Source organism: Echiichthys vipera (assembly GCF_963691815.1).
Source record: "Echiichthys vipera genome assembly, chromosome: 2".
Classification (NCBI taxonomy): domain Eukaryota; kingdom Metazoa; phylum Chordata; class Actinopteri; order Perciformes; family Trachinidae; genus Echiichthys; species Echiichthys vipera.
This window is the reverse complement of record NC_139827.1, coordinates 36,469,592-36,597,232: the sequence shown is the minus strand read 5'-3', so window position 1 is coordinate 36,597,232 and position 127,641 is coordinate 36,469,592. Positions and strand designations below refer to the sequence as shown.

Genomic DNA, 127,641 nt, shown 5'->3' with positions numbered 1-127,641 from the left:
TGGTCTTGGCCAATATATTTTTAAGCTAACGTTAGCATGGTTGCAGGAAAACGCTGGTAGCCGCATGTGTCTCTCCCTCTCTCACCGCCTTGTTTGTGTATTCGATCCGGCCCAAAGGTATGTTGTAGTTTTACTGCGGCACTTGAAACCGGTATGGTAGGCTCATTTTAATAATGTTTTTGCTGCTGCTTTTGCTTTTGCTTTGCTTTGCTTTGTCTCGATTTTGTCTGCTGCTTTGTCGCTGCCTTGCCGCTGCCTTGCCGCTGCCTTGCCGCTGCCTTGCCGCCTGCTGTGTCGCAGCCTTGCGGCTGTTCGCTGTCAGGTCACTGTTACTATGCGTGCCTTCATGGATGTGTTTAGTTTCATTGTGACCCCTTAACTTGTTTTTTTGTTAATTTGTTTTCTTTATCCCACCTATCTCGACTTTGATATCCTTTGGTTAATTTGATTTGATTAACTAGTGCAATTTCTTTGTTTAGGGCAGGTGGTGTTTAGTTTTATTTGCATCCAATTGGTGCTATTTGTTTTCTTTTCTTGGTTTATTGCGGGAAATAGATGGGGTTTTTTTTTGGTTTAATCATAATTTGCCCAGTGTCCATTTTTATACTAGTTTTGTTTCACTATGTGACTATTCTTTTGTTGTTTGTTTTCTTTGCAGAGGCCGGTGGTGGTGGTGGTGCTGGTGACCGGGGTGTTGGTGTCCCTTCCCTGTGTGCTGTGCTTCCCTGGGTTTTTTTCGTTATTCACAAAGTGTGTGAGAGTGTGGGATTGTCACGTCCCCGGTTGACTTATATTTTGTTTGGACCCCTTCCCTCACTAGTTTCCCCACACCAGCGAGCCTCAGGCTGAATCATTGATTTTATAACTTGTAGGCGCTGCATTGTTTTTATCATGTAATAATAAAACTGTATTTGATTGTGAACCACGTCTTATGCCTAATGAGTGACCATATTTGCGTGTCCTGAGATCAATTGACAAAGTTAAATCTTTGGGTGAAAGTCCCATGGTGGCGTTGTCGCAGTCCTACCCTTTGAACACAGGCAATTTGGTATTACTGTGTCTTGTGTCCTCCCTACGCTTGCCACAAATTCAAAAGTTATTAAATAATGGTCTGATAAAATAGGATTTTGTGGAAAGATAATTAAGTCATTGATTTCCACACCATAAGCCAAAACAAGGTGAAATGGTGTGATTAAAACAGGGAGTAGGCTTATGTACAATCTGACTAAAACCAATCAAATCCAATAGTGAGATAAACGCAGTAAGCTATCATTATTGATGTCCACGTGAATATTAAAATCTCCTTCAATTATTACTTTATCAGATTTAAGGATTGAATTTGACAAAAATTTGTTCAGTGCGTATGCGTGAAAAGTTGCATGCTGCCTGTTTCTACTCCAGCCTTTGACTTTGCTTTTTTGAAATTATTAACTTTTGTTCTCTTTTTGTTCAGTTTCTTCACCCTAACTTCTATGAAGTTCTGCCCTCTACAATGAGGTTACTTTCGCTAGTTTTCGTGTTTCTTTTTGTGTTGTTTTAATCAATGCCGCTTCCACTGGGACACGCTGTCTTTGTTTACTCCAGAGAACAGCTGATCGCGCTAATGCCGGCTGGACAAGTGCTATGGTTCAGTACCCGACGCATACAGATCTGTCGCCCTCCCCCCTCTGGGCTCTGCTGATCACCATGCCATCCTGCTTGCTCCGGCTTACATCTCTGTCATGAGAAGGGTGAAGAAAGTTGTCAAGAACATCAAGCAGTGGACCAACGAAAGCATCATCACACTCCAAGGATGCTTTGAATCCACTGACTGGGACAACCTCCTGGCCCCCTCTGATGACATTAATGAACATGTGGACACTGTGTCATCGTACATTTCCTTCTGTGTGGACAACATCATCCCCTCCAAAACGGTCACTATCTACCCCAACAACAAACCCTGGATCACCAAAGAGCTCAAGGAGATCCTCAACAAGAAGAAAAGGGTCTTCTTCACCGGCTCTGAAACGGAGAAAAAGGAGGTCAACAGAGAGGTCAAGCATGCCATAAAAACTGCCAAGCTGGAGTACAAGAACAAAGTGGAGGAGTGCTTCACGCAGGGTAACCTCCGCTCAGCCTGGCAGGGACTCAAGAACATGGCTGCTGTGAACACTGCTGCCAGCAACACAAAAACCATCCAGGTTTCAGGCAGCAGCTCTTCATCTCTCCCCAACAACCTTAACTCTTTCTACACAAGGTTCGAGCAGGACAACACCACCCAGCCGGAAGAAGCGATGTCCAAGCTCAAGCCCAGTGACTCAGCAGCCTTCACCTTCAGCGCAGAGGACGTGGTGAAAGCCCTCAGGAAGACAAGGCGTGGTGAAAGCCCTCAGGAAGACAAGGGAGAACAGCTCACCTGGCCCAGACAACATCAGCGCCGCGTCCTGAAGCACTGTGCTGAGCAGCTAGGGGGCGTGTTTCAGACCCTGTTCCAAAGATCCATGCACAGCAGCATAGTCCCCCAGCAATGGCAACACTCAGTTATCCCCATCACCAAGACGAGCGCCGTCAAATGTCTGAATGACCTCCGGCCGTTGGCCCTCACCTCTCTTGTGATGAAGGCCATGGAGAGGATCATAAAACAACACATCATCAGGGAAACCCACTCCCAGATGGACCCGCTCCAATTCGCTTATCGAGCTGGCAGGGGCGTCGATGATGCAAAAACATTCATAATAGACACTGTTCACAAACACATGGAGCGCCCCCGCACCGCAGCCAGACTCCTGTTTGCAGACTTCTCCTCTGCATTAACACCATGCAGCCCCACATCCTGGCTGACAAACTCTCAGCCCTCTTTCATCTGGATCAACAGCTAATCCTGTGGATACTGGACTTCCTGACCAACCGTTCACAGAGAGTCCTGGTCAACAGCACCTTCTCCGACCTCCAACACACCTCAACCGGCTCCCCTCAGGGCTGTGTGCTCTCACCTCTGCTCTTCATCCTCTACACCGATGACTGCAGAACCACACAGCCTAACTGTCACCTTGAAGTACGCTGACGACACCGTCCTCCTGTCTCTGCTGTCAGGCCCATCTCTGCACCACGGACCAGCTCTTCAGGAGTTTGTGGAGTGGTGTGACACCTCCTGCCTGGAGCTGAACGTCAACAAAACCAAAGGACATGGTGGTGACCTTCTCCAACATGCAGAGGGAACTGGCTGCATCAGCAAACACTGTGATCCACGGGAAGCCTGTTGAAGCAGTTGAGGAGTACAGGTACCTGGGCACCATTTTCGACAGCCTGCTGAAATTCTCCTCCAACACAGAGGAGATTCTCAGGAAATGTCAGCAGCGGAAATACCTCCTTAGGAAGCTCAATTCCTTTGGAGTCAGCAAGAACATCCGCCTGACCTTTTACTACTCATTCATCGAGAGCATCATCACGTTCTCCATCACATGCTGGTTCTACTCCACCAGCCTCCAGAACAGAAACGGCCTGCAGAGCATAGCCACGGTCTGCTCTAAGATCATTGGACTTCCTGTTAGAACTCTGTCGACCATCCACGAGCAGCAGACACTCAGGTTAGCTGGTCGATCATGCTCATGCTCTCTTCTCAGCGTTTGAATGGCTCCCCTCAGGACGCCGTCTTCGCTGTCCCTGCTGCAGGACACAGAGGAGAAGAGCAACCTTCATCCCCAGGGCTGTCCAGCTCCTCAACTCCTGACCCCTCTGACCATTCCCCCTCCCCACTCTTGACACCCTCCCCTGGACACTTCACACCCCCCCCCCCCCCCCACCCCCGGACACCATCACCCCCCCCCACACACACACACACGCACACACACACACACACACACACTCCAGACACCCTCCCTGAACACCTCACCCCCCTCTCCACCCCGGACACCCCTCCCTTCACCCCTCCTCCTCCACTCTCCAGACACCCTCCCTGGACACCATCACCATCCCTTCCCACCCCTTACACCTTCCCTGGACACCTTAACCCCCTGGACACCACCACCCCCCCTGGACACTTACCGGACACGTGAACTGGTTATCTACCTCCACTCCTGTCCTCAAAGCTGTGAACTACTGGTTTGATGCACAATTCCACTCTGTTCACTCTGTTTATAATGTTACTGGTCTGTTGCACTACGCCACTTATTTATTCTGTTTATAATGTTACTCGGTCTGTTGCACTACTCCACTTATTTACTCTGTTTAAATGTTACTCCGGTCTGTTGCACTACTCCACTTACTTATTTATTCTGTTATTATGTTCACACCGGACTTATTCTGTTACTATGTTCTTACTGGTCTACTTGATTCTGTTAGTTATTTTAAATTATAGTATTAATGCACTACTCCACTTTATTCTATCTATCAGGTCTTATATTGTATCCATCACAGCACTATGGTCACTTTATTTTTCAGTATTCATCTGTTACACAGAGCTAGCATATACTTAGACTGCTGTTTTCCTGCCATGCACCACTATCACTTTATTATTTAGCTTATAGTTACATATCATATTTATACTCAATTACTGCACTATAGTTCTGTTTACGTCTGCTCATTACACACATGTATCATGTCTGACCTCATCTGAATGCGATCACTGTCCACTTATATCTTTTCTACACTACAGTTCTGTTCATACCTGTTTTAACAGTCTACTGCGTGTTTACATCATATACACCCGTTCACATGTCTGCTTACATCTGATACACGCGCATGTCTTTCTACATCCTCACGCTGACGATGTTCTCCGTATCTAACCTGTACTAACACACTAACATCCTGACACTTATTCTACCTGTACTAACACACTAACATCCTGACACTTACTCTTCTCTTACACTTTATTCTTGTGTTTGGTTAAAATGTTTTTGTATAGTTGCACTGTCGTTATATGCTGCTCTGTGTGCCCTGAATTGCCCCCCGGGGACAAATAAAGTTTTTTGAATTGAATTGAATTGAATTGGCATAGCGGCCAGACCAGCTGAGATTCCAACCGAACTCTGGAGAAAAACACACCGGGGACGCAGAGGTGGGAAGCAAAGTCGGGGCAATAGAGGAGGGTCGAGACGGAACAGGCTTATGGAGAGGAAAAGATTTAAGCCGTGTCTCCCCTTTGTTGTTATGGGCAATGTACGGTCTCTGTACAACATAATGGATGAACTGATGGCGCTGACGCGGAGCTGGTACGCGGGGTACCGTGAGTGCAGTCTGATGTGTTTCACATCGAGCTGACCGGGAGTGCACCAACAGCGGTAGGGGGCTTGCCGTTCTAGTAAACAGTAGATGGTGTAGTCCTGGTCATATCACCATTAAAGAACAGCTCTGTAGTGACAGATTGGCCTGCATTTTGTGAGCCGCACGGGGAGGACATCGATGGCTCACTGAGTGCATCACAGACTACATAAATTTTTGCGTGGACTGCAAGGTCCAGCTCGGACTGTAACCTGCTACGCCAACAACAAACCCTGGATCACCAAGGACATTAAGGCCATCCTGAATGAAAAGAAGAATGCGTACAGAGATGGCAATCGTGATGAGGTGAGGAGAGTGCAAGGGGTTCTCAGACCTAAAGTCAGGGAGGCTAAAAACATTTATAGAAGAAAGCTGGAGAACAAACTCCAGCGTAACAACATGGGACATGTGGAGTGGCCTGAGAACCATCAACAGGTTCAAGAAGACGAGGACCGTGTGGACCAGGCCAGTGAACTGAACCTATTTTTCAATAGGTTTGATACTGCGGCCCATCCCCATGACTCTGCTGCTGGCTGCTGTAGGATCCCATAGGAAGTGCTCTTTTGTGAGTCCTCTGTGTCTGCTTTTCTGCTCAGCGTTACAGGAAGGGAGTGGGAGATAAGACGTTTTTATACTTGTTTCAATATGAGATAAGGTGTGTTTTACAACCTCAAACCCTCCTAGGGTAATTAAAACCCAGAACTTCAGGATGGAGGACCTTTTATCCTAAATCAACGTCAAATCTGACCGCAATTCAAACTGGAGGGTCGGTCTCTGGTATAGAGACAGAGGGACTTTCAGTAATAAGGACGAAACAACAGGACTTTGTTTGAAAGTTTGAAAAACAGTTAAAATTCGATGTTTCCTCGCGACTGGCTGTTCAAAGACATTCTTGCAAATGTGTAACAGTATATGCATTATTTGTATCTTGTTGTGATTATGTTATGTGGTTTCAGAAGTGCAAAGTCTCTGTCTAATTCCTGAAATATTCTGTGTTTTAATAATACTACTTTTGGTTAAATTGGATATCAGAAAGGTTAATAACGGAAAATCAACCAGAGATAGTTTAATCTTCCCTGTTAGAATTCTGGAATATAAAGCAGTTAATTTGCTCAGAACCAGAGGGTTGGGTCAGGCCAAGAGCCCCCCTTCTCACTCCTCCGTGAGATAAGGAAGACAGACAGAGTTGTCTCTCTTCACTCTACTTCATCTTTACTGCTTTTCTCTGCTTCACTCTACTTCACCCACTTCATTCTTTACTTCTCTCCCTCTTCTTTCGTTTCTTTTGTTGAACTTTGTTGTCCAAAAGTTTGCAATAGACGTTACTTTATATTTTGTTTTCTTACTAAAGTATTTTTGTTTATTAATCTATTTTTACCACGTAACTTTATACGTTTTCTACGACACGTTTCTATCTTTTATAAGTATAGTAAAACCCCTCGTGATGTCTTTGCCTTTTTGTCTGGCCGGCAAATTGCATGGACACCAGTCCACCGAACCGGTCAGAGGTTTTTTTGTCAACCAACCACAACAGCCAGAGGCAACCCACGTGCAGAGCTGCAGCCACCCGATGAGCTGAATCCAAACCGAGGCGGGAGCAGACAAGCCCCGCCGATCCAACTGCGCAGCTGACCCAGTCTACAGACCAGAACTCAGGTCCACCAAACACCGGGACTCAGATCTACGGAACCTGCATCGGTACTGTAAGACGCCAGGGCGACTGTAATATCAACGGCAAAGTAAGGTTGGCCTTTTTAGGACTCCTGGTTGAAAACGTTGGTGATAATTAAAGTCTGATCAGAGTTCTGTGGACCTGCTAATTAGAGCCAGTTTAAGTCCGCCAGTAATATTATAAACCAGCCCCATAGGTCTGAATCACTCTGGTCTTAAACATTTTTATATCCACATTTAGCCCTTTTTCACTCCTCTATTGAGTGTTGCACTATCCTGTATTCTCCTTGCTAGGTAGTCAAATAAATGTTTATAGCTTTACGTCGTTGTGAGAGTCTTCCCTTCTGTGCTGAGATTGATGGTCACTGATAAGGCTGTGGTACGAACTAACGCGTTCGAGACGAGACTGATAAAAATTTAAACAATCAATTACTTAAAGTGCTAACAGGTATTAAACCTTCACCAAAGTTTAATAAACATCCTGTCTTATTTTGGTGTGTTGCCCTACTTCGAGGTAAATTAAATCCTAAATTTTAACGAATCGAGTTATTCATATTTAATTCGGCGACTAATATTTTCAAGCCATAATACTTGTAGGCTCACTCTCCTACACTGCCCTTCAACGACTGCCACTGTACTTCCCCCTACTCCTCCTCCTTACAGACCCCTTAGCTTCCCCTCACCACCTCACTTCACACCTACCTATTCCACCCCTCCCCCCTGCTCTACATCATGTCCTCCTCAACCTGACGACCTCAGCCCTCCCTTAGAAGACAGTTGACAAGACTCCACTCTGGCAAAGCTGCAGGCCCCGATGGCGTATTTCCCAGGGTGCTTAAAACCTGTGCCCCCCAGCTGTGTGGAGTACTGAGTCAAGTCTTCAGCCTGAGCCTGCACCTCCTGAGGGTCCCTGTACTGTGGAAGGAGTCCTAACTCGTGCCTGTGCCAAAGACGGCGTGTCCCAGTGGCCCTCAGGACTACAGATTGGTGGCCCTGACGTCCCATGTCATGAAGACCCTAGAGGGACTCATCCTGGAGCAGCTAAGGCCTATGGTCAGGCCCTTCACTGATCCACTGCAGTTCGCTTACTAGCCCCGCCAGGGAGTTGAGGACTGCATCACCTACCTGCTAAACAGAGTCTACAGTCATCTGTACAAGCCTGGGAGCACTGTGAGGGTCATGTTCTTTGACTTCTCCAGTGCATTCAACACCATCCGTTCGGCTCTATTGGGTGAGACGATGACTGCGATGCAGGTGGAGGCCCCCATCGTGTCCTGGATGTGGAGAACCTGATGGGCAGACCACAGTATGTACGTCTACAGTGTGACACTGTGTGTCTGACAGGGTGGTCAGCAACACTGGGGCCCCACAGGGGACTGTCCTCTCTCCCTTTTCTTCACCTCAGACTTCAACTATTGCACTGCCACCTTCAGTAGTTTTCTGATGACTCAGCAATAGTTGGCTGCATCGGAAAGGGGGATGAAAGCGAATACAGGAATGTTGTGGGCAACTGTTACTTGGAGTGAGCTCAGTAGAAGACTCCTCGCACCCAGAAGCGCCAAAGGAAACCTTTCCTGCCTGTGGTCATTAAACTATACAATGCATCCCTTGGAGAGACTGTCATCCCCTCTCTGTAAAACAGACTCAATCATAAAGAATTTGGTCTTTGCACATTTGTACGTTACTTTGCGCGTTATTACAGTACTTTTGATCTCTATATACATTACTATTGTCATTTTATATATACATATATATATATATATATAACGCGTTCGAGACGAGACTGTATTTCAAATGATATATATATGTATAGTTACATATATATACTGTTTTATATTTCTGTTGTTAAATATGTTGTTTGTATAGCTGGAGTTTGAAACAAAAACAATTTCTGCCTGGGGTTATTAAAGTGTTTCTGATTCTGATTCTGAAACTCTGAGAATTCAGATAGAGATTCAGAGTACGACCAGGAGCGCGGTACATTATAACAAATAGAATTGGCTGCACACGTTTTCCAGGCTGAATGTGAAAGACTAAGAAGAAGACTTTCAAATCATAACCAAGTTAGTTAAACATGCTTACATATTAGGATCTGCCGTGCTCCTCTGTAGCCTACTCTGTTGCTACTGTTGTGACTATAAAACAATAAATGAATAGTTTTGAGTTTTGCAACCTCCACGAAATGACTTGTTGCAGTATTAGAATCCTACTCATGTAATCAGAAATCGAATCCCCTCCACCATCAGTTGAAATGTTGAAATTTATTTATTTATCTATTTATAATTATATTATTAATATCGATTTATAAGTACAATTGTGCATTAACGCAACTCAAGCATTACCGACAAAGACCGAGTGCAGCAAATACAGCCGGTGAGGTCACCAATGGTCTGGTCTGTGGAAAGACAATTAAGTAATTGATTTCCACACAATAAGCCGAAACAAGGCCGAGGGTGTGATTAAAACAGTGAGTAGGTTTATGTACAATCTGACTAAAACCAATCAAATCCAATAGCAAGCAACATCATCTTCATCATCAGAGCTTTGTTTGATATTCTCCCTTCTCCAAAAAAACTGTAGGTGTGGTATGGCAAGCACCCAACCTGTGCCCTCTGCCCAACTCCAGCTACTCTCAAACACATCTTGACCGCCTGCAATACCAACCTCAACCAAGGCCGTTACACCTGGAGGCACAACCAGGCCCTCAAGAGTCTGGCAGCAACTATTGAGAGCAAGAGAAATATTAACAACTCCTTTACCCTGAGAGCAACCAACTCCATAACAGCACCCACTTTCATCCAAGAGGGACAGGGAAAGCCCAACCATCCCAGTACCAAGTCAGAAACTGGTGAACTAGCCATTGCCCGGGATTGGAAGATGTTAGTTGATATCGGCCAACAACTAATCTTTCCACCTGAGATCAGAGCTACCACTCTCAGACCAGACTTGGTACTCTGGTCCCCCTCAGTGAGGTCAGTTAACATCATCGAATCCACAGTCCCGTGGGAGGGTTTGACAAAAGAGGCCTATGAGCGCAATAAGTTGCACTACACAGAACTGGCAGCAGATGCACAAAGAGGATGGTAGGCCAAAGTCTATCCAGAAGAAGCGGGATGCAGAGGTTTTGTGGCTTGTTCTAACATCAGACTGAGGCTGAAAGACCTTGGAATTCACGGACAGGCTCTTCAACAGACAATCAGATCAGTCTCCAAGGCGGCCGAAAGAAGCAGTCAGTGAATATGGCTCAAGCGGAAGGACCCTTGCTGGGCTCAAGATCAGAACCAACCCAGTAACCCCCCTCTCCACACTCTTCCCACTGCAAAACCCTCCTGGAGGAAGGAGAACAAGGTATGCGGTGAGGGCTTGGCTTGACTCAAGGGAGAGGACGACCGCTTCCTTGCATAGTCCCGTGGGCTGCGCCATTTTAACAACCAGTCAATACGCATGATTGGGCATGGGACACAAGCTCAGGCTTGATCACCCTGTAGCTGGCCACCTTTGATGAGGGTGTGTAGCTATGATTTTAAAGGTATGCAACCTCAAGTGACTACCATCTTTTTGCACAATAGACAGTTTAACATTACATCCCATGTTTTACGAATCTAACTTTTATTTAAACTCGGGAATACATTGAGGGGCAGCCTCATTTGCATTATAGCCAAGATAAAAACACAAAACATTTTTGGACAAGACAAAACACAAAACATTTGAAAAAGACGTAAGCAAATATGAAATATCAGAAAAGTAAAGTGACACAGAATAATGAAAACAGAGAAATCAAGCTAAAAACGGAAGCAGTAAGAAGTAAGATAAGATGTGGTTATGGATATAAATTGTCCTAATGATAAGAGTTTGGAAAGTTTCAGGTGGTTTTACAGTGTTCCATGTGCACAGTAAAAGAGCAAGATTGGTGGTAAATTTGATATTTTATAGATACTGTATATAGTTATATATATACTGCTTTATATTTCTGTTTTTACAAATATATGTTATCTGCATAATATTGTTGTCGTTAAATTTGTTGTTTGTATAACATTTTCCCCCTGGGATTATTACAGTGTTTCTGATTCTGAAACGTCTTCCTAGACAAATAACCAAGTCCAGTTGCTTTTGACTTAAACTTCTTTGGGAATAACGATGACTTGGGTAAATTAGAACATTCACAGGCTTACTGTGACACTGATTACACCATGTTATCAAACTTTTAGATTTAGATCATTATAATTTGGACTAAGGAATTATTATTATTATTATTGTTATTATTATCATAATTATTACCATGGCCTGCAGCTCCAATAAACGTTGCTACATTTTTTCTTTGTTTTCTTTTCACCTTTATCACTGAAGCACGTATGGCACATGGCAGTAATGAACCAGTCTGACGTAAAACTCGCTAGCTGACAACATAGAAATATTAGCAATATAGATTGTTTCCAGTACTTACAGAAGACTATTACCTGAAACAATGAATGACGATAGCATATACTGAAAAGATTTGTGTTTTCAGCTTAGCATGCTATTAAGGTTGTCAAAAATATCAATATTTCCATAATATCACAATACAATATACACATTTCATCGCAAGTACAGATGTTATAAAACAAGCAGATCTACTTGATTTTCAACACAAGACTCATCTCATTTCATCTTCGACTGCTTATCCGTCGGGTTGCGGGGGCAGCAGCTCTAGCATAGGACCCCCCAACTTCCCTTCCTCGGGCCACATTAACCAGCTCTAACTAGGAGATCCTGAGTTGTTCCCAGGCCAGTGTGGAGATATAATCTCTCCACCTGGTCCTGGGTCTTCCCCGAGGCCTCCTCCCAGCTGGACGTGCCTGGAGCACCTCCCTAGAGAAGTGCCCAGGGAACATCCTTACTAGATGCCCAAACCACCTCAACTGGCTCCTTTCAAGGCAAAGGAGAAGCGGCTCTACTCAGAGTTCCTCACGGGTGGCTGAACTTCTCACCCTATCTCTAAGGGAGACTCCAGCCACCCTCCTGAGAAAACCCATTTTGGCCCCTTGTACCCACGACCTAATTCTTTCGGTCATGACCCAGCTTTCATGACCATAGGTGAGGGTAGGAGCGAAGATTGACCAGTAGATCAAGAGCTCAGCTCTCTTTTCGTCACAACAGTGCGTTAGAGCGACTGCAATACCGCCCCCGCTGCTCGGATTCTCTGGCCAAACTCACGCTCCATCGTCCCCTCACTGGTGAACATGATCCTGAGGTACTTGAACTCCTTCACTTGGGGTAAGGACTCATTCCCTACCTGGAGTAAGCAATCCACCGGTTTCCTGCTGAGAGCCATGGCCTACGATTTAGAGATGCTGATCCTCATCCCAGCTGTTTTACACTCGGCTGCGAACCGATCCAGTGAGTGCTGAAGGTCACTGATCGACGACGCCATCAGGACCACATCATCTGCAAAAAGCAGAGACGAGATCCTCAGCCCACCAAACTGCAATCTCTCCCACCACAACTACGCCTTGATATCCTGTCCATGAAAATCACAGACAGGATTGGTTACATTATATTGTTTTCTAAAAATTGTATTAAAATAATTTCTATTGAAAAAAAAGAAACACAAAACCCAATTCATGCAAAATTTTCTGAATGTACAGTATATTTTCTAATGCTATTGAACGAACAGCACTGCAATATTTGGAATAAAGACTCAGACTGTTTTTATCTAGATGAACTTCTGTTTAATTAGTTACAAACCAAAAAGAGAAAGAAAACATAAAGGCTCTTTAATAATCTGCAGTCACAATTAACATCATATAATTAATCCCCAGAAAAACAGACCAATCCATCTGAATGTTATTTCCCTCTTCCTTTTTAACATCTTCTTTGTGCTTCTTCTAAAACACTGTCCTTCTTTCTCCGCATTACAAACACACTACTAGAACCATTCCTGTCTTGAAGTTGGATGAAGTTAGACATGAAAAGTTTGTCATGCTCAAGAGTATTTCAGTATCTTCTTCTTTAGTGGAGTCACCTTGATGTGTTGACCTCAAGCCAACCAAAAGCAGTCACAACGCTGGTCTGTGTGGTGACTAAGTGCAAGACTGAACACAGCTGATATTAAAGTAAAGAAAAGGATGTCAGCACCATACTAAATTATGTAAGTACAGGATATCAACATGCCCTCTTCCCTCTGCCTTTTACTCCTCATGCACAACTTGTCCTGTAAGAAAATCGACACCTGACTGGTCCACACTGTGGGGGTCAACTCACATACAGCTTCTAATGCAAATATAGGACATTAGTGACTGAGGTCACACCAAACTGTCAGGAGTGAATTCAGGTGGCGCATGCTTTATCACATGCATGATACTGTCAAACAGTGTGATTATCTTTACGACCAGTTGACAGATAACGTTTGGTTGTGTATTGCAGGGGAACAACGTCTAGTAAGGCATCCTTCATAAATTCTTAAGACATTGTAACTAATGGCTTATTAATGGTTAACTAATCATTTCATAATGTTTGATCTGTTATAAGATATTAATAAAACCACATTTTGGGTTTGCTGAGAAAAGCCCCTTTGACCAGTTTAGTATCTTTATAAACCATTTTTTTATTTCACAAGATGGCCCTCCTTGGTCAACAAAGGTTAAAAGCACACAACTGCCATGCCATCAGGTGTTTTCTTTAAGCCAAGAGTGTCATCCAGTATTGTTTTACTAAGTGAAAGAGATGCAGGGGGGGGGGGGGGGGGATACAGAGGTTTAATGACTGTTAAGCCCAGTTCTGACCAAAGAGTTGCAACGTGACAAAACGTTTTAGATTGTTGAAGGTGAAAGTTGCAGCGGTGTGAACTAACCCGTCTTGTCTGGACAAACTGCCGGATGTTGTTGCCTTTGATTCAACTTGTCAAAGAGAACGTAACACACGTCACCTGTTTCAACAGCCAATCAAGTCTGAGCAAAGTCCACTGGTCAAGTCACTGACAAACTGTCAGCGGGTTAAAAAGGCTGTTATGAACGGAGGCTCAACGAGAGAGAGAGAGAGAGGGAGAGGGAGAGAGCGAGAGAGAGAGAGCGCGAGAGAGAGAGAGAGAGAGGGTCGAGTGAGCAATACAATGAATAAGGAGAGGGAGCGCAGTGATCCAGAACAAAACAGTGAAATAGAGTGCAGATGTAGCAAGTATCTCACGGTCTCTGTCCTCATTTATATTTTATCATGTTACAAATTATATCCAGCTACGAAAAGAAGCCTGAAAAGTCGGAGGTTAGAACAGAAGTACAGAGAGGCGTTGCAATGGAGATGATACACCCTCTCGCCTCGTCTCACTGGTGTGAACTGGCAGGATTCAGAACATTGCAGACCTGAACACTGCAAGTAGCTGCAAGTTTCAACTTGTCTCGATGCAAATCTTTGGTCTGAACTGGACTTTAGTTCTCCACAGTCACAGACGTTTACCCTGTATGTTTTTCACTGTAATGTAATCCTTTAGAATTTCTAGAAGGTCTGCAGCTGTAAATGCCGAGGAGGATTGATTCTGATAAATTCCTGAGCTTCGAAGACAAAAGTGTCCTGTTGGGGGAGGGTTAACACCAACTGTTCTTAAGTGATCACCAAGTGAAAATTAAGGCATCGCTCAATTAAAACAGGTTCACCACACAAACTAGTACTTATGTAAAGACTAGTTATTATCACTTAATATGTAGAGTATCCGTTGTTTAGCTCACTGACAAGAGTAACGTTAGCTTGCTAACATATGAGCCGTTTAGATGAAAGAGGAAAGAGTTAACAGGATATTGATGACACAGCTGACCTGACACCTCATCAAAATGCTGTTTAATAATAATGTGAACTGGTAAAATATTACATTACATTTCACAAATATAATGTAATATCACCTAAATCCCCAAATTTGATGCGTTAAATTACCTAATGATATTAGCTTGGTTAGCATGAAAAGATCAGAAGGGGCTGCGGGCGTGTGTTGAAGGGGCTACAGGTAGAGGAAGCATCAGACATAGCATCAGTCTCAGTGTGGGGGAAGTTTTTGGTGTCCCTGTGGGTACTGTGAGCCTATGGGCACTGAAGAAGAATGTTTATGCTGCCAACAGAGTGACATTTTTCATTGTGGCCTGGAATCATTGAATACTGCAGCAGCTGTGTGACTTATGGAGGATTCCCCATCCCTCATCAACCGCACTGTACTGGACACTGTTTTTCCATGTCCCCAGAATAAATTTGAAGAATGGACTTTACTATGTACAGGTACAGGGGCCAGTTGGTAAGTCTTTAAAACACTCTGTGGGTTCACAGTCTTTAGTGAACCCAACAAACTGGGTTCACTAACTACGCTGTTGGTTTTCTGTGTAGGGACTTTTCTCATGCTACTGCAGAGGTTTAGTGTTATTTTGAGCAGTATTAGTGGTTAGAAAATAAGGATTCCCATAGTGACAAGCAGCTGAAGAGGGGGGGGGGGGTGTGTGTGAATGCTACAATCCAATTACAGTTGTTATTCATGGATGACTTTTACTTATACTTTAGAGATAAAGTGATCTATGAGGCATAAGGTGAGAGCATGCAGCAAAGGACCACAGGTCAGAATCCAACCCGGTCGCTGCAGCACTCATTTAACAAGCCTGTGCACAGATCATTTTCTGTGCTGTGTTCTTCTACACCACTGGATAAAAGTGTCTACTCTACTTCACCGTGTTGTTGTGGCGTCTGTACGACCACACGTCACATCCTGCTGAGAGTTATATCCAATCAGCAACCAGGCTTCTCTCAGGGGAGAAAAAAGGCCCTGCTCTCCAACAGAGTAGAAAAACGGCCGCTCAAGCGACTCACATGAAAATTAGGGGCGTTAGCGAGATAGACCCGCCTCATTCAGGGTATTCGACCCTAATGGAAACGTACCTTAGTACATAATGTGAATTAACCATTTTAAAGCCTTAAGTTAAAGCTTATAATGCTATATAAAGGATAGCACCTTTGCATTCTATCCAAAGTAACTGTTGCTAGTAACATACATGTGCAAACTACCAACAGGCAACAATTCTTCTTTTCTAACCTTTTGTTGATCTGATGCATGTTTCCTAGAGTAGTATAGCGTACTACAGCCCATCAGACTGTAAACACACACTTGCTAATATATCACAGTCTTTATGCTACAACACTATTCTGTTGCAGTACAGGTCTGTGATCAAGAGCATCTGGACTGTTTATCTTTACAACCAGTTTATGAGCAGTCCATGATACTGTCTGCTAAATAATTGTCTATTCTGAAACTGCTGACTGATTGAACAGAAGAGTGATCCAACTCATTCAAAAAGAATGATACATTGGCTGTTCCAATCATATAATGTCTAATGGCTCTTTGTCACCAAAGAAATCATGTTTTCTAAAAAAGCACAGCACAGAAAAGAGCTTTGTGGCTTATGGTCAGTGTTTTTCTGGCCAATAACATCAGCCATATTCATGTCAGTGATGTAAAGTTCAGAAAGTGATGATATTTGTCAATCTGAATACCCCCCCCCCCCCCCCCCCCCCCCGATTATTAAAGTATTTCTGATCTGATTCTGATTTGATCTTTGGGAAGTGCAGTGGCAAAATGCCCCCTGCCCTCACTACAAATACAACTACAGTTCACACAAGTCTTATGACACACAAGTGTATTGTCGAAACATCACAAAGCTGTACTTGTGAAATGCAAGAAATGTGTTTTTATTATTCTATATTATCCAGCACATACTCACTGTGCACATTTAGCCCTGAATATTAGTAACACATTGTGAACAGAAAGTGGGGGCAAACATTTTGACTTGAATCTATGCTGCCACTGAAAATACACTTTTTTATTTTGAAAAACAACCTCCTCTTGTTGTTTTTATCATGTTGCCCATCATTTCCATAAGATATAATAACTGACAAGAATGCTGCTGAAGTGGGGACATGGTAGATTCCCTTTATAACTGGGTCATTGATAATAAAATGAAAACAGTCTATAAATGATGAATGAAATGGATAAAAACACAGCTTGTTTCTTTGCTAATGCCAACCATGGTGGTCTTCTTGGTGTTGAAGTCAGATAGAGGTCCAGTCGATCTCTGAAGGCCACGCTAGCAGAAGATAGGCTGATCATTAGATCGACCAATCATCGTTGGTTAGGGCATAACAGGTAAAATCCAAAGATGCAAATAATTGGGGCGTCTGGTGGCACAGTGGTCAGAGCAGTCGCCCCATGTAAAGAGGCTGAAGGTCCTCAAGGCAGCAGCGGCGGGTTTGACTCCGACCCGCGGCGCTTTGCTGCATGTCTCCCTCTCTCTCCCTCACCCCGTTTCCTGTCTGTCCTAATAAAGGCTTGAAGATCTACCAAAATAATAATAATGAAAAAAAATGCAAATAATTATCTTCTTATTCTATGGGCAACAATTTCTGACATGCAATGTGATGAAATAAAATGAAGTGCTGATAAATGGTGTGTGATGCTGATCTGTAGTTGAGTATACGGCACAGTGCTTTTCCTTCACTCACACATCCACTAAATGCTACAGCACATCTGCCTTCTAGCTTTCTTGGGCCCTGTTTAGACAAAGACGATCTAGAAAGGAAACACTAAAGTGGCATTGTGTTCTCACTTTTATTTCGCGTTTAGACAAGCGTCTTTGGGGGAAATCTGCATGCATACGGTGATGCAAAAGTGTGTGAAATTGGATGTAGTGTGCACATCAGGTGGCTAGGTTGTGCTCTCCTTAACAACGGAGAAGTAGGACGCCGTACAGTGTGACAGGGATCTGCAGCACGGCCTGCAGCCTCCCACCGCCTCGACTCCACCTAGGACACTTGAATGTCCCACTGATGGAGACAACCCCACATGTTTGTTGTTGTTTACCTGAACTCTGCACACGGATCTTACGGAAACATGTACGCCATGTGAGCCAGCGTGAGCAGAACAGAGCTCACTTTAGTGTTTCTACCCCTTTCGGGCAAACACAAAGGTGGAGCCTTTTTAGCATTTACACTCTGGAAGTTTGTTTCAATTGTTTGCCTTTTTAAGCCCGTCGACGTCTAAACAAAAGGCACATCTGATAAAATATTTTGTCGCTTTCACCTGCGAGCGTTGTCGTGTCAACAGGGCCGGAATCTTGCTGCATTTACACATTTCAAACTGTTATTTAATGGCTGAGTCGATCATGACCTTGCAACCCAGCACCCAATGGCCCTCATTTATCAAACGAACGTACGGCAGAAAAATGTGCGTACGACCATTTCCACGATCAAATCTCACGTCGGGTCTGAGATCGTGTACGCAAATTTGAGCCTGTGGATTTGCAGTGCAGCACAGCAAAATCTGGCTGAAAATAATTAACAAGCAGTCACATATTAAGAACAGATCAAAACGGATTCTTAAAACGGATAAAAAAAATAAAAATTGTGGTTGGAGCAATTGATTGTACTCATGTGCGTCTGAAGGCACCAGCCATGAATGATTACGCATTCATCAATCGCAAAAACTACCACTCAATAAATGTACAGGTGATTTGTGATGCTAAGCTATCGCTTTTAAACGTGGCGGGCCAAGTGGGGACACACGATTATTTTATATTTCAAAACAGCTCGGCTCCAGCCCCCCGCGACCCCGACAGGGACAAGTGGCTGAAGATGAATGAATAAATGAATGAATGAATGAATGAATGAATGAATGAATGAATGAATGTGTTGGCGCGCGGCTGCTTGGTGACAAAGGTTACCCTCTAACGGAATACCTAATAACCCCGCTGGCAAACCCCGCTACAGAGCAAGAGTGCAGGTTCAACAGTGCGCACACACGCACACGGGTCACAGTGGAGCGCTGCTTCGGGTTGACTACCTCCGTTATTCTTTTCCATACAGCGTTTTTATGGGCCCCTTTTATTCCACTCTTAAGACTGCCAAAAAGCTCCATCTCGGATGTCAGCATGCCGATCTCTGTGTCGGAAAAGCTTCTTTTCGTACCAATGAGGGCCAGTGTGAGCTCCCTTCAATGATTCCATTGCTTAGTTTCCAGGGAGTGCTAATCGCAGAACAGTATTTTGAACTCAATTTGGATTAAATTGATTCACTTCAAGAGATAATTTCCAACAGATGTATGTGACAATATCGGCATGTCAGTTTAAAGATACTTCCTGACATTGTTACAGCACCCCTGAATGCACTCCTACTTCACTGATGAGGTTTGGATCTCTCCATGGATATCCAGAACATTAAAAGGTAAAACTTTAATGTGATCTGATAGTCTGGTGATTATTCCAAAGTAAATTATCTTTCATCAATTACCTACATTCCAATTTCAAAGATATTATTTGTATTGATTCAATTGACGCAGAACTGATAGAACCATTATATTTTTACTCCATTAAACTATACACATGTATTCTCACTATTTTCTTCTTGCAATCATTGTCAAGCATCAATTAATTTTCAACAAGCGGGTGTGGAGAGGAGGATAGTGATGGAGAGGTCAGGACAGAGGAGGAAGGGATGAGGCTCGGGGGACACAGAGACTGCACTGGAATGATTGGCAAGATGAGGACCTAGAATTTATGTGGTCTGAGAGAACACATGGCTGAGAGTTCTATTCTTAGAGCTGCACCACTATCAGTATGAACTACAAGATGTTCAAAGGGACCATGCCAACAACACTATAGCTAGCTCTGTGTATTTTGGACATTTTTGTACATTTCTTATCCCAGGCTCGTTGTGCTGCAGTTGCCTGGAAAAGAAGACTGTCTGGAGGAGCACAAAGGTCCCCCTTATATTTTCTCTGCACGGTTTAGCCTTTCATCCACACGTAACTGCAGTTGTGGGCTCCTGAAACCAGAGTCCAGGGTGAACTTTTTAGAAAAGTGCGGTTTCAGCAGTCATGTGGGGACATGAAAACCATTGTTTGACGTCACACTGTGTGACGGTAAACAGTCAGTTGTTTCCATGGAGACTTGTGGAGCACTCTAGATGTGACCAGCTGACGGAGGTGGATTTTTGGGTTTCATTTGGACGGGGATATTTTTTTATCACACCAGTGGTATGGACAAAATTTTTTTTTTTTAACCGGGGGCCATAAAAGTTTGACAGGGCTGGAGCGGAGCCGGGCAGCAGAGGCAAGAATTGCATTCAACACTCAGCCGTCAGAGCGACAGCTGTTCTTTTGTCTTATCTTTTGTGTCTCTTTAATTCAAGTTTTGCTGCCTCTGCCTGAATATAAAGGACAATTGTTGTGGAAAGCCATATCTCCTTCCATCCTTTGTAAGAAGCTGTGAGCGGTGAAGCTCACAGTGGCCCCTGAACAAGGACAGACGGAAGGAGAGAACAGGCAGCAAAACCTGACTGATTACCTGATTCTGTCCAGCTGTCTGATCACCGGCTGAGCCGCTCCTCCCTCTCCTCCAGCAGCTGACGCCTTGACCACACCCCACTGCCACAGAGGATTTTACTATAGATGGTCGACTTCTTACCCTGCAATGTCTGTTGTTATTCAGAAGCGGTGAGTGGTCAAAGGAAGCAGCTGTAAAATGTACACACATTTAATTTCCTATATATTCCTCACAATAAAAGTCAAGTTATTTTGTTATTTAAAAGCTTTTATCATGAAAACCCTCCTGCCTTGCTAGCTCTCTGTAATTTTTGTGGAATAAGCTATGTACTGTACATGAAACTATAAATTTAAGATCTACTAAGGACTGCTTATAACTGAAAATGTCCTACATGTCCAGTTGCCATCTTTATTTCGGTCTAGGGATGGAGACACACCTTGGGGGTTTGTTTCCCACATAGAATGTAACAAAAACTCAGAGATGGAGCTGGAAGCACATCTACTGTTTCTCCGTCATTGAAGAATTCTGCATCAGTTCCCTCAGCTCTAAAAGTAACTGTCAACATGATCGGCATGTCATCTTTATGAGGTGAAGATATATCAATATTGTTACAGAAGAACAAGCTTTCTGCTGCCCCCAAGTGGCCAAAGAAAAACGCTTTTACTGATTATTTTGTTTAGGTAAACAGTGGCTTATTTATTTCTGTTATTTCTCTCAAAATCAAGTTTGGATTATTTCCAAGTGTTGCAGTGGCTGTTTGGTAGCTCTCAAATAATTTCTGTACTCCTGGCACCATGTTGATATGTGGCTTAATGACAAACATTTAAGACATTCACAGTTTTGTAAACATTTGTTCCTTCTATTGGATAAAAACTGACCTCAGACAGTTGTTTTATTACTATTCCCAGCTGGGTAGCGTGTTAGGAGTTAGCTAACCAGCTGCAGTGGTTCACCAACTAGCTCTGAGAGTAGTCACTACATCACCAAGTTTGAACATACTTTGCCACTTTCTGCTGTGACTGGGCCTTAACAGTCATTGGAAAGAGAAGCAAAGCTGCTGACATGACATGCTAACTCCCTCATCCAGTGTTAAAATTAAAAAAAAGAAAGCGCTGTCATCCACACATGGTTCTTTGGTTGACCAAAATAAAGGTTGACAGGAGGTACTTGTGGTTCCTCTGCCCACTGTTTGCAGGTAGTTGTGCATAATTATGAATCTGCCATACTTATCGACTGCCACCTTTACGTTTGTAGTAGGTAAATGTGTGGAAGAGCTGATGGACCAAGGATATGGTTCTCTCAGAACCCTCCATCTTAAATGAATATAATACAAGAGCCATATTGTTGTGACCACCATACACATTGCCAATTTAATTGCATTTTATAAGACCAAAGGTCAGGAAATTAGCCCAGGACATAAATCTTCCATTATGAGTTGTTATGCAGACTGTAAACTGAAAAACCATGTGAACTGGTCAGACAGCTATTGGACACTGATGTGGTGTTACACAAGACTGATTTTTTTCCATGTATTTGTCATGAGGGGGAGTGCACTTGTGTTTCTAAGGACTTTCTGATTGCCAAATAGCAACACACACAAACAAGAAATGGAAGAGGAGAGGAGGCAGTGATGGCGAGAGGGAGGAGAGTGAGTGTATGAAGGGCAAGATACAAGTGTTTTAACACTTAAACACAACACAACAACCTGAGACTAGTGTGAGGGACTTAGTGGGTCGTAGGGTGACAGAGAGGGAAAGGAAAGAGAGAAAGGCGGAGAGATCAACAGACTGATAAGAGAGAAAGAGAGAAATAGTGCAACAAAGATAAGTAAAGCGAGAGACCTCTCAGCATGGGAGAAAGGTAAAAAGACAAGAGGAAGAGAGGGACTTAGGGTGGAGGAGACTGGAGTTAAGGGAGAAAGGGAGGGAGGAGAAAGGGGTTATGTAGCAAAGAAGGGAAGAATTGAGACAAAGGAGCAGTAGTGCTTTCATGAGTACGGCTGTGGAACTCCATATCCTGGTCTGTAGATGGGTCTGCCTGTTGGCGACTGAGAATTGGAATACGCGGACCCGGCTGGGTAGCTGTAGCCGCCATAGCTATAGGAGGCCGGGTAAGGTGTGGGGCCGCTCTGGGGATGGCTTGGGGTGTACTGGCCAAATGCTGAGCCTGGGTGCGGGGCAGGGAAAGAAGGCTGGGTTGGATAAGGGCAAACGGCTGAAGCCGGAGGCCCGAAAGCAGGCCTGGGGCTGGGGAAGCTCCCTGATGGGGTGAAAGGTGAGCCTGATCCTGGGTATGGAGGGAACTGTGATGGGGGGTTGGCCGGGCCTGCTGCCGCAGCAGGTGGTGGATTGGGTGGGGAGACAGGGTACGGGCTGTAGGGGAGGCCGGATGAGCCCCCTGCAGACGAGGAGACCGGCTGCGAGGCATTTTGGTAGTTGGCGGACTGAGGTTTGGAGTTTGGCTGCTGCTGTTTTGTCGTCGTTGCTGTTGTTGTCTGTTGATTCCATGGTGAGGGCATGGCAGCGGGGTCTTGGTTGGCGCCTGCTGATGATGTCATAGCATTGGGATTGCCTTCAATCCTCTCGCGTAGGATCTCCTGTAGCTTCTCTATCCGCACCCGTCTTTTGTGAGCAAGGGAGCGCAGGGAAAGGAAGCGATCAAGGAACGAGTCCAATGGCAGAGAACCCTCCAAAAAATCATCAGCCAAAGCCTGAAGACAGAGACACACAACAGGTGACAGTGATGCTTACTGCTGAGCAGATCAAACTAGTACTATGTATTAAACCCCCTCTAAACCAGCATCTCAAAATTAGTCCCTCGAACCAGAATCTTCTCAGGTTAGGCATTGATTAATGGGCCATTTACAAATACAGACTCCAGAGCAGAGAACAAGAGCAGGGTTCCTTCTCTTTTAGTATTTAAGAGTGTTTCCCAGGACTCTTCCAGGACATTTCCAGTGTCACACAGGGACACACAGGGATATACCTCAGTGCCACAATGCACCTTACATTATATTATTATATTTGCACTGCATATTAGCAGTGATGCTGGCATCATTTTACTAGGTCAAGTTGTACCTACTAAAATGCATCGTTTTGTTTTGTGTTGAATGTACAAATACCTTATCTGAATTGCCTCTTGGGTAACAAAGATTAAATTAATTAAAAGGGATTGTACAATACACTTATGTCTATATGTAATACACTAATGCACATGTTACGGACTATGTCTGTACATTGCATCTCTTTTTACATTTATTTGTAAACTTTGTACTGTAAAAAACAGTAAAAAAAAAAAAATCCAGTTATTGTTTTGACCCACCCACACATTTGAAACCACAGCTCCTAGCTAAAGTTCAATTACAAACCTTAAACCATTTTTATAGGCAAAACATGACAGCAAGCTAATCAACTAAATTAAACATGCTAAACGATTTAACATTACTCAGCCTTTTCAAACAAGTTTGGAAGAAAGCAATGTTGCACTACACTGGAGATCAAAATAGAGGACAAAGTATTAATTCTTGATTTATTCTGAAATTCTGTTATTTTTTATCATTCAGAATTTGATAGAATATCCTCTGTGTCTATACCACTGCTGTACTAGCATGTTTTTTTTTTTTAAATAACCAAGGCACTTCAACAAAAACCTTTATTTAGTGAAACAGAAACAGAAGTGAGCAAAATTCGAGAACAGATACCTCCCAGTTATTGGTGTTAATCTGGCACCTAGTGACAATTGACTTCATTGTTGGACAACCCTATTTATCTGCACCTCTCCTGGTTACTTTGCCAGATGGTGAGTTGCTCTAAGGAGACTGAAACCCTGACACAGCAGATTGTCCAGCTGAAGGCCAAAGGGATAACCCTCTCAACAATCAGAGAGAGGTTGGGCTTTCACAGTCTGTGATTTCAAGAATATGGAATCTTTACAAGGACACAGATTCATTTAAGTCCCTCAAAAAGGCCGGTCGTCCACGTAAAACAAGTGCACGAGAGGACAGCAGCTGAGCAAGGATTTGTCTCTGCACAGTGTCTCACAGTTTAAGACTTTTTGGACTGAAAGCCCACTCTGCAGTGACCAAACCTCTCACCAGCAGAAAGGATAAAAAGGCTAGACTTGCCTTTGCTGAGGAGCATGTTGTGTGGACAGAGGAGAACTGGTCCAGAGTGACTTCAGTGATGAGAGGATGTTCAGTTTATTTGGGTCTGATGGAAACATTATGTTGGGCGTAGGACTGGGGAGAGATTGAACCCAAAGTGTGTAAAGAAGTCTGTTCCCTTTGGAGGAGGAGGTGTCATGATTTGGGGATGTTTTCTGCAGCAGGAGTTGGGCCTCTTGTACAGCTACATGGCAGGGTGAATGCAAATGTTTATGTGAACCTCCTTCAGCAACATTCAATACCTTCACTGCAATTGTTTCCCAATCAGCTGCAATTTTCATACAAGACAATGCCCCCTGTCACACTGTAAAACAGGTGAAGCAGTTATTTGAAGCTAAGAATATTGAAACAATGAAATGTCCAGCCCAGAGTCCAGATCTAAACCCCATAGAGAATCTCTGGAAAATCCTTGGCAACAAAGTAATGTGTAAGAAACCCACTCCTGTTAGTGAACTGAAGTGCCTTGGTTATTAAAAAAAAAAACATGCAAATACAGCAGTGGTATAGACACACCTGATATTCTATCAAATAATGAACAATAAAAAATAAGAATAGTTCATAAGAAATTAAGTATTAATACTTTGATCTCTAATTTTGATCTCCATTGTATATGTAAAGTGTTTTGAGATAACTTTTGTTTTGATTTGGCACTGTAAATAAAATAGTATTCAACTGAATAGAAAAAACAGCCCTCTCATTCAATTGAAGGGAATCAGTCCATCAGCACAGTGGGGGCTCTGGTAGGGTGATCTGTCAGAAAAGTTTTATCACGCTTAAATTTGTAACATGAATGCTGTAAAAAACATGTTTTTGATTCATCATTTATACTTTCCTAAATGTTTATGTTCTTACAACTACAGGACATAAGATTACATGTATGGTTCACATGTTGGACTTCGGTTTCATGATTTTGTAGCTAGGTTAAAGAGTAAGCAAAAGCAAGACATCTAAGCATGATATAGTACATATGTAACTGTAATTCTATAGATGTTTTTGTTAAATAGTGATTGACAAGTCTGTACCTCGGAGAGTGGGTAAATCTCTCTTTTCAGAAATACAATGTAATGTTATTGATTATATCATTATCTCAGACTCGCCATATGACATATATGTTGCCTCTGGGCTTCTTTTTGGTGATACACTGTTGACCACTTCATAACCCTTTAGGCATCTTTAAGCCAAATGCAAACACCTACATATCCAAACATAAGCATACATTCATGACGGTATGACGGTGTGTGTGTGTGTGTGTGTGTGTGTGTGTGTGTGTGTGTGTGTGTGTGTGTGTGTGTGTGTATAAATATGGACAATTATAATTATAATAGGACAATTAAGCTCTGACCTCTGATTCTGCCTCCGTTTTGCTGCCCTCTGTCTGTAGCCTGGAGAACAATGCCTCTGGAGACACCTGACCTAACATCCCATCTTAAGACAAGGAGAGCAAAAGTGGGAGGTATAGACAACAGAGATAGAGAGAGAGAGAGAAGAGACAGAGAGTGGGAAAGACAGAAGGGGGAGAGCCAGAGTATCACACAGAGAGAAACAGAGAAACCATTATTTCACTTTGAATAACAACAAAACTTTGTCACCAGAGGAATTAAAGTCTCAGGATAAGATTAAAAAAGAACAAATGTGAAAGATGAACAATAGGAGAACAAGTTAGCCAAGCTTTGGAAAATGGGTATACATTTAAATGGGACAAGAATCTACATGAAGCCTATGAGAATAATTACAAAAGTAAAGTGAAATACAAAAGGATCTGAACAGCTGGAGATTCATACCAGACGGAATACTAAGCAGTAGAAACAATAAAAATTACGGTGTAGAAGAGAATGTTTGAACAGGGGGCGTTGACTAAGTCAGACGGTTCTGATAGCACGGAACACAAACTCTATGCCATTTAGAATGAAATATTCACGTTTCTTTTCTAACGACATATTATATATATATATATACACACAATTATAATAGGCTATTAAATGAATAATATGCAACATGGAAATGAAAAACATAAATTAGGTACCACCTTTGTGAATGGGCAAATGGCATAAGCTATGGTGCGGAGAGCGCAGTTAAACCTAACAAACAGCACTGCCGAGGTGCTGTTGAGCAGGGCACTGAACCCCCAACTGCCTCTTCTTCAATGACTTTTTGTCATGTCAGTTATCCTGTATGATTCATCACTGACATGGAGCAGGCTGATCACTTGACACACTCGGCAACGAACCTGGTAACCCGACGACTGGAACTTGTGTTTTTCTTCAGTAGTTCCTGGTTAATTTACTACCCTACTTTTCCTGTCTGTAGTGTTACAGGTTCACAGTTATTTATTTCACTCTTTTAGAATTTAGCTTGAATAAAATGCTGTGTGTTGAGTTCATTCACTTATATGAAATACAATAAGTAGGTTGAAATATCTTGCAATTACTTGGCAACATAAAGTAAAGGCATACACAGTCAGAATTTAACATATGTAGTAAAAGTTGGATTTTAAAACTATCTATTGACATAAGCATCTAACAATTGGTATTCAGATGCTTAATATTGACTGAAAGTCAGAGAAGTCTGGAAATGTGGAGGAACTCTGTGTGTGTGTGTGTGTGTGTGTTCCATTCATACAAAGATGTAACATTAATTCATTCATTCATTCTTTAGACTGGCTAGAATGCTTCCTCTATATCTGAAAACATTTCAAGTTATTATTCTATAATTAAATCAGGGCTTGACACTAACTTATTTGCTCACTAGCCACAGTGGCTAGTGGTTTTCAAAAGCTACTAGCCACTCAGCATTCTCACTAGCCACAAATTTGTATATATAGCATATATTTTAGTGTTTTTTTTTCCATATCATAAAAAGTGGTGCAGGGATGTAGAAGATTAATTAGAGAGATAACTCTACTGAAAGATGAATACTGTCTGTTTAAATACAGCATTTATAAACAACATAATGTATCTACTGTATAACAACAATAAAGACTGAAGTCTAATGCAATTCAAATACATACAATTCATCAAACATAGAACATTTAAATCCTTTTAATTGAAAGCCTTAGTAATGACTCTATATACAGGATATCGAAGCAGCAATCAGGTACAGGTGCATCTAAAACATTAGACCATCATGACATTTTTCCCCCATATAGTTACTAAAACTTTGTATTTTTTTACAGTTTCAAATTTGAAGTTTGTTTTACAAATCACAAACAAAACCCCTTTTGCTTTTTCCCCACTGTAAGAAAATACCATCTGCACAGTACTTTGTTTTTCTAACAGCATCATACGTTAGCCCCTCTCTACCTGCCTTCCACTTGTCGTTGAAGACTCTTTTCTTTTCTGTCACATATCGATAGTTACTAATCACGTCTGGATCTACTTCTCTAGTTGTAACTGTGTTTCTCAACTTAACTGTTTTTTTTGTCCATCCAACACGGAAGTGATGTCCATCACAAGTGCTCATGGGAGTTGTAGTGTCATTGTATCACTTTGCCAACAGTTTATTACTTCAGATGACCTTTGAGATGACGACAATTAAATTCAGCCAGACAAAGTGGCGAGTAGGAGCAACTGTGTGACTTGAACTTCACCCGCATTTGGCGGGTGGGCGGTTGTTAATGTCAAGCCCTGATTTGAATACATTATGTATGAATTACACTTGCTGATGTTACTATGTAAGTGATGAGCTGCATTAATTGTCCTCTGTAGAGATGACGGGGCTTTTTAAGGTGTGCTACAACTCTGTGGTCTTGTGCTAAAAAACTGTGAGCCTCTGTAGCACAAGTGCTATGTGCTGAAAAAGTTGAAATACAGCAGCCCTTGCTGCTGTAGCCCAGTGATCACTGCCAGTCATGTATTAATTAACTACATCAGCATCAAGGTAACAGTTTGTATTGGGTTGATCTGAAGCAACTGGTTACCTTTTCCAGTCTTTTGTTAACACTGTCACAACTTTTTTGAAACGTGTTGCTGCCATCAAATTCAAAATGGGCAAATAATCTTCAAAAGAAATAAAATGTCTCAGTTTTAATATTTTATATCTTGTATTTGTGCTTTCGGTTAAATATGGGTTTTCAATGTTTCGCAAATCATCACATTGTTTCATTTTACACAGCGCACCAACTATAGATATTAAAACAATAGATGTCACGAGAACCGATACTTGCAATACCTTTCGATACTTTTTGATTCTTAAATAAAAAAAAACAGACGATGCACCGAAGCACCGATGCTCCGTAAGTTTTGGTGCTGTGACTCTTCCTGAACAATTGGGGGCAGTATAGCGAGTGCTCCAGTCACACTTGAATTCAGAAGTAGGTCATGAAAAAGTGGACTCGATGAAAAAGGCACCATGAGTCATATATGGAAGTACTTTGCGTTTGAGGCAGCTGACCGTGGAGTTAGCATCAAGCCGCAGAAGCCACTATGCAACGATACTACCGCGGTCTTCAGACCAAGGGAGGCAATACGTCCATTTAAAACTAACTTTTTTCACCACCGTCCCGGAATCGTCCAAAAAAACATTTTGAACCATCCCGAATCGTCCCAAATCTTTCCAAATATCTTTTTTACATTTTGAGTTGTTACTTACTGATAATATAATAAAAACACAATACATTATGTGAATATAAAATATAAAGATACAAATATTTCCAGACTATATTTGTTTAGCTTGTACCTCTTTTATATTGTTTTTTAATTGTTGTTATTGTTGCACAATTTCGTTGTATGCAAACAGGACCTATATACATGCAATTAATGGAGAGATGTCACCTATGGACTGAGCTACTGCCGCCCAAAGGCAATTGGTAATAGCCTTGCTAATGTAAACTTTGACAGTCTACCTGTTGATGGTGGATAACTTGTGGTTAATTTGCTTTTACCACTATAAACAGAAAAGTCGAGTATCTTATCCAACAATCTCGGTGTGGTGAGTATGCAGTTTAGTGTGTTATTATCTTGTTTCATCAGTATAATTGTGTACAACTTCTTACGTTAGCTAGCTAGCAGACGATGCTAATCTGCTTACCAGTTACTACTAAAGTCTAGACAATAAGATGAAAGTGATGGAATATCTAAACATATTAATATCAGAGGGTGTGCTAACATGTCTGAATGTGTGGGAGGTTAAATCACAATTTCCTTCAGTTTCCTAGCTTCCTTGGTTAAACTGGCATCAAAAAGTCCATGTCTTGATCAGGTAAAGTAATCCAGTCAGAGAAAAACTGTAATGTTACTTCAGTAGTTCAGGTCAAAATCACTGGGATTTAACTGTAATTTCCATTAACGTGACATTGTGATGAGAATAAAACTTAGTTAATCCACATAAACTACTCATTCACGTTTCATTATCAACCAAACTCAATGCCTGTGTGATAGAGAGCATGTGAGAGAGTGAGAAAGACAAATGTATCTTACACATAAAAGTATATAGCATAGTGGTTCAAAGTCTTAGCAAGTCTCATAACTCTCTTTTTAGTTTTAATTTTTTAGTCTTTCCCACCATCCTACCTCTCAAGGAGCAGTGTTTTCTGTAGGTTTCTCTGATGGCCTCTAGCTGAGAATATCTCTCCACCAGCATCTCCTTCTCTGACTCCAGACGAGGCCTCATGTCCAGGTTTTGCTCGGCCAGGCTGCGATTTGATGCCAATGCCATCTCTCTCTCTAGCTGGATGTTCTGGATCTGAAGGGGAGGAAAACAGGCATCAGACTAGGGCGTCTTTATATTTTAGGCAATTTGTAGATACCACTAAATGCAAAGCACACTGGATGCACAATGGTCCGGTTGCTGGGCTGACTGTGGCCAATTGGAAAATTTGAACATACAGTGGAGGTCAAAATAAGAGAACAAAGTATTAATTCTTGATTTATTCTGACATACTGTTAATTTTTATTGTTCATAATTTGATAGAATATTCTCTGTGTCTATACCACTGCTGTACTAGAATTGTTTTTAAATAACCAAGGCACTTCAACAAAAACCTTTATTTTGTGAAACAGAAACAGTATCGAGAACGGATACCTCCCAGTTATTGGTGTTAATCTGGCACCTGATGACAGTTGACTTTATTGTTGGACACACCCTATTTTTCTGCACCTCTCCTGGTTACTTTGCCAGATGGTGAGCTGCTCGAAGGAGACTGAAACCCTGAGACAGCAGGTTGTCCAGATGAAGACCAAAGGGATGACCCTCTCAGCCATCAGAGAGAGGTTAGGCCTTCACAGTCTGTGATTTTAAGAATATTAAAACTTTACAAGGACACAGATTAATTTAAGTCCCTCAAAAAGACCGGTCGTCCACGTAAAACAAGTGCACGAGAGGACAGGATCATGAGAAGACTCTCAATGGGGAATCGGTTCAACACTGCTGCTGGAGTTAGTTTCCATTTCAGTGCTGAACAGGGCAAGGATCTGTCTCTGCACAGTGTCTCACAGTTTAAGACTTTGACTGAAAGCTCACTCTGCAGTGACCAAACCTCTCATCAGCAGAAAGAATAAAAAGACTAGACTTGTCTTGGCTGAGGAGCATGTGACTTCAGTGATGAGGTTTATTTGGGTATGATGGAAGCATTATGTTGGGCGTAGGACTGGGAAAAGACTGAACCCAAGGTGTGTAAAGAAGTCAGTTCAATTTGGATTAGGAAGTATCATGATTTGGGCATGTTTTCTGCAGCAGGAGTTGGGCCTCTTGTACAGCTACATGGCAGGGTGAATGCAAATGTTTATGTGAAGCTCCTTCAGCAACATTCAATACCTTCACTGCGATTGTCTCCCAATCAGCTGCAATGTTCATGCAAGACAATGTCCCCTTGTCACACTGCAAAGCAGGTGAAGCAGTTCCTTGAAGCTAAGGGCGCATTCACACTCACATTGTCCTAAAGTCTTGTTCATTTGACCAGTGGGAGTACAACTGTACCGCACCCAGGCACGGCACACTTGCCGGCCGCAGCCCGGTCGGGAGAGGTGGGCTTAGATGCATGGATGCACATATACGGGCACGAGTGTGCGGAAGTGTACAAGCACGAGAGGTGAGCATTGACGGCGGTCCTGATGTCTATTTATATACACCTGTTCCCAGCGACGGATATTTAAAAAGTTACTGCCAAACGGCTTGCGGTGGTTTGATGCAGAGGTGAAGTGTTTACTGCAGATTTGGAAAGATTAAACATTCAAAAACATTCTGACAAAACTAAATCTCTGAGTGTGGACGACGTATAAGCAAGTCGCATTGGTGCACCCTAAAGCACAGGGCACAGGTGTGGACAGTGTGAGGGCACACTAAGAATATTGAAACAATGAAATGTGTAGCTCAGAGTCCAGATCTAAACCCCGTCGAGAATCCCTGGAAAATCCTTGGAAACAAAGTAATGACTAAGAAACCCACTCCAGTTACTGAACTGTGGAAGAGTCTGAGACGGAAAGATCAAACCAGAGCAGTGTGAGAAACTAGTGATGTCCAGTGGGCGCAGATGTGCTGAAGTCATTCAAACCTTTGTCCTCTACACTTCCTATTCATTTTTGAATCCTATAGAAGAAAACATTGTTGAAATCTTCTCTTCTGACACAATGAACACTGTAACACTCTAATTTTGATCACTGCTTTTTTCACAAAATAAAGGTTTCTGTTGAAGCGCCTTGGTTATTTAAAAAAACATGATAATACAGCAGTGGTATAGACACTGAACAATAAAAAATAACAGGATTTTAGAATAAATCAAGAATTATTACTTTGTTCTTTAATTTTGATATCCACTGTAGATATTTTACCCATGTTATTTCATCAACACGTAGATGATGATAAGTATACTCAGTTTACGGAATAGGTGACCTATTCTCCTTGTCTGTCGATCTATCGGTTTTATCTGACAGCTTGATGATACTGCACCTACACATGCAGCAAGAGTCAATGGAAGAAGGGTTATTTCCAATCTTTCATTATTCCACGGGCCATATTGCTGACATACACAGCATTGTAGGCCAGATGGTGTCATACTAGCTACAATCACTTCTACAATTAGCAGCTCAGCTTTTATGTTGTTCTTTTTTTTTTTTTACACAAATACTGTCATATACCATATGTCCTGGTGAAATGTCAGGATGGCATGTATGGAGAAATAGATACTGCCAAAGCTCAGTGGAATAAGGATTTGTAGACAAGTACCTGTGTGTATTGTTGATTTTATTAAGAAGAAGAAGAATTCCTTCATTAGTCCCGCGAATGGGGAAATTCAATTTTCACTCTATTATTTTTCATTTTACACACACACCCCCGAAATACACACACATGCTCAGACAGGACCTATATACATGCAACCAATGGAGAGATGTTAGAGCGAGGGGGCTGCCAGTGACAGGCGCCCCGAGCAGTTGGGGGTTTGGTGCCTTGCTCAACGGCACCTCTGGCGGCTGTGGCTTGGTGGAAGAGTGGGTCGTCCTCTGTTCGAGAGATTGGTGGTTCGATCCCCATCTCCCCCTGGTCCACATGTCGAAGTGTCCTTGGGCAAGACACTGAACCCGGAATTGCTCCCCGTGCTGCGCATGGGTGTGTAAATGTGGTGTGAATGGTTAGATCAGATTAGATGGTATGTAGATGTCCACTGCCATCAGTGTGAATGTCTGTGTGAATGGGTGAATGTGACAGACACTGTGAAGCGCCTTGAGTAGTCAGATGACTAGAAAGGCGCTATATAAGTACAAGTCCATTTACCATTTACCATTTACCTCAGCAGTGCCCAGGAGATGAACTGGCACCTCTCCAACCACCAGTCCACACTCCATTCATGGTCCACACAGGGACTCGAACCAGCCCTCCGGTTCCCAGCCCAGTCACCTATGGACTGAGCTACTACCGCCCAAAGGTAGCCTAATTGTATTCTATTTGAATGGAAAGACTTGTATACAATATGTTCACTCTTGGCTCTCGGTGAAGGGGTCACATCTTTCTCATTCTCCCTAGCTTATCTTCCCTGCTCTGCTTCTTTGTCTTGTCTCATACTTAGAGCCTCTCTCTGCATTACTCTCCAACTTCAATCCAATTTGAATCATGGAATTGGTCAATTGGTCTCTCTATGCAATTGACAGAATCTTCTGGACGAGAAGCTCAGGTTCGGCGGAACCTGTCTGCCCTGACAGAACGGTGGCAGCCTGTTACACAATCGACTCGTGGGAGGGTTGTGTGCCTGGCCATTCTTTCCGTGGAGGATATTGAGGATATCTATATATTCGGAACCATGATAACAGGCTTTCTGCTGATTGAAGTAGGCACTGCCCTGGTGTATCGGAAAATTCGGAGGTCGGTGGCAGCAGTCAACAGCCCTATGGAGCTGCCTGGCACGATTGATGGATGGAGCGGAGCTGTTAGCGCTAAATTTTGTCAGACTTTGATTCCTCCTCATTTCCTCTTACCAAAGGGAGATACGTTCATTTGGCTGACGTTTACCTACGAGGAGAAGTAAGGGCCCGCGGCTAGCTGTGGCCCTAATTATTCATAGACTTTAACCTCCAATAAAATAAAAACTAGCCTGGTCCAAACAAATCCATCCCCCTCAGTGTTGTCATGGAGATATGACCTAAACATACAGACTCAAATATTTTTTTGTCCCAGGCCTTAAATAGGCTTAATTATGCTGTAAATTGCCTGTTGGGGAAGTGCTCTATTATGAAACCTGCCCCTAGTGGAGACTCGGAAAACTGCTTTTTTGACACTTCCTGATTGGATCAACCAGGAAGTCGCTGTGGTGGGGGCTTGGACTTTACACTGTGGTGCTTGTTTCAATGTAACAGCATCTAATAGTGTTTGTAATAGTAATTGTAACTAGAATGAGCCATGTATTTGACAGTGTGTATTTGACAGTGTGTATTTGACAGTTTGGGTGGTTTGTGTCATTTGATTTTAACCACACAGAGGAGGTCAACCAGCCAAACCCCCTGCAAGTCTATCTGAAACCTAAAACATGCTGTCTTTTAAGAAGCCAAGTGGAGAGTGAAGCATCATTCTTTACCTCGTCTGACTCCAGAGTCATAGACTCCACCCTCTCTGGGTTGTCCAGGAGCTCCTGTAGCTCAGATTGGTTAAGATCCTGGAGCTTCTCCATTTGATTTGCCAGGATGGCTGTCCGCAATAAAGGAACCAGGGAATAAGGGTTAAAAACAACACTTGGAAACAGAAAGTGGACAATCAGAGGTAGGGATGTAACATCATATCACAAGACAGTTAAAAATCGAAACAAATGTGTAGTGATTGTAATCGGTTGATATGAAAAATAAATTGCGATGCCCTTTTTAAACAGCAGATGGTGCCATCTACTTTTTCCAAATGAAGTTTCATGAAGCATTTTCTTTATTTTCTAGTCCACTAGAAGGGGCTCTGAAAACACACTAAATCACCATTCATTAAGCCTTTCCTTTTAAACGAAGAGCTTTATCTAGTGGACTCAACAAATACAATTGATACTTCATGAAGCTTCATTTGGACATCATTACTTTTGATTTTGCTTGTTGATGTCCTATGTCAGTAGACGGCAGTGACTTCCCAAAATTACTGCTAATTTCTTCTCTGCTCTGATCTTCAACTACAGCTGCCTGCTCCGATTTTATCCCCCTCTCTTCACGGCACATACACACACACAGAGACTACGTAGGTAGTGAGCTAATCCTTAAAGGAGCTACACTAGAACGGCCTCTGCATCCATGCCAGCCTGTCACTGTCACTAACACGTGTAGAGTAGGTAGATGAAGATACAACCTCTTTCATTTAGGAAAGACAAAACTCTGTTTCTACATCACTCCAGAAAGTGAGTCACTTAGCTGCAGCCATTGTTTGTATTTCTGTCACGTTACATCCCTTGGCTGAAGGCACACAGTTTCCAGTTTCGATTGGAGTACTCCAGTATACACTACCCAGAACACACCTATCCCACTACCAGGGCTGTAAACTAACCGGGGGCTAGTAGATGAAAGAATCTACCAGCCAAGTCAATTTTTTACCAGCCAAATAATAAATTGCCTCTTTGTTGCATATACATCTGTTTCATTACATTTCATTGATATAACAGTATTATATAGAAATACATGCTTAGAAAAGAGGCCAAAGTATTATTTAGGAATACATTTTAATATTATTAATTGAATTTCAAAACATTTCAAATTGAAAAAACTTTAACAGTGCGAAACTTAAGTAAAACACTCATTAACCCTCTGAGGTTTACGCCCACGCCGGCGCGTTCTAGTGATTTTTTCACTAGGTGGTTCACTAGGTGTTTTTTTCACTGTTTATATCAATATCTTAGCAATTACAAAGCGTACAAACTTGATCTATATTTTGCCAGACACTCCTCTTCCACATTCTTTTTACTGCAAGCTCATAGGTCACTCACACAGCCAATTAGAAGACAGGAAAGACCACTTGTGACTGGCATCATTTGCTATACAGTGTGTGGTTGGTGGACCATGGTGTCCATCATCATTTTCTGTGAAACTAACCAATAGACACTGACTAAAGACCCACCCACTACCGTCAGAAAGTTAGTCTGATCCTTTTACTGCATCCTGACGCTGGCAGCAGATCACAACAGTGGAATACACAACCGCCGTTTTGGAACTGCTTTGGCCTCAACGGGGATTATGGTGATTCCTCCAACAAAGAGGAAGAATAGAGATCCATTTGAAGATAAGTAAGTGTTTTTACTTCACAAAAAAGACGTGTAATTGTGATCAGATTGGCCAAAGTGTGCTTCTGTACACTCATCTGGACAAGCCTGCGAGAACTGTGAGAGTCATGTTCTTTGACTTCTCCAGTGCATTCAAAACCATCCATCCCACTCTACTGGGTAAGAAGATGGCTGCGATGCAGGTGGAGGTCCCCATCGTGTCCGATTGTGGATTACCTGATGGGCAGACCACAGTATGTACTGCTACAGAACTGTGTGTCTGACAGGGTGGTCAGCAACACTGGGGCCCCACAAAGGACTGGCCTCTCTCCCTTTCTCCTCACCTCAGACTTCGACTATTGCACCTTTAAAAAGAGGATGCTGAGGATGTTTTATGAGTCTGTTGTGGCCAGTGTGATCTTCTTCACTGTCAGTGGGCTGAAGGCCTCAGACACCAACAGACTGAACAAACTGATCAGAAGGACCACTGATGTCGTGGGGGAGGAGCTGGACACCCTGACGACCGTGGGTAAAGGTGTGTTTTCATAAGAGATATGAAGAATTTGAAAAAGTGGAAATAGGTTTTCAGCATTTGGGCCAAATAATCTCTTTACACACTGCTCTAGGACAAATTTGAGTTTGTTCTGAACATTTCCATATAAAACACTTGGGTATTATGTTATATATACAAGTACCAAAAGGGAAACTTACAAAAGTATGCAAAATCGAGAAAATAGACCTCAGAGGGTTAAAGACTCATCAGAACTACAGATGGGACCGATCCAGTCTGCATCTCTAATCACATTTCCTCATCAATGTCTTCAGCAGACACCCTCTCTGCACCACCATTCATCTATATTGTAATAATATAACAGTCAGGCCGCCTGCTTTTAACTGAGCTCTTGAGCCACAGCATCATTGCTGCGCTCGGATCAAAGTCACTGCTCCAAACTTCTAAAGACTGTGTACTCAGTTGCTTCTGAGGGGAAATATTTTCTACAGCCTGCTTGGGGGAGCTACTTCAGTGCGACACACAACAAATCACCGGTTTTGCGCTAATGTTTGCTACTGTCATAAATTATCATTTTATTGCTACTACATGTTTTGCTATATCATGCATAATTTATTGCACGAGCACGACCATCGGGACAAACACTTACCTGCCCCGTGGCATGGAGCCCTCCAAAATGAAGTCCCCAGGGGAATATTTTATTCCCATTTAGGGAGTGGTGATAGTTAGTATACAGCCCTGCCCACTATGTCACACATACGTATTTTCCCAATTAGGGGAGGCTGAGATTGCAACAGCCATCTGGTGGTTGCAGGTCATTGTGCTATCTATCATCGTTTATTACAATGTAATATTTATTGTTTAATAAGTAATTGTTCAATGTAGTACAGAGTCTGTCGTCTATATTGCACAAACAAGATCCCAAATCCCACGGGAAACCCTGAACGGGATATGGGGTTTACATGATTCAACTCAAACGGGATATTCATGTCCTTGTAAATATAGGCTAATGTATGTGCACAGATCTACGCTTCTGCCAGAAAATGTAGAGATGCTGATTAGGGCTGTAGAGATACACTTATCTCACGATACGATATACATCTCCATATTCAGCCAACAATACGATTCGATTTGATACTATTCGATACGATACGCTTAACAGGGCTCCAGACTAACTTTTTTCACTAGGAGGACTGTGGACCCCAACTGAAAATTTAAGGGGCGCAACCAGAAATTTTAGGGGCACACACCGTAAATCAATACTTGATGCCAAAATTACAATGTGCTGTTTCAAATTCAGTGTCATTTTTATTGTGCTCTTTTGAAGATGCAACATAGAAGGTAAACCGACAGCACCATCACTGTCATGACAGTACAGTATTAAAGAAATATACCATACATTCAGAATAAGGGGTGTGACGAGATGATACACGATATTGAGTCCACGAGATGCGACGATATTTTAAGACATTTTAAAAATGTCAGTATTGTCTTTGCATAGTAATTGTGTAAGCCGCGGTGTAGCCTAGTTACTCAGGACGGTAAAGTTTAACCCCCCCCAACCCGGTCCACTGCAGGGGGGCCTCACCGTCTATAAGACCCCGGGGACGACAACATATGGCACTGCTGCACACAGAGCAAGATAAGAAGCGCTCTGATGACCGTCACTCGCTCATCTCACAGAACACATAAGTTTCTATTTTATTAAGTGGACCGAATCATGACAGAGTTTTCTCCAGCGGTTTATGTGTTTGAACATATGAACCGTATCTACACTGACTGATCAGATCAGTCTATGTGTCACCTGCTGCCTCACTCACTGAGCTGGATAGAGAAATAAAGTAAATTAATCAGTTAACCACTGTTAATTTCTTTTTTTCCCATTGAGCCGACATGAAAATTATTTTAGTTTATTTAATTTCTGCTATCACTCGGCTCGGGAGCTGCAGACACAGCTTGTCACATATGGAGGCTTCGGGCCCGTCAGGTGCCGACACTGATTATAACTTATAGCCTTATATTAAAGAAACTGCGAGAGCTCACGTGTTATCTGTTATGTGTTTGTGTTACGGTGCTGACGGCACTATCTTCTTACAGTGATTATATATTGTTCCTGTCTTATCTGTCACTGTTTTGCTGTTTAGCCACTTACATACTCTCTTTGGCTCTCAGCGGAGGCGGTAGCATTTTTCCTTCCCTCCTCTCCCTTCTCTTTCCCTGCTTTGCTTCTCTTGTCTCGTCTAGTCTTCTGTCTTATGTATTTCTTTTGAGAGACTCTCTCCGCACTGCTCTCCGAACCTAAAGACTCATGGAATTGATCAACTGGTCTCTGCACGCTACTGACACCATCTTCTCAACGAGAAGCCCGGGTGCGGGGGAACCTGACTGTCCTGCCGGAACGTTTGCAGCTGGCTACACGATGGACGCGTGGGAGAGGTGGCGGGTCGTGTGCCTGGCGGCTCTTTCCGTGGAGGACGCCTAAGAACATCTACCTATTCGGAACCGTGATAACAACTTCCCTGCTGATTGGAATAGGCACGGGCCTGGTTTATCAGAGAATTCGGGAATCCATGGCAGCTGCCAAAAGCCCCACATGGCTGCCTGGAATGATTGAGGCGGTGCGAGTCATGGGCACTCAGACTGTGGCTTTGCACCGTAACATGGACAACTTGAGCCGCGATGTGGGTACCATCAAGGAGACGCTCATGGCTTTGCAAAGGAAAGTGGATCGTATTGCTGACCAGAATGGACAAAGAGAGTAGCCGGGACATTGGAATGTGGCTGCTCGTCCCCAAACCCAAACAACCCCAATCTTATCCTTTTCGGCCTCCCCAACCAGCAGTGGCCTTGGCCAAGGCTGCTGCTGGAACAACAACTCCCCTGGAGAACACTGCAGTGAGACGCTCTTCATTCCTTCCCCTACCTCCCACAGACACCTGCTGATTGTTGACTCTGCCTGGGTCATGATCAAGGTCGTCTCCATTGGATCAGACTGAGGCACCGAGGTTGTGACGCCGGGCGGGGTGACGACCCAGGCTCACACATACAGTGACATTATACATTTATACAGATATGCATCCACCCTCCTCCCCCTCTCCCACGTCTCTGCAGCTTTGTACCCCCCCAGTGAGACAGACGGGTCCGTGACCAGCGCCGAATATGGCTGCAGGACCGGGTGGCTGCTGTCTATCCTGGGTTACACCCCCCACCCTCGCCCCCTCCCTGTTGCTAGTCTTGAGTTTTTCTGTTGTAAGAGTGATTATGTGCTTGTTGCTGAGGTGTTTTTTTTCCTGTTCCCACACTGCACTCCCTGTGGAGTACAGTCTGGGGGTTGCCTTTTTTTTTCTCCTCCCTCTCCTCATGTTATGCTGTAACTTTCTCAATCCAATCCCTGCCTCCTGTCCTGTCTACCCCTCTGTCACATTGTATGTACATGTATGTTTGGACAGGTGGCGCTGCAATTTCGCTGGTACTTGTGACTAGTGACAAATAAAGGGCTTCATCATCATCATCATCATCATCATCATCATCATCATCATCATCATCATCATATTGATATAGCGAGACATCTGGTTGCACATGGGCAACTAGACGTAAAATTTAGTTGCACACTCAAACTCTTCTGAAAGATTCTAAAGGGACAGTGTGATTTTGGTGACATCTTGTGAGTTTTCCATTGACTGGGATTGAATTAATAAAAACTGAAAGAATCAATTACACAATATATGGCTCTGACTGGACAGCAGAGATGGTAACAAGTCACTTTTGCAAGTTCAAGTCAAGTCTGAAGTCTCTGAGGTTGGAATCCAACTAGAATACGATCATGAAAGGAGGGTTGGTTGGGATGTTGTTGGACGTTATTACAAAAAGACACCTCTCTCTCTCTGACCGTCTTTTCACTGACCAAGGTAAAACAAAGAACCAAGTGACTTTTTGTTTGAGTGCAACGTATTGTATAATTGTATAATTAAACAAATTAATAATTAATGAGTATTTATCCCGGTTTAACAGCGTTAGCCAGCAGATGGAGGCAGCACCGGCTAGAAAACACTTTTAAAAAATATGTAATTTAATGAACGCCAATCTAAAAATTATTTTTCTCAAAGCTTACAATTTTAGCAAGTTAACGTTAGTAACAAGCTCACGTTGGTAGTTTATGCAGCTGAGCTTAACACAGAGACGTTGCATTCTGTGATTCTTTTGGTACGGCTGTGCCTGAAGTTATTAAAGCCTGCAGTAGCAGCAGCAGGTGACGTGTTCTCCGTGGCAACTGCGGAGTGTCCCCATCTCTGCCTTGTTGGACAGTAGGGCCCCTTTTGTCCCCTGAGAGAAGCCTGGTTGTTGATTGGATGTAGCTCTCAGCGGAATGTGAAGTGCGGTCGTACAGACGGCACAACAACGTGGCGAAGTAGACACTTTTATCCAGTGGTGAAGAAGAACATAGCACAGAAAATTATCTATGCACGGATTCTGGATTTAATTTCCGACCTGTGGACCTGCATGCTCCATACCTCTCTCTCTCTCCCCATTTACGCACGCACGCACGCACACACACAGTACTGCAAGCAGGGTGACAGCCTGTCTGTTAACCAAGGGTAATACGGTTTACCATGGGTCTTAAAAATAGCGGTATCAGTTTCAATACCGCCATTAAAAACATGCAATGCACTTATATATGAGACAAGGATTAAATATTAAATCAAATTTATTTAATGCCTAAAAATGCATTTGTGGTTATCATGACGTGACAGTGTGGAAGAGAAAGAGAGAGAAGGGGGGGAGGGGGTTGATGGCGAGTCGCGCACTGAATGACCTGGTCTCTTAAAAGAACACGACTTCTGCAGTTTGGCAATATTTTGGGTTCCAACCTAATGAAAAGGGAGAGGCGGTAAATACTCACGAGGCAATTTGTAAATTGTGCAATAAACTGGTGACCAAGAGAGATGGAAACACCTCTTACCTAAGGAGGCATCTCCGAAACAATCACCCACTCACTGCTGCAAGGATGCATTAGGCCCAGAGTTCATTAAGTGTAACAGTTTCAATGCCCCCGCTGATACAGATGCAGGACCAACAACAACTAGCGACAGTTATACGCAGCTGACGATAATGGGGGGCCTTCGGGGAAAAAACTAAGTACAAAAGGGACAGTGTCCATTGGAAAACCTGTACTGATGCAGTGACAAAATACTTGGTGAAGGAAATGGTCTCTTACCACACAGTGGGAAAAAAAAGACCTTTCAGGACATGGTTTAGGTCCTAGATGTCCAGTACGAGCTGCCTGGACGGAGACATTTCTCACAAACAGCCATCCCACATTTATATAATAAAGTTAGAGACAAGGTTCAAGTGCTGCTGTCAGAGGCAGACAGTTATTCCTTAACAACTGACATGTGGTCGTCAGTTAACATGACACCATATATGTCCCCGACTGTCCACACCATTTCACCTAAGTGCAAACTTGAATCCAAATGCCTCCAAACATTGTATTTTCCCGAGAGTCATACTGCGGACAATCTTGCTGCTGGCTCAGAGATGCACTTCAGGACTGGCAACTTGACAAGAAAAAAACTTAACCATAAATACTGACAATGCTGCCAACTTTTCTGCCGCAATCAGGTCCCTGCATTGGCCGTGGCTTAACTGCTTCGGTCACAATCTAAACCTGGCTGTCACAAATGCATTGCATGAGCAGAGGCAAACGGTGACTTCACCGATATTTTGTCAGGAGAAAATTATGTGACCAGTTCCTCTACCCTCCCCATAGTCCAGCTCAGCAGGGACAATGTGTTGGATGTGTCAGAAAACGACCTCCATCTAACGAAGTCAATAAAAACTGGAATTCTAACAAAGCTGGAGGCCAAGTATGAATCCGATTCAGTGTGCAAATTAATGCGAAAATGCACTTCCTCGACCCACATTACTGTGGAGGATATGAGACTGATGACAACGCATTGGTTGAGACCAAGGCTGAATTACATGCTGAGATTGTGGGCTTAGCGAGGCAAGCACCAGCATGTCCAGTGGCCATCAGAGTGGAAGAGGGAGAGACGCAACCCTGAACCCCCACAAAAAAAGATGACTCTGGGAAGTCTCCTGCAAAAACAAGCCGATGCAGAAGCAGGTCCCATCGGTACCGCAGAGGAATGAGTGGGAGCTGAAATAACAGCCTACTGTTTGGAGCGTGTCTGTGCTACAAGCTCACCATCAGAGTGGGTTTTCAGCACCGCAGGTAAAGTTGTCAGTCCACAACGTGCCCTGTTAAAGCCGGACAAAGTAAACATGCTGGTTTTTCTGGCAAAATATCTTGACTACATTTGTTGACACCTGCCACATAGTTCCGCACTATGTGTATGTGTGTGTATTTTTTATTTAATTGATTCAGTTATTTTTATCTGGTTTTCGTTAAAAACAATATTGGAAAGATGACTGGACTGTGTTTTAATTTAGGCCTTTTGGTTTGCAGCAGTTGTTATAATATGGATCTCATCTCATCTCATCTTCAACCGCTTATCAGGGGTCGGGTCGCGGGGGCAGCAGCTCCAGCATAGGACCCCAAACTTCCCTTTCCCGGGCCACATTAACTAGCACTAACTGGGGGATCCCGAGGCGTTCCCAGGCCAGTGTGGAGATATAATCTCTCCACCTGGTCCTGGGTCTTCCCTGAGGCCTCTTCCCAGCTGGACGTGTCTGGAACACCTACCTAGGGAGGGGCCCAGGGGGCATCCTTACTAGATACCTGAACCACCTCAACTGGCTCCTTCCAACGTAAAGGAGCAGCGGCTCTACTCCGCGTTCCTCACGGATGGCTGAACTTCTCACCCTATCTCTTAGGGAGACTCCAGCCACCCTCCTGAGAATACCCATTTCGGCATTTAATTTTGTACCCGCAACCTCGTTCTTTCGGTCATGACCATAAGTGATGTTAGGAACGAAGATTGACCGGTAGATTGAGAGCTTTGCCTTTCAGCTCAGCTCTCTTTTCGTCACAATGGTGCAGTAGAGCGACTGCAACACCACCCCTGCTGTTCCGATTCTCCGGCAAAACTCATGCTCCATCGTCCCCTCACCCGTGAACATGATCCCAAGGTACTTGAACTCCTTCACTTGGGGTAAGGACTCATTCCCTACCTGGAGTAAGCAATCCACCGGTTTCCTGCTGAGGGCCATGGTGTCAGATTTAGAGATGCTCATCCTCAGAGAGCCGTTTCCCCCTCGGCTGCAAACCGATCCAGTGAGTGCTGAAGGTCACTGACCGACGATGCCATCAGGACCACATCATCTGATTGGTGACAAAGCGCACCCCTGGAGGAGGCCAACACCCACCGGGAACGAATCCGACTTACTGCCGAGGATCCGGACACAGCTCTCGCTTTGGGTGTACAGAGATTGGATGGCCAACAGAAGTGACCCCCTCAGCCCCATACTCCCGCAGCACCTCCCACAGTATCTCCCGAGGGACCTGGTCATATGCCTTCTCCAGATCCACAAAGCACATGTAGACCGGATGGGCATACTCCCAGGCCCCCTCCAGGATCCTTGCGAGAGTGAAGAGCTGGTCCGTTGTTCCACGTCCAGGACAGAATCCGCATTGTTCCTCTTCAATCTGAGGTTCGACTATAGGACGAACCCTCCTTTCCAGCACCTTGGAGTAGACTTTACCAGGGAGGCTGAATAGTGTGATACCCCTGTAATTAGCACACACCCTCTGGTCCCCCTTTTTCAAATAAGGGAACCACCACCCCGGTCTGCCACTCCCTTGGCACTGTCCCAGACTTCTATGCAATGTTGAAGAGACATGTCAACCAAGACAGCCCCTCCAAACCCAAAGCTTCCAGCTTTTCTGGACGAATCTCATCAATCCCTGGGGCTTTGCCACTGTGGAGTTGTTTGACTACCTCAGTGACTTACGCTTGAGATATTAACAATGATTCCCCATCAGCCTCCAGCTCTGCCTATAATATTGATGTTTATGTTAATTTAACTCTGGTTGACTGTTGTGGGACTATTTGCACTTATTTTATAGGCTGCTCTTTGTTGTTATTAAAAGTTTGGGCACACAAATTAATTTGATGTTCCTGATGTTTACGTTAATTGAATTCTGTTTGACTGTTGTATTTGCACTTTGCACTTAGAAGTTGCTATTTGTTTCTGAACAGTGTAGGCACAAGCCAACAGTTTGGTGACGTCGTCTGAGCCTTACTTCCTTATTTTAACTACTCACGGCAATGCCGTATACCGGGGTAAAATAGGGAGAAGGTTTGGCGGTATTGAAATTTGGATACCGCCCAACTCTACCTGTTTTCTTTCATGATACTTGTACATAAGTTTACGTCTTGAATCATACGGGCCACCTTAAATCAAACTCTGTATTTTTCTGGTGGAAGAATGCGCCGCTGTTTCACTAATCAGCTGATCACTGATGATCTAAACCCATTCGGAGTGATACGTCACCTCCAGAGTCTCGTAAATACCCATGGGGCTTTTTTTCTAATGGAAACAAGGTGAGTGAACGGCCATTTGAAAGGGCATGGACTGAAAATTACCGGGAGGCCACTCTACAGGGCTAATGGAAACACACCTAGCGACACTAGTGGCTAGCGGACCTAATAGCTCTTCCTGCAAAGCGAAAGGGGGTGGAAATGGGCAGCGAGCAGATTAACAGGGATTTGAATGTGACATAATGAAATATCGATTTCCTTTTTTTTTCCGAAGTCCTACAGCCCTAATGCTGATATACCTTTAAAAAAACATCTTCATTCCAAACTAGGAACACAGGCCTGGACTTAATTGTTTTTTTGTTTTTTACATAAATCATTTTTTACTTCCATTCGAAAAAAGAAAAACCTATACTTTGTAGATGTTAATAAAGGAATCTTTCAAATTGTGAGTTCATTGTATCGTTACATCTCTAGTCAGGACCTAAAGTATTAATCATTGTATGGAAGCTAATCTTTGTCATTAGATTTTGAAATAAAAAAGCCAATGTTTTGACTTTGAATTCAACTCAACCTTTTCAATGTTCACAAATTCTACGTGAAAGAATTCAACGAATTCAATGTACAATTCAATGTTAAAAATTCAATGTTCAAAAATGCATTGTTCAAAAATTCAATAGGCCAAATTCGCCTGCGAAATTCAATGTATAAAATTCAGTGTTCACATCCGGGGAACCAAGGAAGAGCAATCGATTCTAGATATGAGATCAGTGTGTGTGGTGAGTTGTGACAAGAGTGGCTGCTATTAGGCTGATTCCCCCACATACTACGGATATACAGTATTAACATAATAATCAGGTTTTTTTCTGCATTATAAATGTTGTGGCGGCCGCCTTGCTGAAGTCTTGATTGAAAATCAATAGTTCTCCCTCTCGCCCGCAGTTCTCCCTCATTAAAAATATATTAACAATATTTTGCACAATTTTATTGTGGGGGAAGAAACGCGTTTTTGTTTTTTTTAAAAACCACCACCAGTGAAGAAGAACACTAGTACCGAAACCACGAAACGGTAAGCAGCTGGAGTGAGGAGACTGTCCGCCAGCCTCTGCCTGCAGTTGCACCGGCAGGCCCAGCCGCAGCAACTGCAACCCAGCCTAGCGTGATTGGATAAGACGAGCCTTTCCAGCCAATATCCAGTTTCACATTTCCTGCACGGCGTTGTGGTAATAAAAAATTCTCACGTTCAAAAATTCTCACGTTCTGTGGCACCGGCTCAGTACTTGGAACTCCAGCTGCAGATCTCACCAAAGTCAAAGGGCCTAAGTGTGTCACAGTCCAAGATGTAGCATCATGTTTGACAAAGCTCCAGCCACAAACAAGAGCCATGTTTTCAGAGACAGTCGAGTTATGTCTGTGTCTACCCATCTCTATGGCCTCATCCAAGCGCACTTTCTCCGCCTTGCGTCTTTTGAAAACATGGGTACGCAGCACCATGACCTCGACATTTGTTCACCTGTAACCGTGGTGCCCTGCTTGTAGCTCAAAGTAAGTGCAAATAACATGCGGAAATAGTCAGGTATTATTTCCTTGTGATGTGCGTAAAAGGATCTTGAGCTAATAGAGTCAAGTGTGACATAAACGTAGATGCTGCAGATCAAATCTATTGCATTGTTATAGTCTTATTGTAAAGTTTAATTAATAGTGCATATTCATCTGAGAACTGATGACATCTGTATGTTACAGACCATGGCTGTGTGCACTGAAGTACCAACAGCTGAAAATTGACAAAACCAAGGAGATGGTGGTTAACTTCAGCCGCACTAACAGATCACCACTGCCGATTTCCATCTCAGGAACAGATGCGGAGCAGGTGACATCATACAAGTACCTCGTTGTGAACCTTGACTGCAAGCTGCAGTGGTCCCTAAACACTGAGTTACTGTACAAAAAAGGCATGAGCAGGCTTTACTTCCTCCGCAAACTCAGGTCTTCTAACATCTGCAGTAAGATACTCAAAATGTTTTACGAGTCGGTAGTGGCAAGCACCATCTTCTTCGCAGCAGTGTGCTGGGGTTCGAGAATAAAGGCAAAGGACTCTAACAAAATCAACAAACTAACTAAACTAAACAAACGTAAAAATGGCTGGATCAGTCGTGGAGACCAAGCTGGCGAGACACAGAATGCTGGGGAAGATCAAATCCATCATGGACAATGTCTCCCACCCACTCCACAGCACCCTGGACAGCCTGAGGAGCTGCCACAGCCAAAGACTTCGGCATCCTAGATGCACAGAGGAGCGCTACAGCGCGTCCTTTCTGCCTGAGGACATCAGGCTTTATAACACAAAGGTAGCCTACAGATATGTGCATTCTTGCTGAGCATTTTTTTTACTGCCACCTTAAAAAATAAACTTCAGAAAATACAATGTTTGTAGGATCGTGTCCGGCTGGATCCGATCTCACCAGAGCAAAACACATACACTTCACAGGCAGCTACTCTACACTGTGAGCCACTTGAGCTCACGCAGTGAGCCCCGCCAGTCACATATTTATTAACTAGGTTAGCTTCCAGGTAACAGTTTGTATTGGGTTGATCTGAGACAACTGGTTACCCTGATCTCATCTTAGAAAATAACCAAATCTATTTATTACTGAAGTCAATATATCCAGGAGAGAGAGGCTGAGCACAGCTGCTGCTGTTAAAGAAACACAACATAAGGAAACAAGTTGGTGTAACCCCGGCTCCAACTGATGAAAGCACCCGGGGCAGCTGGCGCATCTGAGGCTGCTGTTGAGTTTGGCTCCTGAGAAGCAGATCTGCTCCTGTCTGGAGCAGTTAGCCGCTACGGGGGTCTCTGCAGCAGCGGTGTGTTTTCCTCCTCCACCCCGGAGAGACCCCAGTAGCGGCTCGCTTGCCCCGGTCCTGCTGACGATTCAACACAGACCCCAGCTGCTCCAGGCACGGTTCAGTTTGACTGACTCTGACTTCAAACTTATGTTTATACTGGATACCCATAGTATGTGGTGGAATTTGACAACTAGCAGCCACTCTTGTCACAGCTCTCTGTGAGTAGTATCTGGAATCGATAGCTCTTCCTTCGTCCCCCTAATGTGAACACTGAATTTTATACACTGAATTTTGCAGCTGAATTTGGCCTGTTGAATTTATAACTTTGAATTTTATAACATTTTGCCTCTGAATTTGGTATGTTGAATTTTATAACGCTAAATTTGTGAACATTTAAAGATGGAGTTAAATTCAGAGTCAAAACATTCAATATATGTTATAACATTATTACTATAATAACATCATTTCGATGCATAAATATTGAGTGCTAAAAATTCAGCGGCTTTTAAATTTAAAAATTGACAGATTGACTTCCATATCATTAACTTCTCAGGCCATTGTTAACAAATAAAAACAAAGAATGTCACCTGCAGCCACTCCCTTCATAAAATAGCATCCGTGGTAACGTTATACATGTGTGTATTTTCTGACAATAGTTGTGACAGTAACATTTGGGGTGCAATGTATTGTGCACAGTTCACATTTGAAAGTCATAATACTGTCATACCATCAAGGTAAGTGACTGCAGGCCACAAAACAGAACAAGCTGTTCAGACGAACAATGGTTACAGTGAAGCATAAAAACGGGTGAAAATAAACTGGTACTTACGCGACACTAGCAAACCAAATTCAGTCTGACACTGACTGGTGGTGACATCCAACACCACCTATTTATTGCAACTGGCAGGTGACGTGACACGTCCTCAGCCCTGACGGAATCCAGCTGAACGAAAAGCCGCCGAGTCGTTTTCGACGCACTTTGACCGGCAAGTTAACTAGCTACTCAGTCGACGTGCAATCTCACCTGATGGTTCCGCGTTGAGCAATCTGATGACAACAACAATCGCTATGATCGCAATGTCAGGCACTTAACGTTAGCTGCCGTCAACTTCGAGGGAAGCCCAACGATTTGGAGATCAAAAACGGAGCCCAGAATGACGCCGCTTGGTCCTGGCGGTCGACTGTCAAACGCCCCTGTGTCCCAACAATCCGCACTTCAGTAAACAGACGACTTTAGTCGACAAAATGAGTTAGAAAATGACGAAATCGTCGCTAAAAATAGGAAAGTTTCACTCCACACTGACAGAAACCGCCGCCATTTTAGGAAGCATCCACGTTCCATGGTTGGCGGGGGGGGGGGGGGGGGTCTTGGGATACAATTAAAATAATAAAAACAGCACTGTAACGAACTCTGGATTTATAATTATTAAAGTTTGAAATACTCACTGTTTGCTGACATATTTCTTGAGTAAATTATTTTTACCTGGGTCCATTATCGCTCTGGTGTCCCCTATGTTGCAGGGTAATGGTTGGGTCCTGTGCTCAGCTGATGTAAGGGAAACCCCTAAGTGACGGCAATGTCCCATCTAATGCTGTCAGTGTTTCTGTCGACGGCAGAATATCTGACAGTCCCCCTGCTCTGCTGGAGGAGCGGCACACCACTGCTTTCTTTAGAAACGAGGACAGCTAAGTCAGAAATAGGGAATTGAAAGGATGTTCTATTTAGATAGAGAATAGGCTTAAAATGAAAACAATGGACTGTGGGGAAGTGTATCCATTGGCTTTGGTTGTCCATGGAAGCTGAATTGATTCTAGACATTCAGAATTTGGGCAAGAATCCACCTAGCATGAACATTTTTTAAGCTTATGTTTCTCCATTCTGACTTAATCTTTTCATTGCTTTGACACATCTTTCAGAATCTGTGAACAGTTTTCTCACTGAAACCTAACCACCACCAAAACTATGTTCTTTACACTCCATTTTGCACATTTACAAAGACTACTGCTAGAACTGTCCTCCTGATAAGTACATTAGTATGTCTCTTTTCATTCCTTGATGACCCTGGAAGACTGCAAGGGAAGCTCAGCTTCCCCTAAAATGTCACCCAAAAAAAGTAGTGTAGTAGTACTGCTGTGTGTACATTTTTATTGACTAAATACGCCTTAAAAAGCCTTCATCTTTGGTTCAGAATCAGCTACTTATCAAAAGAAACCGGAGCAACTTTCTTCTCATTCATCCCCACAGCACCACAGTGCTAACAATGTGGAAGAGCGGGTTGTTCCACTGCAGCCAAACTGAATGCTCATTGGATAAATGCTGGGCTTTGTCCCGCCCATCGGTGCAAAGCCCTCTGGGGTCTGTAGGGCAGTGGGCTGGCCCGGACGCTCGGCTTCTGCATGATGATTGGATGAGCTGTGTGAGGCGGAATCCTTCTTGATTGACAGCTAAATGAGCGAATCAGCGATCTTGAAGAATAAACATCCAGCAGGGCATTTTCCAAATTTTTTATTCCGTTGTTCTGAACTTATCCGGAGACTTTACCGATCCCCAGAGACTTTGTCTTTGTTAAAAACGACTAGCGTTGTGTTTGGAGACTCTGTTCTGTCACTCTGCGGTTTCTTTCCCCAGCGAGCAGCTGCGGAGCTTCTCCCCCCGTCATGATCACTCACACTGACGCGCTCACACTTCTGGTCAAGTCCCTGGAAAAGACGCCTAGTTGGTTTGACAAGGAGGACATCGGAATGATACAGACCTCTGGAGAAATGTTCTTTTCTCTATCTAGTGCATCTGTGTACAACACAGTACCCGTGACCAGAGGCAAGAAGTTTCTGATCTCTATTCTATCTGCTCCAGCATATAAACTTGTTACAAAGGCGTGGTTATGTGTCCGCTTGTGCGTGCATATGTTTATTTCAGAAGTAGCCGTTCCTCCATCTTCAACCCCCGCCCTTCGGGGTTTCATCTGTTTGGCATGACTCGTCTTCTTTATCTGTGAAAAAGCACAGCACTCATCCTCCCTTGGTCTAATCTCAACTATTTTGCATGTGCATGTGTGAAAGCTAGTTCATTGTCTTTGTGACCTTGACTTTTTCCTGTGCTTTTGGAGAAAGCAGAAAAGCTTGAGTCTGGTCAAATAATAGCAGAGGCACATACTATCACATTCTTAAATGATTATACTTATTGCGTCTTATTATCACACTCTCATTAATCATTACTAATACACATGCTAACACATGATTATGACACTTCACACATTGATTTTTTAATTCTTCAATTCCCCCTGTTGATCACTCACCAGAGTGATCATTCCTCCGAGACCACAAAATCCTGGATGTCTAAAGGGATGCTACAGACGTGGCCTGCCAAGTTCCATAACTCTAACAATTATCTAACCATGCCCATATGAGATAAATTACCACTAAAATAATGAATATTACAATAAACACACTAAGTGTCCACACACACACTGTTTGTTTTTCTGCTCCTTTTTTCCCCCCTATTTATCAACTCTATATACTGTGGTGTTTTTTACTAATGGTGTATGTGGGTCAATCATAGATTATATGTATTTACAGAAGTTCCTTAACCCTGTTCGGTTAGATCTGTTCTGACTTGGTCTAGGGACCTTTTGAGCTCCTCCCCCTGTCTACACCTTGAAAGGTGGATGCACTTGTCATTTCCCTGTATTTTTACTACTGTGGAGGTTCTCTCCACCACCTTATGGGGTCCTGTCCACCTAGAGTGTGTCCACTTTCTTTTCAATATCTATACATATACCCAAGGTTCTCCTAGCAGAGTCAATGGGGCCGGTACTGGTCCTGACCCCCCTTGGCTTCCTGCCAATGTTTTTACCCAGCCTTGGAGTTGAGTCACGTAGGACCGTGTCAGTCCTGGTGTGGCCCCTGGCTGCAGCGGTTCCTGGTGTCTTGGTCCGGGGATGGTGCGACCAAGTAAATAACTCATAAGGGGTAAATTTATTTTCTCTGTTCACACTACCCCTCTTAGAGTATAATGCCATAGGCAAACAGTCTAATCATGATAGACCTGTAGTTGCCATCATTTTTGCTATTTTCTCTTTCCTCATTTCCTCCTCATGCTTAATAGGCTGACCTGAAGCTGTCACAAAACCTGCTCTCTCTCACTCTTTCAACTGACAATGCACTGCTGCACTGGCATATGCAGAGTCTGCATATGAGCGACGCTCAGGGAATAAACTCACACCACTCAAAGTGACCTATCACTGAAATGCACTTTTATCTCTCTTGCACATTAAAATACACATAGCACATTGTAATATAGTGTTTATCTGCGATACTGTACTTTTATTTTATTTTATTGTTGTTCATATTTTGTATTTCATATTTTATCTTATTTTTAGTACTTCTGATTGCTCTGTACCGCTGCTACGATGACCTCATTTCCCCTCGGGGATAAATAAAGTTATCTATCTATCTATCTATCTATCTATCATATATGTTCACTCTCTTTCCCCCACCATGCTTACAAGCTGCTGTCACTGCCGTCACTTCCGCTAGCTGAGCTGACGGTTTTTCTGTCACTTCTCCTGTACTTAGTGTCTCAAACTTTCCCTGATCTTTGATAACCACTGCCCATGCTGCGCTTAGTCCTCCATTATCTTTTCTGAAACAGCAGCCGTCTACATACAAGTCCATGTCTGGTCGGTCCAATGGTATTGCATGCAAGTCGGGTCTCACTTTAATGTGTGTGAGTACGTTATGTTTGGCGCATTTAAGCCGTCCTCTACTTTTTTCAGTCAAGAGCCTGATAGAGTAAAAACGGATGATGAGATTAACGCTTTTACACTATGCCTGGTCAAAATTTTGAGTGGATGCCCTGCCACTAGGTGTTTTTGTGTTTTTACCTTTTTCTCTAATTCTGACTGCGAGGTGGTGTGATGAGTGATCTTGTACACCTGTCCTTCTTTAGAGTATGTGACTGCCGGGATTGTGGTTTGTTCCCAGGCCTGTAACTGAGATGTTGTTTTTACCATGGGCCCTAAATCTTTAGCTTGACTTCCTGCTCCTAATGCTAAGCTAATATGGGGTGCTGCAGTGTCACCCATGTTGTACCACTCTGCCTGTTCTGCAGTGAGCAGGACTTGTGCTACTACTCCTTTCTTTGATACATATGTACTATGAACTATGGTCACTTCTGTTTTTGCACTATTTGGTCTTATTTACTTATATTTATTCACTCCATATTATATTTTTACAAAACAAACAAAACAAGAACAACTGCACCATATCATGTGAATATGTATATATGTCTATTTCTATTTCTTCCCTTTCTAAAATTTAATTTATTGCTTAGTTTTTTCTATTTTTAATCTTATTTTGTAATATTCTGTTGCTGCTGTGACAAAAGAATTTCCCCTGTCTGCGGGACATTAAAGGTTTTCTGATTCTGATTCTGATTCTAATATATACAGTCCGAAGTCAGTGTCCAAGGGGAACCCTCTACTTCCCCTCAATCTTTTCTCATACACCTCTTCAGTTTGGGTGCGGTCATAGAGAAGAGTACAGTGGGGACGTCAGGGACCGGTTCATATGGGTGCACTGAGTGAATCCACGGTTTCCATTGTTGATACAGGTTCAGAACATTGGTAATTGGTCTGGGTCCTCTTTCAATCGAGTCCAGTAAACGTTGGCCGACTGTTGCTGCTGATCAGGATCTACCCCTAGGATCCATTGTCCATTGTTACATCTTGAAGTAATTGTCTCTGAACAGTCTATTTTTACCCCATTAGGGAAATGAACTTGCACCCCCTGTGGGCCACATAGGATAGATGCTTTCAATCTAACTAGGACATCTCTTCCTAGCAGTGAGATTGGGCATTGTGGCGAATATACATAGCTTTGATGAAACTGGTAACCAGCTATTTTAGTGGTGAAGGGTTCTGTGAAAGGGAGTGGCATTGGCTGTCCTCCAAATCCCACAAGGTCTATGGAATATTTGGAGAGCTGTTGACCGAACTGAGTTTGTATCAGAGTCGAATGTGTTGCTCCTGTATTGACTAAAAAGTTCACTTTTCGTTCGTTCACTTCTCCCCGCAGCAAGGGGTCAGCCTCTCCCCTGGCCCTTGACCCTGGGCACCCCTAGTATTGGTCTGGATACCAGGTGCCTTGGGGCAACTGGTTACCTGGGGCCAGTTGTGGTTGCGGTGGCACATGCTGAGTTGCTGCTGTTGAGGTGGTCCCCCTCTTGGTGGCCCTCTCTGGTTTTGTGGACAGTCTCGTGCCCAATGTCCATGACCTCCACACACGAAACACCCATTATCCCTAGCCCCCGGTGATCCGCCCCTGTCCCTTCCATAACCTCCTCGAGGATTAAAGCCTCGTCCTCTTCCTCCTCTATAATGTGATTGTGGTGGGCCCCATGGTCCTGGCGGGTTCCATGGTCCCTGGGGAGGGGGTCCTGTATAAAATTGGCCTGCAACTGGAACTGGGGATTCCCATTGGCGCTGGCTCCTCCTGTTGTTGGCTCATTTGTGCTTGTGTCTTTGCTTTAGCTGCTTGTTTGTGGCTTGTGCCTTCCTCTCTGGCTTTTGCTAACTGTAATTTGGTCAGTTGTATTTTCAAATTCTCTACCTCTGTTTTGCTCGCAGCCTTTATTTCATCTGCTCTACGCATGTGATGTTGAAGTGTCCTCATACATATGTGTAATGGCTCTATGTCTGCTCTGGGGTCATCCTCATCTGACCTTGGGTTTGTTCCTGACCTCTCCTGCCAGTCTTTCCTGCATCTAAATCTAATTGGTCTGTTGTCCCTAATCCATATTTCTGTCCAATAAATTCTTAGTTCTTCAGGAAATGCTGCCACATTTTTAACACTGTTTCAATTAGCGCTCTTTATCACTTATTTACGTTTAACCACAATGTCTGTTGTACTCTGTCACACTTAGTTATTGTTTGATTTATTTGTTGTTAGCTTTATTTTATTTGATTATGTTAGCTCATTGTTACTCTGATCCTTTCCCATCTTTGTATTGAAACTGTTGCACAATCATTTCCCTCAGGATTAATAAAATAATAAATAAAGCTTCTTGAATCTTGAATCCAAATCCTCTCACATCACCTATGGTGGGATACCGTGACTCTACTAACGAGCTTTTCATAAAATCTAATATTTTAAAATTTACGGTTATAGTCAAGCTAAAAATACTTGAAATCTTATTCAGAGCTGTAAAAAAAAAGATCTTCCTACAGGTATTCAATCTTTATTTAAATTAAGAATCAATTGCTATAATTTAAGAGGACTGCTTCGATTTGAAACAAGAAAAGCAAGAACTCACATTAGACAAAGATGCGTGTCTGTGTCCGTTACTGGTGTAAAAATGTGGAATGACCTTAATGATAAACTGAAAGTAATTACAACACGACCGATATTTAAAAAGACCTTGAAATTTGAAATAATTATGTATAAATGTTATAATTGGAAAATAGAAAAATAAATAAATAAATAAAAAAGGGAAATGTTATTCATTCTGATTATTGAATACATGGAAATGAGAAAAAAGTTAACCTTATTTAAGCAAATATGAATTTAGATTTTTGCTTTGTGAGTATGTGTGTGTATGTTTATATGTATAATATGTTTAAATGTATATAAAGTAAGTAAATTATTTCATTTATTTAGGTATAAGTAAATGTACCTTTAATCAAATATATGTTTAATCATAAGTAAATATGTTGTGTTTAAACAGTCAGAACTGTGATGTTAGGGTGGGATAATAAAAGCAAGTTGCTTCAGCCAAATCCTTTTTTTTTTTTGTTGAAATTTTCAAAATATTATGTCATTTTATTTAGCATCTGATGTATAACCAAAAATAAAATTCATTCATTCATTCACGGTGAGCTCTGTGCCTAAGGTTAGACCAGTTAATTTCTGTAACCATATTCCAGCTCTGTCACTAAGTGGTGGTAGTTGTGCATTCATGTGTTCCTTGTCTGCTAAACTAAATGGTTTGTATATCCTGTCCTGTCCCTTTAGAGCGCACTAGAGGCATTTACCACGTGTTCTAAACGCCACTGGTCAGTCTGCTCCATGCTGTGCCAGAAGTCGTAACTCATCTTCTAATTTTTTCGAATCTTTTCCACTAATTCTTGCATCTCTACTAATTCCTGCATATATACTCCCTCATCCTCCTTTCTTCCTTCATGTCTCGTCCAGTCTTAGTTCCTGGTCCTCTGCTTCCGCATTCTGACCATAGTATCTCCTCTTCCTCCCCCTCTGAGCCAGAACTCATCATACTGATTTTTTTTTCTCATACTGTCTCTCCGAAAGCCCCTCCTTTCTGTTGTGCCCTCTCATGCAACCTCTCTTCCTCATACCACGCTCCTTTCTGACGCTGTCTCTCCTTCTCCTACTGTTTTTTCCTCCTCCCACTGTCTCTCCTCTTCTGTCTGAAGTCTCACCCTCTCAGATTCACCTGTTACTATAGTCATCCTCTCTTTCTTCCCGCTTTTTTGTATCCTCATAATCTGCGTTTCTTCTCATTTTTACCTTCATACTTCCTTCTGCCTCAATCGTAGGTAACTGTAAAGACAAATCTGGGTATATTCTACTTGCTGAAGGGGCTGATGGCGACGGGGGTGGGTTTGGATAGGGTGGGGGTACTGTTTCTGCCTCCTTCTTTTCTGCCCTATTTCTCAGCTGTCTCTACACTCTCAGCTGCCAGTCCGGCCATATGCAAATCTGCTCTTCGCTCCTCCCTCTTCTCCTATTCTTTCTCCTCCTACTTTCTCTTATGCCACAACCTACTCAGACCATTATTTCTGTTTCCCCCTACTTCTTCACGTGCTATGTCCTCCTCTAACTGGATAATTTTAACCATATTCTCTGGGTCGCTTCAACCCCACCTTTACACGTCTCTAAATATTCCTTCAAATCTGTCAATCTAGTCTTATGTTTCTTTTTATCCTGACCGTGAGTAGGCCTTCCGGAAATGGCCTGTCCTACTACTCGCTGCCAGTATTCATCCCAACCTAATCCTGGGCCTGTAAATTACCTTTAATATAGCACATCATATTCCCAAAATGTGTAGTTGCATTTTCATGAGAAATCTCTTAAAATTTGTTTATTTTTACCGTTACTTCCTGTTTTTAGGCTTGTGCTTTTATTTTGATAGAGTGTAACCGGAAAAGAGAAAAAAAAATCATCAAGTTTATCAAAAGTGCAAAAACTCAAGGAAATGTAAACTGACAAGTTTGTTTAGCACCTGGCTGATAAGGGCACAGGGTTTGTCATGTGGTGCTTAATGCGTTATCAAAACCGGATGTCCTTGTGTTGCTTTTCATCGTTTTATACAAGTCTATTTGAAGCTCAGTAACGCTATTTTGGCTCGATTCAGAGCATCTGTCTTTCTGAAGGAGACAATTATTTCATTACACTGCTTGCTAGTATTTAATAAATACAGCATTATTTTTGTGTGCATTAACAATCTTTGGAAGTTAAAGCTGCAAACTGACAGTTATAATATCATTTTTTAAGTTAAATATGTTTGTTTATTGCACTCTATTCTGAGTTTGTAATAAAGATAAAATAGGTTTAAAGGGATACTTCATGATTGTAAATGACAATTCATTTTCTGTAAAAGGTTAAAAACACACTATTTTGATATTGTTGAACATGATATTACATAGATGGTAACATATTATTTTTGTTTTATTCCATAGCTCTTACTCTTATTGTTCACGATGTGTTCACGTTGTGTTCAGAGTCTTCAAGGTGTCAAAAGATTTAATGGAGCAACGGTATCATCTATTTTGCCCAAAAATAAACACTTGTGAACCATCAGTTAAAGAGTCCGACCATCAATCAGCCGGGGACGCTACAGGGCCTGCCATAGTTATTTCAGCTGTTAAAGTACTATTCACAGGTATTTATTTATTCTTTATTCACACACACTCGTTATCCGGTCATTGGATCTAGTCCCCAGTGATCCTCCCCTCACTCAAGCTTCTACTCTACCGTGATAGAGCGGAGTGAGACGATATATCACCAGTTTTAATGACCAAAAGCCGAGTGTCACAAGCCCGTTATTTATGTACCCCCAGATAAGAGAAGACCAGTGGTGAGTTTAATCATCAGGCTTTTCTGTGATGTCTGCAACAAGCTTCTACTGACAGTGTTTCACTATCAGCGGCTACAGACAAGGGTGTATCCACCATCACAGAAACCTACTCACACTTTTATCTGTTTGTGTTCTCTATTATCCTTGAAACCTCCCACACAACAATCCCACAAATAAACACAACTTTTAGTTATTTCTTATACTTAGGTTCCCAGAACCTTAGGTCCCAGACCTACAATTTTCTTTGGTTCCCAGAACCTTTAGGTCCCAGACCTACAATTTTTCTTTGGTTCCCAGAACCTTTAGGTCCCAGACCTACAATTTTTCTTCGGTTCCCAGAACCTTTAGGTCCCAGACCTACGGTGGCTTTCTAGGCTCACCTAGGGGCTATCCCCCTGTGGCGCTTTTAGTCCTTAATGCCTAATGTATATTCAAGGGTCTCTACAGCCTCCGGCCTTTCTGCGTTCCATGAACGTCTTACTGAGCACCGTTTATGCGCCTAGGACCTGTCGGGATTTATGATCCCGACACTCCTTTACCTTTTACTGTTATACTGATTCCAAATCAGTTTACCAGGCCTTTTTTTCAAAGCATCAGTCCACCGGCTAAATTTGGATCAAATTAACCTCTAGGAAACATACTGACATTCTCCACCAATTTAGATTTTAGGCCGAATCACAGTCTTTACTTCTTAAGAAGATGTCAAAATATTTCTGTTGCTTTGACAAACGCAACACATGTCAAATCTTTCAGTTGCTAGACAGAACAACACATGTCAAATCTTTCAGTTGTTAGACAGAACAACACATTGGAGGCTTCATCAGTCAGAGACAAGAAACACTTAACGTATCTCGACACGGGGAGAGAGGAGGTCAACGAGCACTGCTTGGCTTGTCCCTCTGCAAATTCTCTCCGTCTCTCCATTCTTCCCCGTGTCCTTTTATTTGAAGTTTGCATGAATAATCATAAGTCACTCATGAATAATAATTAACTAGTTACATACAGATACTATTTTCCACACAAGAGTTTCTACAAGGTCACAGCTGCTTTTGCTCCCACAGTTCTCTTCTAGGGAGGGAACACGTTATCAAACTTTCCCCAGATGGGTCAAATATAATTGGTTAGACATGCAGGCACATACTTAGCAACAAACACTCTAAAAAAACACTTTGTAATATATGCATGAAAAGAACATTTCTGATAATATTTTATACATTTCTTTAACATTTCCCTCCTGTTTATCAGAATTGTTATTATTCTTTCTCATATCAGACACATACCATTCTCTTGGCAGAGCTTTCAGTACAGTCGTCAGGTTCGAAAACAACATTTCTTTACACTCAGAGGTAATCAGTTTAGACAATGTATTTTATGTCAGCCAGTGCACACTCCTCACAGCCATCACAGTATAAGTGTGTGTCTTCTGTGGTGGATCCTTCGTTATGTGCATGTGCAGTTATCAGGGCCAGGCTCTCCTGCTGATATAACAGAGCCTCGGCCGTGGTTCTGCTTATCATCTTGGACATCAGGGATTGTAGACAAGGCACGATGCACGTGATGAATACACAGCATAGGAGGAGAATCACAGTTATGGGTGTCAGAAACTTCAGCAGAATCTCACACCAGGCCCCTCCAGTAAGCCATGCCCTTCCCTGCCAATGAGGTTACGATAATAATCACCTCTAGGAGGTCGTATGCGGAGTGTGTATGGCTCAACAATAGGTGTCCACATGCTATGATTACGGAACATGTGTTTGCATGTCGTCAATGATTTATTGAGAACCTGAAGTGACCAAGTACCTTCTGCTGTCAGAATAATGTAATCACTACAGTATATCAAAGTCTTACCATGACCCTGCTCGCTGTCTTGATAACATTTCCTACGTAATCTGAGATTTACAGACCTCGTCATACCAGTACTGTTACGGAGAAGAAATGAATCATCACAGTCATCAATCACAGTGTTTACCATTGTAACCATTTCTTCATCCTTCGGGTCTTGAGGTGTTGTCCACATCCACGGGGCGAAGGCAGCAAAGATCATTAGTGCGTCCATCGTTGCACCTGCAGTCCAGGTGGCCAGCCATCTTTTCTGGTATTTTGACATGGTTTCACACTTGTGCTCTCGTTCCACTAACCTGAGAGGATCGTTGATTTCTTCACTGACGTTGAGACGAATGGACCTAGGCGTTTCCAAACCCCTTCGTAGTCAGACTTCCCCTACTCAGCGGTTGGAACAAGATCACTAAGTGTCCTCACTTTGCAATGTGAGAGATGTATCCAGCTGGACCTCTCAGCGATCTTCACAGCAGTGGGCGTGGAGAGAATAACTTGGAATGGCCCCTCCCACCTTGGACTGGACCAGCACTTCCGCTTTATCACTTTCACGAACACGTGGTCACCAGGCGTTACAGTTTTGTCCTCCTGGGGGCATATAGGAAAATCAGGCAGATTATTGGTTTCTTTACATTTTCTATGGCTCAGTGCCTGTCTCATATAGTCTGCCAATGTCTTCTCAGAGTCAGGCTCGTCTTTTATTTTTAAATGTAAGTCAGGTAAATAATATGGTCTACCATACAGTGTCAGGAGTCAATTTACATCCGCCTGTAGGCATAATGTGTAAACTTAGTTGTACTAAATCAACACATTCAGGCCATGGTCTTCCAGTTTCGTTCATGCATTTGGTTAGCTTATTTTTAATTGTGCCATTGAACCTCTCAACAAGTCCAGCTGAGGCCGGGTGATAAGCACTATGGTATTTTAAGTCTATTTTTAGGTTTTTTCTAGGGATGTCCGATAATATCGGTGGGCCGATATTATCGGCCGATATTGAGTTAAAAATGTAATATCGGGAATTATCGGTATCGGGTTTTTTACAACCGATGTTAGTTCTGTAGGCTTCAGCATTTCCGAGTGTACCTGAATGCAACACGGGCCGTTTACAGGTGCGTGCTTGATGACGTATAACAACAACAACACGCTAGACTCGTAGGTTGCTAACCGTGGCTAACAAGCTTCAGCTCTCCCGGTGCATGAGATGTCCGTGGTTTGAAAGTATTTCCAAGTGTCACCTCCTAACAGTATATGTGTGCTTTGCAATGACTGCAAGGCGTTAGTTATGAGAGGAGGAAACAAGGCGTCTTCCTTTAATACATCACATTTGATCACTCACCTCAAGAAGAATCATGCGGAGTTATACGCTACATCTGTGCAGCAAAGTGATGAAAAGAAGCAACAGCCGACACCGAGAAAAAAAACTTTTTCTATCGTTCAAGATGCCGGATTCACCAAACGTGTGGAGTTCCTCGAGCCCCGTTATCTCGTGCCCAGGCGCAAGTATTTCTCAGACCAGTGCTTACCCGAATTGCACAGCATTGTTTACAGTCACGTCGAGAAGCTAATTTCTGGTGCTGTATCCGTTAGATCCAATACAGGTTAGCATGTTGAGCTTAACTGCTAATTTATTGATTGTATTATTTGCCAAGTTACGGCTCTGTCGTTACTCAGTCTGGGAAAAGAAAACTAAGTTTGATTACTACTCTGGACTGTAGATATGCATCTTCCTTGTTTTGATAATGTCTGTAATTTTGTTTGAGGCAAAATATTCTCTCTAAAAACACAAACAAATAAATGAATGGCACTTTTTTCAATAACTTTTTTTGTACAGACTGTGTTTACATTTGAAAAGCCATGTATGCATCCAGTGGGGCATCACAATAAAATTAGGCATAATGTGTTAATTCCATAATAGGTGATATGTGATGAATTTTGGTGTAAAAAGGCTGCATATATCGGTATCGGGTGATATCGGTATCGGAAATTAAGGGTTGGACAATATCGGAATATCGGATATCGGCAGAAAAGCCAATATCGAGCATCCCTAGTTTTTTCCTATTATATTTATTGTGTCGTTTACAAAATGTGAGCCATTATCTGATCGTATTCTTTTTGGTATCCCAAAGGTTGGGACAATTCTTTTACATATAGCTTTTGCTACTGTGATTGCATCAGGGTTAGCGCATGGAAACATTTCTACCCATTTGGAAAAGGCATCTATTATAACTAAACAGTATTCTACACCTTTGTTTAGTTTTATGAAATCCATATGTATTTCTTCAAAAGGATATTCTGGTTTTGGAAATGCACCTCGTTTGTTGTCCTTGTGAGTTATGTTTAATGCATGTTAAACATTGATTACAAAATTTTTTTGAATATGTATTAAACCCATAAGTAGTATAGTAGCTGTTCACTAAGTCTGTCATCCCCCCCGTTTGAGGCATGGCAACGCCCATGGCTCATTATTGAAGCCCATTTGAACAGCGATCGAGGTAGCCAGGGTTTACCATCGGGTCCAATATAAATATCATTTATTTTTGTAGCTCCTTTTTTCTGCCACATTGATTTCTGCATTTGTGGTGCTTGTTGTTGTCTTTGTCGTAATATGTCACACGTCACAGGTGTATTTTGAGACGTTGAAACATGCAAAACAGGATGTGTGGCTAATTTAGCTTCTTTGTCTGCCATTGCATTGCCGATTGAAACCATATCTTTTCTTCTTGTGTGGGCATCACACTTGCACACTGCAATAGATTTTGGTAACATTATAGTTTTTAAGAGTTCCTGTAATAACTTGTCGTGTGTTATTGGTTTTCCTGTTGACGTTTTAAAACCTCTAAGTTTCCACTGTTGGCAGAATAGATGTACTGCGCCGTATGCAAATTGGCTATCTGTGTAAATTGTTACGTCCTTATTTTGAAATAATTTACATGCTTCAGTTAATGCTACTATTTCAGCGGCCTGTGCCGATAAATTAGATGGTAATTTTCCTGTTTTTAGGCATTTATCTATAGTTGTTATAGCGTAGCCTACACAATTTTGTCCTTGTGCATTCTTACGTGCAGAACCATCAACAAATACTATATGGCCATGTGTCAAAGGTGTGTCTAATAAATCAGGACGTGGTTTGTACACTAACTGTGTTTCATGCAGACAATCATGTTTAGTGCCATCTGTTGATACTGGTATCAGCGTGGCTGGATTTAATGTTGTGCTTCTTTCTATATTTAGATGTGGTTGCGACAAAAGTGTAGTCATGCATGACAGATGTCTGGCAGGTGATAAAAAGGTCATTTTTGTTTGTAGTAACAGGGCTGCTACTGCATGTGGCACTTGTAGTGTTATTGGATGAAATAATACTACTTCCGCAGAGGCCTGTACAGCCATTGCTGCTGCGATCACAGCCTGAACACAGGGCGGGGATGCTCTAGCCACTGGGTCCAGTTGCATTGAATAGTAGGCTAAGGGTTTGTGTTTTTGCCCCTGTATTTGTAATAACACTGACGTCATAAATCCATTTTTTCAGTCTACAGTTTGGATAAAATGTTTATCATAGTTAGGTAAGGCAAGTACCGTCGTTCCTGCCAGCATTTGTTTAATGTTACAAAATGCTTTTTCTGCCGTTTCTGTCCAAATTATTTTATCTGTTAACGCCATAGGTGTAGAGTAAATGAGATCAAGCAGAGGTCTTGTTACTTCTGCGTAATCCATTACCCACGCTCGGCAGTAGTTGCAAAGTCCTAAAAAGGACATCATTTGTCTTTTTGTTATTGGTCTTGGTGCAGACAAAATGGCTGTTTTTCTTTCTTGATTTACTGTTATGCCATTTTGGGTCAACGTGTGACCTAGGTATTTTACTTCTTCTTTCCACAATTGTAATTTACTTTTACTTACTTTGTTGCCAGTTTTAGCAAGAAATTTGAGTAAAGCTAACGTGTCTTCTTTACAATCCTCTTTTGTTGTGGAGTTTATTATGATATCATCTACATATGAGAGGATTTGGCTCCCTCTAGGGGGGTTGAAGTCTGCTAGACAATTGGCAATTGCTTCAGCAAAAATTGTGGGACTTTCACAATAGCCTTGTGCTAGTCTTGTGAATGTATATCGTTTATTTTTAAACGTAAATGCGAACCAATGTTGGCTATCTTTATGTATTGGAATCGACCAGAACGCATTGCTTAAGTCTATGACCGAGAAATACTTTGCATTAGGATCCATAGAATTAAGCAATGTGTGTGGATTGGGGACATTTGGTGCCCTTTGTTGTACTGCAGCATTAATTGCTCTTAGGTCCTGTATCATGCGCCAAGAAATTGATGGCGCAGCTTTTCGGACAGGAAAAATAGGTGTATTACAGGGTGAATCTGGGCACGGAATTATAATTCCTGCTTTCTTTAGATCTTCAATTACAGGCTTTCGGCCTATATTCTGTTTTTCCTTTAATTAACACTGGTGGGATGCCTTTCATTAATCCTACATCAGATGGACCTTCAGACCATAATTCTTTGGGTAATGAAGCCAGACTTTGTTCTTCCTCTGTCGTAAGGGATAACACATTTGCTTCTCATGTGTTTGACTCGTCCAAATGGACTTTTGGAGTGGTTGTGACCACCCACTGTAGTTTTTGGCGATAATACTGCGTATCCTTATTGTATTGAACTTTAGGATCGATTGTGTTTGTCCAGCTGTGAGCTGCTTTTACTCGTCTTGCTTCATTATCCAAATCTTTCAATGTTTGCTTTGAGGATTTAGTCAAAGAAACACGTGGTGTGCGTCCACCCTGCATTAAATATAATGCATCATTTGTTATATCTACTGTACAGAAAGAGGTCGAGTTTTTATAAAGGGATGAAAAGGGTACAATGTATTATATTATTAAAATATTTATTGTATTACAAGTTCTTTGAAACCTTATATTTAAAATGCAAATGAGGCATTAATGTATGAAATATGAAGTATTATTTTTTTTACATTTCCAGAACAGAAACGTGAACATTTGATAAAACCAGGTTCAACGTTCTTGTTTAATTTTGACATATTTATAATATAGAGATATATTTACAGAAATCACTTTTAACCATAAATCAGAATATACTGTTAGTTTTGTTTTCAAAATATTTGTAAGTACTATTTTGTATTATTTATAATATATGTCCCCATAAAATTAAGCTTATTTTTTATAATTTTATGTTTTATCTAATGTTAACTTTTGATGAATTAAGGAGAAATCTACAGCCACAAACGGACAAAGTGAAGTCAAATTAAATGTTTTCTTAAACTAAAAAGCAACTTATTCATTTATTTATTATTTGTTCTGTCCTCCGTACTGTGCGTCTGTGCACTGCTTTAATGGTATTTCTATCTATTTATCTATTTATTTATCTATTAGTTATCTGCAGGTAATCCTGCAGGCACCTATGTCACATAAAAAGGTAATAAGTTTACCGTTCACATACAAAATGACCTCTTGTTTTATACTATGCATAAAGAGCAGGTCATCCTGATAGTTTAATAGCACTTCCCCTGTCCCTGTCTGTTTCTGAAACCTCCTCTACCCCTTTTTGGTAGTAAATCAACTCTTCCTGTCCTGAAAGAATGTACTTTAAATAATCCCTGCACTACGACCTTTGGCTTTGCAGCAGCTCCTTTTTCTTCACTTTCCTCATCCCTATGTCTCTCCTGTCTTCCTGTCACTGGCCCTGTCTCTTCATCCTCCGTCATATAAACCAGCACCTCTTTTGCTTTAGCTTTCTCTACACTTACAAGTATCTGTCTTTTACTTTTTATTTTACTTGCATCTTACTACAACATGAAATGTTTTATTCCATTGCATCACGTTACTGAGTGATCCAGGACTCAGGGAAATTTCTCAAGGACCACAGATAATTCCCACTGTGTCAAGCTTCTACAAAGAACTTATTGTTCCTTGCAGACACAGTCTGGGGGTTCTATCCCAGGAATAAATCTGCGTTTTAGATCCCTAGTCCCTTCACCTAATGTCCTTAATGCAATTTAATCTATTACAGCAAGCAAATAGGCTTTTTGTTTACACCGTTAGGTTTCGGGCCCAAATACTGCCGAACAGACCAAATTCCTTTTCATACAACAATTATTCACGCACACACATTCTTTGCAGATCTGCAATAAGCACATTTTTAAAGACGTCTTTCTGTGGAGCCGTAATGCTCCCTAGTCTCTTTCAATCTCTGACCTTTTCGTGATGAATGTCTCCCCTCCACTGGCTCGGATCTTGTCTGCTGCGTCAAAAGGATGGATGAGGGGTTTTTCCGTCTGGCCACGTTGAAAGGTGGTCTTTGTCCAGCGGCAGGTTTTTCCGCCAGACTTTGCTGTGCACAGTCTTTGCAGACGTCCCGTCAGTCACCCTTTTTTCTGCAGTGTTGAGATCCGGCTCGAAGGACCAAAAATGTCAAAATATTTCTGTTGCTTTGACAAATGCAACACATGTCAAATCTTTCAGTTGCTAGACAGAACAACACATGTCAAATCTTTCAGTTGTTAGACAGAACAACACATTGGAGGCTTCATCAGTCAGAGACAAGAAACACTTAACATATCTCGACACTGGGAGAGAGGAGGTCAACGAGCACTGCTTGGCTTGTCCCTCTGCAAATTCTCTCCGTCTCTCCATTCTTCCCCGTGTCCTTTTATTTGAAGTTTTCATGAATAATCATAAGTCACTCATGAATAATAATTAACTAGTTACATACAGATACTATTTTCCACACAAGAGTTTCTACAAGGTCACAGCTGCATTTGCTCCCACAGTTCTCTTCTAGGGAGGGAACACGTTATCAAACTTTCCCCAGATGGGTCAAATATAATTGGTTAGACATGCAGGCACATACTTTGCAACAAACACTCTAAAAAAACACTTTGTATTATTTGCATGAAAAGAACATTTCTGATAATATTTTATACATTTCTTTAACAGAAGAATAGGTGACTGCTTACCTTTTTTAGTGGTGGGCGCCCTTGTGGAGAACTTCGGTCGGCCCCAGGAGGTTCCCAGTGACTCCGCTTGGTCACCGGTCCAACCTCTGCAGCTCCTTTTACCTGAGCCTCCTTGTTAGAATCACGTCCGGGGTCACCAAGTTTCTCTGTAGGAATTTTACACACAATACGTTAGTCAAATCAGAAGGACCTCACAGAGTATATATTGCGTGATTCAAATTCTACAGGAGGCTTTCTGGAGTCAGCAGAGTCGTTTGTAGTTTAGTGCGCCAGCAGGCATTTATTAGCAGGAGGACATCGGAATTATACAGACGTCTGGAGAAATGTTCTATTCTCTATCTAGAGCATCTGTGTACAACACAGTACCCGTGACCAGAGGCAAGAAGCTTCTGATCTCTATTCTATCTGCTCCAGCATATAAACTTGTTACAAAGGCGTGGTTATGTGTCCGCTTGTGCGTGCATATGTTTATTTCAGAAGTAGCCGTTCCTCCATCTTCAACCCCCGCCCTTCGGGGTTTCATCTGTTTGGCATGACTTGTCTTCTTTATCTGTGAAAAAGCACAGCACTCATCCTCCCTTGGTCTAATCTCAACTATTTTGCCAGGTGCATGTGTGAAAGCTGACTAGTTCATTGTCTTTGTGACCTTGACTTGTTCCTGTGCTTTTGGAGAAAGCAGAAAAGCTTGAGCCTGGTCAAATAATAGCAGAGGCACATACTATCACATTCTTAAATGATTATACTTATTGCGTCCTATTATCACACTCTCATTAATTATTACTAATACACATGCTAACACATGATTATGACACCTCACACATTGATTTTTTAATTCTTCATAGCCTATCTGCGGAAGATTAGCAGAGATGGATCGGACACGCAAAATAATTCTTTGTGTGTGGGTTTCATTTCGTGCACTTGTAATTGCAAGAAGCATCTCTGATTCATTTCTGTACTGTTAGATAACGCAACCCATTTCTAATGTAATGGGATCTTGGTTTATACTAAAAACGTCAATAAGATAACAGTGATACATATTTTATACATATAATATATACATATACTCTAGTATCCCTAAGGGATGCACATACTGTATGTCATGGCAAGTGTATTATGTGTAGGGACTCTTCTCATGCTACTGCCCTACTGGATTTTCACTTTAACAATCAATCGTGAAATACTAGAAATAGGAAAATTGCAATGTTTATGTAAAATAAATTAATAACAGCGGCAACAGCAGCTCGAGGTGAAATATTTCATGGTGCATTGGTGCATTTATACCAAATCAAGCGTTGCAGCGATTAGCACAGTATTGTGCACAGTGTGTGTTGGTCACTTAAAAGGCCCACTAGGTCTCAATTGTTTTTTGTTTGATAGCCAGTAGGTTGCATGATGGGCCACCACAGCTTGACGTCGCGTTTTGTTTCTCCAAAAGCTAATTTTGTTTTTTTCACCATCTCCTGAGGTCCCCACTGCCACAGTCCAAACACACTATACTCATATTTAAACAACTAGTACAGTGCCTGTTGAAAATGTGTCTGTTCAAAACAGGCCACCTGCTTGGCCTCCAGTGTTGATGCTTGCATCTTTCGGGAGAACCGCTCATCCAAACAACTTCACACTCAACACTGCGCTTCCTTGGGATCTGATTAATACACCTGCCATGACATAGTTGCAATCCTTAGGGATGCTAGAGTGTACGTGTAATTTGCTAACATCTAGCTTTTGGGGACCAGGCTATTTCCAGGAACAAAAGTGATCTGAATGTTACATTGCTGATGCTTGATATATTAAAATGTAATATCTCAAGTCTCTCTTTTCTTTATCTGTTCTTGAATATACTGTTGAGAGCCAGCTGTACCCAGCATGCCGTTTGGTGGTGTGATGGTTAATAGGGGTCCCATCTAAAAAGAAGAGCCCTACTCTGGACTGTAGCCTATTCTTAAAACATATCCTGCCCTCCCCACTGGATCTCTGACCATTTCCACCCAACCACCAAGTACATCCACTCAAAAACTGTACTTAAGTGTAACTCTGAGGTAGACCTACTGCTACTTTACTTAGAAATTCTATTTTCTGCTACTTCACACTTATTCTCCACTACATCATAGATCATAGCAGTCCACTTTATTTGACAGCTTGTGTTACTTTTCAGATTTATATCAACACAATATTTAAATGAACTAATAACTAGTATTGTCACTAGTTCTTCTTCCACCACTGATTCTGTCCATGTACAGTACATGTCCAGGGGAGTTCATCAGTACTCAGGTGTCTGGTGCTCCTGAAAGCTTCATGTCACTTCACATACTAAACTGGGAACGACACAGAGAAGATTCAAATGGCTCCTCACACTTTTCATAAAAATAGGATTTTTATATTTTTCTACCATTGCTTTTTAGGGATTTTTGTGTTTTGGTCAAATAGCACTCCCACTGGTGCATTAGCAACAGATCAGGCGGAGAGTGGTGGTATAGTACAGAGATGGCGAGGCTCAGCTTCCAAATCGAAAAAAAACAATAAAATAATAAAAAATTCAGATGAAGTTCTGTGAGAAGTTGATGAAGGAATAGATGGTACAATCAGGAAGACACAACAGGAACTGTAGAAAGGGCTGTGTTGTGTTGAAGGGCTGTTTGAGAAGATGTCACTGTCACCTCCCTCTACATTCAAAGAACATAGCTCAGAGGAGGACAGTGCAGCCGGCGAGCACTTGATGACCTATTTAAACTGATGTCAAGTGTCAAAATTGCACCACCAAAAAATCAGGCCCTACCTTACATGAACCCACATAATTTCTGTCCAAGCCCAACCCAAGTCCGAACCATGGCAGCAGTTTTGGGCCCGAGCCTTATTTTTACTTGGAGCTGACATCGAGCGTGAGGCGGGGTACACCCTGGACAGGACGCCAGTCTATCACAGGGCACATAGAGACAAACAGAGACAACCAACCATTCACACTCACATACACACCTACGGGCAATGTAGAGTCATCAATGACTCTAGGAGGAAGCTGGAGAACCCGGAGAAAACCCATGCAGACACGGGGAGAAAATGCAAACTCCACACAGAAGGGCCCCAGCCCGGATTCGAACCAGAAACCCTCTTGCTGTGAGCCGACAGTGCTAACTAGTTTTATCAACCTACATCTATTATATTGAAAATATTTCTGATTTTTTTTCCCTGTCATTCAAAGGGAGAAATCCTAAAAATGATTGAATGTTTGGTAGTTTTTAGCAGGTTTGAAGTTGAGATTTATAAGAGATTTATTTATGAAAAAAATTCTGAAAAAATACAGTGCCTATAGAAAGTTAGGATACCCTTTTGAAATAGTCACTTTTTTGTTTAAAAGCCTGAAATTATGATGTATTAAAAATATATATTTTCCAGCGTGATTTACACATTTTACCTTACAACATTAAAATAACTATTAATAATAAATTAAAAACTTGAACAGCGGTGTTGTGAACCAATCACCTTCTAAATTACTCACCAAGTTAATTGGTCTCCACCTGACATCAACTCTGGTCGTTTTGATTACTTCAGAATAAAATCAGCTGTTCCTTGAGGATTCCACTCATAGTAGTGCATGGTAATACAAAGAATTCACCATGGTTGGAAAGATGCTTACAAAAGAGCTCCAGGATAAAGTTGTGGATAGGCAAAAGTTAGGAGAATGATATAAAAGATTTCAGAGGCTTTAACTTTCCCTTTGAGTAACGTTCAGAGTATTGTCCAGAAGTGGAGGCATACGGCTCCACCGAGACCTGGTCTAGATCGGGCCCTCCCTCCAAAGTCAGAGGTTGTTCGATCTTTGCATGTGACAACAATTTCACGAGTTCTACATGTATGGCAGGGTGGCAAGAGAGAAGGCTCTTCTGAAAAAATGTCACACTGAATCGTTTGCAGTATGTGAAAAAACATATTGAAGATTCTGATGCCATGTGGAAAAAGGTTATACGGTCAGATGAGACCAAAATGTTACTTTTGGGGCTGAACTCCAAGTGCTATGTTTGGCAGAAACCAAACACAGCACACCACCGAAAACACACAATCCCTACAATGAAGCATGGTGGGGGCAGCATTATGTTGATGACAACGACCCAAAACACACCTCCATAAAAACAACACAGTGGCTAAAGGACAGCAAGGTGAGTGTCCTAGAGTGGCCTAGTCAGAGCCCTGACCTGAATACTACAGAACATCTGTGGATGGACTTGAAGAGTGCAGTCCATCACTGCTCACCACAGAATTTGACTGAACTCCAACAGTTCTGCAGGAAGAATGTTGAAATATTTCCCAATCTAAGTGCACAAAGCTGGTAGAGACATATCCTAAAAAGACTGATGGCTGTAATTAAAGAAAAAGGTGCTCCACAAAGGATTAAATCTGGGGACTTATCACTTTTCCTAGCCTGCTATTCTAGTTTTTCATTTTTTAATTAATTTTCAGAAATTTTGAAAAGAAAAAAATCACTTTAATGTTTTAAGATAAAATGTGTAAATCACATTGGAAATATATATATATATATATATATATATATATATATATATATATATATATATATATATATATATATATACCCCTATAGGGTAGGAACTACTCAACACTTGAGTAATAACACTTTAATGTAATATATCAGGACACTCAGTCCCTCTTTTTGAGGCTTGCGTGTCAAGCTTTGTGCTATGTTGTCCACCCTGTACATACAGTACATACACAGAGTCAAAAGACCATGTAACACAGAAACAAGCTACTGCTCAAAATGGTGAGTGAGTTGATTCAGGTGCTGTAAGTACCATCCTACTCCATTTTTATGGATAGAACAATATGCAGATCAATAATGTACAAGTTCGCTAATAGAAGAATAATAATAGATACACTTGTCATTTTGTCACATATACATATTTTCAACAAGTCACTTTGAGAGAGGTATCGATTTATGATATATCGGATAGTTTTTTCTTGAATTAGTCATTCATGCAAGTTTTCAATTGTTGCTCACCTGTCTCACCAGGGGCCTCATTTATAAAACTGTGCATAGGATTCACTTCAAAGGTGGCGTACGGACAAAACATAGGACGTAGGTGTGCGCATATAAATATTGGGATTTATAAAACAGTGCACACGCATATCCTACGCTGATTTCCCTTTATAAATCACAATTAACTCTTAATGTGGCGCAGCTTTTGTGGCTTCATGTCATGCCCATAGATGCCTATAAAAAGTAAATGAAATGCTCCAAATTAATAATCATTCATACTGACATCATGACAAACAAGGAGAGGAAAAAAAAAAGAAGAAATAATCAATGTAAAGTTGACGTTCTTGTTGGAGAGGTGGAAAAAAGGAAAAAACATGTTGTCTGGAGGTCACAGTGTGGTCATTAATAATGACAAAACGGCGGAAAAAGAGATGAATGAAAGCCTTTTCATTCTCACTCGGTGCTCTTACAGCAACATGAGTGTAGCCAACAGCACCGATTACATTTGAGAAACAGGATACTTGCCCCTTTTTTTATTTCCCTGTTCCCAGAGATCCAAATGAACCAGCCTTTTTATATCTATCCATTTGATTTGTTGAATGTAAAAAGCTACAGGTGTGGGAAATAATCAAAACTAATTTTAAAAACATAGCCTGAAAAAGTGATGTGGCACCTCCCCCCCTCTCCATCCTGTGGGCCCACCACTCACAGGAGGAACTGCTCTGGTTGGGTGCGCTGCTGCACCAGACCCGGGCAGCAGAGGCTGGCTCTGGGGACATGGAATGTCACCTCTCTGGGGGGGAAGGAGACGGAGCTTGTGTGGGAGGTGGAGTGCTACCAGTTAGATCTGGTGGGGCTTACCTCCACACACAGTCTCGGTTCTGGAACCATACTCCTGGATAGGGGTTGGACCCTATCCTTCTCTGGAGTTGCCCAGGGTGTGACTGGGTCTAATCTACACACACGCACGCACGCACGCACGCAATCATGTCATTGCGTGAGTAACGGCACTGACTGAACTGATCCGCACCGATCAAGAGGACTATCTGTGAGTAAGTTATAATTTCTTTAGTAAAACAAAGAGGGAGGGGTAATATGCATCGTGACGTGTGATTTTTTACGTTCCAGAAGGTGCTACAGCACCCGTAACCGTCCAGCACTGCTGTATGCTTTTTTACTTTTTAATTTTTTGGGACATAAGTTACATTGCTAATGCTAACGTTAGCTGTTACGCTGCTTGTGTTACGACAGAGACAGACCTATCTTCTTCTTTTAAGAAGAAAGTTAACACAGGAGGAGAGAGAGAGACGATAGGGGAGAAGCAGAGGCTTAGTGAGGAGGAGACAGAGGAGGATGGAGTAGAAGGAAGAGAAGACAGTAGAACAGCATGACAATACCCCAGCATCAGTTACAGAGAACAGTGAGGAGGAAGAACACGAGACAGCAGCAGACGAGGGTCAGATAGCAACAGTGGTCACAGAGGCGAGGCCGGAGGCAGCAAAAGCAGGTGTTCAACCTGTTTCTGGACCAACAGGTAAAACTATGACCGTGTGGCCCTACTAATGAAATTGATTTCCAGGCTAGATATCATCTTTAGAAATGATTTAAGTGTTTAAAGTGTGTGTCCATTACAAATCACAATATAATCTCTTAGAGTTTTTTGATTCATGTTTATTGGTGGTGAGTTTGATTAGTCTGAATAGAAATGCCTAGGGTGTTATGAATTACTATAGAGGGGGGATATTACTATCCTTTTTATTACTGTAAGGTCAGAATAATGTTTATGTCTCTTGTTTCTTAATAGATATCTCCCACTCAAGGGCACAGCAGCCCAAGCAGCCACATCTCAAAGCCTTCCCTCGAACCCTTCAAGGGGACAGAAGTCGGTGCTTCTCTAAAGACTGGTACAACACACATAAATGGCTGGAATACTCACAAAGTAAGGACTCGGCCTTCTGTTATGCCCGTCGGCATTTCAGTCTCCCTAACTCAGGTGATTCAGTATTTACATCCGAAGAGGGGTTAAAAAATTGGAAAAAGGTAACCTTCAAAGATGGGGGACTTTTAGGCCATGCCAAATCCGAAGCGCATACTAATGTGATGTTAGCAAGTCCACTGCAAGCACATCCTCTCTCTCTGCCTCTTTAAATGCAGAATATAACAAGTTAGTGAGGGAAAACAGAGAGTACATTAAAATAGTTGGAGAAACCCTGCTCCTCACAGCTACACAGAACACAGTGAGCACATAAAGAATCAGAAGGTGAGAATAAAGGAAATGTTCTCTCTATTATGGAACTGCTAGCCAAACACATTCCTATTGTAAAAAAAAATGACAGGTCCAAAGAAATGCAACATACCTTGGGCATGATACACAAGATTAAATACTTGATTGTCTAGCTGAAATGGTCCGCACCTCAATAACTAGTGAAGCTGCCCAAAGTGAGGCTTTTAGCATTTTGGTTGATGAGACTAAAGACTTAAGCAAGAAAGAACAAATGTCCTTTGTAATTAGATACTATTACAATGGATCAGTCTGTGAAAGCTTCCTTGCCTTTGAGGCAGCACAGCGCCTGGATGCTGAAGCACTTTCACAGAAAATAGTTCACATTTTGCAGAAACATGGTCTTAACTAAAAAAAACACCTTGTGGGGCAAGCATAGGATGGAGCCTCAGTCATGAGCGGAAAGAACTATGCAAGCACGCATTAAATCAGAGGCCCCATTAGCTTTCTATGTACACTGCAACGCAAACTGCTTAAGCTTAGTATTAGTTGACAGTGTCAAATGCATCCCTGAAGCTTATTGCTTCTTTTCACTTTTGCAGAAACTGTATGTCTTTGTGGCAGGTTCATACGTGCATCAAAGATGGCTTGAGATACAGAGGGAGATGTTTCAGGAGCCCCCAAGAGAGTTACAAAGGCTGATAGACACACGGTGGGAATGTAGGCATAATGCTTGCAAGACAGTGAAAGACAGACTGCCAGCCATCATGCGTTTACTAGAAGAAATATCAGAAGAGCAAAATGGTGACAGAGCCACAGAGGCAAGGGGTCCAGATAGATTTCAGGTTTGTTGCTTTCCTGGTCAAATTCACCAGTGTTCTTGCTGATATAAAATATCTATCTGATATTTTACAGTCCCCGCAACTCGATTTGGGCACAGCTGTCACACTGGTTGATCCTCTTGTTGACACATTGGAAAGTTACAGAGAGGGCTCTCTCTTTAATGACATCTGGGACAATACTCTGAGTCTTGCTGAGGAATGCAGCATAAGTGTGACACCTCCAGGCCGTCAGGTTAGACAAAGCTCAAGGCTTGAAGGACATTACATGTTAACTCCAATAGTTCAAGTCAACACAAAGAAGGAGTCCTTTCGGACAGGTTCATTTATTCCAGTCAATGATGTGCTTCTCTCTGAGGTGAGGAGAAGATTTTCAAAAGAAAACTGTATCATCATGAAAGGGATACAGGCCCTCAATCCCTGCAGTCCCACATTTTGTGAGAAAGATGTTGTGTTTTGTAGGAATTTTACACACAATACTTTAGGCAAATCAGAAGGACCTCACAGAGTATATATTTCGTAATTCAAATTCTACAGGAGGCTTTCTGGAGTCAGCAGAGTCGTTGGTAGTTTAGTGCGCCAGCAGGCATTTATTAGCAGGAGGGACATCGGAATGATACAGACGTCTGGAGAAATGTTCTATTCTCTATCTAGAGCATCTGTGTGCAACACAGTACCCGTGATCAGAGTCAAGAAGTTCTGATATCTATTCTATCTGCTCCAGCATATAAACTTGTTACAAAGGCGTGATTATGTGTCCACTTGTGCGTGCATATATGTGTATTTTAGAAGCAGCCGTCACGACGCCTCCATCTTCAACCCCCACGCGTAAGGGTACCCTCTGTATCCACAGGAGTCTTCTTCTTTATCTGTGAAGGAAGCACAGCACGGACAGCAATTCTCCTAATCTCAACTATTTGCCAGGTGCATGTGTGAAAGCTGACTAGTTCATTGTCTTTGTGACCTTGATTTATTCCTGTGCAGAAAGAGCAGAAAAAGCTTGAGTCAAAAGTTTGTGTGCTTTGCTGGAAGCAGAAAAGTTTGAGCTTGGACTAATAATCACTATCACACTTTTAAATGATCATACCTAATAATCACACTTATCACATTCTTATTAATCATTACTAATACACACGCTAACACATGATTATTAATTCTTCAATCATTGATTATCACACTCTCATTAATCATTACTAATACACACGCTAACACATGATTATTAATTCTTCAATCATTGATTATCACACTCTCATTAATCATTACTAATACACACGCTAATACATGATTATCAATTCTTCAGTTTCCATTTTCCTCACACTACAACTGCAGCACTGAGGATCTGCAATATGAGATCCCACAGCTAAAGTGCATTCTTGAGAGGAAGAGAACTAGTGGTCAGGAAACACCAAAGAGTTTAATAGAGCTCACTGTCTTTCTGGAGCCATATAGGGAGGTTTTCCACGAGATGTTCAAACTGTGCAAAATTGCGCTTGCATTACCCGTAAGCACCGCATCCTGTGAGCGCTGTTTTTCTATGCTTAAGTTGATCAAAACTGCCTTGAGAAGTACCATGACTGATGAGCGTTAGCACCCCCAACTTGGGGGTGCTAAGTGTGGAATCAAGAAGGGCTAAGGCCATAAATCTTGATGACTTTGTGGATGTGTTTGCCAAAAAACACAGCAACAGGCGAATAAATTTGTTCTGAAACATAAGGTAAGCCTGGTATTAAAGACTATTGATCCCTGGTGGGAAATAGCAAATCCATGATTGTTTCTGAAACATACTGTATAGTCATGTGCTTCTTTTGTCTGTATCTGCAAGTGCCTGCTTTTTCTTTTTTGATTACCAGAAATATGCACCTTTAAAAAATTTGTTCTGAAACATAAGGTAAGCCTGGTAATAAAGACTATTGATCCCTGGTGGGAAATAGCAAATCCATGATTGTTTCTGAAACATACTGTATAGTCATGTGCTTTTTTTTGTCTGTATCTGCAAGTGCCTGCTTTTTCTTTTTTGATTACCAGAAATATGCACCTTTTTAACTCAAGCAGTACATTTGTCTTTTTAAGGTAAAAAATAATTTGTCAAGATCTGGTTCTGTCAGTGCCCTCCTCTCCTTTGTCTTGTGTGTGTTTGTCTCCCTCTGTCTGCGTTTCCCTGCTTGTGCTTCTCCCTGTCTGTCTGTAGGTCCGGTAGGCGTTCCTCCAAAGCTGCAGCCTGTTAGCTGATTACACCAACACCTTAAAAGCCTGAAGCTGGCAGGCATGCAGCGCCGGACCGTCGTCGACCCAACCTTGGTAAAACTATTCCCCCTGGACTGGCATCCCCTTTCTCGTAGTGATTTTCACGTTCCCCGTTGTAAGCTTACTAATCGTGTTTTGTGTTCTGTTTTCTCTCCGTAGTTTCCCGTGTTCCCGTTTTCCCGTCTGTCTCCCGATCTCCTGTCATCTCCCCGTTCTTGTATTTCCGATTTTGTTTAGTTAGTCTTGTGTTTTATTATCTGTAGTGTTTTTTCGTTTGCATTTATTAAACATTTAATTTGTAACTTTCTTTTTGTCCGTGTCTGCATTTGAGTCCACCTTAGTGTTATTTCTGTACCGTTCATGACAGAACGGTCCGGCCATAACATGGACTCCGCGGACATGGAAACCGAACCCCCGGGTTTTTCCGTGCGCCACGCGGTTTCTTCTCAGGGTTTACTCCTCGGTAAACATTCTCAGACACTGCAAGGAATTCTGGAGACTCTCAGTCAGTTGACTGCCTGCGTCTCTCGTCTGGAGTCGAGCCAGGTGAGACCTGTCCTTGCTGCTCCCGTTCGATCATCCCGTCGCTAATAGCGATTCCAGCAACCTGTTGCTGGATTTACGTCAGGGCTCCGCTAGTGCTGCGGATTACTCTGTTGAGTTTCGCACGTTAGCGGCAGAATTAGGGTGGGATGATCGGGCACTTCAGTGTATTTTTGTTAAGGGTCTTAATGAGGAGGTTAAAGACAGTTTAGTGGGTAGATCTGAAACTGCTAACCTTCAGGAACTCATTAACCTCGCCATTAAGATTGATAACCGTCTGCGTGAGAGACGCCGCGACAGACGGTCTGAGTTTCCCTTGACTCCTGTTCCCCCCGTTAGCTTTCCCGAGCGGATCCCTGTGACACCCGTGAGCCACCGGGTTCCCTTATCCTCCGTTCCTCACCAAGAGGAACCCATGCAGCTCGGCCGTAGCCATCTGACCCCCGCGGAACGCGAACGGCGTTTCCGGAACCGTTTATGCATCTATTGTGGGCATCCGAACCACCAGATTTCTAACTGTCGTAAGAGGTTAAACTGTCAGACTCACCAGTCACAGGCGGGGTCCTGGTGAGTGGTTTTCCCGTCCGTCTCCCGATCTGTGCCACCACAAGATTTGAAGTTGCCCCACCTGGCCACACCTATGAAAAATGTCTGCAGGCGCCACCGCGTGTTACCCCGGTGGACGAGAGGGTCGCCTCCTTACGCCTGCGGGTGGTTGGGGGGGAAAACTCTGACTGTTGTTTGTGCATATGCACAGAACACCAGTTCAGAGTATTCTGAGTATTCTGAGTAGTCTTGGAGACCCTGAATGGAGTACTGCATGGGGCTCCAGTAGGGGACTCCAGAGTTCTGCTGGGAGACTTCAACGCCTACGTGGGCAATGATGGAGACACCTGGAGAGGCGTGATTGGGAGGAACGGCCTACCTGATCTAAATCCGAGTGGTCGACTGTTATTAGACTTCTGTGCTGGTCACGTATGTCTATAACTAACACCATGTGCTCAACAGTTATCCCCATCCCCCAAGAAGAGCGCCGTCAAATGTCTGAATGACCTCCGGCCAGTGGCCCTCACCTCTCTTGTGATGAAGGCCATGGAGAGGATCATAAAACAACACATCATCAGGGAAACCCACTCCCAGATGGACCCGCTCCAATTCGCTTATCGAGCTGGCAGGGGCGTCGATAATGCAAAAACATTTATAATAGACACTGTTCACAAACACCTGGAGCGCCCCAACACCTCAGCCAGACTCCTGTTTGCAGACTTCTCTTCTGCATTTAACACCATGCAGCCCCACATCCTGGCTGACAAACTCTCAGCCCTCTTTCATCTGGACCAACAGCTTATCCTGTGGATACTGGACTTCCTGACCAACCGTTCACAGAGAGTCCTAGTCAACACCACCTTCTCCGACCTCCAACACACCTCAACCGGCTCCCCTCAGGGCTGTGTGCTCTCACCTCTGCTCTTCATCCTCTACACCCTTGACTGCAGAACCACACAGCCTAACTGTCATCTGGTGAAGTACGCTGACGACACCGTCCTCCTGTCTCTGCTGTCAGGCCCATCTCTGCACCACGGACCAGCTCTTCAGGAGTTTGTGGAGTGGTGTGACAGCTCCTGCCTGGAGCTGAATGTCAACAAAACCAAAGACATGGTGGTGACCTTCTCCAACAAGCAGAGGGAACTGGCTGCATCAGCAAACACCGTGATCCACGGGAAGCCTGTTGAAGCAGTTGAGGAGTACAGGTACCTGGGCACCATCTTCGACAGCCTGCTGAAATTCTCCTCCAACACAGAGGAGATTCTCAGGAAATGTCAGCAGCGGAAATACCGCCTTAGGAAGCTCAATTCCTTTGGAGTCAGCAAGAACATCCTCCCCCTCCCCACTCTTGACACCCTCCCCTGGACACTTCACTGGTCTACTTGATTCTGTTAGTTATGTTAATTTATGGTATTAATGCACTGCTCTACTTTATTCTGTCTATAAGGTCTTATATTGTATCCATCATAGCACTAAGGTCACTTTATTTTTCAGTATTCATCTGGTTACACAGAGCTAGCATATACTTAGACTACTGTTTTCCTGCCATGCACCACTATCACTTTATTATTTAGTATCTGCACATAGCTTATAGTTATATATTATATTTATACTCTATTACTGCACTATAGTTCTGTTTACGTCTGCTCATTACACATATGTATCATGTCTGACCTCATCTGAATCCGACCACTGTCCACTTATATCTTTTCTGCACTACAGTTCTGTTCATACCTGTTTCAACAGTCTACTGCATGTTTACATCATATACACCCGTTCACATGTCTGCTTACATCTGATACACGCATGTCTTTCTACATCTCACGCCGACGATGTTCTCCGTATCTAACCTGTACTAACACACTAACATCCTGACACTTATTCTACCTGTACTACCACACTAACATCCTGACACTTATTCTTCTTTTACACTTTATTATATTACCTGTACTAACACACTAACATCCTGACACTTATTCTTCTTTTACACTTTATTCTTGTTGTTAGGTTAAAATGTTTTTGTATAGTTGCACTGTCGTTATTTGCTGCTCTGTGTGCCCTGAATTGCCCCCCGGGGACAAATAAAGTTTTTTGAATTGAATTGAATTGAATGTTCGAACATAAGGATGCTCTTAAGTGTACGTGGTACCAAAGCACCCTAGGTCATCTGATCTGAGGCCGTATGTTTTGAACACTCGAGTGAAGAGAGGGCCAGAGCTTTCACCTGATCACCATCAGGTGATGAGTTGGGTCAGAGGATGCGGAAAGATTCTGGAAAGACCAGGTAAGCCCAAACAAGTAGTGCTGGTGAACTTGGAACATCTGGAGGAGGCCCCTGTCCGAGAGATCTTCAACTCACACCTCCGGCGGCGCTTTTCTGGCATCCCTGTAGAGGTTGGGGGCATTGAACCGGAGTGGGCAATGTTCAAAGTTTCCATTGCTGAAGCTGCAGCAGTGAGCTTTGGCCTCAAGGTCTTAGGTGCCTCAAGGGGCGGTAACCCTCGAACACCGTAGTGGACACCGGTGGTCAGGGAAGCTGTCCGACTGAAGACGGAGGCCTTCCGGGATATGTTATCCCAGACGACTCCGGAGGCAGTTGCCAGGTACCGACGGGCCAGAAGGGCTGCAGCCTCTGCTGTGTCAGAGGCAAAGCAGCGGGTGTAGGACTTTCGGGTGGCACCCAGGTGCTTCTGGAAAACCATTCAACACCGCAGGAGGGGGAAACGGGGAACCATCCAAGCTGTTTACAGTAAGGACGGGACGCTAGTGACTTCAGCTGATGAGGTAATCGGGCAGTGGAAGGAGCACTTTGAGGAACTCCTTAATCCGAAACACGCCCTCTTTTGTAGAGGGAGAGCAGGAGGCTGATGGGGAATCATTGTCAATATCTCGGGCAAAAGTCACTTAGGTAGTCAAACAACTTCAAAGTGGAAAAGCCCCAGGAATTGATGAGATTCGTCCGGAAATGCTAAAAGCTTTGGGTTTGGGAAGGGCTGTCTTGGCGAGTCTCTTCAACATTGCGTGGAAGCCTGGGACAGTGCCAAGGGAGTGGCAGACCGGGGTGGTCTCCTATTTAAAAAGGGGGACCAGAGGGTATGTGCCAATTACAGGGGTATCACACTACTCAGTCTCCCTGGTAACGTCTACTCCAAGTTGCGTGAAAGAAGGGTTCGTCCTATAGTCGAACCTCAGATTGAAGAGGAACAATGCGGATTCCGTCCTGGACGTGGAACAACGGACCAGCTCTTCACTCTCGCAAGGATCCTGGAGGGGGCCTGGGAGTATGCCCATCTGGTCTACATGTGCTTTGTGGATCTGGAGAAGGCATATGGCCGTGTCCCTCGGGAGATACTGTGAGAGGTGCTGTGGGAGTATGGGGTGAGGGGGTCACTTCTGTTGGCCATCCAATCTCTGTACACCCAAAGCGAGAGCTGTTTCCGGATCCTCTGCAGTGAGTCGGATTCGACCCCAGTGTTGGCAGGTTGGCCTTCGCCAAGGGTGCGCTTTGTCACCAATCCTGTTTGTGATTTTCATGGACAGGATATCGAGGTGTAGTCCTGGTGGGGAGGGGTTGCAGTTCAGTGGGCTGAGGATCTCGTCTCTGCTTTTTCCCAAATCGATTTTTTATTTCCCCACATACTGAGTCAGTACAACTACAATAAATCCTGCCTAGTTCTGTTTCGTCATTGGCATCTACATGTGTGCTGAATTACTCAACAACGTAGTCAGCAAAGACAGTTTTGTGAGCGTTTTCTTTTTGATGGCCTTTTTGTGACACTGTCGCAATGCGCTAGGATTGCCTGGAATTCAGTCTCAGTGCGGATATTCTCAAGACAAGTGCATGCACTGCGGACGAGCTGCAAACCTAAAAGTAAAATCAAAATAACCTTATTGTTACTGTACAGCATATAACACAACTTAAAGTGCAGCATTGCATGAAAAGACACATGGAAATCAAACAAAACAAACAAATCCAGCTAGTTCTAAAATATTGTGTAACATACATCACTGTGGGGATGCCCACAACAATTTAAAGTGATGAAGTGAAGTTAAATAAGAATGATTTAGCATGCTTTCACAATATTATCAATTGGATGTTACGTTCCAGTTTAAAACTATATTGGTGCAACAAAAAAGGGGGTCAGCCCCCCAGAAGGCTGGATTCTTCAGAGTAGGGAATGTTCCTTCTACCGGAGCTGGTGGATCATTGGAGGATCCGTGTGACCAGGGGGCAGAGGATTTAACTCGTGAACGAATGAGAGCCAGTCTGGGAGTGATGGAAATAGGAACCAGAATCTGTCTTAGTATATTCTTCGTGGGCTGCTTTTCCTTGAAGAGATGGTTGGGTGTGTGGTTAGGTTGAGTAGGAGGCCACAGAATGCAGACAGAAGTGTGTGCATGCATTGCGGACAACACAGCGTCACACTGTTCCACTCCATTGACACCTGCACTATTGTTTTGACAATAAAAAATGTTGCTGCCTACTGTACTTTAATAATCCCAGGGGGAAATTATTTTTGTTACACAACTCCAAACAACAAATATGATATTATATTAGAAAAACAAAATATGAATATTACTTTAAATATATTTATGGGAAATATCAAATTTACATTTACAGAAATGAATATTTACGGTAGTGAAATATATACAAGATCAAAGATTGTCTGTGGTTAAGTCTGTATTACAGAGAGGAGGTCACAGACTCTCCTAGGGATGCGTTGTATAGTTTAATGACCACAGGCAGGAAAGATTTCCTCTGGCGCTCTGTGGTGCATCTGGGTGCGAGGAGTCTTCTGCCGAAGGTGCTCCTCTGCTGGGCCAGTGTGTCGTAGAGAGGGTGGGAGACATTGTCCAGGATAGACCGGAGCCTGGACAGCATCCCCCTCTCTGCCACGGTCGTCAGGGTGTCCAGCTCCTCCCCTCCCCTCACCCGCCCTCCTGGGGCCTGTTTCACAAAGCAGGTTTAGTGAAAACTGAGTGAGTTTTCCGTTTCACAAAGGGAGGTAACTCAAACTAGAGACAGAGGGGTAACTCTAGCCTGTTTCACAAAGAGAGGTAACCTAACCTCTCGGTCAGTTACCATGGTAATATGCTCTCTGAAACTAACCTGGTCGGGACCAGGTTTTTCTCAGAAAACCTTGAGTTTCTCTCTGTCTCCGCCCTCTTTCAGCCACACACAGTGTTTGATTTCCTCATTCATTCAGTCAGCGGGCGAGTTTTGGCGTAGTATAGTTCTGCTATAGTTCCGTCTGTTTTTTCAGAAAATCATTGCAAAAATCAGACATTATGAGTTATATTAGGTGGCGACTATTTCACTACCATGGCATGTCCTTTTGATAACGATCCCGTGGATGAAGGTGCAGAATTACTGCACAGAGAATTAAATATTGGTCGGGAGATGATTATCAAACTATTGATTATAGATGTGCTTGCATTTCCAGGCAATTCTCTTTTTGAGCGGTACCGTTTCATATCACAGCAGATATTCTGTGTTGCGCTGCGTTTTTTTGCAAACGGGAGTTTTTGTATACAACGTATAAAAATCATTCAGTAGGCTTATATTAGAAGTTATATTAGGTGGTGAATATTTACACTACCATGGCGTGTCTTTTTGATAATGATCCCGTGGATGAAGGCACGCATTTCGCAAAGAGAATTAAATATTCGTCCTGAGATGAAAATCAGACGTCCTTAATATACTGCAGCCATAATTACAAAATGAATGAAATGGATCTTTTGAGCAAGTTGAATGTATTTGACTCAGCGTTTCCTAAATATAATCCCAGCTTTTCTTGCAATTCATAGGTTCAAAAGTGTGTGCTTTTAATTGGGTTACCGGTATATAAACTACTCCTATATAGCCTTGTGATCCAGAATATCACCTATAATGCGAGGGGTGCATTTCACGGCAGGGGTTCTGAATACGGCACAACACCCTTTCATGTCACAGTCCATCTCATCCCTCCTTACATTTCCAACATTAACAACCAGTCATGCTCTCATATCACAGCAGATATTGTGTGTTGCGCTGCGTTTTCTTGCAAATGGGAGTTTTTTATATAACATTTATATGTTGAATAAAAAACAGCCACTTACGGTAATATTTACTTTACCATGTAAAACATGCTCAAAATGAGGCGTCACCATGAGATTGTGCCGATGTTTTACCTGTTTGAATAATGTTTTTATGTTTCATCTTAAGCTGCTGCCAAGTGGGCTTCTCCCCCGCGGGGTTGCACTTAAATGAAATAAATTAATAGACTACCACTCAAGCAGTTCCCCTGTGATATTACTGTGATTGCAAAGGACTAAATTTAAACTTATGCACGGACCCGAGCCGCAATGTCCTCCCGCACCGTCTCCCTCTCTTTTGCTGCAGCAGCGGTGTACACATGCTCAAACTCACCGTATGAGCGCATTAATATTTCCATTTCCAGTTGTAGCGTAGCGCTTCGCTTCCCCGTTGCCATGGTGACTCGTCGAATCAGGGCTCCATTGATGCTGTCTTTTTTTACTTGTGGTGCACGCGCTTAACTCCAGGTCAAACTACTCTGAGTTGATCAACCTAACGCAAATCTGCTGTTCTGGAACCGAAAACTCAGAGTTCCCTATCTCAGAGTAGATCAACTCAGAGTTCAGGGTTAAACTCAGAGTTTTTTTAACCTGCTTTGTGAAACGGACCCCTGATCAGTTTGTTCAGTCTGTTGATGTCTGCAACCTTGAGCCCACTGCCCTAGCATGTGACAGTGAAGATCGCACTGGCCACAACAGACTCATAAAACCTCCTCAGCATCGTCCGGCAGATGTTAAAATCAAATTAATCTTTATTTATATGGAACTTTTCATACTTTGACAGTAGCACAAAGTGCCTTACAGAAAATAAAAGTAAAACAAAAAAACAAAACAAACCATGAACAACAAAGAAACACCTTAAAAACCCGAACCTCCCACCCCCAAATATATACACACAGAGATAAACAAAGACATACGCACCCACGCATAGCCATACACACACCCACACACATACACTAGCGGTTGCTGAGGACACATGGCCGAGATCTGAGGTGAGGAAGAATCTACCTTTGGGGACTGCACACACAGAGGAAGAGAGGAATCATGGTCCATGGCTGCAGGGGGCGCCGCCACAGAGACCAGAGACAACTCCCGGTGTGCTCGACCCCCTGGAGGAAACACTGGAAATCCAAGGGGCTAAAACAGTAAAATAAGATAAAAAGGATTGGAAGCTAATAACTGAGGGAATAAAAACAGTAAAACAAGATAAAAAGAATAGAAACTATGAGGGACTAAAAACAGTCAAAACAGTAAAATAAGATAAAGGAATAGAAACCATAAATAATCAAAAATATAAAAAGTATAAAAGGAATTAGAAAGAATCAAACAGGCCAGTTAAAAGCCTGATTACAAAGGTGGGTCTTGAGCCTCTTTTTAGAAACATCAACATTCTCTGCGGCCCTGAGGTTCTCCGTTAGGCTGTTCCACAGTTGGGGGCCATAATAACTGAATCCCGCCTTCCCATGTGTTTTGGTTCTTACTTGTGGTATGGTTAAAAGGCCAGCACTGGAGGACCTCAGGGTCCGCGAGGGTCGATAGGGTAAAAGTATTGAAGATAAATAAGGGTGCCGATGACTTGGGCGTGGCTCCCTTGTGGTACCAGCAGGAACTAATATTTTTCCGGAGATGTTAAAGGACTTCAGCCTCCTCAAGAAAAATAGTCGACTTTGGCCGTTTTTGTAAACCGCCAAAAAAAAAAAAAAAAAAAACTTTTTGTAGACTGCCTCTGCGTTTCTAGTCCAGTTCAACTTATAATTCTTATTATATAATTGAAGTTTTGTAATTACTCACTGTGTAGATATCAAAGTTAAAAAGGAATCATTTAGCATGCTTTCACAATATTATCAATTTTACACTGATGCCATTTAAAGGATGTTGCAGATACGTTCCAGTTTAAAACTAGGTGCAATAAAATGAGGGGGGTCAGCCCCCCAGAAGGCTGGATTTTTCAGAGTAGGGAGTGTTCTTTCTACAGGAGTTGGTGGATCATTTAAGGATCCGTGTGACCAGGATTCAACTTGTGAACGAATGAGAGCCAGTCTGGGAATGATGGAACCAGAAACTTCCTTAGCAACATTCTGAACCAACAACAACTCAATGACTTTATTGCACTATAAATTCTTTGTGAAGGAGGGGCTTGGTGCTCTCTCGGCCTCGGTGGTCACAGCAACAGCTTGGCTGAAAGCCAAGAGAGAGTCCCTGGCCAGGCTGAAGATTCTTTGCTGTTGTTTTTAATAATAAACTCTTTAAACGTTAAAAAGTACTCTGCTTTCCTTGAGTAAGAACACAACAAATTTGGTGACCCAGACGTGATGCTAAGGAAAAGCGGTAGAGAATTGGACTTGGGCCTAAACTGGATCACCTAACACACTCATATGGGCGCCCACATAAGAAGGTAAGCAGAGCCTGTAGTTATAATAACCAAAATCTGCATAGGTAGATTACTGTGTTTAGTTTATGAGTGGAGTAGAGAGAACGGGAAGGTAATTAAATATTTGAAATAAGTGTTGGTATACAGGTGTGGCGAGCGTAGGGAGGACACAAGACACAGTAATACCAAATTGCCTGTGTTCAAAGGGTAGAACTGCGACAACGCCACCATGGGACTTTCACCCAAAGATTTAACTCCGTCAATTGATCTCAGTAAGGTCACTCACTAGGCATGAGACCTGGTTCACAATCAGATACAGTTTTATTATTACATGTTAAAAACAAGGCAGCGCATACAAGTTATAAAATAAATGATTCAGCCTGAGGCTCGCTGGTGTGGGGAAACTAGTGAGGGAAGGGGTCCAAACAAAATATAAGTCACCCGGGGACGTGACAATCACACACCCACACACACTTTGTGAATAAAGAAAAAAAACAGGGAAACACAGCACAAAGGGAAGGAAGGGACACCACCACCCCGGTCACCAGCACCACCACCACCACCGGCCTCTACAAAGAAAACAAAAAAAAGAATAGTCACATTGTGAAACAAAACTAGTATAAAAATGGACACTGGGAAAATTATGATTAAACCAAACAAAATATATATTGCCCGGAATAAACCACGAAAAGAAAACAAATAGCACCGATTGGATGCAAACAAAACTAAACACCACCTGTCCTAAACAAAGGAATTGCACTGGTTAATTAAATCATAAGGATATCAAAGTCAAGACAGGTGGGAGGAAGGAAACAAATTAACAAAAAAAAACAAGTTACGGGGGTCAAAATGAAGCTAAACACATCCATGAAGGCACACATGGTAACAGTGACCTGGCCACGAACAGCCGCCAGGCTGCGACACAGCAGCCGGCAAAGGAGCGGCAAGGCAGCGTCAAAGCAGCGGCAAAGCAGCGGCAAAGCAGCGGCAAAGTTGCAGCAAGGCAGCGGCAAGGTAGCGACAAAGCAGCAGACAGAGCAGCGACAAAGAGGGAGACAAAGCAAAGCAGCAGCGGTCAGCTGATCGTGACTTCTCTTATATTACATGGATTGTTCGTTAGATGGCCGTATCTCATCTAAAAAAAAGCACAAAACATTATTAATATGAGCCTACCATACCGGTTCCAAGTGCCGCAGCAAATCTACAACGTACCTTTTGGCCGGATCGAATACACACAGGGCAGTGAGAGAGGGAGAGACACATGCTGCAACCAGCATTTACCTGCAACCATGCTAACGTTAGCTTAAAAATGTATCGACTAAGACCATGCAGACAGAGAGGACACTTACCACCGCAGCACAACGGGACCAGTGCACACCAAGCAGGGTACGTCAGCTCAGCCGCTCTGCAGCAAAACATACATGTGCTCTATGAACGAAAGGGTCAACACCTGGCTACGTGGGAAGGACGAGCAGCGTGCAATCCTACCTGCCGAGATCCAAAACTTCCGGACCAGAAGTGACGCGTCAGACAGGAGCGCAAAGAGAAAGCACCGGGGAGAGCTGCCCTATTAATACTCTGTTCCGCCTACCAGGGGTGGCTACCATTGGCACTCAATTAATGACCAGATATAAAAGCATTCTGCTTCTACACATGTAACAACAGCAAAGAATATTCTGAATGAATTGCATGTTGGGTTAATAAAATGTTGGGGACATTGATGTGTCAGGGACACAAGGCTGGGAGCCAGAAATAAAGTCGGAATTGTTTGATCTGTCGGGGACACAAGGCTGGGAGCCAGAGATGAATTATGAAATTGTTGGATTGATGTGTCTGGGACGAAGGCTGGGAACCAATATACATCAGGTGTTTAAGACGTGCTAGAAGCACTTGAAATGTCGTGGACATTGATTAAATGGAATTCATTTTGAAGAATTGCCAGGGGCATTGATAAACGTGGGGTACGTGGTTTTTTTTTGAAGGGTTTTTTTTGTAGTATTTTATATTGCAAGTCCTCAGCTTTGAGGCTCCACTGACGAGTGGATGTAATGAAAATAATTCTGTTTTGTGATTATCATGATAATAATGATAAATAGAGCAAACAGTTAAAATAGGATAAAATAAAAAGGGGTGCCTATATGTGAGAAAAGGTGTTTGAAGTATGATATGGTCATTTGAGAAAATATTAATGACTTCCAGATAAATCGGCGGCACAGGGGTGTGGTGGTTAGCACTGTCGCCTCACAGCCTATGTGGAGTTTGCACAGTCTCCCCGTGTCTGCGTGGGTTTTCTCCGGGTTCTCCGGGCTTCCTCCCACAGTCCAAAGACATAAATATGTTAGGTCAATTGATGACTCTACATTGCCCATAGGTGTGAATCTCTATGTGCCCTCTGATAGACTGGCGTCCAGTCCACGGTGTACGCCGTACATTACAGCTGGGATCGGCTCCAGCCCCAATAGGGACAAGCGGTTGAAGATGGATGGACGGATAAATACTATAGAGGAGTAGAATACTATAACTGCATGTATGATTTGCATAAGTGAAGGATTAAAATACATACAAATACATTAAAACAGAAATAAACTTCAGGTAACTAATTTCAGTTTTACAGTTGGCTTTGCATGAAACCACCTGGCTGAAAAAGTTATCCAAAGTTAGAGTGTGTATTTCTATAAGATCTAACCATACAATCACTTGTATGGGAAGATCAGTGTGTTGAAAATATTCTGTGATATATAAGCCCATCTACGCTGTTACAGTGTAAGGTTACTGGTAAAGAGCAGGAGGCGTGTGCTGACCTGTCAGTGGAGGACAGCTTAGCATACGACCGTGTTAAGAGGGCAGTTTTGGATGTTTATGAGCTGGTTGCAGAGGCCTCTAGACAGCGTTTTAGGGGCCTGAGGAAGTCACTAATCCAAACTATATTGACTTTGCCAGAGAGAAAGGCGTTCTCTTTGATAGGTGGTGCTCAGAATGCAAAGCGGATGATTTGGCCTGATGATGTTGTTGGAGGAATTTAAGAACTGTTTACCTGAACAAATTGTGGTTTATTTCAATGAGCGAAGGGTGAGCTTCCAATCCACTAAAACCGTCCATGAGTGTGAGGTTGATTAAACTGGTAGTCACTGATGGTCAGCCAGCAGTGGAGGCTGACATAGCCGAGGAGGAAGCTGATATAGCAAAGGAGCAGCATAATGAGCAGGATGTGGACAATGATCAGGTGTCAAGTGATACTGGAATGAAAGACAGTGAAACAGAAACTTATGAAACCAAAAAGATAATCAAAACTGAAGTAAATTATGAGCTAGTATCAACTGGTGAAGTGTCCCTAGACCATGACATTATGGGTCAAGGTCCTCCAGGTCCAAGAACAGAGAAAAGGATGGAGAGAGGCAAACAAATGTAACATGTAACATGTAAGAAGAATGTAAGAAGGAGAAAAATGGTACTTCAGATGCATAAGACGTAACAAACAGCCCACCAGCCAGCCGTCGCTCTAGTAGATTGAAGACCACTCCCTTGAGAAAGCAGGCTGAGAACAAGGGCAAGAAAGAGTCTTCTGATTAAGAGTCCGGGAGAGATACTAAGAGGAAAGCCAAATCCTCCAAGAAATCCACTGGCACCAAAAAAGAGGATGGGGAAAAGAATAAGGATCCAGAGAAGAAGCCGTCGGACTCTGACTCAGATGGAGTTCCTATCATACTGCTGGGGAAAGCTGCAGCAGGCCACAGCACAGACGAGGAACAGGGAAGAAAAGTGCTAAAAAGTGTCTATTCAAACTAAACAACACATTCACAGTGGATACAGACAATTCAGACAAGGCGCCCAGGTGCAGGAGGAGGTCTGGGGGCTCTGATTCGGACCTGGGGAGCAGAAGTGGAAAGACTTCCAAGAAAAAGAAACAGAAGGACTCTGCATCTGACCAGCATCTGTTATTGTTCTGTTATTGTTATTTAAATGTTATTGTTATTGTTATGTTTAGGTTTGTCCTGTTAAATGTTTGGAAACTGTGAGCAAAGTATAAGCCGGAGTCAAATTCTCTGTATGTCCAACATACTTAGCAATAAACCTGATTCTGATTCTGATTCTGATTCTGAAAAGGAGACCCTGGCAATGCTCCTGGCTCTCCAGCATTTTCATGTGTACCTTCATTCTGACCATAACCCTCTTGTTTTCCTGGCCCGAATGTACAATCATATCCCCAAGCTGATGCGCTGGGCTCTGCTGGTCAAGGGCTACAACCTGCAGATCCAGCACAAGAGGGGGAAGGATAATGCGGTGGCTGATGCTTTGTCTCGTGGCCGAGATGTGTATGATTGAGTACGTGTGATTTTATCTTGTGAGTAAGATGTGTTGAGCGGTGCAACGTTGGCAAACTTTTTAGTTTGCTTATATGGGAGGGGGTGTTACGGCTGTGAGGGTTGTTTGTTTGTGTCGTTGTTTTTCTTTGTGCTCCCCGGCTGTAGGTCCCGCCTTTCCCCACCTGACATTGGTTCCAGCCAATCATCAGAGGCCTTAAAAGGAGGAGGGGATCTGCCCTTGCTCTCTCTGATTCTCTGACTCCCATCATTCCCTGAAAGCGGCTTCGGTAGCAGAAGCCGTGTGTTTTTCTACAGCTGTGTGAAGCTGGGTGTGTTTTTCTACAGCTGTGTGAAGCTGGGTGTTTTTTTGTTGTTATAATTTAATGTACCTAAACCTACCTTGCCTTTTAAAGACTTCTTTCCCCCCGGGATTATATTATTGTTATTATTTTGATAGCATTTTGGTTCTGTGTTCGTCCCTGTTTCCCTAGACGCTATTCGGGACGTAAACACATACATACATACATACATATGCACACATTTATCATTTAAGATTGAACAGAATAATTACTCAATAAGAACCAAACAGCTTGTAGTGAGTTGGATTTCAGAGATAAAGAAAGTGAAGACACTTCACTTCACTGAAGACACAGTTTTGTCCAGCTCAAAAAAACAGATCTGTCAGTGTGGAATGTCAAGCAACCATTTGCTCCGCAAGAGTGAGATAACAAAACTGGCAGAGCCATTTTATGGCCTAATGGCATAAAATGGGCTGCTTAAACCCCCAACCAAAATTCTAGCAAATTCCAGGAGAATCAGTAAGAGTAAAAGGGTGGGAAGTGTGGCGGATTAAATGCATTTTTTTACAATTTGTTTTAAATATCCTGTCTCATAATTTTGTGTTGCTTTTATTTTCAATGATATGCGTGTAGGAACCTCGATGTGAACAGCTCCTCTGTGAACTCTCATTCCTTATAGCCCTTCTGCTAGTATAACTAAAGCTGCACTCCGGAATGGTCTCCTCTGGATGAAGAACCCCCTTCCCTTTAAATCAACTGGACATATGACCGCTAATTGAACTAAGGGTCAGTCTTTCCCTAAGGAGACAGAGTGACATCCAGTGGTAGGACAGGGTAAGGACAAGGAACAGACTTAGTCAATTTAGGAGCCAAGGGGACTCCTGATAAAAAACAAAACAGCTAAAGTTTGCTGTTTCATCGCAACTGGCTGTTCAAATACATTCTTTTGAATATATAACTGTATATGCTTTATTTGTATCTTGTTCGTGATTGTGTTTATGTGGTTTCAGAAATGCAAAGTCTCTGTTTAGTTCCTGAATATACTGTGTTTTAAATAATGCTTCCATTCACTCAGTAAGGTTATCTGTTAAACTGGCGTTCTAAAGATTTTGGTTAAATTGGATATGAGTGTCATGAGCGGTTCAGGAATAACACAAAAATGGTGCACCCAATGCAGATACGGACACGAAGTAAAAGTACAAACAAAACGTTTAATAATACTAACAGACAAACGCAAACACTACAGAGAAAACAGGTAATAGAAATAACAAGACGATCAGGGGAAAAACAGGAACGAGGAGACGACGGAAGAACAGGGGGACGGACGGGTAAACGGGAACACGGGAAACTACGGAGAAAACAGAAAACAAACACGATTAGTAAACTTACGACGAGGAACGTGATTACCACAACGAGAAAGGTGATGCCAATCCGGGGGGAATAGTTTTACCAGTAAAGGGTCTACAACGGTCCGGCGCTGCATGCCTGTCAGCTCAAGGTATTTATGGTGGTACAGGTGATCAGCGAAACAGGCTGCAGCTTGGGGTGAACGCCTACCGGACCTAGACAAACATGAACACACATACACAAGCAGGGATAGACAGACAGAGGGAGACAAACTCACACAAAAAGGAAGAGAGGAGGGTACTGACAGAACCAGGTCTTGACAATGAGAAAGATTAATAACGGAAAATCACCCAGAGATAGTTTAATCTTCTCTGTTAGAATGCTGGAATATAGACGCAGCTAATTCGCTCCGAACCAGAAAGTCAATCCGCCCCCAAGACAAGACCCCCTTCCTGTGTGCCTCCTGGGGATAAAAATCAAAGGCGGAGGTGACACTCCCCGCTTCTCTTCCTGCTCTTCTGGACCCATGCGTCTCTTCACCTCTCTATTCAGTGTTTTTTTCCGCTGCTGTTTTTTTTTTTTTCCTTTGTTCTTCAGCGCATAGTCTTTACTCCTCGTGAAGAACACATTTTTAACTTCAAAGTATGATTTTCCTTTGTTCAACTTCGTTGCTCAAGAGTTCGCAAGAAATGTTACTTTATATTTAGTTTTCTTACTAAAGTGTTTTTGTTTATTAATCTATTTTTATCGCGCAACTTTATAAGTCTTCAATGATATGTTTTTATATCCTTTTATAGTTATAGTAAAGCCTCTCGTGTCGATTTTATTGCATTTGTCCGGCCGGCAATTTGCATTGGTCTTTGCGTTACACCAACTCAACAGAATCGGTCAGAACTTCTTTCTGACCACCCACGACAGCTAGAGCCAAGCGACCTGAAGGTCCGGAATCCAAACCACAGGTCCGTCAAACACCGGGACTCGGACCCACGGACCTAGCATCTCTACTGTGAGGCGCCTAGGCGACTGTATTATCAACGGCAAAGTAAGGTTGGCCTTTTACTACAACTTCTGGTTAAGACGTTGGTGATAATTAAGTTCTGATCCGAGTTCTGTTAACAGAGCCAGTTTAAGTCCGCCAGTAATATTATAAAACAGCCCCTTAGGTCTGAACTACAACCCTTTGTCTCTCATCTATTCAGTATTGCATTATTCTGTATTATCCTTGCCAGTTAACCAAATAAATGTTTATAACTTCAGGTCGTTGTGAGAATCTTCCCTTTTGTGCAGAAGTTGATGTTCACTGGTAGATTATGCTACGAACTATCGCGTTCGAGACGAGATTGATAAAATTTAAATAATCAATTACTTTATGTTGCTAACAGGTATTAAACCTTCACCAAAGTTTAATAAACATCCTGTCTTATTTTGGTGTGGTGCCTTACTTCGAGGTAAAATAAATCCTAAATGTTTTATGTTGTATGTCGATAAAATAGTATGTTGTATAAATTCTAAATAACAAATATCCTGATGGATCGGTCTCAAAGGCCTTAGAAGGTCTCATAACAATCAGTGAAGAATTGGCTGAGAATAATGGTTTGGGTACAGGATTGAACAGTATGTTTGACACTGGATTTGGTAAATGAAAATATTTAATTCTGTTGGTTTTTGCCTCCATAACAGTATCTGTGGCCATTCTCACCTTGAACGGGTGTTGTTGCATACCGTGTCTCAGAAGCCTGAGGAACTGACTGATCACTACAACATTAAACAAGGAGGCTCCATCAGATGTCCTTATTAGAGAATAGTGAACAGGAGGATGAGTTAGAGGAAGAGGATGAACTACTACTCTTTATTTTCAGGGCGAGACATGAGTGGCACAAGTGTCCTCATCTCACTCTCAGCAAGAAAGTAAATATGCATGTTTCCCTAGTGTCAAACTAAACTTTAAAAGGTGTGACTCATGGTAAACACCTTCTGCTATGCTTCTGTTGACCATTTAGCATGGCTAACTCACAAAGACAGTTGTCAAACAAGTTACTTGGTAATTATATAATAGAATATCGATTACTGACCAGTATTGAATTTTCGAGGCTGATGTCTTATTTTTTTTAATTAAATCAATAATACAGCAGTATTTCAAACACATAACATAAACAATCCATCTCGATATGCATGCTTGAATTTTGACCATATTTGAATTGTGTGTGTGTGTGTGGGTCGGGGGGGGGGGGGGGGGTGAACCAAACTATGTATTGATTGGGACATTTTACAGTGCAAAAATCAACGTGTTGTCTGGTGGACAAACTAAATGACCTCAAACTGTTGTATTTTGTCATTTCTGTACTGACATGTAGACTGCTGTTACTGATCAGACAACATACACACTGATACTGATTAATCTAGAACTGGCTGATGGTGTCAGCTGATGTATCTGCTTTCTGTTTAGCTCTATTATTAGTATATGATATGAAAATAAAAAACATTTCCGTGTATCTTACTTGCCATGCCGTGGCCAATAACCAAGCTAACAATGCACATGACATCAATAATTTAGTCATAATTAATTAAGTGGTTCTCAATTCTATTGCTGATATGCAGTAATTCAACATGTGTGCCTGCGTGCGTGTGTGTGTTCGTGTGTGTGTGTGTGTGTGTGTGTGTGTTTGTGTGTGTGTGTGTATGTGTGTGGGTCCGTCAGTCTGTTTTGAGTGCTTTGAGGGCGGAGACGGACAGGAGGCAGTGCAGGAACACGGCCCCAGTGTCGTAGAGCAGCAGCATCAGTGTCACACTCCAGCAATAGGCCTGCAGGAGACATGATGACAAATTATTCATTTATATATACTGAAGTGACTTTACTCTTTATACATTTACAGTCATCTACAATAATCTTCATAGATAGATAGATAGATAGATAGACAGATAGATAGATGGATAGATAGATAGATAGATAGATAGATAACTTTATTTATCCCCGAGGGGAAATTAGGTCATCGTAGCAGCGGTACAAAACAATTAGAAGTACAAAAAATAAAATACAATATAAAACACAAAATATGAACAACAATAAGAGTACAGTATCGCAGATAAACACTGTATTACAATATACTTGGATTTTAAGGTGCAAGAGAGAGAAAGGTGCTGGTGGTAATGAGTTTATTCCCTGAGCGTTGCTCAGTGTTGCTGTGAAGCATTGTACAGTTTGATGGCAGCAGGTAGGAATGATTTCCTGCTCCATTCTTTAAGGCAGAGAGGTTGAAGGAGTCTGTTGCTGAAGCTGCTCTTAAGCTTGTCCAGGGTTTTGTGGAGGGGATGAGAGACATTGTCCATGATCACCAGCAGTTTTGCCAGCATCCTGTGCTCCACAACCTCCTCCAGGGTGACAAGCTTGGAGCCAATAACAGACCCTGCCTTCTTTATAAGTTTGTTCAGTGTGTTCGCATCTTTTGCTTTGATGCCCGCACCCCAGGACACCACAGCGAAGAAGACGGTGCTCGCGACAACAGACTGATAGAACATCTGAAGCATCCGGTTGCAAACATTGAAGGACCTGAGCCTCCTCAGGAAGTAAAGCCGGCTCAGGCCCTTCTTGTAGACTGCCTGCATGTTTGCGGTCCACCCCAGTTTATTGTTCAGAACAACACCCAGATACTTGTAGGAGTCCACAATTCATTACATAATCTACACTACATCTTGTCATGAGACAGGACTATCCACTCCTCTTCCAGTCCTGCATGTCCAAGTGTCCTTGAGCAAGACACTAAACCCCAAAATGCTCCTGAAGGCTGTGCTATCAGCAGTGTTGGGCATGTTACTTTAAAAAGTAATTAGTTACAGTAACTAGTTACTTCTCCCTTAAAGTGACTGAATTAGTAACTAAGTTATAAATAATAAAAGGAACTACTATTGAAAGTAACTATTGTGTTACTTTTAAGTACATTTTAAATGCTCAAATGTGTCAAAGAATTTGGACCCCACCTCCACCGCTCTTTAACGGAACTAAAAATACATGTGCATGTTGAAATATTTATGATAAATATGAATATTATAATGAAATGGACACTGAATACAATAAATTATTAACAGGGTACACAAATCTAAACTATCTTAATGTCACTGTGGGACAAAGTGAGACTAGCCTCCAATCAGATGTCATGTATTATTGTAGATAATTTAATTACTATGTGTATATAGCACAATAGATGTTTTTGAACTTTTGATATTTATTCTATTATATTGAGAGAAGTCACAGTTGAATTTCATGAAAAACCGATGTGCAGAAGCACAGCCATTACAGGGCATTATTTGCAATTCACATATACATTCGTTCCTTTAATTTCATGTAAGGAAAAGTAATGGATGTACTACATCCAGTTCAAGAAGGCTACTTTGGGATTACCATGAGTCACTATTCCTGTTGTTGCTTGGTGACTCAGGCCTTGTCCACACGAAAACACCAGCCCAACTCTCCCTCGGATTGGCTAATTTTACTGTGGCGCGTAATTTTAGTAACGCGCCACAGTTGTTGGCAGTAACTGTAACGGCATTGTAACGATGGGAAGAGTAATCTATTAGATTACTCATTACTGAATATATCAGTGACCAGACCCCGGATAAGCGGTTGAAGATGAGTATGAGTTACTGAATATAGTATCAATATTATTTTTTAACGCCTTGTTTCCCTCACCGGCTATTAGTGTGTGAATGGTTTGATTACATTGATGAGAAGATGGCACCTGGCAGCCATTTACCATTCTCCTGATCTCTTTCTCGTTCAAAATCAAACCATCTATTGTCATATACAGTTAAAACAAGTTTCCCTGGACATGGTAAATGGACTTGTACTTATATAGCGCCTTTCTAGTCATCTGACTACTCAAGGCGCTTCCGATGTCTGTCACATTCACCCATTCACACAGACATTCACACTGATGGCAGTGGACATCTACATACCATCTAATCTGGTCTAACCATTCACACCACATTTACACACCCATGCGCAGCACAGGGAGCAATTCGGGGTTCAGTGTCTTGCCCAAGGACACTTCGACATGTGGACCGGGGGGAGATGGGGATCGAACCACCAATCTCTCGAACAGAGGACGACCCACTCTGCCACCAAGCCACAGCCGCCCCACATGACATGTCCACTCTTAAAGTTTCGTGCAGCAGCTTTGGCGGGAAGATATAATTGCAGGCGAGCCTTTGGGATCTCATCTCCCCGAGTTCCTTTGGAAACCCAAAAGTTTCGACTGTATGAAGTCTTCTTTAAACAGTCCTGTAATAATGATAATAACAACAATAATAATAATAATAATAACAATACATCTTTATTTGTATTGCACTTTACAAGTGCTCAAAGTGCTACAGAGCCGAATAGAAACAATTTAAAAATAAAAGGTAAAATGAAAAGTAAGTAATAAGTTAAAAGGAAAACATCGAAAATACATTTATCAAAATGCTTTGGTGAACAGGAAGGTTATATGGTATATTTAAAAGCATCTGTAGTCTGCGGGGCCCTCATGAGGTCAAGGAGGGCGGTTCCATAACCTCGGAGCAGCCGAGGAAAAGGCCCCATAACCCATGGTGCAGAGCTTGGTTCTTGGGACTTGGAGGGTGTTTGAGGTACCAGAACGGCGTTGTGGGAGGAGGTCTGGGGGGTGAGGAGTTCTTTCAGGTATAGGGGGGCATGTCCGTGAATGCACTGGTCGATGAGGAGAGAGACCTTGTACTTGATTCTTAGTGGGAAGGGGAGCCAGTGAAGAGATTTCAGGATGGGGTGATGTGATTGGTGTTGCTTACCCTCATCAGGATCCTGGAAGCACTGTTCTGGATGTATTGTAGCCTTTGAATGTTCTTGCCAGAGATCCCGATGAGTAGTGCATTACAGTAATTGAGCCTGGAGGAGACAAAGGCATGGACGAGCTTCTCTGCACCTGCCAGGGTGAGTGATGGACGGAGTTCAGAAATGTTCCTGAGGTGGTAGAAGGATATCTTACAGATGGGTTTGATGTGGATGTCAAAAGGAAGTTGAGGATCCATTTTAACACTTAGGTTAGTGACGGATGTGGAAAGGGGGATGTTTTGGCCGGAGAAGGTGATACTGGTGATGGTGGATGAGCGTAGCTGATGTGGAGTGACAACTAGGATGGCTTCTGTTTTGGAACTGTTCAGCTGAAGAAAGTTTAGCTTCATCAATGTGTGTGTGTGTGTGTGTGTGTGTGTGTGTGTGTGTGTGTGTGTGTGTGTGTGTGTGTTTGTGTGTGTGTGTGTGTGTGTGTGTGTGTGTGTGTGTGTGTGTGTGTGTGTGTGTGTGTCCTGATCCGGATCACAGACTGACTGTGGCTCATTCAGCCCCCCAGGTGACGTTTGATGATACAAATGAACTTGTTGCTGCAGGTTATATTACATTTGGCAGCATATATAGAGTTCTATGTTGTTGTTGTTGGGTTGTAAACATCTCATGATGTTTATGTTTGATGAAATTTCTCATTTAATAGTGAAACATTTGGGAGGACTTGACTGACTCGACTGAATGGTCACTAAAGTTATTTTAGGGAGCTGGGTGAGAGAGATGGTTAGCCAGTTAACCGATCATTACTAATGAACATCCAACATTATAACAAGATACACAGTATATGAGAGAAAATAAGGAAAAGCAAAATAGGTCCACTTTAAGAAAAATAATAAGAAAGAAAGAAAAGTTTAATGACAGCCTCACACTGACCTTCAGGTGTTCCCCGGGACACCTATAGCTTGAAGTTCTATAATCATGGTCACCAGACAGACACAGATCTTTGTTGTGTTCAGTGCTGAGGCTGTAGCTGTAGATGCAGAAGGCAAGCAGTGCTCCCAACAGGCCAACCACGTTACTGCATGCACAACCTCGAAGCTGTGGAGGGTGGCAGTTAACTTTCATCACCGCACTTTGAAACACCTATACACTGATTATATTGTTGCAATTAGAAACACTTATTACACTGTTAGTATTATTATTATTATAATAATAATTATTATTATTACAAGTTAAGTAATATTACAATGGCCCTACAAAGGCTTCGGCTGTCACTTATGAGTATTATATTATAAGATGGTTGCAATATTATGAGTTTGTATTCATACAATGTTTTCAGTTAGACTATAGCCCCTTTTATACATGCACTGCAAACCTAAAATGACCTAGACATTACTCATTACGATATACACTGGAGATCAACATTAGAGGACAAAGTACTAATACTTCTGAAATACTATTATTTTTTACTGTTCAGAATTTGATAGAATATCTGTTGTGTCTATACTACTGCTGTACTAGCATGTTTTTTTAAATAACCAAGGAACTTCAACAAAAACCCTTATTTTGTGAAAAAAAAACAGTGAGTAAAATTAGAGAACACTTTCAGATCCCTCCCAGTTATTGGTGTTATTCTGGCACCTGGGGACAGTTGACTTCATTGTTGGACACACCCTATTTATCTGCCGCTCTCCTGGTTACTTTGAAGATGGTAAGCTGCTCTAAGGTGACTGAAACCCTAAGACAGCAGGTTGTCCAGATGAAGGCCAAAGGGATGACCCTCTCAGCCATCAGAGAGAGGTTGGGTGTTCACAGTCTGTGATTTCAAGAATATTGAAACTTTATGAGGACACAGATTCATTTAAGTCCCTCAAAAAGGCTGGTTGTCCATGTAAAACAATTGCACGAGAGGACAGCAGCTGAGTTGGTCTCCACTTCAGTGCTGAACAGGACAAGGATCTGTCTCTGCACTCAGTAGCTGTGTTCCAAATCGTTCCCTATCATAGAAGTAGTGCACTATATAGTGTGTATGCCATTTTGTAGTGGTGTTCGAATTCTCCGTGGTTAATTTTTTATTCACTATATAGTCCTCTATAAAATATCCATAATGCACAGCTAATTTTAGTGTACATATGATGTACACTACATTGTACTCCCGCATATCACAATGCTATGCGGTCGTGTTTTACCTGAGGAGAAGAAGTAGAAAAGAGCTAACTGCAGTTATGAACCGTTACGAACAACTGTTACAAACAACCGTTACTCACGTGCTCACTAGTTCCTCACAAGCTTACTGCTGTTACTCGCTCTTGAAATAAATGAAATTAAACTAAATTAATTAACCACGGGCTATTACAGCTGGCCATCTGGGCACACAACCATTGTTAACAAAACCACACATTAACACCATCTAAATTTCGACAAATTATTCTGGATTTAACATTGAAATGAAGAAGCAACATAAATACAACATTTGACCGTCCTCCTGAGTGCAGGTTTGTATCATGAACAGACTGAAAATGAGTTTACAGCTCCGTTTGTTTACATGATGCTGGACGCACCCGCTTCCGTCACACATATATCCGGCACATATACAGACGCAACAATTTGTTAGAAAATTCCAGTGTATTGTCAGAAATCTTGTTCGATCTGTAGGTACTTTGGGTTTAGTTGGATCAATAGTGTGACTATCAAATGAAATATTTGATGAGGAAAATTAATAAAAATTACTAAAAATTAATAACTTCAATTTATTGAAAACGTCACACGGAGAACCAATCAAATATAGGGCCTTGACTCACGTTCAGATTATGAGATTGAGTATTCTCAATAAACTTATCGTTAATCAAGTAAATATTAGTTATCACCAATAATTATCAAAGATAATAATAAAAATGACTCTAGTCAAACCAGAGTTCCTCGGGGCACCACCGTCATAGACGGAGTGATTACTAATATTGAAGTCTCATGTAATATATTAAACTACTAATTAAGGGTTGAACACCAATAAATGTAATAGTTTCATTAGTTGAAGGATTTAAAGTTCTTTTCTTAGTAGAAGCTGGCTCATTCATCTTTGTGTAACATTAAATAATCAGACATATGGTAAACACAAACATTTATTAACAGATTAATAAATGCAACAAACAAAACACAATAAACTAACTAAAGCTAACAGCAAATGTGTGTGTTTGTGTGTGTGTGTGTGTGTGTGTGTGTGTGTGTGTGTGTGTGTGTGTGTGTGTGTGTGTGTGTGTGTGTGTGAGAGAGAGAGAGAGACAAAGAGAAGTGGTGGGGGCTCGGTCCCCTGCAGAGAAGGTGTGAACAATTAAGTTACATGAAGCACCAAAGCCTGATCTCTCGGTTCTTATGACAAAGTTACAATTGTTTCTAGCCGTTCATAAAGTCCTATAACATGTAGTAATGCCCAGTTGGTGATTAGTTACCAGTCCATGAGATGGGAGATGTTTTGCGTTGCTTGATGCCAGCGGCTGGGTGAAGAGGAAGCTTCGTGGTGAAAGTTCTTAGGCAAAAGAGGACTCGGATCGCTCTGTGCTGTGCTCAGTTGAGGATAACCGCTTGGTTAACCTTGCTGGTGATCCCACGCCATAGGCCAGGTCCAGGGCCGAGGGGACAGCGGGCAGCTGGTCCCCTGGATCTGCAGGGTCGCATAGAGTTGGAGAAGAGTAGGAGGAAGAGAGTGGGAGGAAGATCCGGTAGAAAGAGAGCGAGAGATGTGGGGCTTCACTTTATATAGGCCCAGGTGATGTCATAGTCAGTGGTCAATTCAGCCAATGTACAGTTTGGGTGCCTTGGAGAATTCACACCTGGGTGTGACCTGTTGTGGGGGAGAAGGCATGGCAGCCAGGCTTTTTGGGCCTAGTCTTTGAGGTCTTTGTTCCAGCAGGCTTTGGGCCTACTTTTAATCAAACTGACAGTTCGAGTTAATCCAGAAAATGAACAATCATCTTTGGGTGCACCTACATATCCCCCCGATGTCCTTGAGACTGCACCCGATGTGCGGTTTTAAGGGCATCTTTCACAGTCCATAGATGTACAGAGTTCATTTGTCAGTTCATTTAGTGTTTGCAACGTTTTGGGCAGTTATTTCACCAACTGGGAATTGGCTAAACACTACTATTATCTCGACTAGGCAAGAACAAAAGTTACAAAACAAAATCTAAACATGACAATGGCACTATACGAAATACATAATAAACATTGATTCTCAACTACTCTTCAGGTTAGTTAGAACAGAAGTGTTAGTTATGTAAATGACTTAGGGTGAGATACAGATGATATGCAGCTGTCAGTTGCATGAGGACAGTTGTATGATTGGTGTGTCAATCACGAGATGTGTCCTAAACTAGTGTTTACCAGTGAGCTTATTACAAAATACAAGGAGTTGATCCAAAAGTATTTGCAAAGTTTGTACAAGGTGTTAAGTCCTATCACAATTTGGGTCTTATTGAGTTTGCTGCGGCTGCTAACAAATCAAAGTTTACCAATTTAACTGTAAGAAAAGTAAGGCTGCTGAGCTTGCATTAATCTTACTATCAGTACAGACGGACTGTTACCTACAGAACCGAGAGGAGCGGGCTCTGGAGCTCTGTTGTTTGAAGTTCTTCTTAACTCGTGGCTCAGGGCTGTAACGCTGCCTGTAGCCGTGTACAGAAAGACACTCAGAGGCGCTGTCACTGTCGGATTCTGAGCTGCGGTCAGAGATGCTGTGGTCATCATCTGAGCAGTGGTTTGGCAGGTCATTATGCTGGGCCAGGATCTCAGAATATGGCCTTCTACAGCTCCTGCTCTGGGCATGACTATCCCGTGGCAGCTGGCGGACATGGCGTTTACGCTCTGCGTCCCTATGCTGTGTTTTGTCCCCCCCTTTCGATCTGTTCTGAGGGTGGGGTTCTGAGACAGAAGGTCTGTTTGACCTCACGGTGTTTGAGCTGCTGGAAGCAGATGTTGTTTCCCTTGCTTTGCAATTGACAACAGTTTCCCAAGCCACCTGTGCTATTTTCCTAACCTCATTAAGAGAGAGGTTATCTTTTCTTGTCTCAAGAATAACATGCATACGTATACAAGGATGAAGATTCTGCAAGTACAGGGACTTAAAGGTTGGGTTCTCTTCTAAGCCTGGTGCATTCTTTCCTTGAAAGTATACGTGTCTCAAACGTCTGTAATAGTCTCTGGGACTCTCTTGACGGGAATGTTTAATTTGACTAGCTGCAACCAAAGAAGCGATTTCGTCTGCAGTAGAAGCAAATTCTTCTGTCAGTGCATGACGGAGCTCATTGTAGTCATTTCTGACTCTGGCAGGTTGAGACTGTATAACTTTGCGGACAGCTTTTGAGCTGGTTTTCCACACAAATTTAACTTTCTCTCTCTGTATTGCATTAGGCAGGTCAATTAGATTTTGATCTAATTCCCTAAAATGGTCCTCAATGTTATGATCACAGTTGTCTGGATCAAACACGTCCATATCTTTAGCTAGAAGCTCAAGCTCTTCAAGGCGGGGACATTGTGAGGTCACCGTTTGTGAAGGCGAGACTATGCTAGCTCTGTCATCACTCTCAAAGTGATGCAGTGAGGAGGTAGAGCAGGACTGAACTTCCCTGGTCAGCTCTGGAGAGGGCGTTAATCTCTCATTGATGGAGGAATTTGCATTTGAAAGGCCAGAATCAGCATGGCTGAATGACTTTGGTGGGGCAAGAGTTTCTGATCTAAGCCCTAACAATTCCTTTTTGTGGGAGAAGAGTTGTGAATCTGCTGAGTGCAAATCTTCCAAATAACGCAGGACTTTGTGATTTGCTATCTGAATTTCACTAATGAGACTAGCATTTTGAGCTTTAAGGGATTCTATCTCCTTTTCTAATGCTGTTTTGCTCTGACAGACAATGTTAGTTTGCCGGTGGAAGTTCAGGAGCAAACATCTCAACACTGACCCTTTAGATGTGTCACTGAGAAGTGAGTCTATTTCTTTACTGCACTCACTTAAGTTCACTGTGTTAATGAACTCAGGGTAGCCAGGCTTAAGGCTTTGTGCTAGGGAAGAAATGAAATTCTCTACACTTGGGTTCTCCATTGTTTCAAATGGAAGGTGAGATTAAAACTTGTTGTCTAGTACAACAATGCAATTGTTTTGGCTCTGGTGTAGCTTGGCAGACACCGTGTGATGTGACTTGGGCAGTACACTAGCCTAAAACAACAGTTCCTCTGATCTACACTATGTGGGTAGCTTGCTTCCTGCACGGGGAGGGGGAACTACAGCATTATGTGATTCTGGGACCAGAATTTACACTAACTGAGATGCAGGGCAGTCAGTCAAGGAATAATATCTATAAAGTACTACTCAAGCTGAGACACATGGAAGAAACAGCTGGGCATGTAACTTTATTTCACAGGGCTGATAGCACACTGTGAATCTATCTCTCTCCACTCAGGTTGAAATGCAAGGCAGTTCCAACAGTTCAAGCTCTCGGGTTCATAGGGCCGGGGGCACACTATGAGTTAAGGGGAAGGAGCACTTAATTTAGCAACAACTTATGACAAGACTCATTAGATTGCATTGAATATGTGATATTCCAATGCTAAACCAAACTTCAATAGCTAGCAGCAACAGCAAAATCTTAAGGGTAACTATCAGGCTTACAGAGGTTATCAATATTCTCAAATCGCCATAGCTAAATTTGGAGAATTAATCAAATAACACCACTTTGTACTTGTTTGTAAGTACAGCTGGATGTCTATTCCTGTGGAAGACAAGTGGGGTTAAATGGAACGACTTTTGGAAAATTTTGGACGAAAAATCCAAAAATTGTAAAATGTCCAAAAATATGACGAATATTAAATTTCACACAATTATGAATTATTGCCAACCAACATAACTAACCCTCACACGGGGCACCAATGTAGGTACTTTGGGTTTAATTGGATCAATAGTGTGACTATCAAATGAAATATTTGATAAGGAAAATTAATAAAGAAAAATTACTAAAAATCAATAACTTCAATTTATTAAAAATGTCACACGGAGAACCAATCAAATATAGGGCCTTGACTCACGTTCAGATTATGAGATTGAGTATTCTCCACAAACTTATCGTTAATCAAGTAAATATTAGTTATCACCAATAATTATCAAAGATAATAATAAAAATGACTCTAGTCAAACCAGAGTTCCTCGGGGCACCACCGTCATAGACGGAGTGATTACTAATATTAAAGTCTCAATATATTAAACTACTAATTAAGGGTTGAACACCAATAAATGTAATAGTTTCATTAGTTGAAGGATTTAAAGTTCTTTTCTTAGTAGAAGCTGGCTCATTCATCTTTGTGTAACATTAAATAATCAGACATATGGTAAACACAAACATTTATTAACAGATTAATAAATGCAACAAACAAAACACAATAAACTAACTAAAGCTAACAGCAAATGTGTGTGTTTGTGTGTGTGTGTGTGTGTGTGTGTGTGTGTGTGTGTGTGTGTGTGTGTGTGTGTGTGTGTGTGCGTGTGTGTGTGTGTGTGTGTGTGAGAGAGAGAGACAAAGAGAAGTGGTGGGGGCTCGGTCCCCTGCAGAGAAGGTGTGAACAATTAAGTTACATGAAGCACCAAAAGCCTGATCTCTCGGTTCTTATGACAAAGTTACAATTGTTTCTAGCCGTTCATAAAGTCCAATAACATGTAGTAATGCCCAGTTGGTGATTAGTTACCAGTCCATGAGATGGGAGATGTTTTGCGTTGCTTGATGCCAGCGGCTGGGTGAAGAGGAAGCTTCGTGGTGAAAGTTCTTAGGCAAAAGAGGACTCGGATCGCTCTGTGCTGTGCTCAGTTGAGGATAACCGCTTGGTTAACCTTGCTGATGATCCCACGCCATAGGCCAGGTCCAGGGCCGAGGGGACAGCGGGCAGCTTGTCTCCTGGATCCGCAGGATCGCATAGAGTTGGAGAAGAGCAGGAGGAAGAGAGTGGGAGGAAGATCCGGTAGAAAGAGAGCGAGAGATGGGGGGCTTCACTTTATATAGGCCCAGGTGATGTCATAGTCAGTGGTCAATTCAGCCAATGAACAGTTAGGGTGCCTTGGAGAATTCACACCTGGGTGTGACCTGTTGTGGGGGAGAAGGCATGGCAGCCAGGCTTTTTGGGCCTAGTCTTTGAGGTCTTTGTTCCAGCAGGCTTTGGGCCTACTTTTAATCAAACTGACAGTTCGAGTTAATCCAGAAAATGAACAATCATCTTTGGGCGCACCTACATATCATTCCCTACGTAGTGCACTATTTAATAAACACTATATAGGGGATAGTAAGTGAGTGAATGAGGGAACGATTTTGAACACAGCTAGTGTCTTACCGTTTAAGACTTTTTGGACTGAAAGCCCACTCTGCAGTGACCAAACCTCTCATCAGCAGAAAGGATAAAAAGGCTAGACTTGCCTTTGCTAAAGAGCATGTTGTATGGACAGAGGAGAACTGGTCCAGAGTGACTTCAGTGATGAGAGGACATTCAATTTATTTGGGTCTGATGAAAACATTATGTTGGGCGTAGGACTGGGGAAAGACTGAACCCAAAGTGTGTAAAGAAGTCAGTTCCATTTGGAGGAGGAAATGTCATGGTTTGGGGGTGTTTTCTGAAGCAGGAGTTGGGCCTCTTGTACAGCTAAATGGCAGGGTGAATGCAAATGTTTCTGTGAACCTCCTTCAGCAACATTCAATACCTTCACTGCAACTGTCTCCAATTAGCTGCAATTCTCGTGCAAGACAATGTCCTCTGTCACACTGTAAAACAGGTTCAGCAGTTCCTTGAAGCTAGAAAAATTGAAAGAATGAAATGTCCAGAGTCCAGATCTAAACCCCATAGAGGATCTCTGGAAAATCCTTGGCTACAAAATAATGTCTAAGAACCCCACTACAGTTACTGAACTGTGGTAGAGACTGAGTCAGAATGGACGCGGATCACACCAGAGCAGTGTGAGAAACTAGTGATGTCCTGTGGGCGCAGATGTGCTGAAGTCATTCAAAGCTGTGGCCTCTACACTTTCTGTTCATTTTTTAATCCTATAGAAGAAGTCATTGTTGAAATATTCTCTTCTGACACAGTGGTTATTGTTCACTAATTTTGATCACTGTTTTTTTCACAAAATAAAGGTTTTTGTTGAAGTTCCTTGGTTTAAAAAAAAAAAAAACATGCTAGTACAGCAGTAGTATAGACACAGCTTATATTCCTTCACATCATGAACAGTAAAAAAATAACAGTATTTCGGAATAAATCAAGTATTAATATTTTTTCTCAAATTTTGATCTCCAGTGTCCATCAGAACGCCATTGACCAATTAAGTCGGACAAGACATCATAAGGAGTTTACATTGTGATCTCCATGTGAGCCCATGTGTGAGCCACTTAATCTCTGGTGTATCCGTTGATAATTAATGGGGCGTGTTTATGACATTTCGCTGCGGCCAACACAAAAGACAACAAAATTACGAAGGTGAAGAAGAAGGGTGAGTTAGACAAAAATGGCGATGGAAATGTCTGAAGAGATGACAATATTCGAAAACATGTTGGCCCGTTATTTGTGACCAAATTAAGAACTGTCTCTGTCAGTAAGGTGTAATCTGCGTCATGTTCCGCACCTGCCTCCCGTGGCTTTACCCAGACCACCTACTCTATCTCCGGACCTGATTCTCCTGACACCAGTTCAGATGTGAAAACAGCTGAAATGTTTGCTGACCAACAAATCTTTAGATTAGCTTGTTTTGTGAACGTACCAGTAGTTTACTCGAGTTCCTCTCATTGGCAATGGTGAATGATCCTCCTGCCACAATCTGCAATACACCAACACATGCACACATGCACACATGCACGCGCACACACACACACACACACACACACACACACACACACACACACACACACACACACACACACACACACACACACACACACACACACACATCCACACACACACACACACACACACACAGTATTGGACTTTTAAAGCTGCTTTCATCAGAGAGAAGGAAATTAAGCAGAATTGAGAACCTTGTATATCACCATGTGATCTCTTTTTGAAATAATATATTATTTCATCCATATTGACACTGCAATATGACCTCATTTTCTCCATTTAAAGGATAGGATCACATTTTTGTCTATCTTACAGTCACACCCACATGTACTCTTAAAAGCTCAGTAGGCATTTTTTTGGCAGCATCAGCCAAAAACGTCCATGATAACCTTGGCGATAATGTAAATGAAGAGATGTGAGAAAAGATAGGACCTCTGTGTCTCTCCTAGGCTGTTTTCAGTCTGTAAAGAATCTACCCTGAGACGAAAGACGAAAGACTTTGACCAATCACAGAGCAGCTGAGAGAGCGAGCCCTGTAATTGGCTTTTTTTACTAAAGTATATGCACGTTCACGTCTCTTTGGTGGAAACCCAGTCTGCAGCAATGGCGGAAGACAGGTTAGAATCAGTTATAATTCTGTCACTATTTGAGTTGTATTTTGTGTGATGTGATGTAATTTTGTATTTTGCATTGAGTATTGTGTTCAATGTGATTGTGTAAATTGCATTGTCACAATGTAAAACTGCAGGATCCCTGGAAGAATAGCTTCTAGATATGAGGAAGCTAAATGGGATCCAAATAAACAAACAAACAAACAAAAGATTGTGATTCCACGGTTGGAAACACCTGCATTCGGTGCAAGACAATCTAAGAAGAGGAAGACGGATTCATCAAAAAAAGAGTCTAAAAGAGAGTCTGACAACGAACGCATTGCATTTCAAAGGTGGAGAGAAGTTGGGGATAACATTGGTTTGAACTTGGACTCGGAGCTTGCTGTTCTTCTCTTGGACAGGTAAACTGCTAAATGATTTTTCCTTAACAACTCCAGTGGCTGTGATGGGGTTTATGTTGTGTGGACCGAGTTACAATGGAAACAGCCTGATCACAGCTGCTACCCATAAAGCATTGATGGAGGTTGCTAATACGTTAGCCTCCTGCTAACCGTAGCCAAAAGAATACAGCTGCTGCTGATACAAGCTCAGGTTTATGTTGCTACATCAGAGTCCTGAATCAAACTATTCCACCTCAAACATTTTCTCATACCTACAAGTTTGAGAGGAGTGACAGTAAATTCCCTTCTATCATTTTAACAATCGCACTCATGATCGAAATGATTGAGTGACGCATAAGCAGACTGATACAGGCGAACATATGAGTAAAAATAGTCACCCCGGCCGTCTAATGAACTCATTCAGCACTGTTCACTATTGCCTAAATATTTATAATATTTACTATCGCTCATCTGTTAAAAAAAAGTATTTTCTTACCTGAGACTCAGACATTTTACTTTTCACTTAAAAAAAGAAGCTTTGTCAAGTTGCCGATTGCCTCAGGCAGGGACTGTTGGGTGCGTGTATGAAGCATGTGCATCAGATGCCCGTGGTTGTCTGGTGGGAAGAGCTTGGGTAAGAGCTGAGGCAATGTCACCTGTGTAGACTCAACAATCACCTTTCCTGCCTACTGAGCCTTTAAAGGGTTAATGGTGGCTGTAAGCATTCCTCTTCATACTCATGGAGGACAAAACCCTTGTTCTGTGTAAAGTGGACTTTTAAATTTCAGCTGAAGCTAACCTGAGGCTTTATGTATTACATCTGCAGACGTGTATATGTGTACATTATTTTAAACAAGGATTTCACAGCTTAGGTACCTCATCAATTATTCTTCTGTGCTTTTTGTACACACTTATGAGATGTTCAATTTTCCAGTCGAAGGGAGGCTATATTCCTACTATAGCCTCCTTTCAGATTGTAAGCTCTGCTTTTTAACTATTTACTTCACATGATCAAAATCAATTCTGTTATGTCAGCAGGATTAAATTGGGAAGTATTCATCATTTATAAGCAGTCACACAATTGCCTTTTTCATTAAACTTGTAACCAGGAGGTAATATTGGGCCTCATGCAAGAACCCTTTTGTATTCTTGTCCTAACTTTCTCTTAGGTTTTTTGTAAGGTGGGCTCACTGTGCCAGATTCAAACGCTCGTAACTTCAGGTAATATGATGAATTGTAAATAAGTATAATTAACGGCACAATATTACCATGTAAGGCTCTCTGTCCTGCCACATACTATATGTCTGGAAATGTTCAAGAAAATAGCACCAAAGAGTTAAACAAAGAACTTTATGAGCTCGGAGATCGAAGTCCTGCTGTCAGAGATCCACAAAAGAGACTCCATATACTTCATTGAATTAAAGGGCTTGCTAAATGGAAGGAATGGGAGAACATAACATGTCACTAAAGCTGTGTCACCAGCTACTGTCACTTCTATAAAAAATAAATGGTTTGATATGAAAATGGCTTAAAAAAAAACATCTTGCCACAGTCAGGTGGTCAATGACTGCAAAAGGAGGGGGAGTGTCTGTCGGACATTGCAACAGAGGATGTTCCTCTTGACAGGGAAATTAATTCAAAGTCATTAAATGTACAATCCATTGGAGAAAAACTTTGGCTCACAGCAGACGAAATGCACATGACTCGTACCACAGGTCTGGACTTCTCATAACTTGTTCTTACTTTATAGAAAATTCAAAATACAAGAAAGTTATCCTCAATCACTCCAACAGGCCACTTACGCTGAAATTCCAGCGTTAAATCATCCCAGGGTCTTCAATGGGCTCCTTCCTTTGGGATTTACTTCGGTAATCCACTGAGAGGTGCAGGGGCCAGTAGGTAAGTCTTTAAAACTATTTTAATAAACTCTGGGTCCACTAACTACGTTGTTGGTGCTTTGTTTTCTGTGTAGGGACTCTTCTCATGCTACTGCAGAGGTTTGCTGTTATTTTCAGCAGAATTAGTGGTTAAAAAAGACTGTTTAATGCCTTCGACATGCTACCCCGAGCTAATAAGTGTTAGCCACGTCAGGCTGTTAAACGAAAAAAATTGTCTCGATGGCTTATTTGATGAGTGTATTTGCTAAAAATGATCCTGGGATGATTTTACGCCGGAATTTCACTTTAAGAACCGATCATTTGGTACGAATGTTATGAGGCCCAATGTGTATGTAAGGGGATTAGCTGACAGTTGAATGTAGTAGTTTCCAGTCACCAGTGAGGGGAGCTATTAAGCAAAAAGCTGTTGATTCATTCAGTGAAACTGATGATTTGGCGCACTTACTTCAGTTTGAGGATTGAGTGATGAAGAGCAGATAGAGAATAGGGAACTTGTACAGCTGTCACCCTTACATGTCAGGGCTTGTGTATATCTACTGAGCTTATATATTACCCAGAATTCTGATATCTGTTGATGTTTTTTGGGGTTTTGTGACTGAAATGTTGTAAAAGATCAAATGCAAGTACAGACAATATGCAAGAGCTTTTCACCATTTGATATATTTGAACCCCTGTACGATAGTCAGACTAAGAATTAGAATAAAAATCATACGGTACATACTAGAATTCCCAAGACAAGTGGCAGTATGAAGAGTTTTGGCATAGTTTGGTCAGCGTACGCAAGTGGAAGAGACAACAGAACCTGGAACAGCCCCAACAGGATGGTCACCACCTACACGCACACACACACACACACACACACACACACACACACAGTTTTGGCATTACACTCTAGTGAATAACAATTAATGGAAAATTAGGTTTCAAATTTAAATCAAGTAAACTCCACCCAAAATGAGTGGGGACCTGATCTCACCGCAGCAGTTTCATGGTCAAACCAGGCGGAGAGACGATGTAACCTGGATTCAACTGCTGCCACTGCACCCTCAGAGGACATGTTCCTGCAAAACAGGGGATTGAAGTCTGATACAACAACGGAATTGATGACTGAGATGGGATACTCTGATTCTACGATATACCATAGCAGGTAAAAGCAGGTAAAAGGCAAAGCCTCCATTTTAATCCTGTGGATGTAGAGATATTAATGCATGTAATGTATATGCAGACTGTGCACATTTATCTTTAAAGAAAAAAGCCTTAGTCAGAGGAGGGAAAGTGTCAATAAGTTAGTCCAATAAAGTTTTATTCTGTGTTCTCCATTAATTCATGATTTAAAGTTGTACTCCATAAGAATTGAAATAAGTTTTTTCTAGCTGCCTCCTTGTCAGTGAGTCTGTTCTTTCAGAGCCTCCATCTTGTCACGTTCATGGTCACTATGTCTGTTGACTATTTATTAGGGCTCGAGGGCTACGCTACAACTGGAACTGTGAATATTAATGCGCTCATACGGAGAGTATGAGCATGTTTTTCGCCGAAAGTGTAACACCGCTGCAGCAGCAAAAGAGAGGGAGACTCTGCGGGAGAACATTGCTGCTCGGGTCAGTGCGTAAGTTTAAATGTAGTCCTGTTGCAATCACAGTAATATCACAGGGGGAACTGCTTGAGTGGTAGCCTATTAATTTATTTACTGTAGACCGTTTTATTCACCGCGGGAGTTCTCCTCGTTCATTCTGGTTGGTGTGTACATCCCACCTCAGGCCTGTGTTACTGAGGCCCTGCAACACCTGGCTGACCAGATAACGGAGGAGGAGAGGAAGCATCCAGACTCCCTGCTCATTGTGCTGGGGGACTTTAACAGAGCAAACCTCAGCCGTGAACTACCTAGATACAGACAACAGGTTAAGTGTCCCACCAGGGACAAAAACGCTCTGGACCATTGCTACACTGTTTTAAAGGACTCCTATCGCTCTGTTCCCCGTGCAGCTTTGGGGCTCTCTGATCACTGTATGGTCCATCTTGTTCCAAACTACAGGCAGAAACTCAAATCTGCCAAGCCTGTAGTGAGGACTGTGAAGAGATGGACCACAGAGTCAAAGCTGGAGTTACAGGCCTGCTTTGACTGCACTGATTGGAGTGTTTTTGAGGCTGCTGCTACAGATCTGGACGAACTGACTGACACTGTGACAAGCTACACCAGCTTTTGTGAGGACATGTGTGTGCCGACCAAAACCTTCTGCACATACAACAACAATAAACCCTGGTTCACTGCAAAACCTAGGACGCTTCGCCAGGCCAAGGAGGAGGCCTACAGAAGTGGGGACAGAGTCCTGTACAACACGGCCAGGAACACACTGACAAAGGAGATCAAGGTGGCAAAAAGGTGCTACACTGAGAAGCTGAAGAGCAGTTTCTCAGCTAACGACCCTGCGTCAGTGTGGAGAGGTCTACAGGACATAACCAACTACAGGAGACCATCCCCCCACACTGCAGTGAACCGTCAACTGGCTGACGACCTGAATGTCTTCTACTGCAGGTTTGAGACGCCAACTTTCACACCCATCACCCACTCCACCATCACACAACCCTCATCAACCCTCCCTTCCCCCCCACCGTCACTCAGGATCTGTGAAGAGGATGTGTGTCAGCTCTTCAAGAAACTAAAGACCAAGAAAGCTCCAGGCCCAGACGGTGTGCCACCCTCCTGTCTGAAGGTCTGTGCTGACCAGCTGACCCCCATCTTCACCCAGATCTTCAACAGATCCCTGGAGCTGTGTGAAGTCCCCTCCTGCTTCAAACGCTCCACAATAATCCCGGTCCCCAAGAAACCAGCAATCACAGGACTAAATGACTACAGGCCTGTGGCCCTGACATCTGTGGTCATGAAGTCCTTTGAGAGACTGGTGTTGAGCCACTTGAAGGACATCACGGGACCCCTGCTGGACCCCCTGCAGTTTGCATATCGGGCAAACAGGTCAGCGGATGATGCAGGGGGGGGGACTGCACCACATCCTGCAACACCTTGACACCCCGGGGGCTTATGCAAGGATCCTGTTTGTAGACTTTAGCTCGGCTTTCAACACAATCATCCCGGACATTCTCCACTACAAACTCTCCCAGCTCACCGTCCCAGCCTCTACCTGTCAGTGGATTACTAACTTTTTGACTGACAGGAGACAGCAGGTGAGGCTGGGGCGGATCACATCCAGCACCCGGACCATCAGCACAGGCGCTCCCCAGGGGTGTGTGCTCTCTCCACTGCTCTTCTCCCTTTATACAAATGACTGCACCTCGAGTGACCCATCTGTCAAACTCCTGAAGTTTGCAGACGACACAACCGTCATCGGTCTCATCCGGGACGGTGACGAGTCTGCTTACAGACGGGAGGTGGGACAGCTGGCCCTCTGGTGCGGTCAGGACCATCTGGAGCTAAACACGCTCAAAACTGTGGAGATGACAGTGGACTTCAGGAGCCGCCCCCCCACACTGCCCCCCATCACCATCCTCAACAACACCGTGTCTGCTGTGGAAACCTTCAGGTTCCTGGGATCCATCCTCTCCCAGGACCTGAAGTGGAGCCACAACGTGGACTCCATAATCAAAAAGGCCCAGCAGAGGATGTACTTCCTGCGTCAGCTGAGGAAGTTCAACCTGCCCCAAGAACTGCTGATCCAGTTCTACACGGCAATAGTTCAGTCTGTTCTCTGCACCTCCATCATTGTTTGGTTTGGATCGGCCACCAAACAGGACAAGAACAGACTGACACGGACAATCAGGACTGCAGAGAGAATCATTGGTGTCAAACTGCCCACTATCCAGGACCTGCACTCATCCAGAGTCAGGAAAAGGGCAGTTCACATCTCTGCAGACCCTTCACACCCTGCACATCACCTCTTTGAACTTCTCCCCTCTGGCAGGCGTTACAGAACTCTCTACACAAAAACAGCCAGACATAAAAACAGTTTCTACCCCCAGGCCGTCACACTGCTGAACGACTGACCCCACCCGACACATCACACACACATGCCAGACATACAAGACACATGCACCTAATGCACCTTATGTATATCATTGTAAATAATATAACAAAGATATTTATAACAGCCTGGTCACTTTACATTGCACAATTATTTTATCTTTCAATTTTAAATTTCTCATATTTACTTGTTAACCTATTTTTAATACTACCTCTATTTTTTATCTTAAATTATTGTTCTGTGTTGTTCTGTTATTGTTCTGCTATTGTTATGTAAATGTTATTGTTATTGTTATGTTTAGGTTTGTCCTGTTAAATGTTTGTAAACTGTGAGAAAAGTATAAGCTTTGCAGGTTGAACTTCCTCAGCTGACGCAGGAAGTACATCCTCTGCTGGGCCTTTTTGATTATGGTTCAAACAGGTAAAACATCGGCACAATCTCATGGTGACGCCTCATTTTGAGCATGTTTTACATTGTAAAGTAAAAATTACCGTAGGTGGCTGTTTTATATGTTGTATAAAAAACTCCCATTTGCAAAAAAACGCAGCGCAACACACAATATCTGCTGGGATGTGAGACCATGACTTTTGTTGTTAATGTTGGAAATGTAAGGACGGATGAGGTTGTGTATGTAAATTAAGGACTGTGACATGAAACGGTGTTGTGCCATATTCAGAACCCCTGCCGTGAAATGCACCCCCTCGCATTATAGATGATATTCTGGATCAGAAGGCTGTTGTTTCCACCTATAGGAGTAGTTTATATACCGGTAACCCAATTAAAAGCACACACTTTTGAACCCATGAATTGCAAGAAAAGCTGGGGTTATATTTAGGAAACGCTTAGTCAAATACATTCAACTTGCTCGAAAGATTCATTTCATTCATTTTGTAATTATGGCTGCAGTATATTAAGGACGTCTATGCGCGGTCTGATAATCATCTCTCGACGAATATTTAATTCTCTGTGCAGTAATGCTGCACCTTCATCCACGGGATCGTTTTCAAAAGGACATGCCATGCCACGTGAAATAGTCACCACCTAATATAACTTCTAATGTAGACCTACTGAATGATTTTTATACGTTGTATAAAAAAAACTCCCTTTTGCAAAAAAACGCAGCGCAACACACAATATTTGCTGTGATATGAAACGGTACCGCTCAAAAAGAGAATTGCCTGGAAATGCAAGAACATCTATAATCAATAGTTTGATAATCATCTCCCGACGAATATTTAATTCTCTGCGCAGTAATGCTGCACCTTCATCCACAACCTTCGTCCCGACCAGGTTAGTTTCAGAGAGCATGTTACCATGGTAACTGACCGAGAGGTTTAGTTACCTCTCTTTGTGAAATAGGCTAGAGTTACCCCTCTGTCTCTGGTTTGAGTTACCTCCCTTTGTGAAACGGAAAACTCAGAGTTTCCCTCATTCCAGGGTTAACAGACTCAGAGTTTTCACTAAACCTGCTTTGTGAAACGGACCCCTGTGCCGTGGCCCTGAGGTGCAAATCACAACAGAAAATAGAAAAAGGCAACAGCAAATCCGAAAGCACAACAACATATCGTAAAACAAAACAACAAATCCTAAAGCACAATGACAAATCTGAAACCACAACGACAAATCTGAAACCACAACACCAAATCTGAAACCACAACGACAAATCTGAAACCACAACGACAAATCGTAAAACACAACAACATTAACTTCTACCGGAAAGGGTAGGTCTCACTACGGTGGCCCTGAGGGGCAAATCACTACAGCAAATAGAAAACACAACGCCAAATCCCAAACCACAACGCCAAATCCCAAACCACAACGATAAATCCAAAACCACAACGACAAATCTGAAACCACAACAACAAATCCCAAACCACAACGACTAATCCCAAACCACAACGCCAAATCCCAAACCACAACGACAAATCCAAAACCACAACGACAAATCTGAAACCACAACGACAAATCTGAAACCACAACGACAAATCCCAAACCACAACGACAAATCCCAAACCACAACGACAAATCCAAAACCACGACGACAAATCCCAAACCACAACGACAAATCCAAAACCACAACGAAAAATCCAAAACCACAACGACAATTCCCAAACCACAACTACAAATCCCAAACCAGAACAAAAAATCGGAAAACACAACAACATTAACTTCTACCGGAAAGGGTAGGTCTCTCTGATCAGAGGATGGACCCACCTGATTGGACAGACAGACTGTCTTTTAACAGGAAGGAGCGATGGAAACCCGCTGCAGCTCTACATGGCCGTGTAACGTTAGGGCGCTCTGATTTTCCCAGTGATATGACGGGTTTCAGAGTGAGATATTGAAGCCGACACTGACACACATGTGAGGCAGACAGCTGCTGCACCTCCTTCAGTGCTTTGTCAGCCTCCGATGCTGTCGACGCCCAGGTGGGAGGGATGGCAATGGCCGTGAAGATTCAGCTGGACGAAAACATGAACTCTGCATCGTAAGCTTAATTTCTTTATGTTTGTGAGCGTCCACATAAACCAGCATAAGTGTTTCAGTCATCAGAACTGAAGTGTGGTTAGTACTCTTGCTGTAAAGAAGCCAAAACACACCAGCTAACAAGCTAACGCTATTGTAAGCCTGCATTAGCGGTAAGCATTGGATTTTATCAAACCTAACGTTACAGAAATCTGTAACATCAGTTCTACATGTGTTTTGTTCTACATACTAGATTTTATTTGTATACTATATTTTCTTTACTTCTGTATTTCTTCACAAATGATCACATTGTGAACTGCATAATGTGCTTTTTCTCCAGGCTTCTCTTGGCAGTCCTGCTTTTAAACCATGATGGCAGCTGAGAGGTAGATGGACCAGTGATGGTCACGTCTGATCGCCCTATCATGGAGACGCTGAATCACTGAATGTGATCTAAAAGCATGTGTTTGCTTCCTCAGCCTTCACGTCGGCCCTAACAGAGTCAAAGAGAGGTCTACATCACATCATCATCTCATCAAAGACTGCTGTACCAGAGAGCCGTGCTGCCTGCCATTTCCACGTCCTGCCAGAACATCACCGGGGACAGCTGGACAAGCCTGTCTCCCACACAACATTTGCAGTTTAACACAGGACATCAGTGTGAAAGTTTTAAGCTTAAGATTATTATTCGTCAAGAAAAAGTCAGACCAAAGTCTAAAATTCATATGAATAAAAAAAATGTTTACTAAAACATTGCAAGATGTTTGTTTTTACCTTTGTCACTAGTCACGTTTGCATATTTTATTACGTTGAGAAAAAAATGTTCCATATAACTTATGATTGTCTATGTATTTTGATCAATTAAAACATTTTTCTAATAATAAAATAGTTAATTTAGGATCGTACAAATCTAATGAGTGCTTTCTAGTTTTAAATGGATACATTTTTTTTTAAACTTTTGACCATTTGGCACATCCACATTCATATTTCAAAAAGATCCAGTCTTGTGTTTTAAGTTTTGCTGGTGCAGTTATACTTATTTTACATTTATATTGCAGAATGTTTCTTATTTTTTTAACTGTAGTTCCTGAATATAAAAGTACATGAATAGTTTGTATATTTTGCGATGTTGGTAAATAGTTTCACTTCTGTATGCAGACCTAACATTAATGCTGTAACTGATCTTAACTGCATAAAATGTTTTTATACAGTATGACACTGATTATTTTTGTAGACTGTCACCTTAACGGGACATTTCATAATCTAAAGTCCTTCTCCTTCTGGAAACTGTCTCCTGATGATGGACCTAGTGAAGGTAAGGGTTTTCTGTGGCGGCCACAGGCCGAGCAGACGACCTGCATCTTAGCTATGTAATAATACTGCCTGGTTATATAGACACAATATCTACAATGAGAGAAACATTTCAAAGGTAGATATAGGTAATGATGATCTCATACATGGTCTGCTATTTCCAGCGAGACTCGTGGTCACTTTGGATGGCCAGAAACATATCTACACTACTCCGGAACGGGCCCAAAAGGACTAGACAACGCGCCTCCCGTCTAAATTTGGATAAGACACTGGCTGAGATATGAGAATAACGCACTAAAAGATAAATGGCTATTTTTATTTTATTTTTCTATCATTACTATTATTTTGACTTTTCCCTCATGTATTTCTACATTTTTATATTGATGTATGATCTGAATAGTGTGGCAAAATGTAACCTGGTTGTGGAACGCTTTGTGAATGACTTTGCGCCTCCCCTGATTGGATCATGGATTCTTTTGTTCTTTTTGTTGGATTTCTGCCTATTGGCATTGTTGTTTGTTTTGGGTATGTGGGTGTGTGTGTATGTGTACCAATGCGTCAGGAGAACAGGGTAAATTGATTAAGAGTATGAGTTTAAGGAGGATAACTTATAATTGTTTAGGTGAAGGATGAGTTTGTCAGTCATCAGAATTATATCATGGAATGCTAATGGGATCACAAATAAAGTCAAACGATATAAGATACTTTCACATTTGAAATCTCTAACATGTAACGTAGCAAGGCTTCAAGAGACTCATTTGTCTAAAAATCTCTAAAACTAAAACAGAGATGGGTAGGCCAAGTCTTTTCAGCTTATGTTAGTAATTCCTCAAGAGATGTCAGCATCTCAAGTACTACTGTATTTAAAGCACTGGAAGTAATTCCTGACAAAGAAGGAAGATACATAATAGTTATGGGACTCTTGCACAATCAAAAGATAGTGTTTGTCAATATTTATAATTCTAACAATGGACAAGCTCTATTTTTGAACAAATTAAATATATTACTTTCTAGTTACTTAAATATCCCATTAATAATTAGTGGAGATTTTAACTTAGTAGCTCAACGTAATATGGATCCGTCTAAGCAACCCTTACCAACAGATGATAAGCTTGCAGCAGCTCTTGGGGAATTTCAGACAAATACAGGTACATCCGATAAATGGAGGTGCTGTAATGGAGAGGCACGTGGATATACTTTCTACTCAAAGGTCCAACTCATATTTGAGGATTGATTATATACTGTTAATTAGCCAGATGATCATTAATGTTGTAAACTCTAAAATTCATAACATAATCATATCAGATCATGCACCCATCTCTGTCAGTCTTTGCCCTTTCTTGGAAGTGAATAAAACAAAGAGAAAAAACTGAGGATTTTTTCACCTTAAATATTAATTCAGTGTCATCAATCCAGACAGTATGGGAAGCATTTAAGACCACATGTAGGGGGTGGATAATAAGTTATTCATCTGCTAAGAATAAGGAAAAAAAGGAAAAGAAAATCACACTGAAAGAAGAGCTGAACAAGCTTGAAAAGAGCCATATGAGGGAACCAAACAATAATAAATTAAAGGATGCGGTATTTATCTGCAGAGCACAGCTACAAGAAATGATACATGAAGAAACTACATTTGCATTGTTTAAACTAGAAAGAAAATACTTTGAGTCAGGTGATAAGGCTGGTAAAATGTTGGCAATAAGATTAAAGCAAATGGAGGCTAAACATTTTATATTGAATATACACGATTGTGATGGGCAGAATGTGCAAGAACCCAAACAAATTAATAATTGTTTTAAAACTTATTATATGAAATTGTATGAAACTGAATGTGTGTTTAATCTAGAAGAAATCCAAAATTTCTTCAGTGACATGCCTTTGCCCTCATTAAAATAAACAGACAAAAAATATCTTGATGAGAAAATTACTGAGGGAGAGATAAAACGGGCATTAAAAAGCCTCTGTAATGGTAAGAGTCCTGGAGCAGATGGATTCAGCAGCGAATTTTAAAAGTGTTTTCAGGATATACTGATTCCATTCCTTGATATACTAGTCAATGATATAATCAAAGCGCAATACATGCCAATAACTATGCGCACAGCAGTCATAACATCAATACCAAAACCTGGAAAAGATCATACACAAATTAGCAACTATAGACTACTTAGCCAAACAATGACCACAAGCTCTTTGCAAAAATACTTGCAATGCGACTTGAGAGTGTGGTTCCCTCACTTGTCCATTTTGAAGAAGTAGGTTTTGTTAAGGGTCGATCCGCTGCAAACAACATAAGAAGACTCTTTCATGTCATGAATAGAGCTGCCTTATCTCAGCATCCAGCGATTATGCTATTGCTGGATGCTGAAAAAGCATTTGATCGGATCGAATGGCCGTACCTGTTCCACATATCTTTTTTTCTGCACTACAGTTTTTTTCTGTACTACAGTTCTGTTCATACCTGTTTTAACAGTCTACTGCGTGTTTACATCTTATACACCCGTTCACATTTCTGCTTACATCTGATACATCTGCTTACGTCTTTCTACATCTCATGCCGACAATGTTCTCCGTATCTAACCTGTACTAACACACTAACATCCTGACACTTGCTCTACCTGTACTAACACACTAACATCCTGACACTTACTCTTCTCTTACACTTTATTCTTGTGTTAGGTTAAAATGTTTTTGTATAGTTGCACTGTCGTATTTGCTGCTCTGTGTGCCCTGAATTGCCCTCCGGGGACAAATAAAGTTTTTTGAATTGAATTGAATTGAAATACGGCCTTGGTCCTGTGTGTATGCAGTGGATTCGTGTAATTTATTACAAACCTCTTGCCTATTTAAAAACTAATGGTATTGTGTCTCAACCCTTTGAGCTATCTAGGTCAACTAGACAAGGATGTCCAGTCTCCCCAGTAATTTTTATTTTAGCATTGGAACCACTAGCATGTGCCAACAGAGCTAACCAACAAATAACAGGCATAAACATACATGGATAGGATTTTAAAATAATTTTTTATGCAGATGATATTTTGTTGACCCTCTCAAAACCCAATGTATCAATGCCTTATTTACTTACTACCATTAAAAAATTTGGTGAACTATCGGGCTATAAAGTCAACTGGAATAAAAGCGAAGCAACTCCACTTAACCGCTTGACTTTTCTAATACACCTCAATACAACACAAATAGTGTGGAGGAAAGAAGGACTAAAATATCTGGGAATTAACATTATCTCCCCCACGGAGAAGATATTTGAACTGAATGGACCCAAATTGTTAAGAAGTATAAGGGATGATATTACTAGATGGCGCATACTCCCGCTGTCTCTATGGGGTAGAGCGGAGATCATAAAAATGAATATTTTCCCTAGAATATCTTTTTTGCTATCTCCAATTCCACTTAAAATACCAGAATATTGGTTTAAAGAATTCAAGAAATTACTAACACAGTTTCTTTGGAGGAATAAAAAACCAAGAATTAGCCTTGACAAACTTAAGGTTTGCAGGAAAAAAGGTCTGGGGATACCTGATATTCATGCTTATTACTTAGCATTTAATGGCAAATACCCCATGCTCTGGGCTTATTATCATGGACAATGTGAGGTTGGAAGCTTGCTCTGGCTGGAACAGAAAATTCTACATGAGTGTAAAAAAGATATATCCCTCTCCTCTCTCTGGTATTGTACAGATGTAAAAACTAATATCAAAGATCCCATTATTAGTTTTTCATGTAAAATAGCAAAGACCTTAGTAATGACACCTGGAAAACTTACAACATCCGGAATCTGGGTCAGATTGTAAAGCAGAATAAAATAAAACGTTTCCCTGTATTCAAAAACATATTTGCACTTAATGATAATGTTTTCTTACAGTATCTACAGATCAAATCAATTCTGGAGGAATATGTAACAAAAGGAATATCACTGGCTTCAGATGAGGAAACGGATAATATACTGAAAGAAATCATAAAAAAAAATCAAAGCACAGTATCTAATTTATATAGGTTTATTTATACCTTTTCTTGTAACATTTTGAATAAAACTAAAGCACAGTGGGAACAGGACTTGGGGGAAACCCTAACAACAGAGCAATAGGGAAATATAATGCAACTTACTTATTACTTATCAAAATGTATTAGGTACAAACTTATGCAGATGAAAATTTTACAGTGGGTCTGAGGGGGGTGACAGATGATATGTTGTCAACCAACCCAGACATCAGGATGAGTATATCGGACTATGTGGGAAGTACTTCAGCAAAAAAACTAGCTGCGTGTTAAACGCAACCTTAGCTCACAGCAGATAGCCGAGTAGCTGCCCTGGTCCACGCAGCTCTGTGAGGACGGCACGTCTCACCTCATCTGGATGTGAACATTCTCAAGCATTAATTGTATTTGTTGACCCCATTAGATGAAGCTCTTAGTTTAAAGGGGACCTATTATGCTTTTCTGACCTATAAATGTAATAATAATGTTTCATAGTCATGTTAAATAATACCAAAGCTCAGAAGCTCAGACAGAGCTTGACAGAGAGCTCCATCTAGTGGACTAGTCTAGTGGAGAAAATAAAGACAATGCTTCAGGAAGCTTCATTTGATCATCACTACATAGTGGTATGGATTTAATCCTTTAACCTCCTGTGGTGTGGCTCTCTATGAATATCCCTCCATAATGCACTAGATTTTCTCCACTAGATTATTCCACTAGATGGAGCTCTCTGCTCCATTCATTGAGCCTTTTTCTTTAAACCAAGAGCTCCATCTAGTCAACAAATACAACTAATGCTTTGTGAAGCTTCATTTGGACAGCAATACTAAGAACAATTGAAGTACAACATGAAGAAAGATCATTATGATTTTTTTCCCCAGAAAAAATCTGCCTACCCCAGGTTTAACCTAAAGGCTTGCATTAAACATCCATCCATCATTTTCAAAAGCCTGTCCCTATCGGGGTCGCGGGTACATGGGGCGTGAGGCGGGGTCCACCCTGGATAGTGATATATATATATCACATTCACACCTACGGGCAATTTAGAATCATCAATTAACCTATCACTTGCATGTCTTTGGGAGAAAGCCGGAGAACTCCACACAGAAGGGCCCCAGCTGGGATTTGAACCAGGAACCCTCTTGCTGTGAGGCGACAGTGCTAACCACCACAACACCATACCGCCCTTGCATTAAACAGGTTAAGGATATATATATATATCTGCGGAGGTAGGGTGGATATAATGAAATGGTTCAGAAAAAATGGTTGAACTGCAAAGAAAACCTTTTTCAAGGTAAAAATGTTGTCATTAGAGAATAATTATTTGGAAACTGCAAACCATAGACTGAGAGAAAGAGGGGCAGACTGTAAGGGAAAAGAAAAGAAAAGAAGAATAGTCTCCCCCAAAAAACAAAGACAGAGCACATGATCATGAGACATTCCACTAGAGGGGAAACGACAGGGAAGCCAATGAACTTAGCAGCATGTGTCTTGTATTTGTGTATTCATGTGTGTTTCTGCTGTGTGCATCATATCTGTTTGGACAGTGAGGAAGGAATTGAGAAACAGAGAGCAAAATGAGGTAGTGAAAGGGAGAAAAGGGGAACAGAGAGAGAGTGTGAGTGGGTTAGTTCTTTAAAACCACATGTCACAATTCTCTTAGGAGAGACAGGAATGCTGAAGGATAAGAAACAGATGTGGAGGGAGGAAGAGGCGGAGGAAGTAGGGAGGGAGTGAAAGGAAAGAGTTGGGTCTGAGAGTAAGGGGAGAGGGAGGTTGATAATGAACTGATAAAACCCCACAAGAAGGAAGGGCGAGACTTTTTAAAGGAGCAGTCAAGAAACATATGTATTGTATTTTTACTTATGGTTATCAATGTTGGCATTTTAGTAAGGGGGGGTTTGAGGATCTACAGGTGGCTCACCATGTCTTAACCAACACAACTGACACCATCTTTATCCTCTTAAGTGAGAGTATACATACAGGTCGAGAAGAGTACCCAAGGCAAAACTTGTCACAAAAGAGCAGAATTTGTGGGAGATACAATTGTGATGTTTCTGTAGCCATGTAGAAAAGCTGCAGGTATTGACAACGTGCGTCAAGTAGAGAAAGGGTACATATGACGTGGACAATATATATTAAGCAATAACATTGTTGAATTGATGATTACTGTGATTCTGATGTGTAGTTTCAAAGTAAAAGCCATCCAAGGATTAAAATAAGAGACATATTACACATGTGCATTCAATTTTAAAGGCAACGCCCTGTTATCACAGACTAATTCTGCCTTATAGTCGGGGAGCCAAAGTCTCAAAAGCTCAATAACATCATCATGGGTTGAACCTGACTTTTTATTTGTGTTCTTTCTGTTAACTTTGACCCCTGAGAACCAATATTTGGAGGGTCTGCTCTGCCAGAAACATTGCCAAAAAAAAGATTGTGGCCATTTTAGTGAATTTAACCTTTATTTTTTGATAGAAAATTTTGGAAAATTTTCCTCGAATCCTTTGTGGGTTGGTTAAGCTGTCAGTAAATGCATTCCAGATGCACAGAACACGTGTGGTGACAGCATCCAATGAAAAACTTTTTTCCAATATTTTTGTCATGAACGGTGCAGGGAATAATTCCGAGGAGCAGGACCCAAATGCAGACAAGGACACAGAGTAAGATTTAAACAGATATTTAATAACAAAAACGAGAAACAAACAAAAACCAGAGAACGGAAAACAGGTACAGGGTCCAGGTGGAGACGAGGGGAAAACCAAACGCAAGGATCAGGAGACGAAACACGAACGGGTGTAGGAAAACAGGAACTCGGGAAACTATAACAAAAGAAACAAAGAAACGATTTACAACCCAAAACGCAACACGGATAGACAATACGATCATCAGAAGTAGGTAGCCAATCAAGAGAGAGACACGAACCACGAAATAGCAATAACGGTCTGGCACCGGACGCGGGTCACATCCGGCTCTTTATCCGTTGCGTTAACGAGGAGATGAGCCACAGCGGGGCGGAACCACGCCTACCAGCTCCAACAGACAAACACAAAGGGAATGACACATGCAAGGAGAAACAGACAGAGGGAGACAAACTCACACAAAAGGAAGAGAATCCTGACAATTTTCTTCTTTAATTCATTGGCAATCAACTATTCCCCCAAGTTATGACATCAGTCAATATGCGATTCGTTTCACCAAACAGTATACTCATTCCACATCAAAAAAGATTAAAATCCAACCAGCCGTCACCAGCGCAGCTTGCGGACCCCGCCCATCGCACTGGTGGGTTCTTGATTTATTTATTTATTTATAAATTAATAGATTAAAGCAGTGTTCATGGAGAAAGGGAGCGAGGAAGTAATGAGAGTGTCTCCTGGAGGAGTTGTTCCAGCAGTGGCCTTGGCCAGGGCAGCTACTGAGATAGGGTCTGGAATGCAGATTAAATTGTGGTTGTTTTGGTTAGGGCGAGCAGTCGCATTTCGGTAGACATGACTGGTCTCCAATTTGATCCATATGCCTCTGCAAAGCTGCCAACTTCTCCATGATCTTTTCCAGTCGGTGTTCAATAACCGCCATCTGTGCACCGACAGCTCAATCAAAGGTGGTTCCCAGGTTATGGTGTAAAATCACCGCCAAAGTGTTCGGAGCTCTATCCAAGGTGGTATCCAAATAGCGGTGAATAGCCCAGGTGACAAAACCACCTTTTTTGAAAAACAACTGCCTGAAGCCTTATCTAATCAGAGTTCAAATTAGTTCAAGTAATAATCCCAGGAATCATATCTCATATTCAGATTCACTCTGAATCTTACTGATACAAGATAACTAAAACATATTATAATAGATTTTTTCTAATACCAAAACTATATTTTGTGCATATAAGAAGAGAAAAATGCAGTCATGTTAAAATGCAATTTACCAAACTTAGTTCAACTTATCTGGGAGTAAGCTGGTACTGCCCAATGACTACCCTGCTGTTATGAGTGCAAATAAATGTCTCAGATCATGAAAGAACCAAAGTTCCTGGCAGCAAAACCTTTAATTCACTATAATCATCTATTTTTGCTTGACATTTTCTATTAGCAGATATGACACAGAATTAACAGAAATTGAACTAAAGCAGCCCTGTGATTGACTGGCGTCCTGTCCAGGGTGTACCCTGCCTCACGCCCAATGTCAGCTGGGATCGGCTCCAGCCCCCCCCCCCCCCCGCAATCCCGATAGGGACAAGCGGTAGAAGATGAATGAATGAATGAATGAATGAACTAAAGCAAATTCTTCACTTGGCAAGAACTAGAAAACAGGATTGCCATTGTTAACAAGTAACCGACAGAATATTAATGTAACTTTCCTCTTCAGAGTCACTGCTGCTGTCACTTGTTACAGTGTGTATCCTGCTGTATTTGTTTACCGGTCCCTGGCAATGGCACCCTAGCATGGAAGTGCCTTTTTTTGCACAGGAGCAGTTCTTCTGCATCAATACAAATTAAAAGTGTGGATGGAACTGGAACTGCATTTCCAGTATCCAAACAACACCCAAATTCTGTGCATGGGGAAATATCTAGTTTGGCGATGTTTGCATTTTTGTCAATGATGGTTGCAAGAGCAGCCCTTTCCAGCAGCAGAATAAAAGCCTCCTCTGTTGGAAGTATTAGTTTTAAGAGTGTGGATTTATTGTTTAGGAACTTGTATGCTCCCGGTTTGCTCAGATCAGAATCCTGAAAGTGACCTGCTGTGCCTGTGTACACAGCTATGGTGAGGTCTCCTGCCTGGTGGAGGAGGTCATCTGTAAGTGCAACTGCTGGGTTCTCACTGAACTCTTAAAGCACAGTTGTGTTCAGGCTCATGCTGCTCTTGAACCGTGCCT

General features: G+C 42.3%; 2 protein-coding genes across 4 annotated transcripts in view; both read right to left on the bottom strand.

Annotated features, from left to right (window-relative positions):
• Nucleotides 1-20,980: 20,980 nt before the first annotated feature.
• vps37c (VPS37C subunit of ESCRT-I) lies at nt 20,981-49,379 on the bottom strand. 3 transcript variants are annotated; one of them, XM_083924007.1, is made up of 5 exons: nt 49,311-49,379; nt 34,385-34,494; nt 29,895-30,066; nt 25,730-25,812; nt 20,981-22,935 (listed from the first exon to the last, which is right to left on the bottom strand). In XM_083924007.1, the coding sequence occupies exons 1-5, from the start codon at nt 49,318-49,320 to the stop codon at nt 22,213-22,215; spliced, it is 1,098 nt and encodes a 365-aa protein (XP_083780133.1). In that variant the 5' UTR covers nt 49,321-49,379; the 3' UTR covers nt 20,981-22,212. The 3 variants fall into 3 exon arrangements, with proteins under 3 accessions (XP_083780133.1, XP_083780134.1, XP_083780135.1); XM_083924008.1 differs by lacking the exon at nt 49,311-49,379 and adding an exon at nt 48,657-49,125; XM_083924009.1 differs by lacking the exon at nt 49,311-49,379 and adding an exon at nt 48,852-49,125.
• Nucleotides 49,380-94,578: 45,199 nt separating this feature from the next.
• The window catches only part of LOC310959938 (uncharacterized protein), a 38,877-nt gene continuing 5,814 nt past the window's right edge, over nt 94,579-127,641 (bottom strand). The window contains exons 2-6 of the mRNA XM_083931492.1: nt 112,010-112,094; nt 111,755-111,865; nt 108,065-108,121; nt 99,226-99,390; nt 94,579-95,303 (exon numbers count right to left, since the gene is read on the bottom strand). Coding sequence (XP_083787618.1) covers nt 95,196-95,303; nt 99,226-99,390; nt 108,065-108,121; nt 111,755-111,865; nt 112,010-112,090 — 522 coding nt within the window. The 5' untranslated portion in view covers nt 112,091-112,094 and the 3' untranslated portion in view covers nt 94,579-95,195. The remainder of the gene's footprint in view (nt 95,304-99,225; nt 99,391-108,064; nt 108,122-111,754; nt 111,866-112,009; nt 112,095-127,641) is intronic.

Coding starts and splice junctions, on each gene's coding strand:
- vps37c (XM_083924007.1), bottom strand. Junction 30,067..34,384: donor TGACTCTGGAGTCAGACGAG/GTAAAGAATGAT, acceptor CCTCCCCTTCAG/ATCCAGAACATCCAGCTAGA. Junction 22,936..25,729: donor AAACGGAGGCAGAATCAGAG/GTCAGAGCTTAA, acceptor CTCTGTCTTCAG/GCTTTGGCTGATGATTTTTT.